Here is a 119110-nt window from a genome sequence, read left to right on the forward strand (position 1 = left end):
GAGCTCCTCTGACATTCCGCACATCCGCTGCACTGGCCGACGGTCGGGTCGAGCGCTCATCATCATCGCCATCCTGCCTGCGGACGCCGGCTCGGCTGTGTTCCCCCCTTCTCACCTTGCCGGAGGCATCCGATCCGATTGACACCGCCGTCCAAAGGCGCAGCTGCAGCGGCTCCGGCAGGGTCCATGTCGAGCGATGACGGGGATATGATCGCTGACCCGCCAAGGCTGCCACTGTGTCGTTCGATGTCGGCACCAACTTTTAAGTGCGTGATTCCACACTCCGGAAAGATAAGCTGCATCGAAAGAGGATTCAGAGGTCAGTTGATGGAACACCGAGCATCCCAGTTTGTTGGTCATAACATTCTGCTGCCGGGTTCAGTTTTTTCCATGGCTCGTGTGGTCGTGTTCATTGTCCAGGCCGTTGAGATGTGCATTTGCTCTGCGCAGCTAGTAGCGGGTGATTGCTGTCTGATCTTGCTGTTGGCCAGATGAATGATCTTTGGCTGTGTTTTTTTTGTCAACATATAATGGGAGACAGCTTTGGTCTGCAAGATTTTACCTGGCCAGGCTTCAATAATGGTTGAAGATTCCATAAAATGTTTACTAAATTATGTGAAATGTATACCTTAATGATAGCAGAAAGTCATTCATCTGCAGAGGACATAGAAAGAAATATGAAAGCTGGTAGTTTAGAAACATCTTCTTGTATCTGAACTAGCTTGTCTGGTCCAGCGTCTGAGACTGATAGCAGCACAACGTGCTGACCACAACTCTCTTATGGTGCATGTGTTGTTGCTAGGCAACGGTGGGTGTACTAGTTTGTGCGCAAATGCATAGGCAGTGGTTAGAAACAAAATCAAAATTCCATGGATGTCTCCTTATGAGTTCTGAGCATTATCTAGCTATAGCCTATATGTCAGTATGTTCATCGCCGGGATGTGAGCGTTGAGCATCTGCTTCTGCAGTGTCTTTCGATTTTTTTTTTTTTTACAAAAGCACACATTTACCCCCTTGTCGTATTTCCAATAAAATACAGCTTCCAATAAATATGAACCGTTTCTATGGAGCTACAGTATATTCAAGTATAATTGTCTTTGTATTTTAATAAGATCATTAACAAGTTGTCTGAACCATTCAAAGAAACGAGGATTAAGGCTAAGATTCCCAAACTGAATACGATAATCAGTAAAGGTGTAGCACTAAGGGCTTTGAAACACTCCACTGGGCGTAATCTTCTCCGAAATGAATGGTACATAAGACAATCCTTTGAATTTATGGCTCATCTGTAACATTGCAACTTGCAACCTGAAGGATATGATATTTCGATCAGTTTATCCAGGGATATTGTTTACATGCACTTCTGTGCTGGGATTGCTTTCAAGATATGCTTGAAGTAGTGTCTCCTACCAATCATACCCATTTGCAGGTGGCATAACACAATAACTTATAATTGATTAACCCCAAGCAAGCGCGGGCCCACTGCTCAGGCTGCCCTTAAGCTGAGGGACAAAACTACCCATACCCCCCCCCCCCCCCCCCCCCCCCGGTTCCGGCTCTGATCGCCTCCAAGCGATGGTTTCTCCCTGCCTGCTGTTCCCATTCCCATTGCCGTTCTTCATCGTTCCCAGCAAGCCAGGCCGTGGCATCCTACTCGACCAGACGCACGTCGGCTCCCGCGGTCATCTCGTGGCGGCTGACGCGTCCGCCGCGCCGTCGGGTGAGCGGCCTGCTCACCGAGGTCACGGCGCCCTCCGCATCGACGGTGCGGAGCGACGGCGCTGGAGGTAGACATTGCGGTGGCAGCTCACGGTGGTGGTGGCCACGACGGCGACGACGAGCCGCCTCGGCCCGTGCACCAGCATGGTGGATGGGGCCTGGAACGCGCACTGGCAGGTATTGAGCTCGCGTTCGGGCCCGTGGCGGCGAACATCTGGTCCCCAATCCCGGCCAGGTGGCCAGCGGCGCGTGGTGCCTGACGACCGGGGGGACGGTAGATGATTTGAAAGACCGTCCGCCCCTGGTCTCTCGTGGCCGTTAGATCGCGCGTGTACGGCCATCTGCCGCCTTTGGATTTTGGAAGATAGCGACGTCCTCCTTCCTCGCTCGACTGTTGTTCTCCTCCACGTCGCACTGAGCTCCGAGTCGGGCGTCGCCCAACGAGCCAGAGTCCCAGCAGCCAGACCGTGGCATCCGACTGGACCTGACGAATGTTGTCGACCGCGGTCTCCTTGCGGCGGCCGGCCGCGTCCGCCACGCCGCCGGGTGAGCGGCCTCCTGGCCGGCTCGCCGCAATCACGGCGCCCTCCGCCCCTCCGCATCGATAATGTGGAGTGGAGCGGCGGCGCTGGCACTTCCACTGCCACGGCAACGGTGGCCGTCCACGCGAGCCCGGCGACGAACCTCATCGACCATCATCGACGGCCGCAACGGCCTGCTGCTCTACTACGCGTCCCGGCTGGCGGCGTTCCATGTCGTCGTGAACCCGACCACACGCGGCGGCGGACCGCGCTTCCTGCGCCGCGCGCGAGGGCGGCGCTCTCGGTGCCGTTGTTCGACCCCTGCGTCTCCCAGCTCTTCAAGGTGCTCTGCTTCATGGGTTGGCTGCCGAAGAGCACCATTGCGGCTTGCGAGTCCCAAAACGCGGATGCCTCCAGCAAGGTGACCATCAGACCGCTGAAAGCACGAACACACCCAGCCGGCGGCCGCAAGCTGGATGCCGATGATTACGAGCGCGCGACCTCCGGTCTGTGCCGCAGAACTGCAGAACCACAGTGCATGAGGAGCTCGCGGTCGACACTGGTGTGGCAGCTCACGGTGGTGGTCACGACGGCGCCGACGAGCCGCGCAGGCCTGTGCACCAGCACGGTGGACGGAGACTGGAACGCACACCTGGCTTGTATTGCGCTCGCGTTCGAGGCCGTGGTGGCGAAATTCTGGTCCACGATCCCGACCAGATAGCCAGCGGCGCGTGGTGCCTGACGACCGGGGGTGGACGGCAGATGAAATACCGTCCGGGCGGACGGTATTTCAAATACCGTCCGCCCCCTGGCCTCTCGTGGCCGTTAGATCGCATCTGTACGGCCATCTACCGCCTTCGGATTTCGGAAGACAGCGACGGCCCCTTCCTCCTTCCTCGCTCGACTGCTGTTCTCCTCGACATCGCACTGAGTTCCGAGCCGCGCGTCGCCCAACGAGCCAGAGTCCCAGCAGCCAGGCCGTGGCCCGTGGCATCCGACTCGACCTGACCAAAGTCGACGACCGCGGTCTCCTCGCGGCGGCCGACCGCGTCCGCCGCGCCGCCGGGGGAGCGGCCTCCTGGCCGGCTCGCCGCGGTCACGGCGCCCTCCGCATCGACTGCCGTTCCTTCTTCCTCGCTCGACTGCCGTTCTCCAAGACGACGCGGCGAGCTGCGAGCCTCCGGTGCGTCGCGCGTCGACCAACGAGCCAGGGTCGAGTGGCCGCAGCAATTACTTCGGTGGCTGCGAGAGCTTCGTAGGCAGGTGGGGTGCTTATCCCGCCGCCGGACACGAGAGAGGTGGAACGGTGCGGTGGTGCCTTGGCCGGCGCGGTCCCAGCCGTTCTGAGAATTTGAGTTCTCCAGCGAAGGAGAGCCGAGCCTTTGACAAAGCACGACGATGAGGCTACTAGCTGGCTTCTTCCGCGACGTTGACTCGGACGCCACGACGACTGCTGTGCTGCCGCAGCTAGCCAGCGTGCGCTCGCGGCCGCACGGTGATCTTCGGAGCATCCTCCAAATGACCTACCCGTCGTGTCAATCGACCGCCATGAACCATGCGGGAGCCACAGCTGCAACACCGCGTGCTTCTGAATTCGACGGCAATGTGGAGTTTGCCTCCGGCAAGGCGAGAGCAGCAGACAACTAGTAGTCCAGGAAGGCACGAACACAGCCAGCCGGAGCCCGCAAGCTGGATGCCAATGATGCCGAGCGCGCGACCGCCTGTGCGTGCAGCAGGCAGCATGACCTCAGTCCTCAGTGCTTGAGGAGCTCGCGATCGACGTATCTGTGGTACTAGCTCACGGTCGAGGTCACGGGTCACGACGGCGCCGACGACGAGCCGCGCCGGACGGTGCAGCAGCGCGGGGAAAGGGGCCTGGAACGCGCACCTAGCATGCTATACGGGCTCACGGTTGAGACCATGGCGGCGTGGTTCGCGGCCAGCGGCGCGAGCCATCTGATCTCTTGGGAGACGGTAAAATAAAAGGTTAATTGGATTGGTACTATTACAACTTTCATAAATTGGAAATATACTACTACAATTTACTATATTGGAGATATACCACTAGGATACCTCTTTTCCCTCCTGAGGCCCACCCGCAGGGTACAGCACCTTATTTTTTTTTTCCGTATGGACGTGTATACCCTCCATCAAAATCCATCTGCTCTGTCCCGCGCGTCGCGACTCCTGCGTCGCGACGAACCCACTGCCGCCGCCCCACAGTAAATACCTGCAACACAGCGACCTCCAGTGCAGGCGCCGCCTCCAGGGAGAGCGGGCGGCGGGGCGGCCTCCAGGGGGCGGCGACGGCAAGGGGTGGCGACTCGCGCAGGGGGGCGACGGGATAGATGGATTTTGATGGAGGGGTATACACATCCATATGGGAAAAATACAATGAGTTGTACTCTACGGGTGGGCCTCAGGAGGAGAAAGAGGTATGCTAGTGGTATATCTTCAATATGGTGAATTATAATAGTATATTTCTAATTTGTGAAAATTGTAATGGTACCAATCCAATTAACCCTAAAATAAAAGAAGATACCGACCGCGACCGGACCGGGTGGACCGTGTTTGAATTACCGTCCACTCCCTGCGCCTCATGTGGCCGTTAAATCGCGCTCGGCCGCTGTTCCTGTTTCTCCTCCGATCCTCGACGCGCTGAGCGCCGATGATCCGTGCGCCGCCCAACATAGCAGAGCCCGGTCGTCGTAAGAATCTCCACCGATGGGCGATGGTTGCGGGGGACATGATCTCCTGCCAGAAAACAATCCCACATTGCGCCGCTTCCACAGTTGCCAACAGCACAGCAGGATAAAGGTGTCTAGTGAGCCATCGACAGAGTTTCCGGCCTGTGGCGATGGAGCTGGTCGCGTTCGGTGGCATCCGATCTCACTTGGACGCCCAGACGCTCCCAAAAGGACGCTGAAAAGGGGCAGAAGAACAGCAAATGCTCCACAGTCTCAGGTGCCCCGTACAAAGATCACAAGTAACATCAACGATATTTTTTCTGGAAGAGATTTGTTTTGCATTGTAGGCTGCCATGTAGGAGCAACCAGGTGAAGAATTGGACCCGGGGTGGTGCTCTCGAGTTCCAGAAAGTGTTTTTTGTCTGCTGACTTGGGTCTCTGCTTGCATTGATCATCCTGTACAGTCCCGAGGTGACCAGTGTCCCATTTTCTGCTGCAAAGGCCAAAGGGGGTAGTCCTCCGGTCTTCTGCAGTGGTGAGAACGACCGGTCTTCTGCAAAGTAGAATACGTGATGCATGCATCTTCAATCTCGATCCATGGCAGAATAATCAAGTTCTTCATCGGAGTCCATCACTTCCTTGTAGTCGTAGTATGCAGGCGCCTGCATCAAAGGTAGATACATGTCAAATTGTTGCCTAAATCTGGCCGTGTAGTAAACATGCATTGCTGATTTTGATTCACATACCTCTAGGCGCGGTTTGACAGACTCAAAGCTGCAGAACATTGGTGTGGCAAAATCTGGAGCACGGAGCACAAGATATGCTTAGGGATGCAAGTGGGTACCCATTGGTGTTTTTGGGTTTCTCATGTTAGTTCATTTTTTCTCCTAAATTAATTACGTAGCATGCCACTCTAGTTCATTTTATCAAATTTTGGGTCGACCCAATGACCCCAAAAATGTGGGACTTGCATCCCTAGATATGCTCCGAGGTTATTGTACCGTTCCTCTGAAGCCTACATTGAAATATTGACATGATGATGTTATCCAAACGGCATGCTTAGTAATGTTAAAAGAACTACGACAATAAGTGCTAACCTGAAACTGTGGATAATCAGGTGCACCGAAAACAGTAATCAACTTCCCAGAATTCACCTGATGATCAATTGTGAATCCATTATTCATTCCTGAAAGATCAATACGCTGGTCCCTTGCATCTGGTCCTTCATGGGACCTAACAATGAGCTGTAAAAAGATATACAATAAAATAAATGAGTTAAATTGAGCCTGTAACAAAATATCAATCAGTTTCCTCGGTAGGGGCTAGGAAGCTCGCTTGTATCGGTTGGCCCTGTATTTCGGTCACTAGTACAGTAGCTCTGCCATGGTAGTACTCTAGTCTAGTGATCACAGGGCATGTTTTCGTCGGTTGTCTCTTTTTGCTGTATAGTCCTATAGTGATCACTCGAGGTGTGCGTGCACCCCTAATGGCCCGCGTTGTAAAAACTCTTTGTATGTTTCATTTCTTCTTAATGCAATGATACGCAGCTCTCCTGCGTATTCTCGGGAAAAAAACATGTTGTGTGGCCGAATCCTTGTGCAAAGTCTAGTAAACCTATTAGAGCCTTTCAGCTAGGTATCAGCGAAAATCTATACAAAAGAATAGACATCCAGCCTACCTTTAACTGCAACATAATATAAAATGGCAAGAACAAACCTTGAGATTGTTTTCCAGCATAAACTTCTCAGTCATATCAGGACCCCATAATAAACCAAGACCACCCCTTGCTTCATTCTGCGAAAGACCCATCTCTACTGAAGGATCAGACCAAAGAATATCGCCAGGAATTAGATTAGAGCCTTTCCATGGAGGATCAAGCACATTCCTTCTTGCCTTTGACAGGTCTTCTAAGGATCCAAGCTTGAGGGTAGATGGGACAATGCTGGAATTAGCTGTGCATTTACGGACTCGTTTGTGCTTTTTCTGTGGCATGTTCATCATACCACGGAAGAGCCCTCCATGAGCTGTATAAACACATCCAGCTACAACTGATGCCAAAGGAAGGTCTTGGAAGCATTTCAAAACTAGCTGATAGATTTGGCTGCCATCATCTACATATTTGGTGAAAAGTTCGTTTTTGAAACCATAAACTGAAGTGCAGTACTTTGATTCATGATTGCCACGGAGGAGAAACACAGAGTTTGGTAGAAAGACCTAGTAAATTAAGATAAACACATGAGTTAAACAAAATGCAACGAATATATTATGTTTTGTCATAATATAGTAATACACAACGACGACTTTCTGAGAAATTTAACAGAAAAAACTATTACAGGTGCACCTGTCTTCAACGACATTTCCCATATGGGCGTATATATCCTTTATAACGTGACATCTACAGATGGATGCAACTAGACAGATCACAGTTTGTAAACGGCATTCTTCTGTACTAGAATTGAGAATTTGAGATAGCTGGTAACATGACTATTGGCTAAATGATTGTAAAAGAAACAGCAACAGATGATTGGACTTAGCAGTTGAGAAAACAGCACAAGAAATTGCTGATGTCACATACAATATATACAGAGTCCCTCAATGATCTTGGGTAAAACTAGCTGGGAATAACTTATATCCAATTTGCCAAGGTTGGTTTCTAGCAGGCTTAAAAGGTACTGTTTAGCAGCAATTGAAGTTCAAGCCACGCTCTCAGCAATTCCAAAGGGTCTGTGGTGTCTCACACTAGGGCATGAAAACACATCTCACTTTGGGAGAATAAAATTTGTCCAAACCAGTCACTCCAAGTGGTTCTCCTTTGCAACAAAAACCATAAGAACCCTGAATGATCTGAAAATGGCAGAATACTGGAGAAGCTCCCTTCTGCTAACACTGACATGCTGCGAACTCAGTTTTAAAAGCGTGATTGAATGGAACACAGGTGATGATCACCACATGCTCATGATTGTTAGATCCATGATCATAACAAGAAAGTTTTTCGTTGCTACAAGATGAACAGCCACATGTGTGCTGTGCAAATGCATGGTTTCAGATGAGAGATGCCCCCTCCAAATACAAAACTTCTTACTCATTGTTTTTCTAACATTGCTAAATACCATTCTTAGTTTATTTAAACGAGAAGTCTGGTTAATTTCTGGCTGCTACGAAAAAGAACTCTCCCTCCCTCTTCCTCCAACATGTTACATTCTGATCTATTGCATTGGTGGAGAAAATGTCAATCTATCTATCAGTTGCATTTTATCGTTTCAATCAAATATTTCAATCTAGTAATGGGCAAAAGGTGAGAAAAGATAGAACCTGTCATGTTAAAACGACAAAGAGCAAACAATGTAGATTAGAATCACCTTCCATGCCAGGAGGAGAAGGAAAGTTTCAAGGCCCCAGGAGCCACGGTCTACGTAGTCACCATTGAACACAAAAATGCGGCTTTCAGATGGAAATCCTGCAGCTTGGAGGAGGAGGATGGCACCATGGAGCTGACCATGGATATCACCAACAATGGTAACAGTTTGGTCAGCTCGAGGATCAACTTGAATGCAATTCGGTTCACGGTGAAGGAGGTTTGAGGCAGTGAGCACAAGCTTTTGGACAACTGAGAAGGGGAGGACATCAGGAAGTTGTTGAGGAGGGAGGTTGCGGGAGGACCAATCAAGCATGTTGGAAAAGTCAGCCACCCATTCTCGTGTTAATATGTCATCTTTGGGCCAACGGACAGGCTTGTTGGGAGAACATGCCAGAGTTGGTATAGTTTGGCAGGCCTGTTCAACCTCAGATGGAAGCAAAGTTTTATCAGCTGCTAATGACTCTGTAGCTGGTGGAGCTAGAGGACAAATTGGTCCATTCCTGGAATCATTATGACATAGTCCTGCTGGATCCAATCTACAGTTTATCTGCATAAAATCGAAAAGATGTCAGTAAGTTATGCTGGATGATGGAACATGAACAATCTATGCAAAGGGAGGGGATATATTCACCACATTAATCTCGTTCTCTGGAAAATCAAGAGTGAACTTGTTGCCTAGAAACTCGGAGCCTGAACTATTAAGCCAACCAGTTTCTTTTCGTCTTATTAAATCCATCAAGGATATCTGTGAGTTGTACAAAGCATGATACTCTTCGTCTGTGAATTGTAATGTCTGGATTCCTGAAAGAGGCTCTCTATCAGTTGCTATCGAGTCTATGTCAAAAGGCAGTCCCGCTTCCTGGAGTAAGCGGTCAAATTTGTCACCCTCCCCAAGATCAATGAAGTGGCCTCGACATGATTTCAACAGAATCTTTCCATCAGATATCATTCCTCTTATAACAAGGTTTATCCCAAGCACTGCTTCCTTGAAAGCCCTGAAACTCTGCATCCAAAGCAAGGTGTGAATAAATTACTAAGATGAAGTACTTGATAAACCTATGAACTTGCAGAACTGCACATACCTGCCGTGCCCATTTATCGCCATGCTGCACATATGTAATAGAATCGACTGGATCAGATGGCAAAGGCTGGGGTTCATCTACATGCCTCACATGATAATGCTTTCAAAAAACATTACGCTTGCCAAACTGTCCAAACCACTTCAAGTATGTTGGTCTAGTGGTAATATCATACTGCCGCACCTCATTCACCAATTGGTCTCTTGGCCTTTTCCCATGGCCTGATGTATTCCTCCCATTTCTCTGCCCAATTTGTACCTTCCGCTGATAAGCGGGTTACTCTATTATGAAGACTAAGGTGGATGTCCCAGCTAAGAGGATCTGGAGGTGGAATGTGCTGAAATAACCCAAACTGACGCATGACTCTGTCAGGATAATGCGTTTCCACTATCCAGAAGTGAATGAGTGGTATTTTCGCTGTCCAAATCTCACTATCTGTTTGCACCACAGCTGGCAAAAGAGAGATGCACCTTTCATATGGTAACCAATTCACAAATTCATCAAGTATAGCATTAAGTTCGTCTCGAGGGCTGCCCATCCCAGCATTGTGTGGACTATTGGGGAATTTAAGAGCACCTGTCCAACATCTCCCATATGGTTGACAAGACTCAAGATCTGCCAATCCCCATGATGTGAATGGATCTTTGGGTATGGGTCGACTGACATTGAGACGAGTCCATGACCACATCTGCAGTAGCATTAACGGGCAAGTGATACAGATAGTTTTGCTCTGGGCAGCAGTTGACAAAGATCGGTACAGGACAGCTAGAACTGCTGCTCCCCAATTTAACTTTGGTGGGTCATGTAAATCTCTCAGAAACTGCAGGTACATAGCTGGCACGCCGTCTCCAGTGCTGTCTGGAAAAAGCACAGATCCTAGCAAATAAAGGGTAAACGCACGTGTGTGCTGATCTATTTGGTCCTGGGTAGGGTTTTGTGGCAGCTCACTGAATTCATCTTTCAACCATCGCAAGCGAAGCCTGAATCGAGAATACTTGACAACTCTTATCCCATCTTTTCTCCGGGACTTCATTTTCCATATCTCATTTGTACAGGGTCTACCTAGATCTTCCTCAATGGCACTGCTCCAATTCTTCTCACACACACCAGTAATTGGGTGTCCTTCGATAGGTAATCCTAATAGACAGCCAACGTCTTGTAGAGTGATAGTCATCTCACCCACAGGAAGATGAAATGTTGCTGTTTCGGGTCTCCACCTCTCAACAAGTGCAGTAATAAGACCTTTGTCAATTCTTATATCTCCCAAACGAGATACATAATAAAGTTCCGATTTCTTCAGACCTGGTCCATACAAGTCATTGTATGGCATCTTGAGATGGTGAGCTATACATTTTAAACAAACCTTAGCCTGCATAATCGAACGGATAATTGTTAATTAAACTAACATCTAGGTACAAACTGATTGGAAACAACTTTCCAATAATTCTAAATATAAAGTAATATACCAATTCAAACCCTTACATTATCACAAACTTTTGACACCCGATGCTCCGTAAATGGCATCTTCAACAGGGAACTAAACGGCTGAAGATTGAGATCAGCAGCCTCCCCCACATTTGCCTCATCCAATGCATTTGTTGCTCTTGAAGAACTTGCCATCTTCAACTGTTGGTAATCACAAATAATATAATTAGAATAAAATAAGTATAAAACGGAACAAAAGGAGATCTGTAGGGAAGTTGGTTATGTAGAAACATAGCTTTCGGTATTCACTGAAAGGAATGTAACTTTTCTGTCTTTAGTTGTATTTTATGTATCATCATAAAAGTTGAAGCCCTCATTAATGCGAGCTCCTCCACATGCTAACCATGTCATTGTGATAACAGATAGATGGGATAGATTTACGGCTGAATTTTTTCCTTTTATTTACATACTAATCATGGTAGCTTCTATTCTAGTCAATGTGGGTTCTAATTTCCATCTGGAGCCTGATTTACAATATCCTATACTCTGACTCTGCATTCAAATGGGGGTAAAAATGCTTGGTGTCCAATCAGATATCCATAGAGAATACACAGTATTAGTTTACCATTTTTTAATACATATTTATAAACCAGTTGCATCTCTGGTAATTCTGAAATTACTTGAATCAGTATTGCTATGAGATCCCCTCTCTAGTACTATGAGATCCCCTCCCTAGTACTGTATGTTCCCTTGCCGGTTGCCACTCCAGTTGGTTTACTCCCAAAGACATGATTAGTACCACCAAAGCTTGAATCTATCATTCCATCCCCAACTCCTAGTCAGATTACTACCTCCCCCAGGATATGTCCAGTTCAATTAGAATCTACTCCCTCCGTCCAGAAATGAAAGACGTATTTTGTGTAACACTGAAGCATTTGAAAAGAAAGGAAGGGTGATACTTGTTAAACAAAGCTGCTTGTGGAGCCACCACGTATAGCTGTAGTTTCTGCCCCATCCAATACTTTCTCACTGGTCCTATTTGACATGGACTCTTCCAGACCAAACCCCTAGAACCAACCCACACTAAGCAAGCCAGGTCATTCTACTCTCTCCCTCTGAGCATCTCTGCACACGCCCTAGAAAATCAACGCGGATACAAGCTCATCCGCATCTAGTGCCCCTCTCAGTTTTGAACACAACCGGAACAGGGTACGCAGGCACAATCACCGCAACAATCAAGCGCATTCGTATCCAACGGCGTCATGGGCACCGGGGAGCTTTGCTCAAGCACATTGAACGAGCATCGGGAGGTAGGGGAAGGGGACAAATTGAGGAACCTCACCTAGTCCAATCGAGCAAAAAATCGTGACCAAAGCAACAGGATCCCCACGCCGAGGAGATGATCGGCGGCCGCCGGCCCGCGGCACCGTGGTTGGAGCGGGGCGGAATGTTGAGGCCCGCGGCGCTGTGGTTTGAGGGGGATGATCCCCACTGCCGAGTGAGGGTGAGAGTGAGAGTGAGGGTTTAGGGTTCCGCGGATTTTGTTCGAAATCGAAATGAAGTCCTGCGCGGTACGGGCGGCCAAAACTGAAACTGTGCGTGCAGGCGTGCACGCGGCGCACCGGTCCACCGGGCGAGAGAACGACACAACTCGAGGGCGCGCGGGTGGGTGCTCACTGCCCGTGCTCAGCCTGTTCTGTGCAGTGGTTAGGCCTTAGAAAAAAAATTATTTGTCACATCGAATTTTTAAATATTACACGAAGCATTAAATATAATTAAAAAATAATTAATTACATAATTTAACTGATTGATATGAGATGAATTTCTTAAGTCTATTTAGTCAATAATTTGCAACAAGACAGTGATGTCACACGATTTCTCAAGGGCCGTTGTCACTCTTTTTTACTCTCTTCATTTTTATTTAAATATTGTATTAGATTTATTCTAAGTTAAATTTAACTAACTTTGATCAAATCTGTATAAAATGAAGTTTGAAACAAATTTGATATTATAATTATTATTAATTATTTCTATAAATTTGATCAAAATTTGTTAAGTTTAATTTAGAATAAATCTAATACGTTATGTCAGTAAAAACAAATGAAGTAAAAAAATGGCAAAAACACTAGCCCTCGTCATGTGAGAGCATCTTCTAGAGTTTCCAATCTCACTTCATCATTTCTAATTTTTGAGAAAAAAAAACACTCTCCAATAATTTTCTAGCCTAATTTCTCATCTCTTAACAATTGGCGAATTCTCCTCTCCCGTGTGTAAAAATACGCACGCCATTCGTGCTCCCGATCGCCCCTTCCCGCATATTTTTTGTCGCCGGCTTCTTCCGTGCGCGCCTAGGTCCTGCGCTGCAGCGCCGATCTGCCGCCGCCACGGAACCTCCGCCACCACTGCGTCCCCGCCGCGCGCGTCACGCACGGCGCAGGCCCGCTGCCCATACGACCCCTCCACCACGTACTCCGCGGTGGCAGAGCCCCACGGCGTCACGTGGGCCAGCGTCTTGCTGGACCACCGGAGGCTGGCGGGGCGGCGGACGGAGAGAAGTGGCCTGCTGGCTGTGCCGTCGCCGTCGTAGATGACCCAGTGGTCTGTCAGGCTGATTGCGGTATAGGCTGTGTTTAGATTTAAAATTTCTCTCTCCAAATTTCACTATTCACCTGTCACGTCAAATCTTTTGCCTCATATATGGAGCATTAAATGTATGTAAATAAAAAAATTAATTGCATAGTTTTGATGTACACGACGAGATGAATCTTTTGAGCCTAGTTAGGTCACGATAGGACAACAATTACCACAAATAAACGAAAAATGCTACAGTGTGCTACAGTGTGATGTGATTTTTTTGCCACCATTTTGGGGGTGTTTAGTTAGTGAAAATTTTTGGATCAAATGTCACATCGATTGTTTGACCAGATGTCGAGAGGACTTTTCGGGCACTAATTAAAAAACTAATTTCAGAACTCACTTGGAAACCACGAGACGAATCTTTTGAGGCATTTGACCGCGTCATTAGCACATGTGGGTTACTGTAGCACTTATGGCTAATCATGTACTAATTAGGCTTAAAAGATTCGTCTCGTCATGAACATCCAAATTGTGTAATTTATTTTGTTATTTAATTATATTTAGTGCTTCATACGTGTGTTTAAAGAGGAGGTGAAAATTTTTGGGTGAAAAATTTTGGGAATTAAACGGCCCCTTTACGAATCTAACCGCAGCCATAGTACTCTGTATTGTTGCTGATCCACGGCAGGCAGAGGCAGAGCAACCTGCTACATGGCTGCCGATCACTGTGTGGGTGTCCTTTGGCCATCCGCGTGCCTCTTACACCGACCATGTCCTTGGCAGCAGGGACCGCGCCAAGCCATGGGCGGCGCAGGGACCGCGCCAAGCCATGGGCAGCGCCGAACATCTCTGGGCTGTTCGGCTCGCTGATTTCGACTGATTCAATAGTACTATGTGAAAAGAAATAAGTCAAAATAAATCGAAAAAAGTCAAAAAAAGAGAAGCGAACAGGGCCGAGTCCAGCGTGATGACAAGATCCATGGCAAGCGGCACACCTAGGCGTGGGTCCGCCACCAGCCGGAACACATCGTCGCCCACGACTCCCTCCGGCGCACCTCCGCCACCACCGTGTCCCCGCGCGCGTCGCGCACTGAGCAGGCACGCCGCCCGTACGACCCCTCTACTTCACGCATCGATTTCGGCTACACAGTATATCACCGGCGCAAGTGAGAGATAGAACATAGCCCTCTCGTCGTCCTCTTTCTTTTCCTCCAAATTCTAAACCCTCTCGTATCCTATATCGCCGGTAATTTAATTTGCGAGAAACTCCTGTCCCCTAGTCATGTCCGCTAGCCATGAAAGTTTCTCGTGGAATACCTCTTGGGATCATAACTTTTATTTTGAGGAGTAAAAATGGAAAACTCTTGGAGATACTCTTTTTTGTCTTCTCATATCTATTTGGAGAGTTAGCAAACATCAAATTTTAGGGAGAAAATATAAGAAACTGTTGGAGATGCTCTGAGAAGGAGATAAGGCACCCACGTTACCAAGGGGGCGGACGTTGTTTCAGATACCGTCCGGGGGGGCGGTATTTCGCCCCTTGGGTGTCTAAGCACCGTAGGATCGGTGTTTTACGGCCCGGATTAGACGCATCGCGGGAGGCGTCTTCCTCCTCGGGCGAACAGCGGCGGCGCGAGAGCCGAGCGACACATGCTTGTGTAAATTCGTCGCGCCGATCATCCTACGGCGGTGGTGCACGGAACCTCTGCGTGCGCGCCTCTGTGCCCGTAAGCTATAGCAGGAGTTTTGGCACACAGAGCTCTCGTCCATGGCGTCTCGCCTCTCGCGTACGGAGTACGGACCCTGCCAGAGCGCTCTCGCGTATATCGTGGGCGGCTGCGCCTGACGTCCCGAGCACCGGATTGCCGTAGTATATGAGTGCCGCAACACCTCGTGCGCACACATGCGGGTGGTGGTGGTGGAAGCTGCTCGGGCGGACCTTCTCGAGCCATCGACTCCGCGTGGACGGCGTGGTGCCGCGCGCCGCCGCCGTGCCTATGTTTCGCGGCGAAACCACCGGAGTTGTGGCGCTGGTGTTGCTCCACATTAGAGGCGTCCATGCGGCGGTGCCACTGGTGGCGCCCCTGCCTGCAGACGGCGTACCAATCCACGTTATGGCTGTGTTTAGATGGAGGGAAAAGGGATGTGAAAAGTCACATCGGACACTGTAGCACACTGTAACACTTTTTCGTTTGTTTGTGGTAAATATTGTCCTATCATGACCTAACTAGGCTCAAAAGATTTGTCTCGCAATGTACATCAAAACTATGCAATTAGTTTTTTATTTACCTACATTTAGTACTCCATGCATGTGTTATTTGCTATATTTAATGTTTCGATGTGATGGAAAGTTTGGATGTTGGGGGGTTTTTGTGGGATCTAAACACACCCTATATAGCTTTCGGTATTTATTGAAAGCAATATAACTTTTTTTTATCTTTAGTTGTATTTTATATATCAATCGTAATAATTAAAGCCCTCATCGATGCAAGCTCCTCCGTGTGGGTAGACATTTATATACACCTCTCAATTTGTCATCGATGCAAGCTCCTCCGTGTGGGTAGACATTTATATACACCTCTCAATTTGTCCTTTTATTTACATACTATAACCATGCATGGTTGGTTCTTTTCAATGTGGGTTCTAATTTCCATCTGGAGCCTGATCTTTCAATTGGTGTTTTATTTGTAGCGAATCAAAAAGCATATCCCCAGAAACCTCTCGGTGATCAAGATTAGCTACATGATGTTTAGAAGTCAGAACTCAGAAATTGAAATACATGGTGTTTTATAGCGATTGTATCTATGCATTGTGCACAAACTGTCACACGCACGCACGCACACCATATGGTGCAACAACACGTGCACCCGAACCGGGGAAGAGAGTTTTGGCGAGCATTGTGCGTCGGGGCTGTATGGAGGAGCTAAAATTGGCATTAAACTTTAGTACATATCAACACTCACACACGCGTTAAAATTTTTAAGTCTTGACTAAAATTTAGTTCATCCAATTAACACTCTCGTTTAAATAAACTAGTGCTAAAGTTTAGTACTTCCATCACCTATTAGCCCTTGAATCCAAACTAGATCTAAGTTAGTGTAGACCTTGGGGGCAGACAGAATAACATTTTGCGACCGTAAATAGGTCAAGGGGGACTCTTTCTATTCAATCTTCAGATTAGTGACTTCTTGCTTTCATTAAAATATATATTTCATATAGTTTAATAAACATTTTATGGCATCTTCAACCATTATTAAAGCCCTAATGTTTTTTTAAAGGAAAAGCCTTAATGTGCCTAGGTAAGATCTTCGAGACCAAAGTTGTCACTACGAGTTAAAAGAAATTGCAAATTCAATGGTTAAGGCTTTAGCGAACTGAGTGTAGCTCAGCTGATAAGGTTCCTTATGGTGGAACCAGCCCATCAGGGTTTGAGCCTTCGACTCTGCATTGATGCTCGCATTTTTCTGGATTCATTATACAATTTAACCGACGCTATTTTTCAGTTGCGGCGACCTACCGACGATAGCGAGATGCCAGTAGTGATTTCGTCAATCTCAAGGATCGCCGGCTTAGTCTCTCAAAGGTGCTCATAGGGCTAAAGGTTAAAGGTTAGTGTGCATGCATTTGTGAATGTCTACATTTGTATTGTGTTTCGCACAAAAAGAAAAATTATCAAAACTTCATATTTTGAGCAACCTGTCTCTTTGACTCTTTGTATGGAGCATGCAAGTTTCTCATGCGCCCGCCATCGGTGTGGCAATTGGATCCGGAGAGCTACTAGATATTTAGAGTATTAAACATAAATTGTTGATAAAACCAATTAAAATCCGTTCCATAACCCCTAGACTATTTTGCGAGACAAATCTAATAAACCTAATTAATCCATAATTTGCTACAACGATACTACAGTAATCATCCACTAATTATAAATTAATATATTTTTTTTATATTCGTTTTGTGAATTAGCTCAGTGGTTTTGCAATTAGCTTTGTACATAGATGTTATTAAATACTTTTAGATAGTAAGATTTTTTAAAACTATTTTTAGTCTTTTGGATCAAACCAGCCCACAAATGGCTAATATGCACCGTATTTTTGTTGCATGTAGAACATAACGCTGCAAACGGAGCAGGGCAAGGGGCTAGCGAAGAACTGAAGAAGGGTTGCGTGCTGCCCGTACTACGCCCGCATACGTGTTCGCCCTCCCTGAGTCCCTGTGAGGAGCTAGCCAGCTTGCCAGAATGCCAGGCAAGCAACCAACCTGTTCGAGGACCCAGGGCCGAGGTGGCGCGCGTCCTTTCCTTTTGCGGCAGGTGAGGCGCGCGCCGACCACGCGGGCGCTGCCGCCGCGCGCGTGTTTCCGGCGCGCTGCCCCGCTGCCGGCACACGCACAGGATCTCCTGCGCGTACAGGAGTTCGCCGGAGCATTCTGTGGCTCGAGATCACACCACACATTCCATCCAATTCATCCATTCCGTTTCAATCGAAGAGAGTCATTTTGCAGCTAAAGTCTGGGCTCTAGAATCTGAGACAGTAGATTACGAACAGTAAACGGCAGTAGCTCTACATGAACAGTCACATTCTTCTGCGAACCTCTACAACCAGACGGCAGCCCACCTACGGTGCCGTCAATTTCAGCATCGGTGAACACCCGAGCGGCCTGCGCCGCCAGTCCGAAAGTGAAAGCCCAGCAAAGGAGCTGTGAGAACCGCCTAATTTGATACTATTTTAAACGAACCGCCGGTCATTATCATCCAGATGAGAGTTAACACGTGCTTGCCGGAGAGCGTGCCACGTGTTATCCCACATCTAGAGACACGAATAACCGACACGTCATTCATCTAAAATAATATCAAATCCGGTAGTCCCGGTATGTGCTCCAACATACGCCCAGAATCAGCATATACACATACCGTACACAATTGAATACATAGCCAACAATCCACAAGGAGCAGTTATATAAAATCAGAGTTCGAAACTTAATATTACAAGTTCAATATAGGTGGGTTTCAAGCTTCACTTTACAAGCCTTGGGCTCACGCGAGTCATATTAAACAGAGATTTAGAGCTTATTGAAAATACATGCTCTCCCGAAGCTCAGCTACGATAAAACTTACTTAAGATGATGATGCCTTGCTCAAGGACATCACCACAGCAGCAACAGCCTACTCTTCCCCCGCATTAGGATCAGCGGGGTAGAAATGGCCGAACACCACTTCTGACTCACCTGCAACTAGGTTTAGAAAGCACCCTGAGTACAAAAAGGTACTCCGCAAGACTTACGCGATTAAATAAACAAGGATCATGCAAAGGCTCAAGGAGAAGCTTTAAGTTTAAGTACTTATTACATAAGCATAAGCTACCTAGACTATCACCTAGCAAACTTAATTAATCTTGCCCAACCCCCAGAATTTTAGTTGATTAAGAGAGTAACAAACTAAACAATAGATCATTAACAAGACATGAATCCAAAACCAACAATACCGAAACTCTCTAAGAGGAATTCGGCGAACCAAGAGCTTGCTCATATCCGAGAGCGCGGCAATTCGAATTGATTAAATCCTTGCAAGGGTGTACTACTTTACCCACACGACGCGAGGACCATGCGACTCACCCAACCGATCACGCCGGGCAAGGGGGTACTCACGTCAACCGTTCCCAACAAGGCTCGATCATTGAACCTCACACCTAGCTTACGAGTAGAGACTTAGTTCCACCAGGGACATCTCTAAACTTTCCTACACATAAGTCCACCTGGGGACACACTAAGCCTCTCTGCATAGCCTGTAGCCACGTAGCTAGGACTGCACATCAATGATCAAGTCAAAGAAGGTAATTGGCTCATCCGTTCCATTATATTGGATATGTGGTAGCACGGAAAGGTGCTCAAGGCCGATGGCATCCACTCGGTCCTTAATCGATCCAAGCGGACTATGCCCATGTGACTTCATTCTCTAGGCCCTACCATTCCGCTCGAACCTCGCTACTACACTCCACTTATCCCAGCTTCTCAAGTGCGATCAAGGATGGATGGTAAATGTGATACTCTAACCCAATCCTTTCTTGCAAGTTATACAAGTATTCAAAGCAAAACTAAGCATCTAGTCAAATTAAGTTAATAGCTGACTAACATGTGGCAAGGACATGGTTAAACAATTCAAGGATGGCTAATGCATCAAAGTAGGTACAAGAATGCAATACATAGATAACATATAACCCAACAGTACCCGGTGAGATAGCTAACTAAATCAGATTAAATAGGTGCAAGAAAAATGCTTAGCTGCTTGCCTGGGTTAACTTCCGGCTCGACCACGAACGGGACTCCAGGCTCCGGCTCAACGGACTCGACGGGTTCCCCGGGTTCGCTCTCCGACGGTCCGGTCACTAAAATGCATGAATGCGATGTAAGAATTAAGAAATGAACTAAACAACAAACAAAAATCATGAAATAAAATAAACATGCAGAGGACTATGCAAAGGACTCATGAAAATTGGTTTTGCAGCAAAAGCATTTTCCTATAAATAACCATAAATAGAACAATTTTCAGCTAATCAAAACAAGATAAATCAGGAAAGACATGTAAACTAAACTAAACAAATCTAAGAAAATTATCTTTGAAACTAGGCAGCAACACAAGGCTAACAAAACTGGTTTTGCCATTTTATCACATTCCTGCAAAAAGTTCCACAATAAACCATATTTTGGACAGCAAGCACGAAATCGAAATAAAACCCTAACCAACAGCAAGGAATCACATGAACAAGCTGCACCACTGAAAACTACACCTCACAAGGAGTCTAACAAAATTTGGTTTAGCATTTTTCTAGCAGTACACAAATAACCAAGCAATAAACTCACTTTTGCAAGATAAATCTATAGATAAATCTACAACAAAGTAACATGCAAAACAATATTTTTCCTAAGTAGATCTCAGCTAGAGGAATCTAACAAAACAAGTTTCACAATTTTTGGATCTATACATGATTTTCTATGGATTTTGGAAGTTTGCAGCACAAATAAACCTAAAGAAATACCCTAGCAACAATTGCTAGGTCTACCCGGGGAGAGCCACACCTGCCAGGCCAGAGGCCGACAGGCGGGTCCCACGGGCAGGCGCCCCCGGGCCAAGTCAAGGCAGCCCGGGCGGCCTTGACCCGGGGTGTGCGCGCCCACGGCGCGGCCCGCGCACGCCGGCGGACGGCGGCGTGAGGCGGCGCGAAGAGGCGGGGCCGGAGCGGACCAGGGGTGACGCGCACGGGGAAGAGAAGGAGTAGGCGAGCCTCACCGGCGGTGATGCGGGCGAGGAGCTGCGGCGGAGGGGCGGCGCGACAGACAGGGGCGGCGGCGCGGCGAAGGCGAGCGGCGGCGGCCCTGCGCAGCGAACGAGAAGGCCAGGTGAGCACCGGAATTGGAGGAGGAGGGCAAGAAGAAGCTCCCCGAGCGACGGATTGAGCCACGGCTCACCGGAGCAGAAGAATCGCGGCGGCGAGCGGCGGCGGCACGACTTGGGGGCGACGGCAATGGAGGAGAGGAAGGCTAGGGTTAGGGTTGAGGGGAACGGGGGTCGGGGCGGGGTCTTGAGGCGATGAGATGAAGGATGGTTGAGCACGGTGCACGAGGATTGCCGGCACGTGGCCCGAGGATGGCCGCCGGCGACGACGCGTGCGTCCGCGGCGCGCGGAGCAAAACAGAGAGGGAGGGAAGGTGGCTGACAGGTGGGGCCCGCGTGGGATTTTTATTTTCTTTTCTCTTTTTTTTTCCAGGGCTGTGACAATCTCCCCCCCTTAAGAAAATCTCGTCCCGAGATTTAGGTAGACGAGAGGAGAAGGATAAAACTTGGACTAGGTCGAGGCCATATTCACCTAGGCAAGATAAACATCTAAGAGATGATGCACCAGGCAGGGATGATGTGGTGTGAGACATTCCTAGGGTTTTCTTGATGGTGACTGTGTACACATATAACAGTATCTAGGAAACTGAACTTCATCAAGAAAGTGAAGGGAGGTAGGGAGAAAACTTACTCATCGGAAAAGAATTCCGGGTATTCTTGACGTAACCGATCCTCACGCTCCCAAGTTGCTTCATCTTCGGTATGATTACTCCATTGAACCTTTACAAACTTCACCATGCTACGCTTCACCTTTCTTCACGATCAAGAATAGTAATGGGATGCTCCTCGTAGGTAAGACCCGGTTGAAGATCAAGCGACTCAAGGTCGACAGCGTCAGCTGGAACACGATGGCACTGCTTCAATTGAGAGATATGAAAGACATTGTGCACTGCGGAGAGTGATTGGGGAAGTTCCAATTGATAAGCCACTGCTCCAACTTTCTTGATAATCCGAAAAGGTCCAACATAGCGTGGCGCTAACTTTCCTCTGACTTGAAAACGGCGAGTGCCCTTAAATGGAGAAACCTTAAGATAGACATAATCACCGATTTTGAGATGGAGTTCTCGGCGACGACGATCAGCATAAGTCTTCTGACGAGATTGAGCAATGCGAAGATTCTCACGAATAATCCTGACTTGATCCTCGGCATCTTTCACCAAATCTGGACCATAGAAAGGCCTTTCTCCCGATTCGGACCAGTTGATCGGAGTTCTGCACCGTCTTCCATAAAGAGCTTCAAAAGGTGACATTTTGATACTTGCTTGATAACTATTGTTATAAGAGAATTCTGCGAACGGCAAGCAAGTAACCCATTTCTTCTCATATATAAGAGCACAAGCTCGTAGCATGTCTTCTAAGATTTGATTGACTCTCTCGGCTTGACCGTCGGTTTGAGGATGATAAGCCGTACTATAGGTAAGGTCAGTTCCCATGGCTTCATGAAGACTTCTCCAAAAGTGAGCAACAAATTGAGGGCCGCGATCCGAGACAATTTTCTTAGGAACACCATGAAGACAGACAATGCGAGTGAGATACAACTCCGCATACTGCTTGGCATGATAAGTAGTCTTCACTGGAAGGAAATGAGCCGACTTTGTCAATCGATCCACAATTACCCATATAGAATCATATCCTTGAGAAGACCTAGGTAATCCAGTGATGAAATCCATTCCAATTTCTTCCCATTTCCATGATGGGATAGGTAAGGGCTGAAGAGTACCAGCTGGTTTAAGATGCTCGGCTTTAACCCTTTGGCAAACATCGCACTCAGAGACATACCGAGCAATTTCTCGCTTCATGCGAGTCCACCAAAATCTTTGCTTGAGATCTTGATACATTTTTGTACTACCTGGGTGAATGGAAAATTGAGAACTGTGGGCTTCATCAAGGATAATTCGCCTGAGCTTATGATCCTTTGGCACCACAATTCGCTTCCCAAAGAATAGAACTCCTTGACCATCCGTAGAGAAACACCGAGCTTTGCCCTCATTCATTAACTCCCGAATTCGAGCCATACCCTTATTCTTCTTTTGGAATTCCTTAATTTGATCATAAAGATCAGATCTGACTGTAAGAGTAGCAAGATAGCCTTCTTTGACTATAGAAATTCCGAGTTTCCGAAGATCATCACAAAGAGTATGCACAGGAGGAGCTATGGTCAAGCAGTTGCATTGAGCCTTTCGGCTTAGTGCATCGGCGACGACATTCGCCTTACCAGGATGATAGTGTACTTCAATGTCATAATCCTTGATTAACTCAAGCCATCGACGTTGCCTCATATTGAGATCAGATTGAGTAAAAATATACTTGAGGCTCTTATGGTCAGTATAGATGTTGCAATGATTACCAAGCAGATAATGACGCCATATTTTTAGAGCATGAACGACAGCCGCAAGCTCTAAATCATGGGTAGGATAATTTTCTTCATGTCGCTTGAGCTGACGAGAAGCATAGGCCACCACTCGGCCTTCTTGCATAAGAACACAGCCAAGACCAATGCGAGAAGCATCGCAATAGACATCAAAGCTCTTGGAAATATCTGGCTGACAAAGAACTGGAGCAGTAGTGAGACGATCCTTAAGGGTTTGAAAGGCCTCTTCACAGGCTGGGGACCACTCAAACTTGACCCCATTTTTCAATAACTCGGTCATAGGCTTCGCAATTTTAGAGAAGTTCTCTATGAACCGGCGGTAATATCCCGCAAGTCCCAGAAAACTCCGAACCTCATGGACATTCTGTGGCTGCTTCCAATCCAGAACATCTTGCACCTTACTAGGATCTACAGCAATACCATCCTTGGAGAGGACGTGACCAAGAAAAGATACTTCCTCAAGCCAAAACTCACATTTGCTGAACTTGGCATAAAGACGATGCTCCCTAAGTTTTTGAAGGACAAACTGAATGTGACGAGCATGATCTTCTTTGGTCTTGGAATAAATGAGGATATCATCAATGAAGATGATCACAAAGACATCCAGTTCCTCCATGAAGATGCTATTCATTAGATACATGAAATAAGCCGGTGCATTGGTGAGGCCGAAAGACATGACAGTGAATTCATAAAGACCATATCTAGTAGAGAAAGCTGTTTTTGGAATATCTTCAGTTCGAATCTTGATTTGATGATAACCCAACCTTAAATCAATCTTAGAGAAATACCGAGCTCCAAAGAGTTGATCAAACAAGATATCAATCCGTGGAAGAGGATATTTGTTCTTGATAGTGACTTCGTTTAACGGACGGTAATCAACACACAACCGTAAACTATCATCTTTCTTCTTCACAAAAAGAGCCGGGCATCCCCAAGGAGAGGAGCTCGGACGAACAAAACCCTTGTCCAATAAAGTCTTGAGTTGTTTCTTCAATTCTTTCAACTCATTGGGAGGCATTCGGTAAGGCTGTCTAGAGATAGGAGCAGTTCCGGGCTTGAGCTCTATGACGAACTCCACCTCACGATCAGGAGGCATACCCGGTAATTCTTCTGGAAAGACATCCGGATACTCACAAACCACGGGAATATTTTCCAACGCCGTGGCTATGGTACTCGCCAAGGCATATAAACAAGATTCCATCTTGGCAAGAGAGAGTAAAACTCTACTCCCAGAAGGGTGCAAAAGATCAATGGTACGGGGCCCACATTTGATAACTCCGTCATGCTTACTCAACCAATTCATCCCAAGAATCACATCTAACTCTAGAGTGTCTAGAATGAGAAAATTGGCTCGAAAAGTAACTCCCCCAATGAGAATTGGAACCTCACTAGCAAAGTGTCTGGCAATGATTTCCCCACCCGGTGATTCTATATGGTATGGCACTTGTAGGTTTTGCATCTCAAGCTTACTATGCAGCATAAATTTCTTGCTGATGAAAGAAAAAGTTGCTCCAGAATCAAAAAGAACCATAGCAGGGTGGGAATTGGTTAGGAGCGTACCCATGAGGACTTCAGCGTTCTCCGGAATTTCTTCAGCGGTGGTGTAGTTGAGACGGCCACGTTTAGGAGCTTGTTGTGGCTTAGCTTCTTGTCGCTGTGCTTGAGGCAGAGGAGTGTTAGGCCTGGGTGCATTGAAGGCACCACCACGCCTCGGAGAGGGGCAGTCCCTAGAGATGTGGCCTAAGCCACCACAATTGAAGCACGGACCCTTTGCGGTCACACCTGGGTTGTTCCAATAGGCACTGACCGGCCGAGGAGCTTGTCCTTGAGGAGGTTGAGGGTGACGCACAATCCACATAGGACGGGGAGGTTGCGTACCCGGTGCCCGAGGTGGAAAAGGAGAAGGCCCCAGACGTGGACGTGAGGAGCTACCGCCCGCAAAGGTAGGAGCAGGACGCTTGTTCTTTGCCTCAAGATTCTTCATCTTGTGCTCAGCTCTGATAGCGATATTCACCAAGTCATTGAAGTCCTCAAACTTGGTAGTGGAGAGCTTGTCTTGCAACGCTGCGGAGAGCCCATCATACAGGCGTTCTTGCTTCTTGGCATCGGTGGCCACTTCTTCAGGTGCATATTGGGAGAGAGTGTTGAAGGCATTGACATATGCCATCACATCACGACCTCCTTGAGTGAGATTCAGAAACTCCTTCTTCTTGATGTCCATGATACCCTTGGGAATATGGAAGGAGCGAAAAGCTGTGCGGAACTCCTCCCATGTGAAGCGGTAGTTGGCAGGGTGAGATGCCTTGAAGTTCCGCCACCAAACCCCAGGGGCATCATGCAGTTGATGAGCAGCAAATAAAACCTTCTCATATGGCTCACACTCAATAAGACCAAGCTTCTCTTCAATAACATTAAGCCAGAAATCCGCATCAAGTGGATCCTTGGAACCACGAAAGATGGGAGGATTGGTGCGGAAGAAATCCCCGAACCTGTTCACTTGAGGCTCAGCTCTTGGACCATTATTGCCGGCATTGCCCAACTGATTGACTAGGTGTGCCATGAGTTCAGTTTGTCGGGCCAGGACGTCCGCGAGGTTTGGGTGAACTGGAGGATTAGGAAGGGGATCCTCGTTGTTGCGGTGGTTATTGCCACCCGAACCACTGGCACCATCCCTTTCATTTCCTGAACGCAACACCATCCTATTAATAAACAAAACGGTTAGCGGTCAGGAATGAAAGATAGAGAATGATACTCAAAGGCAGGGTGGAAAGATAATGTGTAGATAAAAATCTAACACACGATCAACACCGGAACAACATATCTAAGAGAAAGGATAGATTTGGCCCACTAAGATTAGCAAGAACGAGTTCAACGGAATCTAGATCACGACACACTAGATTAGATAGATGCAGATTTGAAAACCAAAAGAAAGTATGCATGCATGCGAGGTATGAGTGCACATGACGTCTCCTCACATCGCGAGCACGCCTTAACGTTCTAGCACTCACTTACGACCCGAAACAACCGCATTGTCCAGCAGCGCTACAACCCTCCTACTAGCACTTAGGAGAATGGGTGATTCTAACTTTCTCAACCCCGATAAAAGGCTTAAAAGGTTTACAGCAGGTGAAAGGGTTTCCTACGCCCCCGCTACTCATTCAGACAAGAGAGGTTAAGCATATCTTAATTAAACAAGTGAAGCAATAAGGAAGAAGTAGCTCTAAGACGAAGGAAGAAGGATAGCAATCAGCCTTAAGTTCAAGTTTTTAACCAAAGTAAATCTTAGTGCAAGTGATCAAATTTTATTTGACTCTCAACCCATTAAGCCAATTTTAGGTTCACTTCATGGAAACTCAGCTCTGATACCCGTTGTGAGAACCGCCCAATTTGATACTATTTTAAACGAACCGCCGGTCATTATCATCCAGATGAGAGTTAACACGTGCTTGCCGGAGAGCGTGCCACGTGTTATCCCACATCTAGAGACACGAATAACCAACACGTCATTCATCTAAAATAATATCAAATCCGGTAGTCCCGGTATGTGCTCCAACATACGCCCAGAATCAGCATATACACATACCGTACACAATCGAATACATAGCCAACAATCCACAAGGAGCAGTTATATAAAATCAGAGTTCGAAACTTAATATTACAAGTTCAATATAGGTGGGTTTCAAGCTTCACTTTACAAGCCTTGGGCTCACGCGAGTCATATTAAACAGAGATTTAGAGCTTATTGAAAATACATGCTCTCCCGAAGCTCAGCTACGATAAAACTTACTTAAGATGATGATGCCTTGCTCAAGGACATCACCACAGCAGCAACAGCCTACTCTTCCCCCGCATTAGGATCAGCGGGGTAGAAATGGCCGAACACCACTTCTGACTCACCTGCAACTAGGTTTAGAAAGCACCCTGAGTACAAAAAGGTACTCCGCAAGACTTACGCGATTAAATAAACAAGGATCATGCAAAGGCTCAAGGAGAAGCTTTAAGTTTAAGTACTTATTACATAAGCATAAGCTACCTAGACTATCACCTAGCAAACTTAATTAATCTTGCCCAACCCCCAGAATTTTAGTTGATTAAGAGAGTAACAAACTAAACAATAGATCATTAACAAGACATGAATCCAAAACCAACAATACCGAAACTCTCTAAGAGGAATTCGGCGAACCAAGAGCTTGCTCATATCCGAGAGCGCGGCAATTCGAATTGATTAAATCCTTGCAAGGGTGTACTACTTTACCCACACGACGCGAGGACCATGCGACTCACCCAACCGATCACGCCGGGCAAGGGGGTACTCACGTCAACCGTTCCCAACAAGGCTCGATCATTGAACCTCACACCTAGCTTACGAGTAGAGACTTAGTTCCACCAGGGACATCTCTAAACTTTCCTACACATAAGTCCACCTGGGGACACACTAAGCCTCTCTGCATAGCCTGTAGCCACGTAGCTAGGACTGCACATCAATGATCAAGTCAAAGAAGGTAATTGGCTCATCCGTTCCATTATATTGGATATGTGGTAGCACGGAAAGGTGCTCAAGGCCGATGGCATCCACTCGGTCCTTAATCGATCCAAGCGGACTATGCCCATGTGACTTCATTCTCTAGGCCCTACCATTCCGCTCGAACCTCGCTACTACACTCCACTTATCCCAGCTTCTCAAGTGCGATCAAGGATGGATGGTAAATGTGATACTCTAACCCAATCCTTTCTTGCAAGTTATACAAGTATTCAAAGCAAAACTAAGCATCTAGTCAAATTAAGTTAATAGCTGACTAACATGTGGCAAGGACATGGTTAAACAATTCAAGGATGGCTAATGCATCAAAGTAGGTACAAGAATGCAATACATAGATAACATATAACCCAACAGTACCCGGTGAGATAGCTAACTAAATCAGATTAAATAGGTGCAAGAAAAATGCTTAGCTGCTTGCCTGGGTTAACTTCCGGCTCGACCACGAACGGGACTCCAGGCTCCGGCTCAACGGACTCGACGGGTTCCCCGGGTTCGCTCTCCGACGGTCCGGTCACTAAAATGCATGAATGCGATGCAAGAATTAAGAAATGAACTAAACAACAAACAAAAATCATGAAATAAAATAAACATGCAGAGGACTATGCAAAGGACTCATGAAAATTGGTTTTGCAGCAAAAGCATTTTCCTATAAATAACCATAAATAGAACAATTTTCAGCTAATCAAAACAAGATAAATCAGGAAAGACATGTAAACTAAACTAAACAAATCTAAGAAAATTATCTTTGAAACTAGGCAGCAACACAAGGCTAACAAAACTGGTTTTGCCATTTTATCACATTCCTGCAAAAAGTTCCACAATAAACCATATTTTGGACAGCAAGCACGAAATCGAAATAAAACCCTAACCAACAGCAAGGAATCACATGAACAAGCTGCACCACTGAAAACTACACCTCACAAGGAGTCTAACAAAATTTGGTTTAGCATTTTTCTAGCAGTACACAAATAACCAAGCAATAAACTCACTTTTGCAAGATAAATCTATAGATAAATCTACAACAAAGTAACATGCAAAACAATATTTTTCCTAAGTAGATCTCAGCTAGAGGAATCTAACAAAACAAGTTTCACAATTTTTGGATCTATACATGATTTTCTATGGATTTTGGAAGTTTGCAGCACAAATAAACCTAAAGAAATACCCTAGCAACAATTGCTAGGTCTACCCGGGGAGAGCCACACCTGCCAGGCCAGAGGCCGACAGGCGGGTCCCACGGGCAGGCGCCCCCGGGCCAAGTCAAGGCAGCCCGGGCGGCCTTGACCCGGGGTGTGCGCGCCCACGGAGCGGCCCGCGCACGCCGGCGGACGGCGGCGTGAGGCGGCGCGAAGAGGCGGGGCCGGAGCGGACCAGGGGCGACGCGCACGGGGAAGAGAAGGAGTAGGCGAGCCTCACCGGCGGTGATGCGGGCGAGGAGCTGCGGCGGAGGGGCGGCGCGACAGACAGGGGCGGCGGCGCGGCGAAGGCGAGCGGCGGCGGCCCTGCGCAGCGAACGAGAAGGCCGGGTGAGCACCGGAATCGGAGGAGGAGGGCAAGAAGAAGCTCCCCGAGCGACGGATTGAGCCACGGCTCACCGGAGCAGAAGAATCGCGGCGGCGAGCGGCGGCGGCACGACTTGGGGACGACGGCGATGGAGGAGAGGAAGGCTAGGGTTAGGGTTGAGGGGAACGGGGGTCGGGGCGGGGTCTTGAGGCGATGAGATGAAGGATGGTTGAGCACGGCGCACGAGGATTGCCGGCACGTGGCCCGAGGATGGCCGCCGGCGACGACGCGTGCGTCCGCGGCGCGCGGAGCAAAACAGAGAGGGAGGGAAGGTGGCTGACAGGTGGGGCCCGCGCGGGATTTTTATTTTCTTTTCTCTTTTTTTTTCCAGGGCTGTGACATTGTTGCCTTGTGAATTCAAGCGTCCAAAGGATGCCTGGACAGACATGCACATCCAACAATCTCAGATCGTTGTCACCGATCGTTCACAAGAAATCCAGGATCAGACCGGGAGCCCCCCGCGCGATTCCGCCCGCCGCAACCGGCCAAGCGGGCTCGCGACAAACTCCACCTCACGTCCTTCGCTTCTCGCTACACGCCGGCGACCTGTCCTTTCGCCCCTCCAACAGTATCTCAGACAAATTAAAGAACATTTCCTCTTTAGATTAATCCAGAAAGAACACTTCTTCGAGTGCGTGGCGTGTGAGCCTCCGGCTCATCAGCACCGCACTGACGCACAGGTAGGGTGGTAACGGGCTATTGTCCTAGTAGTCTCTTTACAGCCCAATAAAATTTTTATATTATTTAGTTCAAAATATTTATAAGATTAAGACCCCAACTTTTTAAAATCTGATTTTTAAATTTTCTAATTCAAAATCTTAGTGCCCTTACCGCACCCCTACGCACAGGCACATGGATCGTAGGCTAGGCCGCCGCTCCGATCGGGCTGCTGGTCTGGTCTGGTCTGTTGCGGCGGCCGCTCGTCATGCTGCACGCACCTGACGCCACGAGACACCGGACGCCGTCATGGCAAGGACCCGTTCGTAGCTGCGGTCACAGGCGGTTGAAAGAAAAACAGTACTAGCCTGTAGCGGCAGCCAAGTTGGCGGAAGAAAGAAGCAACCCGCGGCATTTGTGTCGTGTCCGGAAGCCGTCTGGCGCCATGCGAGCCGCCTCGATCCTCTTCCCCAGCGGCACCAGTATATGATGATGGTCGCCGCGGACTACCGCCCCGTTCCACTCCAGTCCACCACACACACGCAGCTGCAGCGCGCGCGGGCGGGCGGCAGATGGACGCCAGCACCCTCCTCCTGCCCTGCTCCGACGGCGCCGTCGCCGGCGCGGTCGACTTCCGGGGGCGCCCGGCGTCCCGGTCCGGCACCGGCCGGTGGTCCGCCGCGATGTTCGTGCTCGGTACGGTCCCCTGACTCCCCCCTCGTCGCCGGAATGCGAAACCAGACCGCTCGCGCGCGGCTGATGTCGATGCGCCGTTGACTAATCGGGAGGTGGGTGATTTTGGATGGATCGGTGAAGGGGTGGAGATAGCGGAGAGGTTCGCGTACCACGGCGTGTCGGCGAACCTGATCAGCTACCTGACGGGGCCGCTCGGGGAGTCGACGGCGGGCGCCGCGGCGGCGATCAACGCGTGGAGCGGCGTGGCGACCATGCTGCCCCTGCTGATGGCGTGCGTGGCCGACGCCTGGCTCGGGAGGTACCGCACCATCGTGCTCGCCTCCCTCCTCTTCGTCGTGGTCAGATCCGCTCTCTTTTGACGCCTCAGTCCCATTTGGTCAAAGACCGTGCGCTCACTTTTCCAAGAAGAAGTGCGCGATTCCGGAATCCTGATCCATCGTGCTCGTGGCTCTACAGAGCATGGGCATGCTGACCGTCTCCGCGCTCCCGGTGTTCAACCACGACGGCTGCAGCAGCTATCACTCCAAATCGCTCGTGTGCTCGCCGTCCCCCGTGCAGATGGCCGTCTTCTACATCTCCCTGTACCTGGTGGCGCTCGCCGAGGCCGGGCACAAGCCCTGCGCGCAGGCGTTCGGCGCCGACCAATTCGACCAGCACGACCCCAAGGAGTCCGTGTCGAGGAGCTCCTTCTTCAACTGGTGGTACTTCGGCATGTGCTCCGGCACCGCCGTCACCACCATGGTTTCCAGCTACATCCAGGACAACGTCGGCTGGGGCCTCGGCTTCGGCATCCCCTGCCTCGTCATGGTCTTCGCGCTCCTCGCCTTCCTGCTCGGGACCAGGAGCTACCGCTACTACACGTCCACCGAATCGAGCCCCTTTGCTCGCCTCGCCAGAGCGTTCGTGGCGCTCATCAGGGGAACCAAATCCAGCCAATGCGAAAGGTAATGTGCCAATTGCTGTTCTGTTTCTTGACGAATTCGGGTGTCATATATGCCGGGGGCTGGCTGAGAGTGTTCAATCTCTGGCGGCAGCAGTGTCCCGACCGACGACGCCGCGCACCGGGAAGAAGTGAAGGGCGTGCTGCGCCTGTTCCCCATCTGGGCGACGTGCATCATCTACGCCGTCATCTTCTCGCAGTCGTCGACGTTCTTCACGAAGCAGGCCGCGACGCTGGACCGCCGGATCGGGTCGACGCTCCGCGTGCCGGCGGCGGCGCTGCAGACGTTCATCAGCCTCACCATCATGGCGTTCATCCCGATCTACGACCGCGCGTTCGTGCCCGCGGCGCGGCGGTTCACGCGCCTCTCGTCCGGCATCACCATGCTGCAGCGGATCGGCACAGGGCTTGTCCTGGCCATGGTCGCCATGGTCGTGGCGGCGCTGGTGGAGATGAGGCGGCTCGGCGTGGCGAGGGACGCCGGCCTCGTGGACCAGCCCAAGGCGGCGCTGCCGATGACGCTGTGGTGGATGCTGCCACAGTACGTGTTGTTCGGGCTGTCGGACGTGTTCGCCATGATCGGGCTCCAGGAGTTCTTCTACGACCAGGTCCCCGACGCGCTGCGCAGCCTCGGGCTGGCCTTCTTCCTCAGCATCTTCGGCGTGGGCCACTTCCTGAGCAGCGTCCTCATCTCCGCCATCGACGGCGCCACCAAGAAGAGCGGCGCGAGCTGGTTCTCCAACAACCTCAACCGCGCGCACCTCGACTACTTCTACTGGCTGCTCGCCGGGCTCTGCGCCGTGGAGCTGGCTGCGTTCGTCGTCGTTTCCCGCGTATATGTGTATAAGAAGAGGGCGTCTCACGACAATGGTGCCGTCATGTAGATGCGCAGAAACATGCTTACTGCTGTGAATTGTGACATAGTAATATAGGATCGAGGCTAAAGCTGAACCGAGCTTTTGATTATGTTTGACACTTTTGATTAATCCCTGTACCGAGCTCAGCAGCTTCATTTCGTCAAAAAAAGGTTCAGCAGCTGAAGCAGACTTGTGATCAGATTCGTGGCACAGTTTTTTTTAGTACAGTACAATGTAGATGCTCACACTCACCTCTACGAATACACGTACACAAATTCTACTCCTATGAGCACCTCCAACTGGACCGGCAGATTTGTAGATTTCCGAAGTAACCATTGGCGTCTCGTTGTCGACAGAAACGTCGCTTACCACTTAACGCATAACGCCGAAAAATCCTGGAATAAATCCAGAAAAGTACGAGCACCCGTGCCAAGTCAAGGACTTGAACCCGAGTGGATACCAATTGTAAGGATCGATGGACCAAGAGGGGGGGTGAATTGGGCCTTTTTCAAATTCTAAAACAAAGTAAAGCAATCTTAACCTATGCAATGCTAGTAGGGCACCAATTCACCAACCGGATAACTAAGCTTCTAACACAAGCTAAGAGAGCTAAAATAAAGTAAAGCCTAGCAAGGTAGAGCTAAGTTATGATCTCTAAGTCAAGCACATGAGTAAATTGCATGAAAGAAAATGCTTGAATAAAAGGAATGGACAAGAGACAACCGGATTTTTTCCCGTGGTATCGATGTGTTGGCACACACCCCTAATCCACGTTGTGACACTCACAAAGAGTATTGTCACCTCCCAAGTCACCGAGACGAGGGCGCTCACTAAGAGTCTCCGTTCACCATCCCGGCGTGGTGGAGATCAAGCCACGTACAATCTTCTTCTCCGGGCTCCCACAATCCTTGGCAAGCTCTGCGAGAAACACCTCGATCACCAAGATCGCCTAGGTGATGCCAATCACCAAGAGTAACAAGCTAAGGCCTTCACTTGAGCAAGAACCGATCACCAAGAACGGATGCACACTAGCTTCTCTCTACTCAAGTCCTTAATCTTGCTTCTTGATTGATTGAATGCACAAGTATGTGAATGATGAAGCTCAATGTGGCTCTTGACTATAGTATGAGTGTATGGATGTTGCCTGGTGTCAAGAGTGGGCGAAATGACCCATTGGAGGGGTATATATAGGCAGCTCACACAAATAGAGCCGTTGGAGAAAAGCTGCCAGAAAACTGCGTAGCGCCGGTTAATCCGACGTACCCCCCATTGTCATCGTCGGTTTAACCGGTGAATGTAAACTGCCTCTTCTGAAAACTAGCCGTTACAACTGGGGCAGATTAACCGACGTAGCATCGGTTTAACCGGTGAGTGTAGTTGTCCACTGAACCACTGAAAAACCAAGTCTCTGGACAACTGCACCGACGTTAACTCAAACCTATCGTCGGTTTAACCGGTGAGTACAACTTTTAAATTCCTCTGAAAAACCATCTCACTGGTCAATTGCACCGACGTCTAGTTTCAAACATCGTCGGTTAATCCGGTGAATAGAACTTGAATTTCCCTGGAAAAACCAACTCTGGACCAATGCACCGACGTTAAATTCAAACACGTCGGTTTAACCGGTGTATTGAATTTGTCCAGACTCTGCTGACTTCGTTTAACCGACGTATAGAAAATTGAGAGCGTCGGTTAAACCGGTGCATAGACTTTTTCTGATTTTGTCTTTTCTGATTTGAGTCTTGAATGAAATCCAAATATTCTTGAGATATAGTTTGAGAACCACTTATTTGAACTTCTAGAAACCTGAGTGACCATAGTGTGCATCCATTTTCAAATGATCATGTCCATGCTCAAGTTACTTAGCCTTAACCCCTCTTAATAGTGCGATCACTACAAAACTATAAAACCTATACTAACCTAAGTGTCCTTCTCAACCTTATGACACTTAGGACTAGAAAGATCCTTAGTCTTGACATAAAATTGAGTTGAATACCGAGATCGCCTTTTTGAATAATGAAATTGAGGGGCCTCTTTTGACATATGACCAAATGAGCGATAATGATCTATTAAGCTGCACAAACTCATTAGTCACAATAATGGTTGTCATTAATCACCGAAACATACCTTGAGGGCCTAGATGCTTACAATCTCCCCCTTTTTGGTGATTGATGACAACACAAACATAAATGACGAGAGAGCGAGAAAGATAAAGCAGGATAAACACAAGCGAACTCGAAAAGAAGGACCAAAGAGCTCAGCGGCTCAAACGAAATTCATAGATATGTCTCAAAGCACGGCATACTCAAGCGACAAAAGTACATATCCATGAACTAACACCAAATGTGATACAAAGAATCAAAGTCCTGATGACTACGAGCTCTCTCTAGCTCTACCCTCCCCCTAACTCTGGTGCTCCCCCTAACACCTCTCCCCCTTTGGCATCAAAGCACCAAAAGGCGAGCTACGGGTCGTGCTGTCGTGGTACGGCGACGAAGCGGTCCGGGTCGTCGTCGTCGGACGGAGAACTCTCACCCTCGGTGACAGACGGAAGCTGCTGGTCTGGGTCTGAGCTCACTGGGGGAGTAACTATCGTGGAGGCTCTCGTGCTGGCACTGCCTGGTAGAGGATCCGTAGAAGTCGTAACCGGGTCAGCAGAAGAAGTATCAATATCTGAAGAGGTGACTGCTGAGGCTGCCGGCTGCGTCGACTGTGGAAGCAGGGACTCCTCTACTGCTCCTCCCCCTGAAGGTGCTGCCTGAAGTGAGGAAGGGAGGGCGACCGACTGAACCGCTGACGGTGAGTCCTGAAAGAGTGTGGTCGCCGGCAGTGGTGAAAAGAGCGGACGACCGGCAGACCCAAAGAGTGCTGACATCGAGAACGTGGTCTCCGGTGTCGCTGTAGTAGCTGGGGCTGCAGTAGGAGCTGGAGGAGGAGGAGCTGGTGTGACGGCAAGCTGAGGTGCTCCAACACCCTGAAGGCCTGGCTGTCCTGGCTGCTGCGGGGCGAGTCCGGTGTGAGAGTAAAGCTGTGAGATCATCCCGAACATCGCCATCATCCCCTGCTGCATCTGCTGAAACTGAGCGTCTGTCCTCTGTGAAACTCTGTCAATGAGGCCGACAAAACGCTCCTCGGTCGCAGCCCGCTCTCGGGCGGCCTCTCTCTGTATAGCAGCAATCTGGGCCTCATGGGCTCTCCTGGCCTCCTCCTGAGCAAGTCTGTCCTCCCTCTGCTGGGTCACGAGCTGCTGTAGTAGTGAAGTGAGCTCGGACGGCTGAGTCACCTGAGACTCAGAGACTGTAGCAGCTGCTGAAGTCGGAGGTGCTGGCTCTCCTGAACCTCCTGCCTCGTGATCGTGACTGGCTGGGGCAGCTGAAGGAAAGTACTCAACGTCGTCGGAGGAGTCTGACTCAAGCTCAGACCAGTGAATCTCATCATCTCCCCCGGGAAGCTGTGCCTCTGCTGCTAGGAGTGCCTCATCCTCCTCTGCCACTCGTGCCTGAACCTCCGGTGACAGTCGAGCCATCGCTGCTCTATCTGCGTGTCTGCCCCTCCTCCTGTCCTGTGGAGCTGTGGGTCGGTAGACAGGGAACCTGGGAGCCTCGTCGTGACGGTAAGGGGCACTGATGGGTGACTCTGCTGGCACTATCATAGAGCATATGTAACTGATCCAGTGCGCATAGGGAAACTGTCGCACCACACCCATCCCATCAGTGATCACATCCTCGATCTCAGCCAAAATAAAGTCAACTATATCAAATGGCTCGTGAGTGAGGATGTGTAGGAGCAAGAGCTGCTGCAAACCTGTGAACCCCTCTGGGTAGCCACTCCTCGGTAACAGAGTCCTCCGGAGTGCCATGTGAACAGCGTAAGCCTCTGGGGTCAGCAAGCTCGGCACTCTGGCGTAAGAGGCTGGGAACGGCTGGCGGAAGCACTGAGTGATCGCCTCGTGAGAAGGAGCAATCCCGCCAACCATCGCCCTGCGGGGTGGATCTGAGTCCCCGTAAACCCTCTCGTGCAGCGAGACGTCGACCAGGTCAACTCCAAGAATACCAGCAATGGTCGCCCTCGACAAACCAAAGTCCTGCCCTCCAAACATGAAGTGTACGGCTCTGCGCTCGGGGGCTATCCAAGCTGTAGCGTAGAACACTCTGACCCAGTCCTCGATATAACGGTTCTGCTCCATCTCTAGCAGTCTGGGCAGACCTCTGAAGTGAGCAAAGTGTGCTCTCACATCTGCTCCCCCTGCGGCTGTCCTCAGTGAGACCCAGTCAAGAACCCTGTGCTGAAAGATCCGGTGGCCCCTCCGCTGGAAAGTCTCGTAGAAGCTGGCCTGTAGCAAAGTCCAAAACCTCCTGTCGACTCTGCTGTCTCGGGTCACTGGGAACCAGACCTCCTCGTCAACACTCCACCTGAGCCTCTTGACCTTGGCCGCATTGGCTCGGGTCAAGTTCTGGAGCATCACACCTGGCTCCAGACGCACAACAGTGTCCATACGGAACACTGCGCGCTCGGCCTCTAGGGCCTCGGCTCTGCGAGCTGCTGCTGCTGCTGCTGCTGACCTGCGGGGCTCCTGTGGTTGGTGTCCTCCCCGAGTCCTCGGTCCAGTGCGACGCTCTGTCGCTACCGGGGAACCTCTCTCAGATGACTGCTGTGGAGAACTCTGCCCCTCTGACTGTGCTGTCTCTGAGTCAGAATATGCAGCTGTATCTGACTGATCTGACTCTGCTGCTGCTGCTGCTGCTGCTGTGGCTCTGGTGGCCCTGGCACCTCTCACTCTACCCATGCCCCTGCCTCTGCCTCTGCCTCTGCCTCTGGGGTCCTCCCTGATCTGGAACGGACGAGCACGGCCTGATGCCTGCTCCTCGGCGGCCTTGGCCACCATCTCGGCCCTCTCGGCCTCCTTTTCTGCGCGAGTCTGCTTGCGAGCGGGCTTCTCGACCACGACTTCCTTCCCCTTTCTCTTCTCGCGACCCATCTCGACTGACGGAGTGCGGAACACGAACGCGGCGCGAAAGAAGCGGCTCAGGCAAAACGTCGAGCACCTGGCGAGCACTGGGTGAAAAGGTGCTGCGGATGTGGCTGCGGCGCGGGGCTGCGGCTCTGATCACGAGGATGGCGTGGAGTACGGCGGCGCTTGGCGAGGGAGACTCGTGCGGCGGTGAGGGCGTGGTGCGGCGGCGGCGGCGGCTACGCGTGCAGGCGGCGGCGCAGAGCTGTTGCGCGGGCGGCGCAGAGGAGAAGGGCTGCTGTGCGGTGGCGAGATGTGGCGGTTGAGGCGGTGCGCAGGTGGCGGCGCAGTGGGACGGCGGCGCGTGGAGGCTTGAGTCGGGCGGCGGCGGCGTGAGGGGAACGAGTCGGGTGGCGGCGGCGTGAAGAGAGAAGAGAAACAGGGGCCGGCAGCGCGGGCAAGAGACATATATGACAGGCGGGCCCACGATTTTTCTTAACGCCGGTCGATCCGACGCCTAGGTTTTGAGCACCGGTTGATTGCGTCGGTGTAGTTCACCCGAGGCTTCTGCAGATCTGAAACTGAACGCCGGTTGAACCGATGATGTCAAGAGTGTACTCGTCGGTTGATAGATCAAAACATCGGTTGATTGCTAGGTCTGATTTGCATTTACTATCACCGGTTGATCCGATGCTCTGACTTTTGTATACGCCGGTTGAACGCCTGAAACTTGACTGAGCTGAGACAAAACTTAGTAACGCCGGTTAAACCGATGATGATGCTCCATTGAACGTCGGTTTAACCGGTGAACCCGAAAACCCTCTCTCAGCTCACTCTTCTATGCTAAGTCCAATAAACTTATAAGATTCAAATAAACTCAAGTTAATGGACTTGCATAGGCGACTTTACCCCTCAAAATAAATAGAATAGCACACTTGCTTAAATAAATTTCTTTTCAAACACAAGGAAAAGCCGCAAGAGAGACAAAGCGCCAAATAAAATGTATGAGCCATGTCATAGGAATATTGAAGATAGAAAACTTCAAACTCATCATGACATTGCTCACTAGGCAATAACGCACCTAACACTTTGCTCTTTTCACTTTTCATGAATTAAGATCTTGTATATGAAAACAAGTCTCATTTTCATCAAGTGATCTCCTTTGTGACCCTTACGCATGCAATGATAATGCAAGCTACAACCACATGCGAAAGTATAGTAAACATGAAGTGCACATCTATATGACAAGAAATGCATAACAAGAAATTAAGATCTACTTGTCAAGTTTGAACCCACGGGAAGCTTCTTCATGATGAGCCTTTCTACAAGCCTAGAGGAAAACAAGTGGACCACCACCTCTAGCTAAACCCTTGCTCATCACTATCTTACCATGGTTAGACAAGTGTCCTATATGTATGCATTTTTCTATATGACATGGCAACTTACATGACGTTTGCCGCGTCTAACACATTAAGCTCATTCCTTAGCCTAACAAAGGTACTCTCGTCCAAAGGTTTTGTGAATATATCCGCCAATTGCTCCTCGGATCTCACACCTTGAAGGGAAATGTCCCCTTTGGCTTCGTGATCACGCAAGAAGTGATGGCGAATATCAATGTGCTTTGTGCGAGAGTGTTGAACCGGATTCTTGGCAATTTTTACGGCACTTTCATTGTCACAAAGGAGTGGGATCCTATCTAGTTTCACACCAAAGTCCAAAAGGGTTTGCTTCATATATAGGATTTGGGCACAACATGCACCGGCCGCTATATATTCCGCTTCCGCGGTGGACAAAGCCACGGAATTTTGCTTCTTACTTGACCAAGAAACTAGAGAACGCCCAAGCAAGTGGCAACCCCCGGAGGTACTCTTGCGATCCACACGGCTTCCGGCAAAATCCGAATCCGAGTATCCCAAGAGATCTAAACTAGCGCCTTTGGGGTACCACAAGCCTATGCTAGGAGTGTGCTTGAGATACCGAAGGATCCTATTCACAGCCGAAAGGTGTGACTCCGTTGGGTTAGCTTGAAAGCGGGCACACAAGCACACACTAAACATTATATCGGGCCTAGATGCGGTAAGGTAAAGCAAAGACCCTATCATAGAACGATAGAGGGATTGATCAACCGGTTTACCGTCCACATCCAAGTCGAGATGCCCATTGGTTGCCATGGGTGTCTTGATTGGATTGCACTCATCCATCTTGAACTTCTTCAAGATATCTTTAGTATACTTTTCTTGATGGATGAATGTCCCTTCCTTCATTTGTTTGACTTGAAAACCAAGGAAGAAGGTCAATTCGCCAATCATGGACATCTCGAATTCCCTAGACATCATGGTAGCAAACTCATGGCTTAGTAAATCATTAGTTGAGCCAAAGATAATATCGTCAACATAAATTTGACAAATGAAAAGATCCCCGTTGACGTCTTTTGTGAACAACGTGGTGTCCACCCTCCCGATCTTGAAGCCTTGCATGATTAGGAAGTCACGAAGCCTCTCATACCAAGCCCTTGGAGCTTGTTTGAGCCCATAGAGTGCCTTGTGCAACCTATAAACATGGTTAGGATTCCTCGGATCTTCAAACCCGGGAGGTTGCTCAACATAAACAAGTTCGTTAATAACGCCATTTAAGAATGCACTTTTCACATCCATTTGATACAACTTAATGTTATGATGTGAAGAGTAAGCAAGAAGGATACGGATAGCTTCAAGTCTTGCGACCGGAGCAAAAGTTTCACCAAAATCCAAACCTTCGACTTGAGAGAACCCTTTTGCCACAAGTCTTGCTTTGTTGCGTACCACTACCCCATGTTCATCTTGCTTGTTCCGAAAGACCCACTTGGTGCCGATGATGTTCTTGTCTTTTGGAGGAGCTTCGAGGACCCAAACTTCATTGCGGGTGAAGTTGTTCAATTCTTCTTGCATGGCCATCACCCAATCCGAGTCCTCAAGCGCTTCCTCTATGCTAGTGGGTTCAATACAAGAAACAAACGAGTGATATTCGCAAAATGAAGCATGTTTAGAGCGAGTTCTTACTCCCTTTGATGGACTACCAATGATTTGACCAATTGGATGATCCTTGGAGATGCGACCATGCTTCACTAGCGGTACTTGCGTGGATGCTTGTTGGGGAGGATCATGAGTGACTTGTGCTTGTGGTGGAACACTTTGCTCTTCTTGTTCTTGAACTTGGGGTGTTGGCGTTGGCACATCTTCTTGAGGTTGTGTATCACCTTTTTCTTGATCTTCATCCACTTGGGGCGCCGTGGAGGTGCTTGGTGTAGATGAGGAAGGTCCTCCCCCTTGATCATTGTCTTCATGCACCTCTTCCGGCTTGATATCCCCAATGGACATATTCTTCAAAGCTTCGTCAATCTCCTCATCACCTACATTCTCATAGCCAACAACCTCCTCTTGGGAGCCATTAGATTCATCAAACTCCACATCACATGTTTCTTCAACTAACCCGGAGGTTTGATTGAATACTCTATATGCTTTGGAGTTTGATGCATAACCAAGAAAGAAACCTTCATCACATCTACTTTCAAACTTACCGAGCCTTTTCTTCTTATAGATGAAGCATTTGCAACCAAAGACCCGAAAGTATGATATATTTGGTTTCTTCCCGGTGATGAGCTCATATGGAGTTTTCTTGAGGAGTCGGTGAGGATATACTCGGTTGGATGCATGACACGCCGTGTTGATTGCTTCCGCCCAAAACTTCTCGGACGTGCCATAATCATCCAACATTGCTCTAGCTAGGGTGATGAGAGTCTTGTTCTTTCTTTCCACCACTCCATTTTGTTGAGGCGTGTAGGTGGCGGAAAACTCATGCTTGATGCCCTCTTCATCGCACCATTCTTCAATCTTCATGTTCTTGAACTCGGTGCCGTTGTCACTCCGGATCTTCACAATTGGGGAGTTGTACTCCCTTTGAGCTCTTCTTGCAAATGTCTTGAAGAGTTCCGGAGTTTCACCCTTATCGCCTAGAAACATAACCCAAGTGTAACGTGAAAAATCATCAACGATTACTAGGCAATAGAGGTTACCACCAATGCTCTTGTATGTAGTTGGACCAAAGAGATCCATGTGTAGTAGCTCGAGCGGCTTGGAGGTAGACAACATCGTCTTGATGGGATGATGTGTTGCAACTTGCTTCCCGGCTTGACATGCTTTACATAGCTTGTTCTTGTCAAAGGTGACGTCCTTCAAGCCGGTGATCATCCCTCTCTTGTGGGCTTTCTTGAGGTTGCTCATGCCAATATGAGCAATTCTTCTATGCCAAAGCCACCCAAGAGAAGACTTGGTGAAGAGGCATGTCATGGTACTTGTTTGCTTTGAAGAGAAATCCACCAAGTAAATGTTGCCATGTCTAAACCCCGTGAATACCAATGACTTGTCTTTTTCATGAGTTACTACAACACCATTCTTGTCAAAGGCACACGTTAGTCCAAGATCACACAATTGAGCAATTGAAATAAGATTAAAACTAAGTGCTTCTACAAACAAAACATTAGAAATAGATAAATCTTTAGAAATTGCTATTCTACCCAAACCTAAAACTTTTCCCCTTGAGTTATCACCATAGGTGACGTGTTCATGATCGCCGGGGTCTTCAAGGGAGGTGAACATGCTATCATTGCCGGTCATGTGTTGAGAGCAACCGCTATCAAGTACCCAATGTTTTCCACCGGCTTTGTAGTTCACCTACACACATGAGAATTCACTTTTGAGTTTTAGGAACCCAAACAAGCTTTGGGCCTTGCACATGTGTGACAAGAGCTTTTGGGACCCAAAGTTGCTTGGGGAGCTTTTTCTTTGACTCCTTAGTGAGTTTGCCAATGAATTTGGCATTCACCTTGCCCTTCACTTTACTCAAGAGAAAATGGTTATTTTCAAACATTGAAGAGTAATTCTTGATTAATTTAGGAAGAGGACGTGATGGTGAAGTGCACTCCCTAGTGTGGTGCCCGGTGACTTGGCAATGTTGGCAATATGATCCAACTTCCTTGATGAAGCTAATCTTGATCTCCGGAGAAGGAGTAGTAGCTATGTTTGGCTCCGGAAATGAACCAAGACCTCTCTTGCCATAGTCACGGGCATTGTTGAAGAGAATCTCCTTGTGGATGTATTCTCCTCTTGAGAGCTTCTCCACACTACTCTTGAGGCTTGCAACTTGATCCATCAATTCCTTTTCCCTAGAAGGTGCAAGCTCGGGCAAAGCATTAGTAGCATTTGCATTAATGAGTAGGTCATCACATGAAGTAGAAGCATTGACCTTCTCAATAGTTTCATGAGCAAAGTTCTCAAGACTTGGGTCAATTGCTTCATAGGCAAATTCAAGTTCTTGATACTTGTGAGCCAACTCCCTATGCTCTTGTTTAAGCTTTTTGTGGCTCTCTTCAACTTGCTTAGCAAGTACAAGTGACTCATTGTGCTTTTTGAGCAAGTCATTATACTTGCCAAGCAAATCGGAGTGGGCAAGCTCTAACTTTGCACGAGTGCTCTCAAGAATCTTGACTTTGCCCTTTTCCCTCTTGATGACGGATGTATACTCATTAATGAGGTTAGCAAACTCATTAGGGTCAAGCTCATCATCACTATCATCTTCACTCTCACATACCTTAGAGTTACCTTTGGCCATGAGGCACATTGGAGGTGGAGGTAGTGATGGTTCTTCATTTGTGAGGGCGATGGTGACTATGTCTTCTTCATCACTTGAATCTTCGCTTGATGAGACATCGGTCACCCACTCTTGTTTTTCCACCAAGAAGCTTCTCTTGGTGTGCCCTTTCTTCTTTGGGAAGAGCTTGGTCTTCTTGTCATGGCTCTTTTTCTTCCCAAGTCTCTTGTTTTTGTTCTTCCTTTCTTCTTCTTCATCATCGCTTGAATCATGGCGATGCTTGCTCTTGTGATCCTTGTTTCTTTTGTCCGGCTTGGGGCAATTTGGACGGATGTGACCTTTTTCTCCACAATTGTAGCAAATTTTGTTCTTGACATCCATTGGCCGGAACATTCCCTTCTTAGAGTCAAAGTTGAACCCTTTCTTGTTGATCTTGTCATTCAAGCGGGTAAACTTCCTCATCATAAGAGCAAGCTCTCCATCATCTTCAACATCGGATGAGCTTTCATGATGATCATCTTCTTCATTGCTTGAGCTTGAATCTTGCTTGATCATCTTGAGCTTGCGGGCTTTGTTTGCCTTGGTCTTTAGAGCAATTGATTTGCTTGAAGTTGGCTCTTCGGACATACCAAGGATACTCATCTCATGGGCGCGAATTTCGCCCACAAGTTCTCCTACTTCCATTGTGTCAAGATTCTCCTTTTGAAGCATAGCATTGATGATGTTATACTTGGGCTTCGGGAGGAGCATGAGAATCTTGCGATTGATGGAGGCACTGTCAATTTTGGATATTTCAAGTGCATTAATGTCCTTGACAATGACATTCAAGCGAGAGTACATATCATTGCAATTTTCATGAGCTAGCATTTTAAAAGAATCATACTTAGCTCTAAACAAGTGATATTTTTGTTCACGGACTTTTGTGGAGCCTTCATGAATTTCAATTAGTTCTTTCCATATATCACTTGCTAAGTCCATGCCATTAACTCTAGCAAAGACTTCCTCACTAATGGCTTCGAAAATTGCATTTCTAGCCTTAGCATTCCATTTTAATTGTTCGGTGGTGGGAGTTCCGGTGAACCCGGTCTTAGTTGCCAACCATACTTCGGGGGCAATCGCATCAAAATATGCGGCCATGCGAACTTTCCAATAGGCAAAGTTCTTGCCCTCGAAGTGAGGCGGCGAACCACCCATCTTGGCCATAGCTCTAGGCGGTGAAGCCTAATGATCCAAATGAGCAACGAGGCTCTGATACCAATTGTAAGGATCGATGGACCAAGAGGGGGGGTGAATTGGGCCTTTTTCAAATTCTAAAACAAAGTAAAGCAATCTTAACCTATGCAATGCTAGTAGGGCACCAATTCACCAACCGGATAACTAAGCTTCTAACACAAGCTAAGAGAGCTAAAACAAAGTAAAGCCTAGCAAGGTAGAGCTAAGTTATGATCTCTAAGTCAAGCACATGAGTAAATTGCATGAAAGAAAATGCTTGAATAAAAGGAATGGACAAGAGACAACCGGATTTTTTCCCGTGGTATCGATGTGTTGGCACACACCCCTAATCCACGTTGTGACACTCACAAAGATTATTGTCACCTCCCAAGTCACCGAGACGAGGGCGCTCACTAAGAGTCTCCGTTCACCATCCCGGCGTGGTGGAGATCAAGCCACGTACAATCTTCTTCTCCGGGCTCCCACAATCCTTGGCAAGCTCTGCGAGAAACACCTCGATCACCAAGATCGCCTAGGTGATGCCAATCACCAAGAGTAACAAGCTAAGGCCTTCACTTGAGCAAGAACCGATCACCAAGAACGGATGCACACTAGCTTCTCTCTACTCAAGTCCTTAATCTTGCTTCTTGATTGATTGAATGCACAAGTATGTGAATGATGAAGCTCAATGTGGCTCTTGACTATAGTATGAGTGTATGGATGTTGCCTAGTGTCAAGAGTGGGCGAAATGACCCATTGGAGGGGTATATATAGGCAGCTCACACAAATAGAGCCGTTGGAGAAAAGCTGCCAGAAAACTGCGTAGCGCCGGTTAATCCGACGTACCCCCCATTGTCATCGTCGGTTTAACCGGTGAATGTAAACTGCCTCTTCTGAAAACTAGCCGTTACAACTGGGGCAGATTAACCGACGTAGCATCGGTTTAACCGGTGAGTGTAGTTGTCCACTGAACCACTGAAAAACCAAGTCTCTGGACAACTGCACCGACGTTAACTCAAACCTATCGTCGGTTTAACCGGTGAGTACAACTTTTAAATTCCTCTGAAAAACCATCTCACTGGTCAATTGCACCGACGTCTAGTTTCAAACATCGTCGGTTAATCCGGTGAATAGAACTTGAATTTCCCTGGAAAAACCAACTCTGGACCAATGCACCGACGTTAAATTCAAACACGTCGGTTTAACCGGTGTATTGAATTTGTCCAGACTCTGCTGACTTCGTTTAACCGACGTATAGAAAATTGAGAGCGTCGGTTAAACCGGTGCATAGACTTTTTCTGATTTTGTCTTTTCTGATTTGAGTCTTGAATGAAATCCAAATATTCTTGAGATATAGTTTGAGAACCACTTATTTGAACTTCTAGAAACCTGAGTGACCATAGTGTGCATCCATTTTCAAATGATCATGTCCATGCTCAAGTTACTTAGCCTTAACCCCTCTTAATAGTGCGATCACTACAAAACTATAAAACCTATACTAACCTAAGTGTCCTTCTCAACCTTATGACACTTAGGACTAGAAAGATCCTTAGTCTTGACATAAAATTGAGTTGAATACCGAGATCGCCTTTTTGAATAATGAAATTGAGGGGCCTCTTTTGACATATGACCAAATGAGCGATAATGATCTATTAAGCTGCACAAACTCATTAGTCACAATAATGGTTGTCATTAATCACCGAAACATACCTTGAGGGCCTAGATGCTTACAAGGGTCCCTCCTCTATATAAGCCCCCCTCCATTCCCTCTTCATTTGAGCCCAAAAATTCCACCAAAAATCCAGAAAAAAAGAGAGGAACTTCCACCAAAAATCCTGAAAAAAAGAGAGGGGTGAGGAGAAGGGAAGCGGCGAAGCCCTGCCGGATTACGCACTTGTGATTTGCAGGTAATTATATTCGAATCCATTGATATTGTATAGCAATTTAATACAATTAGTGCTATAGTAGAATAATTTAAGTACAAGTTCGATGATAGAATTAATTTTTGGATAGTGAAATATAGAATTGTAAATTTATAATGACGGTACCTTATTGATATTACAGCATAAGGTAATGGCTGCCTCCAATTCTATAGGATTTTCATGGACCGAAGAAAAATCTAGTATAATACTTGATATCATGACACATCTTTTAATCAGTAAGAAGTTGGATATGTTGCCCATACTCTCACAACATCTTTTACGGCTTCAATGTTTGGATATGTTGCACCTTGCACTACCACATTCCCTCTGTACTCTCACTCCTGATTTCGTACGTCTTCTACGACATGATTGCCAAAACCAAGCTCCTTCCACTCTTTTGGCAATGAGTACTGCTCGTCATCAGATGAGCCCTCATATTCTTCCATCTCCATTGCGGCTTGGTCTTCTGCCTCCATCTCGTCCACGATGCTATGTATCCTCTCTCCCTCATCAGCAAGGCCCTGGGGTCCGATGTTTTGGTTCTCTATCTCTTCTGACTCATCTTGCTCAACATAGTTGGTCTCTCTTCGAATACTCGGAGTTGCTTGATCTGCACCATGTTGGATTACATTTTGTGTTTTCTCCCGAGTTTGAACAAGAATGGCCAGAGGCCACCCACACTCTAAAGCCGCTTGCATGTACTTCTGTCAGTCATCAGTGCTGTGTATCATCATCAATTCCCATAAATCACTTTCTACTTCTCAATTAACAAGAGAATGGACGGTCATCACATGTGTCTCCGGATCAACACGGAACCCATGCTGCAGCCACTTATATATGGAACCAAAACTCCTCTCCAGAGGTTTATCTATGGCGCTAGATGTACACTTAAAGGCAGAAAGGTCTACTCCATTTGGCTCATACAAAATATTGTTGTCACCAAAAAATACTTGAAATTGTATCTTGCTCGACATATCTGTATATCACAGAATAATTATCGAGTTATACTCTTTACTTCACTACCTTATTCAATAATCCGTAAAAACTAAGTATGGATTTCAACTACAACATTTAAGTATTCATAACTACGTGATGACACTCAAATTCTATACTGCATATGCGAAATTCTATTCTAAATCGTAATTAATTTATAAACACGTCTCTAATAGTACTGCAATTGTAATAATAAACGCGTAGTCTTAATTTCCTAAACTAATAATAAACGCGTATCCTTAAATTCCTACTTAAATTGGTTCTACTATAGCACTAATTAATTTTAATTATTCTACAATATCAATGGAAAAATACATAAGTTAAATATAATTAGCTGCAGATCACAAGTGCGTAATCCGGCAGGGCTTCGCCGCTTCCCTTGTCCTCACCCCTCCCCCCGCCGCCGAGCCCCCGCGCCGCGCTGATCGATGACCGGTTTGTAAATTTTTTTTACAAAAAAAGGCCTGTCGCCCATGGGGAGGGCACGACAGGGGCCTATTTTTGAAATTTCTTGGAACGGCCATATATTTTTGAAATTTTAATTTTTTTAAATATAAAAATGAAAAAAACGACTAGTTGCTGACGAGACCATCTATTTGATCTACGCCGAGGTTGGGCTATGGCCCAGTAAGGCGGTAACTATTCTTTGTGATGCTAAAAAAAAAAAGAAGAAGTAACATTCTTTGTATAGCTGTTTTGCAGATCGGTAACTTTTTGTCGTGCACTCGTGCCACTGCCATGGTATGAAAATGATCACTAAAGTCAGTTGATGACATGTTACGACTTGGGAGATAGGCATCATGTAAAGATCTAAAACTTCTTTTGCTTTAGAATGTCTCTTTTTTTTTGAAGAAAGTCTCTCTTTTTTTATAGGGCAGTTTGCCCTGGAATGTCAATGAGACCTAGAGCCGCGTCCCCCATAGGGGCGTTGGAAGGGCACTTCAATATGCGTAGTTGACCAGATTCCAGTGACATTGGTCGGCTCATCTTGATCTAGCCTATTGAAAATATGAAAAATACAGTTGGTTCTTTAAGGAACCTAGATTCTTCACTCCACTTCTTGCATCCAGCATCCATTCAGGATGGTTAACCCTGTCACGCCTGCCTGAAGCGAATTACAGCTAAAAAAATTCAGAAAAAAAAAGGTTCTGAATTGTTAATATTGGTCTAGTGCTAGTAGTATTTGTATATTATCTGAATGTGCACTTTGTAGACGTCATGATAAAAGCTTATCAGGCATCAGTAGGCATCGTATGAAGTTCGTTTTTTAAAATTTTCTGTTACAGTTCGCCAAAGGTTCGTATCAGATGATGCGTGTTGAATCCCAACATTTCCATCACGACCGATTCCGGGCCCTGCTTGCCAACACCTCCCATCATCCGTTGCTTTTCTCGGATATCTCCGAAGAGACATCACCCGTTGCTTTTCTCAGCAGAGTCCTCAGAAGCTACCCGTTTGGCAAATCGACGCGAGAGCCCCCTTAAATGCTAGGCACATCAAGGGGTGGTAATGGGCCATGGTCTTAGTGGCCTCTTCACAGTTTAATAAAACTTTTAAAATTTTTAGTTTAAAATTACATAAAATTAAAGCCCAGCCCTTTTAAAATCCGGCTCTTAGATTTTCTAATTTAAAATATTAAACCTTTTACCACCCCTAGGCGCATCACAGCCAGCCGTCCGTGATCGGGCGGCCTCGCTCCGGCGGCCGCAACGAAACGATCAGGGCCCGTGCCTCCCCATGCTCGCGCGGCCGCGGACACGCGCGCGGGGCTCTCCGCACGCGTGCCGTTCGCGCGCGCGGCGCCGTGGCTGCAGCGCTGCACGCGCGCGCACGGCCCTCGCGGCCGCGCCGGCACGAGCGTGCCCTGCGGACGGCGCACGCGGCAACGTTCACCCGGCGAGCCATCTCTAATTCTCTAGCTGTCGCGAGTCCGCCGCGCCTACATAAAAGCAGCCCTAAACCTGCGGCGGCAAGCATGCCGCATGCGTTTTGCGTGATCGGAGTGAGCTTCTCTCCTCCCTCGCGCTGATCCAACTGGCCATGGCGGACACCGTCGCCGGCGCCGCCGACTACCGGGGACAGCCGGCGTCCCGCGCCGCCACGGGAGGGTGGAAATCATCGGCCTTCGTCATGGGTACGTTCCCGATCTGCTCTTCTTCACGGTGCGCGCGTTGGAGACGCGTCGTCGTGACAACGGAGTTGTTTTGTTTCTGATCTTTCCTTGGATGACTGCGGCAGCGATGGAGATCGCGGAGAGGTTCGCGTACAAGGGCGTGGCCGCGAACCTGATCACGTACCTGACGGGGCCGCTGGGGCAGCCCGTGGCGCGCGCCGCCGCGTCCATCGACGCGTGGAAGGGCGTCTCCCAGATGCTGCCGCTGCCGCTCGCGTGCCTCGCCGACGCCTGGATCGGCCGGTACCGGGTTATCGTCCTCGCCTCCCTCATCTTCGTCGTGGTCAGTTCATCTCGCCCACGCCTCCTCCGACAATTCGCGCGTTCTTCTCTTACTGCGGTCTCTCTACTCGTCGCAGAGCATGGGCGCGCTGTCTGTGTCGTCGGCGTTCCCGGTCTTCCGCGGCGGCCACGTGGCCATCTTCTACGTCGCGCTGTACCTGGTGGCCCTGGGGGAAGGCGCACACAAGCCGTGCGCGCAGGCGTTCGCGGCGGATCAGTTCGACGAGAAGGACCCCAGGGAGAGCGTGGCGCGGAGCTCCTTCTTCAACTGGTGGTACTTCGGCATGTGCGCCGGCACCGCCGTCACGACCATGGTCTCCAGCTACGTGCAGGATAACGTTGGCTGGGGCCTCGGCTTCGGCATCCCCTGCATCGTCATCGCCGCCTCGCTCGCCGTGTTCCTGCTCGGGAGCAGGTCCTACCGGTACTACACCACCACCGAGGCCAGCCCCTTCTCCCGCGTCGGGAAGGCGTTCATGGCGTTGATCGAGAGCTGGACGCCAAATCGTCGCGAAAGGTATGTACAGTACTAGCACAGATTGATGATTCCTCTGTTTCCATTGAATCTTGCTGCTGTGCTGTGCATCTCTTGTGACATGACAGTTCGTGGTTTTCTGCAATAGTATCAGGAAAGGCGACGGCGACAGCGCCGCCGTCGAGGAGGTCAAGAGCGTGCTCCGGCTGCTCCCGATATGGGCGTCGTGCATAATCTACGCCATCATCTTCTCCCAGACGTCGACGTTCTTCACGAAGCAGGCCGCGACGCTGGACCGCCGGATCGGCGCGAGGTTCAAGGTGCCGCCGGCGGCGCTGCAGACATTCATCAGTGTCAGCATCGTCGTCTTCATCCCGGTGTACGACCGGCTCTTTGTGCCCCTCGCGCGGCGCTGCACGGGGAGGCCGGCGGGCATCACCATGCTGCAGAGGATCGGCGCCGGCCTGGCCCTCTCGCTCGTCGCCGTGGCCCTGTCCGCGCTCGTGGAGATGAAACGGCTCGGCGTCGCGAGGGACGCCGGCCTGGTGAACACCCCAAAGGCACATCTCCCGATGAGCCTCTGGTGGATGGTCCCGCAGTACGTCCTCATCGGCGTGGCCGACGTGTTCGCCATGATCGGGCTGCAGGAGTTCTTCTACGACCAGGTCCCCGGCGCGGCGCGCAGCCTCGGGCTGGCCCTGTTCCTGAGCATCTTCGGGGTCGGGCACCTCCTCAGCAGCCTCCTCATCTCCGTCATTGACAAGGCGACAGCGAAGAGCGGGATGACCTGGTTCTCGAACAACCTGAACCGCGCTCACCTCGACTACTTCTACTGGCTGCTCACCGGGCTCTGCGCCGTGGAGCTCGTCGCCTTTGTGTTCTTCTCGCGAGTTTATGTTTACAAGACGAAGAGTGGCAATGATGATGCCGGCGATTGCGATGGTTATTTCGTGTGACATCCGGAGTTTGAACCTATACCCTCTAGCGTGCTTGCAGTAGTTGTTTGTAAGGAGATTCAGTCAGTTCAGAAAAAGCATATGCTTCACGGGGTCACTATTGACTTCTCAGGTTTTGTTGTTGTGCAGCAGTTTTTTCAATTCTTGGAGGAACTGACGATGCTCGTTTGGGATTTGGGGGTTTTGAGCTAAGGACAAGAATAGAGCAAGGGCGTGACTACATAACATTCGAGTGAATTTTGGTTTTTGTTTCAGTCGAATTTGAGTGAGGGGAAAACCAATTTCAGCCGATTTTTTAGAACATGCAGAAGTTGCCGTCACTCACATATGTTCCGTCCCGGTCAACGGCCCCTTGTTCATGAGGTGGGCGTGATGTTGGCGAAACCAACAGGGAAGAGCGAATTGGAGAACTCTACACTGGACGAGATAATCAGTTAGGGATGCAAGTCCCATATTTTATAGGTCATTGGGTCGACTCAAAACTTAATAAAATGAACTAGAATGGCATGCTATATAATTAGTTTGAGAAAGAAAATAAACTAAAATTATAAACCAAAAAACACTAATAGGTACCCACTTACGTCCCTATAGTCAGTCCATGGGCAATGGCGTACGATTTGGGAAGCTAAGCTCCAGATCAATCGATGGTTGTTTTTCGCAGGAATAACTCCACTCCTCACCATTAGCGCCAGGCCATGCGGGAGACTCCCCGGAGATAGAAAAGACGGTAGGGTGGGCGCGTGGGGTATTCAGCGTGGACGGTAACGGAACAATAACGGACCGACCTGAACTCCAGAGCATGACAGAACAAAAACAAATGGCCCTGGAACACCTCAACAAACACAACAAACACATAAACGGCCCACGAACGCCATCGCCATCATCATCAACAGAACAAAAACCCCTAAAAAAACAAGGGTAAAGTCTAAATTACAACCTTATACTTGTCATGGTAGTCTAAATTACAACCTAAAACCACAAAACCAGGCAAAACACACCCCTGTACTCTTAAATCCGTCTAAAACACAACCTTGGGTGGTTTTGTGGCCGGTTTTCGCTGACGTGGCACTGTGGGGCCCACGCATCATCACTCACTGGTCTTGTTTGGTTGTGCTAGAAAATTAGCACGCACACTTTCTGAAAAAAGAATCTCGCATGCATGAAGCACTAAATGAAGTCTATTTGCAAAACCTTTTTTAGGGATGGGTGTAACTTTTCGCGACGAATCTAATGACGGTAATTATTCGATGATTTGCTACAGTGATGCTACAGTACCATCCTCTAATCGCGCAGTCAAAGGCCTCATTAGATTCTTCAGGGTCACTAGTGCGGGGCTTCTGGAGTTGGTTTTATAAACTGACTTTGTTTGACACCGTAATAAGCAGTCAAAATTTACTATTCATTACCGGCCATCAAAACCAAACGGGGCCACTGACTTGTGGGCCCCATAGTGCAACGTCAGCGAAAACCGGCCACAAAACCACTCAAAGGTTGTGTTTTAGACGGATTTAAGAGTACAGGGGTGTGTTTTGTCTGGTTTTGTGGTTTTAGGTTGTAATTTAGACTACCATGACAAGTATAAGGTTGTAATTTAGACTTTACCCAAAAAACAATCAACAGACCAAAAAATCGATTGATGAGCAAAATTAAAACCACTCGAGTAATAGTTAGAAATTCCTATAGAGCAGCCAGAGAAAGATACTAGTACTTCTTTTTACAAGCTGTAGTTAGACTTGTTGATGTATAAATGAATTGTCTATATTTCCCTATCATCAGAGCCGTATAGGATAAATAGGCTTTTGGTTAAGATAATCGGTATATGCAATTCAGTAGGACCATGCGTAAATTCACTTTGACCAATATTAGTTCAATACCATGTAAGTCATGTACTGCAAGCACTATAGGATTCATATTAGAAATATTTGCTAATAATTTTATTTTGTAACTATCACTAAGCAATTATCAGAAAAATCTATCCTAAATATCATTTTTTTTGCAGTCCATTGCAACATGTAAAAAAATAATTAAAAATGCTTTGAATACGGCAGATATGTGTAGGCATCGTTATTCATGCGCACTACACATCGAACTCATATGCTCAATCAATTTTTTACAACATGGTGATCGAATAAACAATCGTTGCAATTTTGTCTCTCGAAAGGAATCTCACGTTGGGAATGATCATCACGATCCCGACAGATCGGCCACGCCATAGCGCTAGGCGACATATCATTAGAAAACTACGACGCCCCTACTGGCCATTTCTCACGGGTTAGCTGACGCTGTGTGTATTATACTTATATTTTAATAAGAAATTAAGAACTAAGACCCCAGGCAACGCCCGGAGGCCCTGCTGCTCCCAGCTCAGGTGCGGAAATGCAGTCCGGCGAGCTCCTGCCCGGACCCGGGCCGTCCCTCGGCTCCAAACCCGCCGACGGCCGCGGCGGCTGGCGCGCCGCGCGCTTCTTCCTCGGTAATCCTGAAGAGATCATGGCTCGGCCTTATCATCTGGTGAGAGGCTAATTAATCATCGACCTCGGCGTCGCCGTTGCAGCGATCGGCTTCCTGGAGCGACTCGGGTTCTACGGCGTGCAGGGCAACCTGATCATGTACCTGACCGGCCCGCTTGGCATGTCCACGGCGTCCGCGGCCGCAGGCGTGAACGCGTGGGCCGGGGCCGTCCTGGTGCTGCCGCTCGCCGGCGCGCTCGCCGCGGACTCGCGGCTCGGGCGCTACCGCGCGGTCCTCGTCGCCGGCGGGCTTTATCTACTGGTTAGTATTATTCGACCCCCCTTGCAAAACTGACCATTTGATTAGCTTTCTGATACAGTGGATAGAACTTTGCTATAGATTTCTAAAAAAGAAAAGATCCTAGTCACCGGCTGCCGGCGCCCACCTTCAGCTCCTTCCTTCCTTCCTTCTGCTCTCACCCAGCCCCAAATCTAGTCGTCGAGGTCACCTGCCCGCCGCCGGTCGCCGGAGCCACCGACCGCCGGATTTGCGCCCCCTCAGCCTGGATCTGCACCTTCCCGGGCCTGTCCTCTCGACGGCGTCGGTCGCTTCAGCGCGTCGACGAGCTGGCCGCGTTCGGAGCCCAAAACCTTTGAGATCTTCTTTCGAGATATAGAGTTACGAAGAGTTATGAACTATATATCTGGTTTATTTTTCTTAAAACATTTTAAAAAATGTTTTGGAGTAAGACCATTTGTTTTATTTTGGAGCCGTTATGTACGAAAATTTGCTTCATACTTATGTTCTGAAATCAGAGTATCAGACCCTCTAAATTTGTTGAGTAAGGCCTGCCTCTACTTTTTATGAGCTAGTTTTTTAATCTGGCTTTTAATCTGATGACCCTCTTCTTTTGATCTAAAGGGTAGGACTCACTTATCAGTTGACAGAGGGCTCATTGGAGTTTCTCCAGGAATAGAGGGTGGAGAAAGAAATTTCCCCAAAATATAAGTTTTCGTAAAGGGTCTGCTGGAGTGTGGAGGAAAAGATTTTCCCAAATTTAAGATGTGGTCTTATTTAGCGTCAATATTCATTTCTTTTCTTTCGTTACCCACGAGGTTTGGTTCCAGCACGGCTAAACTTTAGCTATGTCACATCAGATGTTTGGATGCTAGTTAGTAGTATTAAATATGAACTAATGATAAAATTAAGTGCATAACCTCTAGGCTAATTCGCAAGATGAATCTATTAAATTTAATTAATCCATGATTTGATAATGTGGTGCTGCACTAAATATGTGCTAATGATAGATTAATTAGAATTAATAGATTTATTTCTCGAATTAACCCTAGGGTTATACAATTAGTTTTATAATCAACTCATATCTAGTCTTCCTAATTAACATTGAACATGGTTAAACTTTAGCCCTTATAATCCTAACATCCCAATATAGGAGACGACCTCTTGGCTGCAATCTGGCACAAATTTTCCAGTTTGTGAAACCCGTCCTGGAAACTGCCATCGGAAGCTATGTTGGATCTTTCCTGAAAAGGATGTTATATTCCTATAAATATCCCGTTGCTATCCGGCAGTTTTGCGCCCCATGTCTGACACCCGGTTGTCACACTACAACGATGTCAGAGCTTGGGCAGTCTGACGATCTCATCCATGCTGCAAGCGCCGCAACCTCACGCAGCGGGGGGCTCCCCATCTTCTACCATGCTCGCCTTCTTCTACGTCGCGCTGTACCTGCTGGCTCTGGCGCAAGCCTTCCACAGGCCGTGCGTGGAGGCCCTCGGCGCGGACCAGTTCGCTCCGGGCGACGGCGGTGACCCGGGCGCGCCCGCGTCACGAAGCTCCTACTTCAATTGGTTCCATTTCTCCCAATCGTGGGGCTACGCCATCGCGACGGCGGGGCTGAGCTACGTCGAGGACAACGTCGGCTGGACCGCCGGGTTCGGCGCCTGCTGGGCCACGATGGCGCTGTATCTCGCAGTCTTCTTGCTTGGCACGCGGGCGTATCGTGCCGAAAAACCCATCGGCGTCAGATCGTTCACTGAATCCGTGCGGTTGTGGAGAGCCAGGGTCTTCCGTCGCAGTGACGCCAAAACTGATGCCGAACGGTGAGCACCGCGTGGACGCTTGCGTTCTCTTTGCAGGAATGTGAAGGTCCCACTGTCGATCATGGAGGTTCTTGACTGTGCAGGCTTCTTCTGGCTCAAGAACATGAGGGAGGCAAAGAACTCATTGCGAAGCTGCTCCCGATTTGGCTGACGAGCTTAATCATAGCCGTCATCTTCTCGCAACTCTACACATTGTTCACCAAGCAGGGCAGCACGCTGGACAGGCGCCTCGGCGGCGCGACCTCGGGCCTCGTCGTGCCGCCCGCGGCGCTGCAGTGCCTCATGAGCGCCACCTTGGTCACCACGCTCCCGGTGTACGACCGCGTGCTGGTGCCCCTCGCCAGGCGCGTCACGGGGCACCACGCGGGCGTCACGATGCTCCAGCGCATTGGCGCGGGCATGGCCGTGTCCGGCGTCGCCATGGCCGTCGCGGCGCTGGTGGAAGGCAGGCGGCTCCGCGTGGCCAGGGACGCGGGCCTGGTGGACCGGCCAGATGTGGCGTTGCCGATGAGCCTGTGGTGGGTGGCGCCGCAGTACGTGCTGCTCGGAGTCGCGGCCGTGCTGGCCCAGATCGGGCTCGAGGAGTTCTTCTACGACCAGGTGCCCGACACGCTCCGCAGCGTCGGGCTCGCCATGTGCCTGAGCATATTCGGCGTGGGGAGCTACGCTAGCAGCATGCTCGTGTCCGCGGTCGATTGGGCGACGAGGAGCAAGGGCGAGAGCTGGTTCTCCGATAACCTGAACCGGGCGCACCTCGACTACTTCTACTGGCTCCTGGCGGGGCTCGCCGCCGTCGAGGTGGCTGCGTTCTTGCACTTTGCGAGCAGATATGTCTACAGAAACGAAGTTCAGCGATGATACTTGAAACTTCGAAAGTCGCAGTGATTTGCTCGCGGCAAAACTGTATACGAAGTGCTAAGAGAAGGAAGGTGAACAAAGTTATGATTTCTTCATGCAACAAGGTCTGCAAGTTAAGATATTAGCGTGTACCTAATTTTTACCTTCCAAATTGTAGGTTATCTTGGTAGATCTAGATATATAAATTTTGCTATGTATCTAATAAATATAGCGTATATCTAGATGTACAATAAAAACTATGTATATATAGATAAATTTACTAAAATGATATATAATAATATGAAATGGAGGGAGTAGGAATTAGAAAACGACCAACAATTGCCAGTTTCCACAAACCCACTTGAACTGTGTGGTGTGTGCAGAGGCGGAGCCAGCAAAAAATTTTAGGTGGGGCAGGGCGGCAGTGGGCCGCCGGCGGGGCGCGGCAGACGTGCACGGCAGGCGGGTTTCCGGCGGCCGGCGGGGCGCGGCAGACGGGCACGGCAGGCGGTTCCCGCGGCTAGCTGGGGCAGCTGCCCCACCGTGCGGTATGGGTGGCTCCGCCACTGGGTGTGTGGTCATTGGAAAAAAAAATTGAGTGTGCCCCGGGCGCACTGTCTATCGCGTGCGCCCCCGGCCGCAATGCGAGGCATCTTCTACACTTTCTACACTAATCACCGGTCTTTATTGAATAATAGTATATATAAACCGTCAATAGGGAGTTAGTGCCGGGATAAATAAACAAGCACGAGGTTGCGTGTCAAGTACCACGCAGCAACAGCAGCTCCAAACAATTAGCAGCAGATGCTTGACAAGGTTACTCCTAATACCAAATAACATATGACTCCGACTCACTAAACAAATAACGGACGGCGGTCAAGTAAACAATCCAGGCAGATCGAGGTCGAGCAGGCGAGCCCGCCACACCAAGACGGACGGCCCAATAATAAACATCAGCGACTTGCTTCCTCGCCATTTGGCACGAGTCAACTGAGCTCCCGGATCCAGTTTCATCAGGCAGCCGCCGACGGCATGCAAACACTCCCGGCCGAGGTTCAGCGATGGAGTCAGGCGAGCTTGTACCCCGGCCGGGGCCGTCCGTCGGCTCCAGACCCGCCGACGGCCGCGGCGGCTGGCGTGCCGCGCGCTTCCTCCTCGGTAATCTTCCGAACATCTCGCTTCAGATTGTCACGAAGCTAATCGGTTCGCCCTCACCGTCGCAGCGATCTCGTTCTTGGAGATTGTCGGGTTCTGCGGCGTGCAGAGCAACCTGATCATGTACCTGACCGGCCACCTCGGCATGGCCACGGCGGCCGCCGCCGCAAGCGCGAACGCGTGGATCGGAACTGAGATGGTGCTGCCGCTCGCCGGCGCGCTGATCGCCGACGCGGGGCTCGGTCGGTATCGGGCCGTCCTCGTCGCCGGCGTGCTCTATCTGCTGGTTAGTACTAGTAATTACTCCTGAATTGGTCCCATGTTTGACAATCCGGTTACCAAGCTGCAACCATGACAGAGCTTGGGAATGCTGACGGTCTCATCCACGCCGCGAGCCCCGGAACCTGGCGCGGCGAGCTCGCCGTCCATTGCCCAGCTCGCCTTCTTTTACGTCGCGCTCTACGTGCTGGCGGTGGCGCGAGGCTTCCACAGGCCATGCGCGGAAGCCCTCGGTGCCGACCAGTTCGCGCCGAGCGACGGCGAAGACCCCAGCTCCCGCGCGTCCCGGAGCTCCTACTTCAACTGGTTCCACTTCTCCCTCTCCTGTGGCTACAGCATCGCCACGACCGGGCTGAGCTACGTCGAGGACAACGTCAGCTGGACCGTCGGGTTCGGCGCGTGCTGGGCCATGATGGTGCTGTACCTCACCGTCTTCTTGCTCGGCGCGCCCACGTACCGAGCGGAGCGACCCGCCGGCGACGTCCGGTTCGCCGAGACCTTGCGGGCGTGGGCGGCGAGGGTGTTCCGTCGCAAGGACGCCGCTGGCACTGAACGGTGAGCACGTGGGAACGCCTGCGTTCTCTTGCCTGGATGGGGACGGAGAGGTCTCGTGGTGATGGAGGTTGTTGATCTGTGCAGGCTTCTAACAGGGGTGGAACCTGAGGACGGTAAAGGAAAAGGACTCGTCGCTAAGCTGCTGCCCATATGGGCGACGAGCCTGATCTTCACGGCCATCCTTGCTCAGGTCTCCACTCTGTTCACCAAGCAGGCCAGCACGCTGGACCGCCGCCTCGGCGTGGGCGCGGGCCTCGTCGTGCCGCCCGCGGCGCTGCAGTTCTTCTTCAGCGCCACCATGGTCACCATGCTCCCGATCTACGACCGCCTGTTCGTGCCCCTCGTTAGGCGCGTCACGGGGCACCACGCGGGCCTCACGACGCTCCGGCGCATCGGCGCCGGGATGGCCACCGCCGGCGTCGCCATGGCCGTCGCGGCGCTGGTTGAAGCCAGGCGGCTCCGCGTTGCCAGGGAGGCGGGTCTCGTGGACAAGCTGGACGCGGCGTTGCCGATGAGCCTGTGGTGGATGGTGCCGCAGTTCGCCCTGCTCGGCGTGGCGGTCGTGCTGGGGGAGATTGGACTCCAGGAGTTCTTCTACGACCAGGTGCCCGACGCTCTCCGCAGCGTCGGGCTCGCGCTGTGCATGAGCATCTTTGGCGTGGGGAACTATGTCAGCGGCGCGCTCGTGTCCGCGACCGATTGGGCGACAAGGAGCATGGGCGAGAGCTGGTTCTCCGACGACCTCAACCGGGCGCACCTTGACTACTTCTACTGGCTCCTAGCGGGGCTCGCGGCTCTAGAGGTGGTCGTGTTCTTGCATCTCGCAAACCGATACGTCTATAGGAACAAAGACGAGCTATGATTTGGTCGTGTGAAGGAAGTCAGAACTAGTAGAGGGTTAAAATCATGGGGGAATTGCTGATTTATTTCATTTTCATAGTTTGTAGCTTTACCTCTTCTTTTCATATGTGAACTCTTGTTGCGCCCATACTCTGCTCAGGGCAGTTAAAGGTGTTTTAAAAAATGCTTTCGCCCTCCATTGCCTCTACCTTTTAAATGGTTTTGCAATATATGGATCTGCATTGAAACTTAAACTGGATAAAAGTTTAAGAGGGGTTTTCGACAGTGCGTTCATAGACCTTGATAGCAAAAAATTACAAATTAATGTACATTTAATTTTGATTCAATTTTGACATCGATCTTCTAATAATTTCACACCCTATAATACATTCGCCCGCAATGACAAAGTGGACCCCAACAACAAGAGGAATTGGAAGGGGGTAATTGGAGAGGGGTTTCTCCCTTCATTTTCAAAAGCCACTGGAAAAATATTTGGATGAGAGGCTATTTGGACTGATGGAGACAATCTAAAAATATTCACATGTGTACCACACCAATATGTTTAAGGTACAAATGTATAAAAAACGTAAAGTTTGCGACTTTGCGAGTAGTTTACCATCTGTTTGACTGAGCAAGCCTGTGATCTTAGCCAAGGATGCCCGATAAAGTGATAGGAGGAAATTGTCAGGTGAGCATCGTTTCACTTTCAACTCTTTTTCTGATGGCATCAAAACATCATTTAAAACTGACCCTTGGCACGTCATTTTTTGGAATGTAGGGACGAATGATCTGCTTTTGGCTACATCACCCCCCCCCCCCCCCCCCCCCAAAAAAAACTATGTACGTTGCGCAACTTGGCTTATGTTGAACACTGTTTGGTCGATCATGAGCTGTGGTCTTTGTTGAATACTACAACCAGAGAGAGAGAGAGAAAGAGTTGCTAACTGACATGTGGGGCCAGCAACTGCCAAATATCTCTTCTGCAGTTCTGTTTTCAGTCCTGAGTCCTGTGGCTATCTTTACCATCTTCCTCCTCTCGAACATCTTCTCCAACAGAATCATCACGATGACATGCCCAACTTTTGTCTTGAGCTCCTCGAGGGATGTGATCTTCATCCACTATGGCCGTTCATGCACGAATGAGAAAATAGCAATTTATCTATCTATTATCTTAATACAATAGTGTTAAAAGAAGCCACCACGTTCGCCGAGAGGATCTAGAAATTCTCACATTAATCTAAAAAAGAGACGAATTTGCACAGTTGGATTTTATAAAGATCTAACGGTCTAGATTTATTCAAATAATCCTCCAATATATTGATTTGTTATATATATTGCAATAGTATAGAAGTACAACTCTAATAGATATATATGGAAATAGCTAATAGAATCGTGAAAGGATTAAGATTAATTGTTTTATGCTTTTAGCTAGACCTTTACATCATAGGGTCCATGAGTACGTGCTCAGCTGTTTTGTGTAAAATGAGTCTGCGCTGCTCACGTTTGAGATAATCTCCACTCTTCGCAAGAAAAAAGAGTCAACGAGCGTGAGTAGTAGGCCTAGCAAATTAAAAGAGGTCTGAACTGCTTATGACATGGGCCATCAAGCTATGGTCTCCTCACGGTTTGATGTCTCCTGCTGCCTGCCGTGCGGCTTTTTGCCGTGAAAATCTCCATCACATGCATGTGCCAATGTCCACCTTGATTTCAATGAGTGTGAGCTCAATACAATGACGATGAAATCGCTTTTGTTGGGCGGGTAAGGAGAAGATCAACCGTACATGCTGCACGATTATTTGAGTGCGAGGAGAGGGTCAATATGGCAACAAGGTCGGGAACCGATTTGTATGTGGTGAAACTCATTCGAGGAGGATCATAATTTAGGTATGGAGCGGCTCGATATTACACGGATATAATAACTATTCAAAAGGAGAAAGAAAAATCCAATCCGTGAACTAGAAAATTGATTATTAGGGTAGTCACACAGTACTTAAGACAAAGTGTGTTATCTAAACTCCTGCATATTTGTTTCCTTTGCACAGCTGTGCAACGGTGAGTGTTAAAACACAGACAATGTTGGTGTGACTATGAGCATGGAGATGAGAAAACTGTGTGCTTAGAGCAAGTATTATAACAGGTTGTAAACAAGTAGGCTGAATGCTGAGGTGGAGGAGAGAGGAGAGGAGAGAGAGAGGAAGTGGGCAGCTTGCAGCAAGCTTCGACACAAGAACCAAAAAATCTTATGAGAGAAACAAGTGAGCCATATATTAATGGTGAAAGGCTAACTACTATATGAGCGGACTAAGAGGTAGGCTAATCCTCACATCCAGCGGCCAACTAGCGGCCAACTATATTATTAACCTTGCTCTTACGATGGTGATGATGGTGCATGGGAAAGAACAGAGAAGACTGTTCTTATCTCTGGTGAAGATGCAGTTAATTAAGGAGAGATTCACGTAATTTAGAGAGGAAAGAGATTCTTGGAAACCATAGAAGGATACATCCATTAGTTTAGCCAGGTAAAAATGCTGATGTTCAATGTAGATGTGCTGGCATGCTGATTAGCCGCGCTGGTGCAAACCAAAGGGAGTCCAAAGCATACGAGTAAGGATAGACTCTACTCCCTCTGTTTCAAATTGTAAGCTATTCTAATTTTTTTGGATAGTCGAAATATTTTAAGTTTGATTTCGGATTTAAAAAATTAAGGAAAATTAAGACATGGCAAAGAGTACATGCTGAATACTATTAGTAAATAGTTTAATTCAGAATTAAAAAATAAGGAAATTAGGGCTTAATCAAAGAGTCCATGTTGAATACAATTACTAAATAGGAAAATTCTGAATTATCAAATTAAAAAATAGCATTACCACTAGATAAAAATTAATATTAGCTGAATAGCTAAATTTAAAATTAAAAGTATAAATTCTATTATATTATTAAGGGAGTATTAAAACAAACCACCACGTTCGTTGAGAGGGTCTAGAAATTCCTACGTTATTCTATGACGGTCTGACTGCCCTGGACCGGTCTGACCGATCAGACCGCGGAGCAGATCTTCCGGATGGCATAACTTTCTCATCTGGACTCCAAATTGGACGTTCTATATATGCATTTTGATCATCTCGACGAGATCTACACAATGATAAAGTCAATTTGACAAAATTGTCTTGACCGATATGACCAGTTTATATGACAGGTCTGACCGGTCCGTCCAGATTGTCCAGCAAACCTGGAATTAATCGAGAGGGTCTGAAAATTCTCATGTTAATCGAGAAGAGAGAAGCATATACACCGTTGGATTTTATGAAGATCTAATGGTCTAGGCTAACCAAAGAGTCCATGTGAAATACAACTAACCCAAAGAGTCCATATCAAATACAAATAACCCAAAGAGTGCATACGAAATGCTACTATTAAATATATATACATTCAGAAAAAAGAAAAAAACAAATAGAAATTATCACATTAATCTGCATGGTGGCGTCCACAGCAGCAAAGAAGGCAGCGGCGAGTACATATGGGAAGATGCTAGCGATTAATCGGTGGCTCGGGTCTTGGGAGATGACTCATGGAGACGGCGGAGTCATGGTGGAAAATTGGGACGTACTACAGTCGCTTCCTGGTGACCTGCAAATTTGGTCGATTCCAATGATGGCGTAGGGAGCATCAAAGAGTTGACAATCACTGCAGCAAAGAGTGGACGATGGGAAGCCATGCCTAGCATCAGTTCGGTTCAAGATGTGGGGTAGCAAGCAACAATTGTTGACAACAGAGGAAAGAGATGGCCATGTATAAGTAAGCCAGTGGCACACTAGCAAAGCAAATAAAGGAAACAGACAGAATCAAAGATTGATATGTGATATGGATTACAATGAAGGGCCAAACAAGAGACAACAACAGCAATGGCGATCAACATGACTGTGCGCAAGTATTGGATAGTAGTTATTATTAGGAAAAAGTTGAAGTTACTATCAAACACTAGGGAATCGTTTTCCACTGATTGTATCAAGAAGATGGTGTAAGTAGAACATTAATCAAATAGATGTACACTACCGACGATAAATTATGTGATTTTGGGCTCGAATTTGTCCTAGCAAGAGAGGGATTTTGAATATTCGACAAACAATGCTGATGAGCATCATATGGAGATGCCATAGCAGCATATTGATGGCAACGGCAACTTTCGGTCGTCGCGAGCTCAAAGTCATGTTTTGAATGTTACTATTGTGATGGAAATCGAATGGATTATTAGGAGTTTTATGGTTTTGACAAATGGAGTTCTATAGTATCACCACATTTGATTGTAGATCAAAGGGTATAATCAACTGTGTTTTCTTAACACGACTTTAGGGTGATATATTATCTTATTATAATGCAGAAACTGATGGGAGGATTTAGGCAAATGAACAAAACAAGGTCAATAAGAGAAGGTCTTTCTAATGAGAACATGAGGTGTTCGTGGAACTGTTATGTGGTAAGCAATCTTGCTGCACAAATGCGCAAGCCAACTTAGAAGAATACATACAGTTGAATTTTATGGGGATCTAACGGTCTATAAAACTACCATATTAATTAAAGAAAAAAGAAGAGCGCATAATTGTTTATGAAGATCTAACAGTCTATACTTATAATAGTATTAATGTGTATATCATTAGTTTTGTGTGTCCAAATTGTAAGTTTGGTATTGATTCATTGCAAGTCATATGAATCTCTCACAGTAGAATAAGGAGATGGTAAAAGTAAAATAGATTCCTATAGAAAAGAATAATTCAATTTGAGAATATCAAATAATAGTTCGGTTTGGAAATATCAAATTAGGTTTAGAGTTCTACTTATACAGTGCATGGGGCAATATATATTCCATCTGATGTTGCTATCTATCCACATATCACTTCTAGATACCTGCGCTATAGCGTGAGACACCTTACTAGTTAAGGCTTACCGTACTGTATGATTTCACTTCAACGCACACAAAAATAGGTTTTGCTTCTTGAGTTTGCATGGTCCTTTTGTGTTTTCAAGTTAAGAAGAAAATTGTTGAAATGACAATAACAGTTTTCGACCCAGGAGGCCAGGAGTAGGAAGTGCTTATGTGCTATTGTTTCAGTAATTGTTAGTCTGATTTTTTTATCTATTATCTTAATACAATAGTGTTAAAAGAAGCCACCACGTTCGCCGAGAGGACTTAAAAATTCTCACGTTAATCTAAAAAAGAGAAGAATTTGTACCGTTGGATTTTATGAAGATCTAACGGTCTAAAAAACTCAAGAATCCATATCAAATATAATTAATAAATAGCTAATATCGAAATTTAAAAATAAGAAAATTAGAACATGACCGAAGAGTCCATGCCCAATACAATTACTAAATAGTTCAATTTGGAATTAAAAATTAAGGAAATTAATAGTCGGCCAAAGAGTCCATATCAAATATAATTAATAAATAGCTAATTTCAAAATTTAAAAATAATAAAATTATAACATGACTGAAGAGTCCATGCTCAATACAATTACTAAATAGTTAAATTGGGAATTAAAACATAAGGCAATTAATAGTTGACCAAAATGTCCATATCAAATACAATACAACTAAACAAACAACTATTTAAAAAACTCAAGAGTCCATATCAAATATAATTAATAAATATCTGATTTTGGAATTTAAAAATAAGGAAATTAGAACATGGCCAAAGAGTTCATGCTAAACACGATTGCTAAATAGTTAAATTCGGAATTAAAAATTAAGGAAATTAATAGTCGGCAAAAAAGTCCATATAAAATATAATTAATAAATAGATAATTTCGAAATTTAAAAATAATAAAATTATAACATGACTGAAGAGTCCATGCTCAATACAATTACTAAATAGTTAAATTGGGAATTAAAAAATAAGGCAATTAATAGTTGACCAAAATGTCCATATCAAATACAATACAACTAAACAAATAACTGTTTAAAAAACTCAAGAGTCCATGTCAAATATAATTAATAAATAGCTGATTTTGGAATTTAAAAATAACAAAATTAGAACATGACCAAAGAGTTCATGCTAAACACGATTACTAAATAGTTCAATTCAGAATTAGAAAAATAAGGAAATTAATAGTTCACCAAAAGTCTATATGAAATACAACTAAATAAATAGAAAAAAATAAAAAATTAGTAGCTAATTTGTATAGCCAAGAAGCAAATTAGAAAGAAAAATAGCTAAATAAATACTATATTCTATGTGTTATATTAGTAAGTGGCTGTTAAAAGAAGACACCACATCCGTTGAGTGGGTCTAGATATTCTCATGCTAATCTAAAAAGAAAAGATTTACACCATTGAATTTTATGAAGATCTAACAGTCTAGACTTATTCAAAGAATCCATATCAAACACGACTAATAATACACATATAAAATTTTATCCAAATAATTCATATAAATTACGAATTATATACATATATAAGTTTAAAATTTTAAAAGTAGAAAAAAATCTATCAAATAGAAAGCTAAATTTTGAATTAAAATCGAGTTCCATGCAAGCATACAAGAGTGAGTGAAGACGTCGGACGTGGTACTTCAGATGCAGAATCAAGCCAAAACCAATCACCACCACCCATAGTTTGGTGACCACACGAGGAGGTGACAAAATATTAAGCGCGGTGGTCAACCTTGCATGCTAGCTTGCGTTGCATGAGGTCATGACATCCTTTGCTGGCCACCGAGACAAGATATATAGGGGCTAAACCTGATAGGGGAAAAAATACGGAATAAGATACGAGGAGAGGGAGCGAGATTGAGCTGGTGGAATTCAACGCATCTGAGCTGGTCATATGCGTCGGTCGATGTTCTGTGATAAATGTACTATGCTAATACCAAACTGACATGCTAGAACAAGAGATGCACATGACTGTTGTAGCATGTATGGTGCTTGATTGGTGGTGATAGCACTCACGCTCAGATATTGGTGACATGCTTTTTGTTTTGATCATCGTCAAGCTTGCAACCGCAAACTTGGATGGTTACTTGCTCGGTGGTTTGGGAAGCTAGGACATGAAATTTGACATCTCTGCGGTTGTCGTCATACTAGTAGCTTTTGGCATCTAGACATAGGAATGTCCACAAGTAGTTCAGGGATATGTTTTGTGGCCAGAGCGAGAGCAAGCAACACGAACGATTCATTTGGCATTCCGAGTATATCAAAGCAGACTTTGGAAGGTCAAAAGCAGATAGATGAATTAGGGTTGTTGGAGTGGCAAACTTTTGGTCAAAGGAGTAAGGACAAAAATAGATTTGTGATGAACTAAGTAGAAGTCCCAAATCTCATCTGACCAGAAAAAAAAGCTTTTTTGTAACTTTGATTTGTTTTCATCTCACGTTTGTGAAGATCTCACAGCAAACCCTGGTAGGTGTCTTGGTGGGTTCATACGAAGTGACAAGGCTCACATACATCCTGTCTAGACACCTAGTGGAACATCAGCGGTCAGCCGACCAGTAACAACATAAAAATAGTGTGGCTGGGCAACTGTGGTAGTTGCCACATGAAAACGGAGTTTGCGTGGATGCCATATCAATTCATGCCACCGGCCACCTAGGGAGATATATGGTGCAAAAATATGCATGAAGGCATGGCACAAGGGGCACAATTTTTGTCCTTCACGCTCCAAAAAGAAATTGCGCAATGGAGGAGAGAGAACACCCTGCTGATCATTATATATGGAGATTGTATATAGTTTTCTGTTGCGGCCATAGGGTAAATTAAAGAGGTCGTAAGTATGGGATTCGAAAGAAGCAAGACTTTAGACATGGGATGATCATTACAATGGAAGCTAACGGCTTATGGACTTTGGAATTTCGTTGGCCACGTCCATTTTTCCACAATAAGACTGTAAAAGTTCAGTTAGTAATTCAAATGGTAACCATTGTATCTTTCATTTATAAATAATTTAATTATTTTCACTAAATGTTTTGATATGCCAATCCCTCTCAGCAATAAAACATGTAATATAATAACTGTTAACTTGGCCATTCTTCTTCATAAGATCTAAGCATAATTTAACACCGCAGCTAAGACTCTTTGACTAAAATTAAAATTACAAGATGTTTCTTTGTATTCTCTTTTAGCATGAATTCATATTGCACAACACATGATGTGGTGACAAGGGAAAAAAGACCACACCTCAATCCGGACAATTTAGACAAAACAACAGTAATAAATTAACAAAACCAAACTATATAAATAATATTATTTTCTAAAAAAATAAAAAATTGAAACTAGCTGTCGTGCTATTTGCGCGGGGCACTGTGCTAGTTCAGTAGTATAGTTAGTTTGAATTGACTCGGTTCAGCAGTTGACCGAATAGCAATTGGAGAAGCCATGCAACGCCACTGGGGACATGAGCGTGCTTGTCTAACTGAAGCGTGCTGAATGATTAAATGGTATTAGCTAAAGCTTGTAAAAATGTTTAGTCTGAACATTGATGTTACCTTCAAAGTGAACATCCCTAACAGCAATGGTCCCCTGGCGGCAGGATCTGATTCTGAAGGCACATCGGTGTCGAAGTATTGCTGATGAACAGCCCGTAAAGACCCATCCCAAATATCAGCATGATTATTCCAGCAATATACATATCTGCAAAAAGATCGACCACAACTGCAAAAGTATGATGTAGTCTTTACAACCGAGTGAGAGAGACAGAGATAGAGACAGAGCGGCGCGATAAACATGTCACCGCTTGCGTGTAGAATACAACGGCACCAGCGCCAAACAATTTGCAGCAGCTGCCTACAAGGCTAGATGCTGAGGGAAAATCGCGATATTAATTATATTTTCATATGTTTGCGGAATTTTAAAAGAATACTAAATATTTTTTTGAATAATTAATACGGAAGCAAAGTCACTGAATAATTAAAGAACAAACCAACTGATGACAGATCCGATCTAGACAGATCGACCACGATGCAGCACGAGGGACACTGAAAAACACGTTAAACGCGATTCCTTCCTGTTCGGCCGGGGTGTATCAGGGGAAGACGACTCCACCTCTGGAGGCGGAGCAATGGAGTCCGGCGAGCTCCTGCGCCGACCCGGGCCGTCCGCCGGCTCCAAATCCGACGTCCGGGGCGGCTGGTGCGCGGCGTTCTACCTCGTTGGTAGGTTCGTGGATCTTGAATTGATTTACCACTGCCATGCAAAACTACCTCAATTGTGGTTGTTACTACTGCCCTGCAGTGGTCGCGTTCTTGGAGCGCCTCGGGTTCTACGGCGTGCAGGGTAACCTGATCATGTACCTGACCGGCCCGCTCGGCATGCCCACGGCGGCCGCGGCCGCCGGCGTGAACGCGTGGGCCGGCACCGTGCAGGTGCTGCCGCTTGTCGGCGCGCTCGCCGCCGACTCGCGCCTCGGGCGGTACCGCGCTGTCCTGGCCGCCGGCGTGCTCTATCTGCTGGTTTGTGCCATGCACTTCTTGGCTTATTTCGCTCACTGTTCACATTGCATCATGCTATGTACTAGTGAGAACGAATTTCGCTGTTTTTTTAAATGAATTCAATTTTGCAACGATTTTGTTTGTGTTGTGTGGAGTAGTACTAGTTCTGGTGATTGTGAACTACCAATGAATCCTCCATCTTTGTAAGCTTGTATAATTGTATTCGGCGCTTTTTGCAACGATGCCTGACACTCTGTTTCCAAACTGCAAATGACAGAGCTTGGGGATGCTGACGGCCTCCTCCGCGCTGCAAGCAGCGCAGCCTCACTCTGCGAGCTCGCCACCGTCGACTTCTCCTGCGCACCTCACCTTCATCTACGTCGCGCTCTACCTCCTGGCGCTGGCGCAGGGCTTCCACAGGCCGTGCGCGGAAGCCCTCGGCGCGGACCAGTTCGCGCTGAGCGACGGCGGCGACCCCAGCTCGCCCGCGTCGCGGAGCTCCTACTTCAACTGGTTCCACTTCTCCATCTCGTGGGGCTACGCCACGTCCACGACGGCGCTGAGCTACGTGGAGGACAACGCCGGCTGGACCGCCGGGTTCGGCGCGTGCTGGGCCGTGATGGTGCTCAGCCTAGCCGTCTTCTTGCTCGGCGCACGGACGTATCGTGCTGAGGAACCCGTCGACGGCAGCCGATTCGTCGAGACCGTGCGCGCATGGGCCGCGAGGTTCTTCCACCGCAAGGATGCCGCTGGCACCGAACGGTGAGCACGCACGAACTTCTGCGATCTCGTTTCATGTCCCAAGATCTGCGTCGCAATCCTTTTTTATTTGCGCAGACTTCTAGATCGACAACCCGAGGAGGGTGAAGGAGTCGTCTTGAAGCTGCTCCCAATATGGTTGGGTGCCATGGTCTACGCGGCCGTCACTTCGCAGGTCTACACTCTGTTCACCAAGCAGGGCAGCACGCTGGACCGGCGCCTCGGCACGGGGCTTGTCGTGCCACCCGCGGCGCTCCAGTGCCTGGTCAGCTTCACCTTCATCGCCATGCTCCCGGTGTACGATCGGGTCTTCGTGCCCCTGGCGAGGCGCGTCACCGGGCACCCCGCCGGCGTCACCACGCTCCAGCGGATAGGCGCTGGCATGGCCATGTCCTGCGCCGCCATGGCCGTCGCGGCGCTCGTCGAAGGCAGGCGGCTCCGCGTGGTCACGGCCGCGGGCCTGGTGGATAGGCCGGACGTGGCCGTGCCAATGAGCCTGTGGTGGGTGGCGCCTCAGTACGTTCTGATGGGCCTGGCGATGGCACTGGCCGACGTCGGCCTGGAGGAGTTCTTCTACGACCAGGTACCCGACGCGGTCCGCAGCATCGGCCTCGCGCTGTGCCTGAGCGCCATGGGCGCGGGGAGCTACTCCAGCGGCATGCTCGTGTCGGCGGTCGACTGGGCGACCAGGGGCAGCGGGGAGAGCTGGATCTCCGACAACCTCAACCGAGCGCACCTCGACTACTTCTACTGGCTCCTGGCAGGGCTCGCCGCTCTAGACGTCGCCGTCTTTTTGTATTTTTCAAAGCGGTTTGTGTACAGGAGCAAAGGCGAGCAGCGATGATATGCCCCCTGCGGGCAGTGCTGTTCGTCTTCGGCTTCTATCGGTAGTGATTGATATATAGTTAAATGACAGGAGCAAAGGGGAATAGGCCGTGTCCCCAATCGATTTGAAAGGTATGAGATGTAGCAATTGCTAATTCGCCGGTGATATAAAGAAAAAAAAATCAAGAAGAAGATAACAAAAGGAAAAATCATAGAAACAATGGTGAATATCCTCAAATATTACAATACCAGGCAATATAATTGATTATTATTGGTTTCACGTTATTTGGAGGCCGTTCATATGGTTTTGCATTGACACGTAACAAAAATAAAGTAGTGCATGCTGCTCACTTGAGGTGACACCGTATCCGATCGGATTAGAGCAACATGTGCCGCTTAATTAAGATCCATTAGCAGGTGTCTTATGGGTGCAATCAGTCATAAGGTACAATGCCGCTGCGGGGCTGTCTGCCTCTTCTACGTAGCGCTGATCAAACGAGATGAGCGCCGGGATCCGCAACGATGGAGGTTTTGCCACCAACGACGACGAGCTGGCTTCCCGGGTGGTGACGAGCTCCTCCATGATTCCCAGAGGGCGGGCGCCGTGCACGGCCAGCACCATCGCCTCGGCCACGATGACGACGAGAACGGTCGTGCGGATGGAAAACCTGCTGGCCATCTCTTGCGGCTCCTTCTGTTGATCCTGCTTGATCTGTTAGAGAGCTTGGCTTCCTCCTTCTATACTGTGTGTTGTGTCAGAGCTGGAGCCGTGCAGGTGATCTTTTTATATAGATGGAGGATGCCATGTGACTGCTATTAACTCAATTTCAGTAACGGTAGCGAGAGTTATGAGAGTTATGATTTCAGTAACCGTAGATGAGAGTTATAGTACGTTTTAGTGCTCTTTGAAATTAATATACCCACTAGTACGTTTTGTTTGGTAAATTTTTAAAGGAGGAATTGATGGTGGAGTTCACTTAAGTATACAAATTCATGTGAATTTATGTTCCTAGTTATGGCAGGAAATTCTTTTAATAAAACTTAATCTAAAAAACCTCAAATAATACATAAATGACATTTAGTACTCTGATAAATATTAGCTAGTAGAAGCAAATAAAATGGAATAATGCTAATCTGAAAAAATAAATAAAGGGGAAGTATCACAACGAAGTTCACATCCCAAGAAGTTCATAATCCCATTTCCCATTTGAAGATGGCAAAGTCAGCCCAAACTAAATAAGAGGCCTTTCCTTGTCTCGGCTGAAGCCCAGCCAAACCAAACTGCAAAGCCTTTGAGCTTTCAACGAGATCGGAAATCCTATTCATCCTTCACAAAAAAATACTTACACATCTTTCAATGTTTGAGATTCATGCAAGTATTTACTATCATCCGATCTAAAATCTTGTACCACACGGATAAAAGATACTCCCTCTGGACCCTTGTTTTAGGCGTATTTTCGTTTTTCATTTGGGCAACTATATAACGCTCCATCAATACTAATGCCAATGCACCCGATTAAGATGGTACTAGTAAATAACGAAGCGTCATTTGGTTGCAGGAGGGATCCACGTATCCACACGACCAATCAGGGCAAGGAATCCTCGAAACGATGCGTCGTGACCGTGCGCAGCACCCAAACACTCACAGGATCCGGTGGATAATTTATACCACAATAATAATGACTGCAGGCCGGAGAGATTGTGTGGTGGAGAAAATCAGCTAGACACCGCCACGCCCAGTATGCGTAGTTGGCTTTTTGATTTAACTTAAAATGTGTTTTTCTCCAAAATGGCAAACTCATTTAAAATCTGTTTAAATCACTGTATTCTATAAAATTAATTCAACATAATGAGATCCAATATGAATATATTTTAATTATTTTTAAAAGTTAAAATTTTGATTGAACTATTTCAACATTTTAGATATATTGTTTCAATATTTTCATACCAAATGTTGAATTAGTTTATGTGAACTGTTGAATTAGATTTTAAGAAATGTCGATCAATTATTTTAAATTATTGAACATATTTATACACCTAATAAATTAATTGAAGTGTTTGAAAGAAGAAGCATATGCAGCTATTCCCGCTGCTGCTTGCATGCTGCATTTTGTTTGATGTGCGGACCGAGTTGTGGGCTGGTTGATGGGCCACGGTTGAGTTAAAGATAAATTAGAACATTAAGCGCGTTTTGCGCGTCCTAGCATGACTACCATGAATTTTAACAATACACATGAGTTAAAGAGCATCAACTTGAAAGTTTCTTCAAAAAAATATGTAAAACATTATATCAGGTATCCCTAATATAGCGTGCTTTGCTAAGTCTATGCTTCCCTTTTCTTATTCTCAATAATCAATTTATTACAAATATTTTAAATAGCATCTGGTAAAAACTTTGACAGAGTTATATATGATGATGAATAAAGCTCAAAAGATCAGATATTAATTCTATAAAATAAAGTTGCATGTTCCCAATTAACATCTACACTATATTAGTGATTAGTGATAAGAATGTAACAATCTTGTTCTTTTCTATTTATTTTCTTCTTCTTTTTTTATCTATCTTGCTCTTTTCTTCTCTTTCCTATTTCTTTTCTTCTATTTCTATTTCCCTTCTTTTTCCGAATCCTTTGTATCTATTTATTTATCTATTCTCTCTCTTTCTTTTTTTCCTCATTATAAATCTCATGTACATAATTTTTGTTTGAGTATATAATTTATCATTCTTATAATTTTTATCAACCATGTTTGTTTCTTTTATAAGATATTAGTAGATCTGTACTTACTTACCTTTTATTATGATCTAAAAAACATTTTATTATATTATCAAACTATTTGATCACAATTAAGAGTGAGCCATGCTTAATTTATATTAATTTATTTGTGTTGTGGACTCATAAGTCCAGTGTGAAATAATTTATTTTCTTTTATGAGCTAAGTTGTTCATCATGTGTATGTATATTTATAAAAATATATTTTTTTAATGTAGATGTATTTGTTCTTCACACAAAGTCCGTGATGTTTAATATTTTGTTCGTAGTATATTATTATCTGTTCGATATGTTTAATTTTTTCTGTAAAAAATATTTATTCCCAATAGTAGAAATTAATTATTTAGTGTAAAAATTGTTTTTTAAATGTCGTGCAAACATAGGTAACTGGGATCTTATTATAAGAAAGACAATGGTGCAATCTAAATTTAATTTAGAAGCTTGATTTACTATTTATATTTTTTTAATTTTGAATTTGCATGTATGTGGGTCATGCCAGCTAAAACTATCATCTCGCGGTACGAGTGGAAACAGTTATGCAGTTGGACTGATGACGGCCCATCGTAGCATGGAAACAGTTCCACAGTTGGGCAGATGATTGCCCATTTAATATGTCCTCCAGGTAATGATAGGTGAAAATATCATCTGAAGTGATATATAACCACACCCTGAGCCTCATTTGTTGCTTTTTCCCATCGCTGCAGGTGGGGTAGTCACAGTTTTGGACCCATCAATCTATGTGGGTGGAAGTTGGGCATACGACACAGATGAATGCTATCGTATTTTTTTCCTCCATGTCCGTGGTCGTGTGCCAAGCTGAACCGTTCCATGCTGACTGCGATGTCAGAGTGATCGTGTGGTCCATCCTCCCGTGTCTAGCACGTCATGGTCCTGATGCACGGAGTATCAAAATTTGCCTAGGCTTCCACCTAGGGGCATCTACTCATAGCACATGCGACTACCGTCATACCATCGCACAAGTCTGTCAGAGTTAAAAATGTTGTAGAGATGCAAATTGTTCCAGAACCAAATAATGTTCCAAAACAAGATAAAAATATCCCCAGAATAGAAAATGTTCCAGAACAAATAAAAATGTTTTAGAAAAATATTACCTAAATATAATTAAGTGTGGTCTAGTTTTGAAGATCTTGTGGTAAGAAATCCAATGGTGCAGTTGAAATTCAATTTGGATAATCGATTTGTAAAGTAGAGCATTTTTCAATTTGGAATGTATGAAAATTAAGATATATGAGCACCACTATCCTTTCTCTCCCGTGGCCTGCTGCGCAGCACCACAGTCACGAGCTCACATTGATGACGTGGCACGACGGGGAGAGCGCCGCACAGCCGTGAAACCCGGAGAAGGCCGGAGGGGGCACCGGTGTTTAAGAAAACCGATGGGAGAATGGGACTATCGGAGGGGACTCAGATTGGGTGACATAGGGTTGGCACGTCACAATGTGACATAGCCTGTATCTCAGCCCTCCAAAACTAATCCAAAGGACTACCTTTGTTGGGCCCACACGCCGGCAAACATTCCCATCAGCTTGTAACAGACGGGAAACGGAGCCGTCTGCGCTCGCGTCGCCGCCCCAATCCAGCGCTCGCGTTGCCCGCGTCCGGCCGCCACCTGGACGCAGCCGCGAGCCAGCTGGGAGGCCGTCGGGATGCCGCCGCGAGTGGGGTGGCCGCCGGGACGCGCCTTGGTGAGCACCATGGCCGTCTGGGTGAGCACGTCCTTGTGCTCGTGCACCGCCGTGAGGCGGAGGTGCGGCGGGCCCTCGGGACGCGCGGCCAGAAGGTGGAGGGGCTCGAGCCACTGGGTGGCGTCGGCGCCGCCAAGGCCGACGACGTGCACGATCTTCTCCGACTCCATAGCCTACAGGATGGACTAGTTGGCGGCGGCGGCGGCTGCGAGGCGGAGGAACAGGCAGAGGTCGAGGAAGTGGCAGCGCGCGGCGGTGAGCTCGGCTGCGGTGGGCGCGGTGCCGGGCAGGAGCAGCGCCCGGCAGAGGCCCGGCCACGCCCGGAGCGCGCGGCGCGACAGGGCCTCCGCGAAGGCGGCCACGACGCGTTGCCTGGTGTCGCCGTCGGGGCGGCGAGCGAGGCGATGTGCTCGAGCGCGGCGTTGGCGGCGTCGAGGCGGGCGGAGGCCGCGGCAGCGCAGTTGAGGAGGAGGAGAAGGCCGCGCTCGTCGGAGCGGAGCTCCCGCAGAAGACAGGGTGGCGGCGGGGTGGAGCGACATGTTGGAGAAGATGTGGAGCGAGGAGGATGTGACGAACAGGGGCACAGGGCTTCGTCCTGGACCATGAGCCTTGCCAGCTTATTCGGCCGCCCGGCCGTCGTCCCCGACCGGCAACTTCTATGAAGGAGTGCAAGCAGAAGCAGGCACCAGCACCAGCGTGGAGGAAGGGTGCCTCGTCGCCGTCGCCGCTGCGGTCGCCGCGTGGCGTCCTCCCCGCGAAGCAGCCAGCTTGCCGGCCGGCACGAGCAACCGGCAGCGCCCCTTCCGCGGCGGGCGGCGGCAGGGCCTCCCACGGCACGCCCCTCCTCGCGGTGCGGCCGGCCGGCGCGAGCAACCGGCGGAGTCCCTTCCACGCCAGCGGCCCTGTCTACCGGCGGCCAGGCGCGGAGGCAGCCTCTCGCGGCAGGCCCGGGCCGTCCCGGCGACCTCCCAGCTGGCTCGCGGCTGCGTCCCGCCGGCGGCCCGACGCGGGCACCGCGAGCGCGCGGGATTGGGGGCGGCGACGCGAGCGCAGACGGCTCCGTCTCCCTTCTGTTAGCGCTGATGGAGAATATTTGCCTGCGCGTGGGCCCAACGAAGGGAGTCCCTTGGATTCGTTTTAGAGGGTTGAGATGCAGGCTATGTTACATTGTGACATGCCAACCCTATCTCCCCCAATCTGAGTGCATCGGAGGACAGGAGCCACCGGCGACGACTGGCGAGAGACCACTCATCATGGACGCCGCGGTGGAGGCCCTTCTGCCGCAGCCGGCGGCTGCCCTGGACCACCTTGCCCGGCCGGCCTCCCACCTCACCACCGGCCGGTGGCCCGCCGCCTTCTTCATCATCGGTACCCAGCAAGTGAACAGGCCCGTCGTCGCCGTCTCTCTTTCCCCTATCTAACCTGCGTGCCGTCGTCGGTGCCGCAGGGGTGGAGATCTCGGAGCGGTTCGCGTTCTCCGGCATCTCGGGGAACCTGATCACCTACCTCACCGGCCCGCTCGGGCAGTCCACGGCGTCGGCCGCCGCGGCCATCAACGCCTGGAGCGGCGCCGCGCTCATGCTGCCGCTGCTCGGCGCCACCGTCGCCGACTCATGGCTCGGCCGGTACCGCGCTATCATCAGCGCCTCCCTCGTCTACATTCTGGTATGCATTTCTCTGTATTCTCAAGTCTTTGATTCCCTGCTAGCACCAGCATTTACCCTGGGTTCAAGTGTTCAACTGCTACAGGGAACAAGCTGCAGGCAACTTCCTCATAGCTACAGTAGGCACTACGCTTTAGGCAGCCGTAATCCATGTGCCTGCTGGAATTTGTTTCTGAATTTATAAATGCTTCTTAATGGGATAAGAACAATAATTCTAAAAATGGAATAAGAACAATGACTCAAAATGGGATAAGAACGATGATTCTAAAAATGGGATAAGAACAATGATACTATAAATGGAATAAGAGCAGTCTGTTAAACTTTTGCTATGAATTGCTCCTCTGGAGCTAAACCTTTGGATACTCGATGGAGTTTATGGAGTTCCATAACTCCATTGATCTTGTCAGTTCATTTTTTTTTTCCGACAAACTATCTTGTCAGTTTATTGACGACTTGCTCCATGTACGCTTTGGATGGCATGTAACAGATAAGAGAATTCTGTCCAACTGCCTGACTCTTGAATGGACAGTTAATATTAAACTTCGCTGGATGAAATTTCCCCGGAGCCAAATGATTGGGATTAAATTACTAAACTTTCTGCTATTTTGAATAATCAGATTTGTAAAACATTACCATAGAGGCATACACAATTGTTTGATTTGTTTAATTGGTGCTTGATGTAGTATTCAAAGAGCCTGGGAGAAATTACCAATCGACATGCTGCACATCACTTGTACTGAAATAAAAAGACATTCAGTTTGCTGGATTATATGCAACTTTTGCTGAATTGTATTGACCATTCAGGGACTGGGGATGCTCACCCTATCATCATTTTTTGTGCCACAACAACCGTCAGAATTTGAAGACAATGTGGATTCTTCAGTATCCTGGATGGGTATTCATTTAGCTTTCTTCTATGTGTCACTTTACGTGGTGGCTTGTGCTCAAGGTGGCCACAAACCATGTGTCCAAGCATTTGGGGCTGACCAATTTGATGAGAATGATCCTGAAGAATGTGCCTCAAGGAGCTCCTTCTTCAATTGGTGGTACTTTGGGACTTATGGATCCAATATTGCCACACTTTCAATCTTGAATTACATTCAAGATAACATAAGCTGGCAGTTTGGGTTCGGAATCCCATGCATTGCCATGGCTGTTTCTCTTACAATTTTCTGGCTTGGTACAAAGAAGTATCGCTTCTATCCTCCAACGAATAGCAGAGGGCTATTTGGATATATTGGTAAATCACTTCTTGCATGGATCCGATGCTGGTGTGCATCATGGTCTCCAAAGTAAGCCTGTTTTCGAACTGTTTGTGAGCTCTTTCTCTCCAAATTATGGCCTTAATTTTTTCCCTTCGGGGCATGCAGATCATCTGCTGATTCTCACTGTGCAACAACATCATCATCCAAGGGAGACAAGTACAAAGCAGAAACCAGTTTTTTTTCTGACAATGCTGTGGCAGTGCTTAGATTGCTCCCAGTAGGGGCAACCTGCCTGATCTATGCAGTTGTCTTTGCCCAATGGATGACACTCTTCACTAAGCAAGCAAGTACACTAGATAGGTGGATAGGTACCATACAGGTACCAGCTGCTACCCTTCAAAGCTTTATCAGTGTGTCAATCATCGTCTTTGTTCCTATATATGACCGCATCCTCATTCCGCTAGCTAAGAAATACTCGAATAACACTTGTGGTATCACGACATTGCAACGAATAGGAATTGGGTTGGTTATTTCTGTGATCCTGATGATTGTTGCAGCTCTTGTGGAGATGAGAAGGCTCCGGATAGCAAGAGACTATGGCCTAGTGGACAAACCTGAGGCCACAATCCCTATGAGCGTCTGGTGGGTTGTCCCTCAATTCATTCTGTCTGGCTTAGCAGACGTGTTCACAATGGTGGGCTTGCAAGAATTCTTCTATGATCAAGTACCAGATGGTTTGCGCAGTTTGGGCCTTGCTTTATACCTGAGCATATTTGGAATTGGGAGCTTCATCAGTAGCTTTCTTGTGTACGCAATCGACAAGATGACCAGTAGGGAAGGAGACGGTTGGTTCTCTAACAATCTAAACCGAGGGCATCTTGACTACTTCTATTGGCTTTTGGCTGTGCTCGATGTTTTTGGGTTGGCTGCGTACCTGTACTTTTCACGAGTGTATGCCCATAAGAAAAAGGAGCTGGGGCTTTAGTACAGTGATTGTCTACAAATACCCATTTGGAATAAAATATGCCTGAGCAACGCTTGTGGATGCATCTCGGTCGTCATGGCAGGTTTCTGTGGAAGTTCTTCAAAGGCGCAGGCTGGAAGATGGTTTGCAACTTATCATTGGTGAATACAGATGTCGTACAGTGTCAACAATACAAATGTTTTACAGTGCTATCGGCATAGATGTTGTACAACTTACTCTTTTCCCTGTGCAATCTCTGTTTTGAGCTGAATTCGGTATGCTCAAGCAGTGAAGCTACATGATGCAATGACTGGTTGCGAAATGCCAGCTTTCTCCGAACTTGTGCAAAAATCTTGAAAGCTATAGAATGATCTTGGAATTGCTATGCGCAAACTTTTCAATGCCACGGAACCAGATGGCCAAGCGGGAAATTCTTCCTGCTGTCAGTTTGCTCTGTTGAGATTAATTATGTTCAGTAGTTCATTCATTTTGCTTGATGAAGACGAACACCCGGAACACATGTTCGTGATCAACTTCCTTACCTAGAAAGATTCTTCTGTTGCGCTCATCTCAGAGTCCACGCACTGTACGTGAGCAGCGATGCAATCAACCTTTGTGGTCGCTTTTTTTTTGAGGGGTAGCGAACTTCATTAAGATGCTAAAGCGCAAACGCCCATAGGCAGAGTTACAAGCCACACATGGCGGCCAGGGGAATCATAAATGGCACTCTTTGCCAGGTTATGCGCTTCGGTATTGGATTATCTTCGCTCGTGGACGAACTCAATCTTCAGAAAATCTTCCACTCTCGCCTTGATTTCCTGGGTGATATGGCTATAGGTGCCCATTCCTCCAGTCTAAATGCTCCTAACTGCATTAAGGCAGTCACTCGCCACTCTAGCCTGCTGGATTAGGAGATCATTTGCCAGAGCAAGACCCTCCCTCCAGGCCAAAACCTCCAATATTTCTGGATCAGACATGCCAGCAAAAACCAAGGTTGATGCTCCCAAATAACAGCCATAATTATCCCTGGCTACAGCAGCCACTGCAACCAACTTTGAGTTTTTTGACAAGGCTGCATCCACATTGATCTTGGCGAAACCCGGCGGTGAGAAGATTCACCTAGGGTGGTGGTCACGAACACACTATGCTGCCCGCTGCTTCGGCTTCGTCAGGTTGATATCGCTAATAAAGCGTTCCACAAAATTGTGTGTAGATAAAGGACTCTGAAAAATGCCCTCGTGAATTGCCTTTCTTCTTGCATACCAGATTGCCCACATGTTGTCACACGGACAAGATCCTCTTGGGGCAGCGACGAGAAGGTTTGTGCAAGCCATGCTCTAGCATCCTGCTCCTGCAAACACCCTATGAACTCTGTGATGTCTTCTTTCTCCAACGCCCAAACACATTTTGCTAAATTACATTCCAGCAAAGAGTGTCTCCATGAATCCTCCATACCACAGATATCACATGAACTGCTCGCTGCTATTTTCCTATGATGTAGGACATCACCAAAAGGAATCGACTGCCGAGCCAATCGCCACAAGAACATTTTGATCTTGGAAGGTACTTGAACCTGCCATAGAGAAGTCCATTCTTTTTCTTCCGATTTGAAGTCTGACTTCCCCGGTCGACCATCTCGCCATGCTGCAGTTCTCTCTCTGTTACTCACCAACATGTGGTAGGCCGATCTCACTGAAAACACACCCTTCTTCTCATAATGCCAGGCCCAAAAATCATCTTGGCGTCTAGTACTGAGTAGAATGCCGCTAATTGCCTCGACATCCATTGGATTGAAAAATTCCTCCAACTTTTGCTGATCCCAGCACGTTGCTGTCTGGTTGATGAGCTCACAGACCAGGCTCGGCGGGTTAGGTTTGGAGCTTGCCATAGGACGAAGGAGACCATCTCTAGGCAACCAGTTCATGTTCCATATTTCTGTCGAATCACCTGTTTCGATTTGCCGTATAATGCCCTCTGCCGCTTCTTGGCACAGGTTCCCACCATCGTTGCGGCCCACGACCCACCAATCTTGGATTGACAGCCTAGCCCATTTGGATCCGATAGGGCGGGCCTAGGGTTGCCGGTTGCGGATATCTTGCTCTCCTCTGTAATTAGTTTTGTAAACTGTCTTTATTTAATATTAGTAGAGATGCACGTGCCACAGACACATGTTTAAATAATAATTAATAATTATATAATTATATAAATTTAAAAATAATATGGGATTCAAAATTGATATAGCAAAGCAAAGTCAGATTACATCGAACCGTTGCTAAAACAATTAAATTTTGCTAAAACAACTAAATTATTTTTTATTAAAAACTTAGCAATCCACTCCATTCTAAATCTAATCTAATCCAGATTCTCGTATGCTTTGATAAATCTGTCATTTCAAGATATCTTCTCCTAGGATACTCAAATAAATAGTAACTCTAACCAATCATATTATGCAAAAGAGCCTAACATGTTCATCATGATAAATCTAAATAACATATAGATTCACGCTTTTTATAATAGTCATAGTTTTCCGGTTTCAAAGATAAGAAGACAAGCAGGAATACATGGGCTCCGCTCAACCATAGCAGTCGTCTTAATCTATTGGAATCTCCTACCCTATAAATAAGATATTGTACACATCACACATACCTAAAAATTCCACAAAACATATACATTTAAGATCAATTTTACTGGTATTCCACAAAATAGAGAAATTTAAGATAATTCTTGCATATGTTGAATTTTGAACAGAACTGAATCTGACTCTTCCAAGTTCAAATGCTTTTATATTTTGCAAAGGCTTTGATCAAGTCAATTACTAAAGTTGCAGTTGTTGTATACAGCAGATGTAGATCAGTAGTTGCTCGTCCAAATCGATGGCAAGGTACAGCTCCTCGTTGTCCCTGAAAGTCAGCAAGCACCACAACCTAAATGCCATTAGAACTCAACAGCAGAGCAGTCACATAACACACACGACCTCGCTAGCCATGAGCGATCGGACACAAAAAAAAATAACCTGCAGGGTTTGCAATAGCAGGGTTTGCAATAGGATTCCCTACTTATAAGCCTGTTTACGTGCATGTAGCATTTTTCTTATTTTGATTAAATGAGACATATGTATTGCTCCATACCATCCATCCCTCCGAAACAGCAACATTGAAAACTAATGCCACAAATATGACTGTTGCCTCCGGTCATATGGACGAGTGTCTCACCTAACACAATTTATTTACGAACAAAAAAAATGCATATAGATTTATTCTAATATATACTATCTTTTGACCAAAAACACGCAGAGTCAATTTTCAAGCATATATATTTTCCAAGTGCTCAATAGAAATCAAGAATATGTTTGCTCCACAAAAAGAATAAGAATATTATTTCATAAAAATCGTAGTTTTTCAAGTAGCACCAGGACTACAACTATCAGGAGAGAACAGACGAATCACGATCGTCGGAGGCTGGGCGGCGGTCGCACCAGAGCTGATGACGAGCGAAAATTTTGTCACCCTTAACCCTTTTTTAGTAGTATATAAGAGAAGAAATATGTAATTAATTTAGAATACCAGCAGAGAACAAGCATACCAAAGCTTGTGTAGATATATCCGCACATTCAACATGGTGATAAGTGTCCATTCTACAAAACATTACAGTGATTATCCTAAATAAATGATCGATGGTGTTGGCAAAAACGCAAGCACGCGGTATGCAGTGGTCAGTGAATGCTTCATTGGCGTTGGAGGCGAACGTCAGTACGCAAGCACCTGATTTATTGGCATATTGGAAGAAACATCCAGCAATCATGTTCACCCAAATCAACACAACGAGTGCTGAGGAGAATGATTAATGAACTCACCTAAGGCCATGGTCGCTTGCATCTCATGCCAAGCAGCACCGGGGAGGACGACGTGTGGGCCTGTGGGGGCGAGATCATCTATATGTGGATGATGCGGAGGCACACGGCTTCTGTTATGCAATCCCTCCTTCACGAGGGCAGGGGATGCTGCAGCAGCCGATGCAGCAAATCCAGAGGGGGGGGGGGGGGGGGGGTGGTTCGTACCGCAGGGAGGCTTAGCGGAGCCCGGCCGATTCAGCAGGACGACGAGCACAGGTGTGCGACGGCCGGGTGCGAGAGTGATGGAGGGAGCAGGCGCCGATGAAGGGAGCGATGCAGCCAAAGTCAGACGCCATCGCAGCAATGACGGTGCGTGCAGGCAACGCGATCGCAGGCGACTTCGTGCGTGAGGCGAAACCTAATCCGAGACGACACCGAGGGCTTGCAGTGGGGCGACGCCGAGGGCTGTCAGGGTGAAGCCTGATTTGTCGCGCCGATTGATCGTGCGGCTGGGTGATTAAATCGAACGGCCTAAATCCTGACTTGCCGGACGATGGTGTGGGAGGGGACGTATGACGGGGGGCAGGCGACGTACGAAGGGGAGGGGATGCGAAGGAAAAAAAAGTGACACTTAGCCTCTTTTTAGTACTAGTAAAAGTTTTTTTTTTTTTGAAGTCAAAGTAGTCGTAGAAGTAGAAGGGCGACGAAGGAGGATGTGTCGAACTGCCGATCGCTAGGTGGAGTAGATGGCAAGGAAAGGTTGTGGGCGCAGGGAAAGAATACGAGTATGATTTGGAAAGTAACCTGCGCACGTTAATCAACATACAAAAGGAAAAATAATCACATGACAATAAGTCTTACTAAAAATAATAGTTGCATAGTATATAAGCAATACTAGCATAGATTAGATGTCCGTGTGTTGCTACGGGAATCCGCTCCAACACTCATGATCTGATTGCTCCTAATCCATATGTTTCATGGTGCTATATTATTTTTGAAAGCTATACTTGTGCAATACGATATTTGAAATAATATGTACATTGCATAGTCAATTTTCATTCTTTTTCTTTTTTTACTTTTTCTACCTTTTCTCTCTCTTTTTTTCTCTTTCTTTTTTCTTTTCCCTTTTTCCTCGCGGCGCGGAGCTGCTTGCTCCCCTCGGCCTCCTCTGCTTCTGCTCCCCCTGGTCGTGGCCTCGTGGCGGCCGGTCCTGGCGGCAGCGCACGGAGGCGCTGGGCGTCGCTGCGGCCAGGCCGCGGAGGCGTCGAGCCAGCGGACGCACGGCGGCCGGGCGTGCTGTACCCTCCTCTCCTCCGGGGGCGGGCGGGTGTCCCAGCGGCGGCTTCAGCAGGCGGCTCCCCTCCTCCTCCCTCCTCCCATGCTGGCGGGACCATGACGCGTGTGGATCCATGGCATGGCGAGCGAAGCTGCGGAGCCGCCCTCCCTCCTTCGATTCGCTGCGGGGCTTGCCTCGTCGCTGCCTCTCTCTGCGGCCCCGGCGGCAGCGTGCCCCTGCTCCGGCCGCGCCCCTCCTCCGGCGCTGCCCCCCGAGCTCGGTGTGTGGCCCCGTGAGTGGGCCGGCGGCGCTCGTAGCCGAGAGGAGGCGAGGCGGAGGCGCGGAGGAGGAGAAGGCGCGGCGGAGGCGCACGAGGAGGCGCGGAGGAGGCGGAGGTCAGGCTGGTGAGCTTCGGGCTTTGGCGGCGGCCGGATCCGGCGCGATGTGGGGGCAGACAGCGGTGAGAGGGGCCGGAGGGCCAACGGTGGCCGAATCCAGCGCCGGGTAGGATGAGTCGGAGGCGACATTTGGACCCACATGTCAATCACCGACGACGGATCGAAAGTCAAAGTACCGCAGAAACGGTCCGCTCTTTATAAGTAGGTATAAATATAGATATAGATATAGATAGATAAAAAATAAAAATAAAAATAAAAATTAATGCATATTTGGATTATCGACTATCATTGCTTAAAATAATCTGCTTGTCTGTCATTGCTTAAAATAGTCTTCTTATCGCTGTAGATAATTCGTGCCGATCTCTCTATTTCTTATTGGCCTCTCCGCTCTATTCATTTGTCAATAGCCGATCCGACTTCTCACTCTTCTCCGTACACCTGGTGTATAATTCCATGTTGCTCTCACCCCTTTCATTCTGGGGTGACCGAGGGATCATACCATTTGAGCTTTTTTTTCATGCTTTTCCCAGTGGCATGGAGAAAGCAGTAATCAATATGACTTCCCTAATTCTTACTTCTGTCTGATCTTTAGGCATTTTGGGCACTGCTTCTTTGATTACAGCAACAATAACGTCACCAATATGAGCATATCAGTGATTACCAGCTCCTGCTTACTTATAGAGCCAGACTGCTGTGCTTTAACACACGACATCCCAGTTAGGGGGGGGGGGGGGGGGAATGGTCAAAAGAAACTCGTTCCATTGAAGATCTTTTACAAAGCACTTTAAAAAATGTGCATGATTTGTGCAATGCAAGTCAACTTAAAAAGAGCTCTTCTTTTCAAACAAAAAAAAACACTTCTCTCTCGAAAACAAACCACTTGCTTGGGCGGGCATCACTTTGCCTCTTTAACCATTGATCAGATCGATACCAACATTCAAGAGCGGATAAGGCTAAAAAGAGAAAAAGCAGGGCTTAGGGGGAGGAATCCATTTATTATTTATTTATTAGCCTTAGCCTAGGCCCAACTATGTACCGACGGTAAGATCTTCAATAATGAACTCAATTGGCGCAACTCTTGCAAAAACCCGGATTTGAGTAGTAAGCGGCATCCCCTCTGCAATCAGCAAAATCAGTTTTCGTAGTGATGAAAGAAATTTCCCTCGATCATGTGTTCTCGGCCCTGTGACTGGTAAGTCAGTTCAGGCAAGAGATGATGGCGGGTCGATCACGATTTAGTCTTATTCCCGTCTAAGCAGAAGGATGAGAGGGATTGAGAATTCAAGCAAAGGGTTTTAACCAGTTCCCCTCCGGTGCTTCGTACCCGCTCCATTTTGCAAAAGTCAGCCCAATAAATATCTATCATGATTTGTGCAATTCAGCCTCAACGTCCATAGAATAAAAGTGAAATAAAAAGCGTCCGCGGAGCGCCTCAGTGGAGCAATGTTTCCTCAATGAAATCCAATTTGTGCTTGAGGTAGGGATGAGTGCTTCGTTTCTCTTTATGTGCTCTTTCTTTTGTCGGTAGCCAGCGAGACAAGGGCGCTGCCGCTCCCAACGGCTGGAGGCTTGGGGTGGGCTGCCGCTGCTCCCAATTGGTTGGTAGCGGCGGGCGCATGCAGTCCGCCTGGGGTGGCGCAGCGCCGCGGCCCAGAATCTGGATAAGGCAAGGCAAGGCACGCTCCCAATGGCGCTCTCTCTCGCTCTTTGAAAACTCTTGCCTGAACTGACACTAAAGAGTATGTTCAGGTCCACATGTCAATGATATAAAACGGACCAAAAGTTAATATACCGCAGAAACGGTCTGCTCTTTATAAATAGGTAAAGATAAAAATAAAGATGTGGGTGTAAGAGGTGGATAGATAAATGACTGGTGTTAAAAGAATTAGGATTTTGGTGAAAATATTTTTTTATCAGTTTTGTGGGTCTACATCCTCTTTCATCAAACCTTTGGTCTGACAAATAAGGTTTTCGTGAGAGGTAAAGTGAGCTAAATCTTAGTAAGAATTCTTTCAACTTTTTAAAGATAATAATATATATAATAAACCAGGTACTCAACCGACCACCAGTCCGCCCCACGCGCGTGCGCCAGCATCTCATCCGGTTTTGCGCTGGTGCACCCGGTTTTTTTTTACCCACCCGCGCTGCCCTGCCTCCTCACAGTCGACATATTGTCTTTTTTTTTTCATGGAAAGCCTGCCACGCCCAGATGCATTTCTTTCCGAGACATGTGGTGGTGGTTGATTGTAACTTTTGTCGGGAGATGCACTTCATCAATTCAATCTTGATACGTTCATCAAATGCATGGGAGAATGCATAAACTTTTCCTTCACTTCGTACACCAAATATTTCGTGGACGACTATAAATGTCTCTCGTTCCAACAAACAATTCATTTCAAACTCTTAATATAGATTGAACAAAGTATACAAGAGACAATTTATATATATATTGAATCTAGAATCTACTCGGTGATTGATCGATATACAAGTGAACGAAAGAAAACATGTATACGCCGGCCTTCACGTACACATCAGGCATGAACCCACGATTTCTTTAATACATCATCACGCCATAAAAAGAGTTATGAATGGTCATTTTCTATCATACTATGAAGAATGACATATAGGGCGTATTTGTATTTATATGAGAATCCCAAATGCATAGTTGGCTAGAGGAACCAAATGAGTGTATAGCTAATAAAGCTTGGTCTGCCTCGGACAGCAAGTCTTTTGATTAGCTACTAATTTGTAATTACGGGTCCTGGATACGTACAAGAGGAGCGCCCATGGAGGTCACCACCCAAGAATTGATGAGAGATACATTTTGGTTGCCCAATTTACTAATCACTCAACATCAATGATAGGAAATTAGAATACAAAACATTGGAACCTGTTATGCCTCTTCCATGGAGGAGGCCAGCTTGTTCGAGCCTTGGCGTTGTGCTCCCTTCAGGCATGATGGGTTACGCCTCGTGTCAGCAAAGTGCGTCATTGCCAGCAAGTAGCGCTCCTTGTTCTTGTCAAGGGAACCACGAGGTCACAAAGACTGCAATCCTTGGATTGATAGGCATCATACACCAACCTCTGACCCCAAAACATACTGCAGACTGAAATTGAATATGGAAGAATCAGATGTGTGAATTAATCAAATAGGGAACATGGAAAAAGATCCTTCAACTACAATTCAACAATCTACGGCCAAGAATGCTCTACTACCTGCATAAATCATTGGTGCTGATACAGGAAATCAATAGAAGACATATGGGAGAAGAATAGAGGACACCTTAAACCGGGGAATCAGAGCTCATCGTTCTGAAGATATCCACAGGCGAGGGGAGAGATAGGATGCAGTCACCACTTGAACCTGAAAGTTAAATGCAATTGCGGACCCTGTGTGGTTATTGTACTAGCATCTCACCAAGGAGCTGCTGGGGCAAGTCAAGAGCCGTGACCACGTGGGCAAACTCGGAGACGCTGCTGCAAGTGTGCAAGTTGATGCAATTTGGGTAAGCACTTCTTCCTTGAATTCTTGTACGGTTACCATCACGTCTTTATCAGTTTTGTGAAGGGATCGAGATCAAATCCAATGACCACATAGTCGATTGAAGGTGTGCAGCGGCAAAGGCAAAAGTCAATAGTTCATAACTTATAATTGCTAACTTCTCAGTATATTGCAAGTTGATAAAAACTTTCACAGAATTTTAGATGCATGTACCTAGCATTGGAGAAGATCGTTAAGGAAAGATATCACCAAAACCTGCAAGTTGATAAAAAAAATGCTTGATTCATCGAGCCAAGGGAGTAACAATTTTTTCACGATGCTGAAACGCACAATACTTAAGCAGAAATTTACCAATTGAAGCAAAAGGTCCAAAGTCCTGCGGATCTAGAGATACCTCCACAACATCCACTGCTAGAAAGCCAATGCAGGCATACAGGAAGGCTACTGAGTTGTACATCGAGCATTGGAGCTGCACCCATCAGGCGAAACTGAGAACGTTAATCAATTCATCATTTTATCCACCAAATCATTTATAATAAAAGTCCATATTGATGTATCAAAATTTAGCAGTAGCTGCAGCAGAAATCTAACTCAGTCAAGGACGCATGGCACCTAGCGAAGGGGAGCAATTGGATACCTGTGTTTTATCTGATCCACATAGGCTGCAGTTTTCTCTTTTTCTTTTTGCTTTTTTTTTTGCTAGAGTTCAACCAAAGGCTTCACGCAGTCCAATTCTTAATTTTGGTAGCCGGACGGAAATGCCATTGCCTGAAACTCAAATACAAAGATTAGTCTCCTAAACAAAAAGAGGAAATCATATCCATCAACACTAAAGTTCCGATCTGCATGCACGCAGATGAGAAAATGAGAATTGTTATTATTAATCAATTGGCGAGATCAAATTAAAGAAGGTGGGAAAAATTCCTCCCTGTACCTGGAATTCCTACTGTGCATGCTGCTAAGGCTGCTGGCGCTATCATTGATCGCAGGGGAGAATCGGGGGTGGGGAAGTGTGCGTTGGCGTCGTGTCCGTGACTCCGGGTCCTTGTTTTGGCTGCTGCATCATCACGCAAGTGGGAACTCGATGCATGCAGATTAGTTTGCCGCATCCGCTCGCGGGCTCGATCGCAGACGACTGGAATGACAGATCCACACATCAACGAGGAAGCTCCTACAGAGCATAAGGCAAGCTGATGGATTAGTTCCGCGCATTAGGTACATTGGGTCGGAGGATTCTGGCCGGCTGTCAATGGCAACGGCGCCGGCGGCTACTGACCTCGGGGCGACGGTGACTGGAGCAGGAGAGAGGGGACGCACCAGAGAGGGGCCGCGGCGGGAGCAGACGCTGCAGCTCGCCGGGCGGCACGGACGCCAGGGAATCGCGCGGCCGGCGACGCAGGGCACAGGGATTGGCGGCGGCGCTCCGCATCTGCGAGCTGGGGAAGGGGGTGGGGGGAAAACCGCTCGGACGTGGGGTAGAGAAAACTGGGCGCGGGGAGGAGAACTCGGGCTGGGCAAAATAAACTGTGAACCGAGGACCGAACCGAAGCTACCGAGAACCGGAACCGAAGGAATCTGAACCGAAGAAGTTCGGTTCCTGTTCGGTTCCATGATCAGAGGAACCAAAGTTTCTTGGTATTTTCGGTTCTTGGGCTCGGTTCCCCGAAGAACCGAAATTTGGCCCACTTAGGCAGTTAGGCCCAATATGTCACCGGCCCAACAAGAAACCCTAGGTTTAACCCTCAGCCGGCCAGCACAACCCAATCCCCCCGCACCCCCAACCCCCATCCCGATTCCACCACCCAACGCTCCAGCCGTGCCGCCCCCAACCTCAGCTCTCATCCCTACCCCCGGCGAGCGCGCGCCACCCTTGGCCCCCACTTCCGGCCCGCATCCGCCGCCCTCAGCCCCGCCCCCGGCGAGCCCCCGTCCCCGGCGAGCGGCCGGCCGCCCGTCGCCCTCTGGGAGAGCCTGCCGCCCTCGGCCCCCTCCCCCGTCGAGCGCCCGCCGCCCCGGCCAGAGGCCCAGAGGCCGCTATCGTCGGCACCGCCAACGCCCGACGCTCGCGACCACCGACTTCCACCAGCGCGCGGCGCTGCGCCGCCACCTGCATCAGCCCAGCCTCAGGCTCGCGGCGCTCCGGCCGCCCTGCCCAGTGCCCCGGCCAGCTCCTGTTGTCCGGCGTGCTCCTGCTTCCTAGGAAAGTTCGGTTCTTTGGGCTGGAACCGAGAACCGAAACCGAACTAACCGAAACTGAATTGGCTCGGTTCCTGCCTTTGAAAAGAACCGATCGGTTCCTATTTTACAGGAACCGAACTTGCAAGGAAACCGAGGAACCGAACCGATCGGTTCGGTCCCTCCCGAATGCCCAGCCCTAAGGAGAACGGCGCGAGGGGTCGGGTCGGGTCTGTGTCGAGCGCGGGGTGGGCTCGGGTACTGAATATACCCAGAAACCATATAGTAATATCATAATATATATATATATATATTCTCTATTTAGCACACAGGATGCTGAATAAATTATTTAACACACTGCACACTGATCATTCCTCTATCCAAATCGAAACCGAAAAACTTTAAACCGAAACCGGAAAATTCTTCTTTAAACCGGAAAACATCCTCTATCCAAATCAAAACCGAAAAACTTTAATTTGAAACCAGAAAATTCTTCTTTAAACCGAAAAATGATCCAAACCAACTAGCATCCATCTTGCAATCGGAAATTTAGAAGGTTCAAACCGGAAAATGGAAATGATCATTTTTCTCATACACCATGGGTCCCAACTCCCAACTGAGCCCACGATCATTTCCTCATTTCCTCTCCCACACCAGAAACTACTCTAGATCCGGATAAGCAGGCCGTGGCGGCGAGGCGATTCGTCGTGATCTCATCCTTCATCATGCTGCGCTCCTGCTCCTCTCCGCCATCCATCGCTGCTTGGGGCTGCGGCCTCCATCCCCATGCAGCGCCTGCTTCGAATCTGACATGGTGAAGCAGTCGCCCGTGCAGGCACCTTGACGGGGGAGCCGATACCGCCATCTGCTGTTCGAGGCTGCCTCCAAACACCTGCACCCAGGGGCGTGGAGCAGCAGCCTACCGGCGCCCGGCGGTCAAGTACCAGATGTCGTGGGCTCCGCCCTCCAGGTGAGCCGTACGATAGGTATATATTGTGGTGATGTGTAAAATTTAAGATTTAATTAGTATCCGTGGCTAGCAATTCTGGTGCTTGGGGCGACAGCAGCACGACGGATGTGCTTATGGCGGCGGCTGCCGCCGGCAGGATTCATTTTCGGCAACTCAAATCTGGTCAGTTATCTGTAACTCTATAAAAAAACGCTGCCGAAGGGGTGAACGGACCCCCACCGTTTTTTATCAAGAGGAAGATCTGTAACTCTATGAACCAAAAATAAGATGCATAATCAAATTTATGCTGATAGGACCACGTTTTACCATAGTATAGTTGATTGATCTACAGTTCTGTATTTTTGGATACTAATTTTACTTCGTTTGAACCTGCTAGTGATTGGTTCTTTTTTGTGTTAAATTCACCGTATTTACTGATCTGATTTTATCTTGTTGTTCAGAGTTTTTGTGCTTAATCGAGCAATCAGATGATACTATCGTTTAAGGTGGAGAAATAAGTCTATGTGGCTCTCTTCAATTAATGTTCCTCTGGCGTGTGGTTATTGTTTCTTTTGACTGAAATACAATTCCATGCCATCAGTTTGGATCAGTTCGCATAGCCTGCTTATTATAAAAATGTGAGCTTCAAGAAGGAATAATGTGATTGGACTGCGCTTGCAGATTTTGCAGTGAATCTGATAGTATTAGGTAAATAAAAGATTCATCTGCAGTAATTTGCATATTTCTGAATTTAAGATTCGTCATTGTCTCTGTAGCTGCGTGATGGTGGGTACATTCCACCGCAATGATCTTAAACCTGCAGTGACACGGCTAGCAGTAAATTCATGTCCTTTATTCACATTTATGCAAGTTAATTATACTATTAACTTACTGTTGTTTTTTAGTGTGAATCTTGAAAATTTGGATTGAAAAAACAAGTGGCGGTTATCTTTGCAAATATGTACACTGAATTACTGCAAAAACTAGTGATATGTATGTATAAAATCAATCCCTTTGATAGTTTCAAGTACGAGTGCTAAAATTTATGCGTTCTTGTAGGTACAAGCATCACCAAAAGGTGCTTCTGCCAGCATTGGTCACTGCAGCTGCTGCTGCGCTCTGGTGTTCTAGGTCTCCCTGCCCCTGCGCAAATGTGAAACTGTTGATGTGGAACCTCAGAAAACCATATATGGCCTGTGTTTAGTTCTAAAATTTCTCTCTCCAAATTTCACTATTCACCTATCACATCAAATCTTTTGACTAATGTATGGAGCATTAAATGTAAGTAAATAAAAAAATAATTGCATAGTTTTGATGTACACGACGAGACGAATCTTTTAAGCCTAGTTAGGTCATGATAGGATAACAATTACCACAAACAAACGAAAAATGTTACAGTGTCCGATGTGACCTTTTTTACCACCATTTTACGGATCTAAACACAGCCATAGAAGAGGAAGAATGCCAAGGTCGAACTTTGATTCTTTGGACTAGTACATCCTTGTGAATAGCTTCATCACACGTGATTTTGTACCAATGAAATTTATCATTTTATTAGTTACGAATACAATTATTGTGCCCGCGTAATCAAAAGAGAACTATTATTTTTCATCTGGAACCGGAACGAATGAGCTTGGCGGCCAATAATAAATTATTTCACGGTCATAAATGTGTTTTTTTTTGTTTCCGCGACAACACGCTGACAACCACCTACCAAAATATAATATTTTCTGGTCACGAGAGGTGAGCATCAAGTGTTTCCTGCCACGTGATTTCCGGTCACAGGCCAAAAGGATTACGAGTTTCCGGTGACGGGAAAAGTCCATACGAATTTTCTAGTTGGGTTCGTGCACACAGAGTACCTTTTTCCGGTTGCGGGAATCCAGCCAGTACCTTTTTCCGGTTTCAGTCTCTGTTGGTGCAGGCGTCGGACGGGGCTAGCTGCTAGCGCGTTAAATACTAATTCAACGCGCTGGGTGTTAAATAGCGCACCCTTATATAATAAATAATAATAAATAAATAATAGATAGTAATTAGTAGTCACAATATTGATTTTCTAGAATTCTAGAAAATCAAACGGGTCCATTGCATGATAAAAAGAGATGAGGACTGCGGTGTCCATGTAGACAGTGAGTAAGCAAGTACGGGATCAGAGGACTCGTATGTGTTGCTGAGCGAGTAGCGAGGATGTGCGGAAGGTAGGAGCAGTAAAGTGGGAGCGCTGTCCAATCGACCGCGAGAAGCCGTCCTAGCACGCCCGGACTATACATCGTGCGTGCTACAAAACCACGATCTATCGCCTGAAGAATACACGGTCCAAGCCACTTAGCCCAATAAATATTTGACAGCCTGCATTGATTTGTCACATATAGTAGGTCTATGCAATGCTGCATGATTTCCTGACTTTCTAGGCCCCTAGGTGCTATATATCATAACACTTGGAACACAAATCTAGTTGCACATGACCCCAAACAAAACTATTTGAGCAGACACATGCATGCATAGACATAAAAAGCAACAAGACCTTTCTTTTTTTTCTTTGTATTTTTCTTTTGTATCGGTTCACTTCGTATGCACTTTTTACCATATTCTGGTTGATATTTTTTATTTCATTTTTATGTTGTTTATTTCACCATTATTTTTTTCTTTTTTCTATGGACTAAGCATACGAATGCTATACATATAGTAATACTTAATATTTCTTTTGCTATATTTTCTTATGGTTTGCAGCTTTATTTTTTGTTTCATTCTTTATTTCTTACTTTTTCTAATTTTTATTTAATTAATATTTCTTACCTTTTATTTAGTTTTCTTTGACTGAGTCCGTTGATAGACTTCTTTCTCCTTCCCTTTTCTCTTCTTTTAGCCCTCCTAAATTTCTTTTTATTTTCATTTTGTATTCTTATTTTTCCTTTTCATGACCATGTCGACATTTTTAATTTTAACTCAACTTTTTTTTTCTTATTTGGAATATATTTCTTTTATATTATTTGATTTTATTTGTCGGTGGGTGAATATGTTTTGTTCACCTTATAGAATAATTATACATCTTGGTTCTTGGGTTACACTTGGTCCGTTTGAGCCTGAATCATTGCTCTGATAATTTCTGTGATTTTATGTCGGACCATGGGCATACCGACGGGCACCATGTCATCTGCCATGTTTGCCATGGCTTTTCTCTACCGCTTGCTTCTCTCTACAGAGCTTGGCTTCTCTCTACCGCTTGGCTTCTCTCTACCGAGCGGGGGCGGGGTGTGATTTAAAACTTTTTCTCCTTAGGTGTATGCTCTATGTGATTGTACCATGGTAAAAAAGAGCCGATTTTCCATATTGACTCGGCCAAATTATTTGTTCCTGCTGTAGACTAAATTGTTCCGTGAAGTTAATCCATTTGTTCGTGATATTCATTTTTTATTATCTATCATATACAATCAAATGTTCGCGATCTATAATATTTTGTTCATTGCACACTATAATTTGTTCATTATGTTTCAATTTTTGTTCATAGAAGATAATTATTTGTTTGTGTTCTTAAAATATTTGTTCACAGGATCTGAAATTAATTATTTAGTATTAAAAATTAATTTTAGAAAATATTATACAAACATACTCAAGTGTGGTTTTGTTTTGAAGATCTTATAAAAAAAATAATGGTACAATCCAAATTTAATTTGGATGTTCGATTTGATAGTTAAATTTTTTTAGTTTCAAATTTACATTGATGTAGAAGTTGTCTTCTATTTAACATCAATTAAACAATAAATGGGGCGGCCCAAACTAATATCAAACATTAAATTACGGTAGGATCCCATATATTTCAGGTGACGGTTCGCGAAACCATCACTCGAAGCGATGGATAATCACGCCCGTCCTAGCGGCTGTGTATGATCGTGGGCCTCATGCCTTTGCACCTAAGCGGCCCCATCTAGTCTAGAACTCGAACTAAACGTGTGTTCCCTCCTCCGCTGGGCCAAGTCGACCTGAAAACCCATCAAAAAAAAGTCGACCTGAAAAGAGAAGAGCTGAAGCCCAAACATGGTGAATGAGTTCGGGCAGACCTGGCCTCGGAATCCACAGAAATACTTCCCTGATGGAAAACTGATCGAGGTAAGGGAAAAACCAGGGATTTCTTACTCCTGGCGCAGCATTGTGCATGGTGTGCAAGCTCTCAAGGAGGGGTTAATCTGGAGAGTTGGGGATGGAACACAGATTGATATATGGTCTGGTCCTTGGATACCAGATGGTCTCACTAGAAGACCGATTACTCCACGTGGCCAAACACTCCTGCACCGGGTCTCTGAACTAATTGACCCAGAGAGTGGTGATTGGGATCGGCAGTTAATTAAGTCGATTTTCTAGGAGGAGGATGTGATTCGCATCTTGTGTATCCCAGTTAAGCAAGATATGGAGGATTTGCTAGCCTGGCATTATGACAAGAAGGGGATATTTTCAGTGAAATCAGCCTATCATGTGTTGGATGATGGCAGGACACGAGATAGATGTCGCCAGTGTGGGGAAGGCAGTGGAAGCACTACATCGCCAAAGGCACCTGAGTTTAGTTGGAAAAGAATATGGCAGCTAAGATGTCCACCAAAAATTCGTCACTTTTTATGGAGATTTACCCACAACAGTTTGCCGTTGAGAATGAACATTGCTAGAAGAGGGATGGAAATTGACACTAGATGCCCTGTCTGTTGGAGGTTGGATGAGGATGGTGGCCATTGTTTTCTACGCTGCAAATATGTCAAGGAGTGCTGGAGAGCAATGAACTTGGAAGGAATCAGGATCAGGCTGAGCACTTTGTCGGGTGCAGAACATGTCTCAGATTGCATCCTGTCTCTAAAAGAGGAAGAGAAGATGACAACGATTGGCCTGCTCTGGTCATGGTGGAATTCTCGGAACAAAACTAATGCTGGAGAGCAGAGAAGATCCACTGATGAGGTGACTTTTAGTGCACGTATGGCTATGATATCCACTGCAAATGTCAAGGGACCTAGGCCAGTATCTAGGGGCCGAGCTTGCAGTTGGGATGCACCACCAGAAGGTATTTGGAAAATAAACATAGATGGTGGCTTTTGTGAGGAAAACAAAAGGGGTGCCTGGGGCTTTGTGGTGCGGGACTCTGAAGGAAAGGCGGCTATGGCAGGTGTTGGATGTATGGAAGTTGTTGCAGATGCACTATGTGCTGAAGCACATGCATGCGTCGAAGCTCTGAAAGCGGTTGCTGAAGTGGGAATGCAGAGCATTTTGTTGGAGACAGACTCGTAATTATTGGTGAAAGCTCCGAAGTCGAAGGAGCATGATCAAGCACTCGGTGGAGTACTCTTCGGAGAGGCAAAGTTTCTTATTGCAACCTTGTTTAATTCAGTTAGTGTAAAATTCGCCACTCGTTCTTGTAACTATGCTACTCATGAGCTAGCTAAGCTTGGTCGTTATCGGGACCCGGAACATCCATCTGTTTGGATGGATCCCCTCCCTGACTTTGTAAACTTGGCTTTGGCTTGCGATCTGGCTGAGCCTGGGGTTAATATATAAAGCAGCGAGTTGCATGATAAAAAAAAACAGATCTAGAAGAGCATCGAGAGAGAGGTAGGTTGGGCTCGCGGGCGATGAGCAAGTTGGAAGAGGTTGGGGCTCGATCGCGGGCTACGGCGGACGGTGACATCGAATTCAGGAGGAGATCGCCGCGGTTGATGAAGATGAAGGAAGCCAGCGCGTCGTTGGAGGATCAGATCCTCAAACTGAAGAAGGAGCGGAAGGCTCTCATGGATCGCCGGGAGAAGAGATGGGATCGACAGAATGGCGAGATTGCGGCGCGGGCTCTGAAGCTTGGCATTAAGGTGGATGTCCCTGGAAAGAATTGCAAGGTGGCGGAGGACCTCCAGCCGGCAGGCGCCGCAGAGGTTGGCCAGCCGGCAGGCGCCAGAAAGAAGAGGAAGAAGGTGGTCAAGATGATTGTGCCGCAGGCGCTCGTCGAATACATGATACTGAATCCCCACAATCCCCTCGCTGGCTTCCGTGAAGAAAGGTTGGGCAAAAGTCCTGAGTGGTTCCGCGATTTTTATGACGAACAGAAGGCTCTGGCTGACAAAATGAGGGAGTACCAGCAGATCCTCATCAAGCAGTACCGTACCAAGGGCTATGCGGAGGACTATACAGAGGTCGAGGTCACCGACGATGAGGACGGCACCGAGGTCACCGGCGTGGAGGACTGCACCAAGGTCACCAGCGTGGAGGACTGCACCGACGACAAGGACATCTAGATCAGGATTCAGGAAGCAAAGCGGTTATGCAAGTAATCTGTGTGTTTGCAAGATCCACCTACCCAAGCCTAAGTTGAGTACTATCCGTGTGTAGTCACAAGTGTGCTTATTACTGCAGTGTAATAATCATCTTGGTGTTACCATATCGTACCAATGATTCTCATGTTATTTATCGTCCTGATGGTATTATCACAATTGTCATTCCCTTTTATTTATTGTCCTTGCTACTGGAGATTCTCATGTTATCAATTAAACCAGCTAGTTTGATGGTTGTGGTTTATGCTAGTGAATCACCAGATTGGAATTGTTGCTGATTGTAACAGCACCAGTCTTGTAGAGATTCCTGATCTTATAGACACCTAACCCAAATGAGTACTTTTTGCCATGAGCTGTTCTGTTTATGTAGGTTCGGTTCCTTACTGCTGCAACTGTAATATATTGGAATCTCCCAGTTCAGTTCGTGCTACTTGATTTGGCCCTTAACATGCAAGCAACAGACAGGTGTGAGTTATCCATTATTTCATCACCAAGGAAAACATTTTTAGTGTTCTTTTATTAATTTCTTTGAGTATACTATATGGATTGATCTACCACCAAATGAATTTGGATGTCGTAGTGAACAAACTGAAATTTAATTGTCTTACTCTTGTCTAACTGACAGTCAGGATGTATGTTTGATATGATTCAATTACTGCATATTTGTGTATTCGTTAATCGTTACAGTTTATTACGTATTGTACAAGGTCATCATCTCGCAAGCTACCATTGCGCCATTGCTTTCTGCTGTCACTGTGTTTTAGGAACTGCTGTGAGGCGGATCTGTTGATGCACTTTACGCAGTTGAACAAAGATGTGGAACTGATGAAATGAGGTCCTTATCAGTAAGCCCGTTTGCAAACGTTAGATGCTTTCAGAACAAAGACATGAGTTCAGAATACCCCCTTTGTTCTGCTCTTTGGTGTCTGACGAATTTAGCATCGCCAGATTCATCTGTTTAGTCACACAAAAGCGAAAATGTAGGTGGTAACAAATGCAAGACAGCTAACTTATTCTAAAAGGAAAAGATGAATGAAGTTTTACCCTAAAAGGAAAAGATGAATGAAGTTTTACCTCACCGCCTCAAGCAAGAAGCATAAAGTGATTTGATGCAGTATTTGCAAGGTGGTGTTGCGAGGCCAAGCTAATTGAACATACCTGCTAGATAGATCTTTTTCTATATGCTGATTTTGTCATTTCTGTCATCAGTAGAAGTCTTGAGTGGCTGTTAGATTTTTCACATTTTAAAGGAACTTCTATTACTTGAGTGAAATGCTATCATCAATGTCTCCTCAAGGATTTTGTTCACTAAAATAAAATCATATTTATATGTGGTACAGCCAATGAGTTCGATGTGCTCTCTTCAGACACATCTTACTGTCAAGAGATGCATATATTTTAGCTCAGGGCCTTTTGCTTTTAAGTTTCATGTGGATAATAAAATGTTAATGTACTTGGATGAGCTGGCTGTGGTAATTCTTGTGCAGAATGAAATTGAAAATGCCATTGATGAGGCGAATGAACAGATAGGATATGAGGCAGATTGGATGCACATGCGACGCTGGTTGGTGCCTCTGCTGATTTTGATGTGCTACTGTTTCTGCTAACCCCATTCATACTTGGTTAAATTGGGTCATATGTGTTGCAGGTGTTTGGGTTGATATACAGTTTTGGATCGTTTGTTAATGTATGCTTCCTATCGAAATTTTTTACTATTAATCTATTGTTAAATGATTTGTTGTTGTAGTTTACAACCATTTGTTATAATTAGTAGAGTGCATAAATTGTATTTAATTTTCTAGTGTGTGAGGTATACTTTTTAGGCTGCTTATCATACTTTCTATGATCACTGGGGATGAGTGAGCCCAATGTTGCATTACTTGACTTTTCGGATATTCCCTTTGCTTGTAAATATTCAATTTCATCAGTCCTACCTTTCCATATTTTGTTGAAACAAGAAGTAGTTGGAGCCATGTGAAGACACTCTTTGCATGCAGGCATTATAAACTTTAGTCGCACTTCATTGAAAATTACATTCTAACTATACAGAATTATCTATACCATTATGCAATTGTGTAATCTTTAGAAATCGTATTTTGTATCCTTATTATTCTGGCTTTCTCGGTTTCATTTCTCCATGTTGTATTGTCAACGCTTTTTATGTTGTGTTTATTTGTGGTTGAGCATGCTGCTCACTCTTAGGGAGAGAATGTGTGTATGGACTAATGTGTACTAGCATTTTCTGGCTTTTAAGGTGCTATTAAGGCTCTGCACATGAACCTAGCAGCTAGAGACTTACTCCAGTAAAGTTTATTTCTAAAACTTCAGAGATTTGCTCCTTATCAATCAGTTGATATTTTATTTATCTTTCCAATCGTCGTCCATAAGGGCCTGATTGGTTGGCTGCATGCAGCTCAACCAGGCCCGTGGGATGCAGGCTCCATGTGTTTGGTTTCTTGGTCCACCTACTCGGTCAGTCTGCGCACATGCAAGATCCTCCAGGCGAGGCTCCAGAGATACGGAGAGAATCGGCCGTTTCCCGCAACCGAATAGCATATGAACTGGGACTGTACATATGCGTACGTGAACCAATCAGAGAAGTATAATAATAGGCTGTAAGAAAACTAAATGCTGAGGTGGAAGAAAGAAGAGGAGAGAGAGGTGGGTTGCAAGCTTGCAGCCAGCTTGGTCACAAGAACTAAGAAACTTTATAAGAGAGACATGTGAGTCTTATATTAATGATGAAAAACTAAACTATTATACTAGTTGGCTAAGAAGTAGACTATAAGAATTCTTACAACCTGGCTGTATTACTAACCAACCTTGCTCTCAAGCAGCTCTAGCACCCGGCGAGCCTGGCCACAGCGGGGCCTGTACGCGGCATGCAAGCCAGGCTGTTGCCATCCGCAAACCAATCGCGCCCTAAGTGTCGAATCCGTGCTGGACGGATGAGATTGTGATGCGTAAACTACGCAACGGGTCTGCTTCTGTGTGACCATATGTGCCCGTTTAGGCTAGTCTCAGTGGGAATTTCATGGACACAATTATCTAGATTGAGAATTAAGTAATTGTGCCAGATAAGTTTTATGGTGATAAACTCTTTTCATATCTCATGAAACTCTAGTTTTTTCTCTACTTGCCATGTTAGCAAAAGTGATGATATGCGGTATGAGGTCCGCTGCGTGCCCGCATGCCGTTGTATGTTATCGGGGGCAGTGTTTGGTCCATTTCGACCGGCGGCCGGCAGAGATAGAGAACACCGCGGATGCTCCCACGGTGCAGCGGCAACGGCCGCGATATATAGCGGCAGCGTGTCTCCCTCCCTGTCTTCTCTCTTGGCCCTTGACGACACCTGCTCGTGCCGCACTAGTTGTAAAACTAATTGCTCGCTGTTGTTTTTGTGATTGTAGTAGTAGAGTTCGGTGCAGACTCCTTGTTCTGCTGGTAGTGCACCGTACTGATTGTCCTCCTCCATCTATCTATTTCAAGCAACCATTAAGCAGCCTATCCTTAAAAAAAACAGTGAACCAGCCTATTGTAGGCAAGATTGAGTTAGTTATTACCATTTCGCGTGAGCAATTTAACATTTCCAGATTCAACCTCCGTGGCCCTGTCAGACGTGTTGCAGAATGTTTCGTTTTAAGTATTCAGATTATAATATGCTGTCTAAAATCCTCTCTCCAAGGCTGCAGGGTCGCGCAATGGAGCTACGACCTGTCTAAAATCATCTCCCCCCCGAGACGTAGCAGGAGACTACGGCCTACTAGATAAGTGTTGTGAATGAATTTAATGGTGATCAACATTAATAACTGCCGGTGGCGATTGTTTATCAAAGGGCATCACATCCATTCACCATGCCCTTTCATCATGTATATATATGTACAAAGAGATCAATGAAGAAGAAAAGGATTCATTCCTCTCCCATTTTTGTGTGTCTCATTTACATTCAAATACTCTTACTCTAAACACGTTATCAGCACTTTTGCTCTAGAGAATTCGAGCGACAAGAATCAAGAAGAACAAAGGTGGCAAGCAAGAGCAGTTTTTGTTCTTCGACTTTACCAACGGCACTTGTTCTTTCCGATTAAGAAGAATCAGTGACAAGAACCGGCGACTTCTTCCCGGCATCGAGTCTCCGGTGGCAAAAATGAGACAAATCTTCTGCATCGGTGCAGAAGCTCTCGTTGCTGAATATATTAGAAGATTTAGAGATACAAAGAACCGATGTTATAGCTTGATTATTTTTAAAAAAGATCTTGCCGAATTAGCTCTTAATGGTTTGAGATCTCATATTAAAAAAAATTTAGAAGGCGTATATGCTATTCTTCTCTCGTCCCGACAATGTGTGAAGACGTTCTAGGTGGCCTGGCCACCATAGAACTGTTTGCGCTTGCCTTGACGGGGTTCCTCCTGGGTGAGCGTTCATCGGATCTTCACCGGCCGACCGGTTTGACCGGCCTCTCTAACTGGTCTGACCGGATCAGAGTAGTAGCGCTGTAATGCGCGCCTCTGATCGCTACACGTGCTAGTGCTCTCGTGTTGGCCCAAAATTTGCACCAACAGTGCATAAGAAAAAGGGTACAGTTTTCATACAATGATTACGCGTGAGATGAGCTCATGAGCACATGACAGTCAAGCGCATAAACTAGCTATTGGTTTTTTTGGTATAGATTTTTATTCCAAAGTCGGTTGTAGATGCTTTCTTATGTTCTTGTACATTGCCTTTGAGGATGGAGGATGGTCAAATCTGCTTGCACCTTGCAGTACTCTTCTGAAAAAAAAAGAGATCTATTTTACTTGTATTCTTAATCCTGTTTAGACAGCTTATCCTAGATCATGTCGCCAAGCGACTAAAATACCCCCACTAGCACCAACCCAAATCAGAGCCAGCATTCCTAACTGTCTATTGCAGAGTTGTGCCACAGATGGGTCAGATCATTGCCCCCTCCTGCTAGGTTTGAATGATGTACAACCGGCTAAGGCCAGATTTCATTTTGAGGCCTTTTGGCCCAGCCTAGATGGTTTTCAAGAGGTAGTCGCAGCAGCTTGGGCATCTGAGGCAGTTTCTCATTGTCCATTTGACACCCTGGCAAGAAAATTCAGAACACTTGTTAGAAAACTTCAAAGCTGGAGCCAAAAGAAAGTGGGCCATGTCAATTCACAACTAGCACTAGCCAGGGAAGTGCTCCATCAGTTAGAAATAGCACAAGATTCTAGGGAATTATCTAGGCTCGAATTATGGCTCAAGAACAAATTGAAGCCGCATTCCTTGGCTCTTTCCTCTCTGCAGCGTACCATCGCAAGAAGTAGATCCCGCATTGGTTGGCTTAAGAAAGGTGATGCCAATACATCTCTGTTTCATGCATACGCCCGACACCGCAAGAGGAAAATTTTCACTGCTAAGATCACCACGGTCGAGGGGACAATCCTCACCAAACATGAGGAAAAGGAGCAACATATCTTTGATTTCTATAACAGCTTGCTGGGCAGCAGTATTGACAGAGAGATGACAGTTAATCTAGCAGAATTAGACATGCCAAATATTCCTCTACATGACCTAGAAGTTCCTTTTTCAGAAGAGGAAGTTTGGAAAACAGTAAAAGAATTACCTCCCGATAAAGCTCCTGGCCCCGATGGATTTACAGGCAGATTCTATAAAGTGTGTTGGCAGATTATCAAAGTGGACATAATGGCTGCGATATCAGCTGTATGGAGCCGAAAATTCACCAACTTTGAGCTCCTGAATTCAGCTTTTGTCACTCTCCTACCAAAGAGAGAGGATGCATCCAGTATAAAGGATTACAGGCCCATCAGTTTAGTGCATTCATTCGCCAAGATGGTAACAAAAATCCTCGCCAACAGACTTGCCGGGTATTTGAATCAGCTGGTTTCCCCCAACCAAAGCGCTTTCATTAAAGGTCGCTTCATTTTGGACAACTTCATGCTGGTCCAACATACTACAAAGTTCCTGCACCAACAGAAACAGGCCCGCATTCTTCTCAAACTGGATATCACTAAGTCCTTTGACTCGGTTTCTTGGCCTTTCCTCCTGGAAGTGTTGAATCAGTTGGGTTTTGGGCAAATTTGGTGTGATATCATAAGTGGGCTGCTAGGCACATCTTCCACTCAGGTACTCCTTAATGGCTCTCCAGGAGAAAAAATTTATCATCAGCGAGGCCTTAGACAGGGAGACCCACTGTCCCCCATGCTCTTCATACTAGTCATGGATGTGCTGTGTCATATAATAAATAAAGCTGCAGAACAGAATATGCTACAACCATTGGCGAGAAGAGCATTACGCCATAGGATCTCCTTGTATGCTGATGATGTGGTGCTTTTCTTGAGACCCTCGGCTAGTGATATTGAGATCACTTTGGATATATTGCAGCTATTTGGAACAGCTTCTGGGCTCACAACAAACCTCCAAAAAAGCAGTGTCCTTCCCCTCCAGTGCAGTGAAGATGACAAAGTATTCTTGCAGGAATCCTTGCCATGCCAAATCTCTGAGTTTCCATGTAAATACCTGGGGGTTCCTCTCTCCCCTCACAAACTCACCAAAGCTCAAGCAATGTCCATTGTGGAAAGAGTAGCAGACAGACTCCCAAGTTGGAAGGCTGACTTGCTCACCAAAGCTGGTAGGGTAATATTGGTCCAGTATGTGCTCACCTCAATGCTCATCTACATTTTGTTAGCACTTGAGCTACCACCCAGTGTCTTGAAGGCAATAGACAAGATCAGAAGAGCTTTCTTATGGAAGGGCAGGAAGGATGTTAAAGGAGGGCATTGTCTGCTTGCATGGCCAAAAGTCACAAGACCAGTTTTTTTAGGAGGACTTGGCATCTCTGACCTCCAAAAACTGGGGTGGGCACTAAAACTTAGGTGGCTATGGCTGCAGAAAACTGAACCTGAAAAGGCATGGTCTTTTTTCCCAATTCAGGCCCAACACCAGGTCCAGTCCTTTTTTGCAATGGCTGTCAAAATAGTAATTGGAAATGGAAAAAACACTAGTTTTTGGACAGATGGCTGGTTGCTTGACCAAAGCCTAAAACAAACCCTGCCACATCTATACAGTGCAGTAGCAGTAAGAGCAAGGAAAAGAACAGTGTTCGATGCTATAACTGATGGAATGTGGATTTCAGATATTAGAGGAGCATTGAGTGTGCAAGTTCTGATTGAATACATTCATCTTTGGGAGCTTCTTTCAGATGTTGAGCTACAGCCAGAGGTGGAAGATTTACATATTTGGAAGTTCACAGCCTCTGGTCTTTATTCCACCAAATCAGCATATGATGCTCTTTTCATTGGTGCCACCCAATTCGACCCTTGGGAGAGAATTTGGAAAAGCTGGGCTCCGGGGAAATGCAAGTTCTTTTTGTGGACTGATGCCCATAATCGATGTTGGACAGCAGACAGACTTGCTAAAAGAGGCCTTAACCATCCACCAAAATGTCCACTTTGTGATCAAATTGAAGAAACAATAGACCACCTGCTGGTTTCTTGTGTCTTCACCCGGCAATTCTGGTTCATCATCTTGCAGCAATTTGGGTTACAAGCTGCAGCGTCACAGCTAGCTGATATCTGCTTTGTGGATTGGTGGGGAGGAGTTAGCAACATCCTTTCTGGTCAGGGGTAAAAAAGGAGTTAACTCTATCATTATCTTAGGGGCCTAGTTAATTTGGAAGCATCGCAACCATTGTGTGTTTGATGGTGAGACCCCCAATGTTTCCCGGGTTGTGGAAGCCTTTAGAGAGGAGGTCCAGTTGTGGCCTGTAGCAGGGGCTAGAGGAGTTTCATATCTCCTCGCCTTAGCTCTCTCTTAGCTGAAGAGGGTGTGTGTTCGTGTGGTTTGGTCCCTGTTAGTGTCCAGGTTTTAAGAGGGAGAAAGTACTAGTTTTTTAGGGCGTGTTACAGACTCTTTATCCCTGTAACATTTTTTTGGGGCGCTTTACCCCCACAATCTCTTCTTAATATATTGATGCGCAGTTCTCCTGCGCGTTCGAGAAAAAAAATCCTGTTTAGACAGCTAGCCAGCTAGGGGTTGTGAATTGTGATATTTGTTCTGTTCAACAAACATTGCTGTCGGCTCTGTGCTAGACTAGACGGTCGGTTGCAAATAATTGCATGAGCATCTATTTACGCTGCGGATTTGCACTAGACCCTGATTGTTCTGTCGGCGAAAGAGTATTCTGATTCACGGGACTGCGACTTGCTGAACAATGTTGGTGCGGATTCTTCTGTGTATTTGTAATTGTAAGCGAAGTGCAGTGCTACGGGATTCAGATACAAAAACAGCACACTAGTTTTTCAAAAAAAAAAGAGAAAGAAATGTAAACAAATTTTTATTCTCTTCTTAATACAATGATATGCAGCTTTCCTACGTATTCGAGAAAAATAAAGAAAACAAAAGCACACGCCGACTCCATACCAATGTTTAAAATAGCGGGCTAAAGTAAAGAAAGAAAACAACAACACACGCTGACTCCGACTTTTAGCGGTCAGTTTTCCGAAGGTAAGAGAAGGCTATAGCGGGATATAGCTCCCACTAACCTCATTTAGCGATTTTACAAATTGAGTAATTAAGTTCACAATTTATATGTTCAAAACATTAAATCAAACAGATATAGGTTACAAAGTTCATTACATCCATGCATTGAAGTACGCTCGCCTAGAGCTTCATTCCCTCATTGCATCATTGATGAAATACTAAATTTTATAAATGATGGAGTTCAAAATGTTGAAAATAGCAATGCATACTTATGAGAAGCTTCTAAAAGGTTAGAGAGTATGCATGAACCATGGTTGTCATGTTTCATGATAAAATATGAAATACTCTATAAACTAATATTTGTATGGTTAGATAAGCATGAGAAAAATTCTAGGGTTAGATATTTTGTAAAAAGTGTGTAGAAAATGGACACATGACAAAATTATATGAGCTATGAAGTCCAATAAATAGGGGTGCTTTTATCTTCTTTTGGCATACTATGGCATAAGAGCTCTTAAGTAGAAGATGACAAGATTGTTAGATAAGTAATAATATTATGATAGGGTGGCATATAAAAGTGTAAGAGTCTTATATTGTATTATGTTATGGTGAATAAAGATTTGAGTTCCCAACTAGAGTTGGTTTCTCGAAAGTCGATGTTAAGTTAGAGGAATCGATTTCTCAATCAATATTAAAATAACAATAAATAAAGACCAATTATATGGTTTAACTGGATAAATAATAACTCTTAATTAAGCAGTTATAGCAGGATATAGCGGACTATATGGGGTTGGCGATCTCGATCATCACGACGGTTGTTGTTGCGCTCGTGGAAATGAGGCGGCTCAAGATATATAGGTGAACCTGAAGCTATTAGTCCCTTGAGCGTCTTGTGGATGACCCCTCAGTATATTCAGGTTTCAGGTTGGGTTGTCTGATTCGTTTGTACTTGTTGGCTTGTCTTACGCAGCATGGGTCTAGCTTGGATACAGAAGAAATTGGACATCGCTTGACATCCGATGACTTCAAACACTAGTTTACCTCAATCATCAAAATCTTTGCTATATAACAATGATGGTAAAGATGGATGCCTGCTTCATGTTGTGAACGGGCATTAACTTATTGGCTAAATTGTCATATCATGCCAATGGGCTCTGATGGGTACAATTATCCCATAGTAATTCAGATCTCAATCAATGTATTGTTTATGTAAAAATATATGGAAAACGTAGCAGCCTACGATACCTTATATGATTACCTTATGTGATTCCATTATGTAGATAAAATAAGCGATGCGACAATTATCACTCAGTAACTTGCAAAATCAAATAATGACTTCATAAATAGGTTAATTGGATCTACGTCATTATAATTTACTGTTTTTTGAAGCGCACCATTACTATTCGCAAAACTATACTACTGCCATTGTAATTCTTGCCTAAGCTGAAATATGTCATTATATACGCCTCCAACGTCTTTAGGCCCATGTGCAGGTATGGGCAACATTTTATTTTCGTGTGGACCTAGAAGTCCCTTCCACTCTCTCACTTACAGGTGGACCCAATGTGTCATCACCTTCCTCTGTCCTCTCCCATTCCCTGTTCCTAGTGAACACAACACGCGCACCTTCGTCGATTCAGCCGGTGTAGGCCTCGCCGGCGACGAGCAGCTAGCCTGTAGCAGATCCGCCCAAATTAAACCGGCTTAAGTGCGTTAACTATCATCTTAATAAATAATCAAGTTATCTCGCACTTAAAACGGTGTAATCCGGCAGTCCGTCGGGTAATTCCCGATTAAACTACTGTACTCCAGGATCACAATTGCACTAGGAGACTTGCACGAAGACGAGCACAGGTGATACAAGCATACAGAGGTTCTCAAATTAATTTAAAACACGGTTTTACATAAAAGGTTTGAATACAAACGACCGAGTTCAAATACACAGCGGAAGTTTAAAACCGAGTTCGAATAGAATAAAGTACTACGAACGACGATAAAAGTGGGCCTCACATCTTGCCCACGATGTGCTGCCAACTGGCCCGAACTTCACGGAGAAGACGGGATCCACTCGACGGTCCAATCCGGAGGAAGCGGTTGTCCAACCCAGGACGCACAGACCTCCTCGAAGTCAGCGGGAACACAACCTGCTCAAAAGGGTTACAACAACAACCCTGAGTATACTAATACTCAGCAAGGCTTACCCGACTATGGTATATACTTAGCCGACTCCTAGACATGCAGGCTTTTGGCTCTGGGTTTGTTTTGCTGAAAAGCTACTAATACTGGATCCTTACTTTCAATATTTTAGATCTATTTAGTTTAATAAGCAACGACTAGATTAGCATGAACATCTATAGCACATCTGGTTGATCACATTAAACCTCTAGTAACCCAATTCAAATGTCTTCATTCCATTCTCATTCCCTCCTTTACTACGATGTGACAAAGTAACCAAGGTTCTCTTAACCGAGAGAGACGACGAATCGATCTGATTTAACCTTGCAAGGTGGACCTAACTCACACGACACATGAAAACCCCGTCGGGCCACACACGTCAACTGTTCCCATCCTCGCCCCGACGTCTGAATCACGCCTGCCAAAACCCAGGTGAAGGGCCCCTCACGGCGAACTCCCGGAGAACCCGGAGGCGACATACTCTCCAACACCCGCCATCATTCCACTCCCAGAGTAGCAGGTCGTGATTCAAAGTATCGTTGTAATTCAGGTCATTAGCTTACCGGTTTCGACTACCTCCTACTCCCGGTATGTGGTTAGTACTGTTCAAACTTGATCAATACTGCCAACAACGGTACGGTCCTCAATCGACACAGGCGGAGATTTCTTTTCATCCATTCCATTCATAACCAGGACCAACTCATCTCCGCCTGGTCTCTATTTCTCTTTACTCATCAACTCATTTCCAAGCTATTGCTAAGGAATCAAGATCCTAAAACTCGCGAGTGACAGTAATCACTCGACTTTTACTGAGATCCTACTTAGCAAAGCATTGCTAACGATACCTGTACAATAGTATAGACTCGCAGGTACCTAGGAAAAACATGCATACTAGGGTTTCATACAACTCCTAGAACGTAAATGCACAAATACATAGATAAACATGAAATACTAAAAGTAAAGGTTATGCTCCGGGGCTTGCCTTGCAAGTCAACGGGGTTAGGGACTTCTTCGGGAGCGTGCTCAACTGCGTCCTCCTGCTGTTCTCCTGCTTGCGGCTCCTGGACCGGCTCAGCAACCAGCTCGTAGACTGTTTCGTTCGTGGCGTCTACACATATGAAAAAGAATGCCATGCACTAAATAAAACGATGCGTAGTAACCAGGATGCAATGCAACGCGGTTAAAAGATGACATGACTGGCAATCCTTTAACGAATAACAAGGAAAACAAGCGATAAAGGAAATGGCTTGGCGCTGCTAGGTAAGTTTAGTTTCCAACCTAGTTTAGCCTGAAGTGTTTCCTTTCAACCAAAGCTATTAAACTTACTTAGGACGACTAATCGCACATCTAGAGCACAAGGAAAACATAAACTACGGACTTAAAATTAACTAACCACAAGAATAAAGGATAAATAATGAAGCTAGGAACTAATTAAAGATAAAAACTTAACATGCAGCAAGGATATGATAGCACAACTTTTCTATCATGAAAAACTACTGATAAGGAGTGCAGAAACAATTTACCAACATTTAATGATGGCCGAAAACATTTACCTTAGCCCTAGAATGGAAATCAAGCAATATTAGATCCACAAACATGCACATAGGCTATGCACCTGAAAATTTTTCAGTGGACTACACATACAAAGAGTAATCTACTGAATAAATTTCATAGTTTTTAGAGCAACATAACAACCGGTATTAAATAAACTAGCTTAAACTCAACCAAAAATTTTAGCAGGGGCAAAACTGACATTTAGCATGCAAGAGTATTTTTCCTATGAAGATCTTGATCTAAGCAACCCAACCAAATTTAGTTTGTATTTTTCACATTTTTCTATATTTTCTACACATTTTCAAAGTTTTCAGCCGAAATAAATAAATGAAAACTGGAAAACAAAACTTAAAAGAGGGGACCGACGACAGGGCCCCACACGTCAGTGGGAGCCCAGCCCCCAGCGCCCTCCCCTGCCCCGCACGCACGCCATGGCCGTGGCCATGGCCACGGGCGCACGACGGCGGCCCAGGCCGACGGAGGGGCGGGGCGGCCCCGTGGCCAGGATGGCCGGGCGGTGGCGGGGCGCTCGACAGCGGCGCGGGGCCCCGCGCAGGGGCAGCTCGCGGCGGCGCGCGCGGTGGCACAGGGCACCCACGACGGCGCGGCGGCGGCGCGGGATTTGAGCGGGGAAGAGGACTGGGAGCACGAGAGCGGCATGGGGATGCTCACTGAGGGCTTGGTTTGCGCGAAGGAGGGCCGGAAGTGGTTCGTCGACGGGAGGGCGGAGCTTCGGTGAAGAACGTCAATGGCGTCCGGCGGTCGCGGGCTCAATTCGGCCGGGGAAACGGCTCAATCAAGCTCGTGGATGGGTGGAGGAGGTGCGGGGCGAGGCTAGGGAGGTTGGGGCGCGAAGGGTCGAGGTGGGGTGGCGAGGGGTGACCGGCGCGGCGAGCGACGGCGGCTCTGCTCGGCTTGGCTCGTCTCGAGCTCGAGCAGGAAGAAGAAGGGGAGGGGGAACGAAGTTGAACGCCGGGAGGGGATAAGCACGAGCCCACGCCGAGTTCGGGGCGCGATCGCCGATGCGTGGAGGAAGCTCGCCGACGACGACAGTCGCCGGTATGGGCGTCGCGGCGACACAGTGAAGAGCAGTGCAGCACAGTGATCCATTTGACCAAATTTTGGCTCGCGTTTGACCGATTGAAACTCAAAAATTCATATGGCAACTTGAAATTTGGCCAAAATAGGAGTTGTAGAGGAAGAAATGATCTACAACTTTTGTTTTGGGCGAAAGTTGATTTGAGGCTCGGCTCATGGAGAAAAACGCGGACGAACACGGCTAAAATGATGTTTACTATACGACTTGATTAGCGCTAACGATGAACTTAAGTACATGATTAGTGGGTTAAGCACATGGTTAGCATCGCGATTAACAATGGGGTGTTACATAGCCCATGTGTGTGTGCTGGCGTAGGCGCGGAAGCCCGCGCGTTCGGCCGACAGCGGCGCAACGGGCTCAACGTGAACGCTGGCCCGTGCGCTCGGCCGGCGGTAGCGGGGCTCGCTCGACGCGGCCGCCCACCCGCGCGCTCGACCGGCGGTGGGGCTCGCTCGATGCGGCCCGCCAGCCCGCGTGTTCGACCGGCGGCGGGGCTTGCTCGACGCGGTTGCCCGCCCATGCGCTCGGGTGGGGTGGCAGCGGGGCTTGCTCAACACAGTTGCCCGCCCAAGCGCTCGGCAGGCGGCGGCGCGGCTCGTCGACGCGTACGCCCGCCCACACGCTCGGCTTGCGGCGGTGCAGCTCGCTCAACGCCATTGCCTGCCAGCGTGCTCCGGCGGCGGTGGCAACAACAGCACGATCCGTTCACCTCAACTCGCTTAGGCTGGAGATGGAGAAGACAGAGGTGAGGAAGAGATGTTGTGGGGAAGAAGGCTGAGGACTAGGCCCGAGTGAGAGAGGAGGAAGGGATAATTTTGTCCATACGAGATATACCGTACACGTCATACATCTGACACAGGGCCCAAATCGTCTCCAGGCATATGCAATGGCGTATCTCAAACATGTGCAGATTTATAATGGCAGTGACATAGTTTTTTGAATAGTAATAGTGTGTTTCAAAAATAGAAAAATTATAATGGCACATATCTAATTAACTCTTCATAAATTTGTAGATGCACAGTTATAGATGCACTAGAACAGAAGACAATTGACAATGAACCATGGGAAGCACTGTTGAAGCCATTTCGATGAAATTGTTTCCTGTGTTAATATTTCTGGAGCGCAACCGTTTGAAGCTATCCACGGCGACAGACACAAAAACAACAAACAAAATTGTGCCCTATATGTAAGTGTCAATAGAATGGAAAATTCATAGGGTCATCGTCAACATGCCAATTAGCGAGTAACAACTTCCTTGCAACCAGGCACATGAGCAGGACAGCAGGAAAACAAGCCCCTTCATGTTCCTCTAAGAGAAAAGGATGTTGTACTGTATTAACATTGCCTAATTTGAGGTTTCAGGAACCTGGTTTGAATTGAAAATCAATACTTCTGGCAGCGTTGGAGGTCTTCAATTGCCTTTTTCCACTGCCAGGCACGCTGTTTTGAGTCCTCAAATGTTGAAATTTTCTTTGGCTGCGGGAGAAGTCAATTAAGTGTGACAAATATGCAAGTTCCAGTATATACTAAAGAAACAGCGAAATTTAGATGAATACCGTGCATATTCTAAAATGTGATGAATTTGTTACTTGAACACTAAGTTCACTTGGGTCATCAGACCAAATAATGTTCCCCTTGGCCACCATTTTTGACGGGTCAACACAGATCAATTGAGGTTTATCAGTGAGGATCAGCTGGACCTTCTTGTTTGCTAGCTTATTAATCTTCTTCAGCTTTGATATCAAGACTACAGACTCACCAGGGTCCAGGAATTCTTGCCTGTCACATTGTTTAAGGAAAATAGTCAACGTGAATTGCTTACTTGTGAAATAAAAAAAAATGTGAGCATGACGTCCACCATATCCACTTTATATTTTACGTTTATTTCTCTTTACTGACTCTTGTAAGGTATAATCAATTTCATGATAAGCGAAGTTTACCATTTTGAGTCGAAGGAGTCGATGGATGCTAATTTAGATATATGGGAGCGTACTTCAGATGACGACGCGGCACTGTTAATACTAACAGTGTTTGACTGTTGGTTAACTGTGGTACTTCCCATGTGTGATAGCCAATTTGAATCCTGGCTGTCCTCATCTTCATTTGCCTGAATTGGATATTGTCAGGAAGAGGAAGGCCAGAATATATTAACTGTTTTATTTGACATATGTAACAAAAATACATTTGGGTCAACCGCGAGCTTTGGTGGTCGTGTCTTCCTCAGGTCCTTCCAGTCAATGCCTCTGAAGAAAGGGTGCTTCTTCAAGGAAGAATAACCATCGGGCCCCGCACCTGGCCTTTTGCTTGGATCAACATCCTGCATAATATAATAAGATAGATATAGGAATAGGATAAGTCAAGCCTATATGTTTGGAACTTCAAATTGTTTTTTTAGGGAAACTGTGCAAATTTATTATGCAAAATCATCATGTTTGCATTTGGACAGTAAGTAATATAACTACGAAACCAATGGATTTTTCCAGAATATGATTGACTGGCATATTCTAGTGGTCTCCAACACCACAGAACTATTCCCCACTAAGCTTGGCTAGGCTACTTTATTATTTCTTAAAGTCAGGGTTATTTTTTTAAACTAATCCTTTTTTACAAGATCTCGGGTACAGTCCACAGGGAAAAGAATCCCTACTTTGACCCAAAGCAGGTAGCTGGTGGAGGTTTGGACACATTTCATGGGAATCATGGACCTGCTATTTCCACCGGAACTGGAAACATGTCCAGACTTTTTGTTTGCAGTATTATGAAATTGCACTGTATTTACATGAAGACTAAAGGAGGAGCTTGTGCACAAAGTCTTTCATACCAGCAATTTGTCAATAAGATCTCTTGCTTCATCTGAAAAATACTCAGGGAATTTGATGTCCCTTGCAATGATTCTCTGGAAAATCAACCACTCAGTGGCATCTTTAAATGGTGAAGAGCCAGAAAGCATTTGGTACAGTGTGCACCCCAATGCCCACAAGTCATTTCTGTCAAGAAGTTAATAACAAAAATATGTATGAGGCTATGACCAAATCACCACAAAGTGCAGTTTCAAGTATGCATCATTTTCTTTCACGATGAACTTATCTAGCAATGTGAGAGCTCAGACCTTCAGTTTTTAGCATTTTATGCACAAAGCTCATTTAATTTCCTACTGCCAGTGAGGATAATGCAGTGTGAATATTTTATGTATCTAATATAGTCAACAGCATGAAACACTGATCCTGGATAATGCATTAAATAACTCACAGAATACAAACAACATTGCATGCGTGAAACTATGAAGAATTTAAGTGTAGTGAAGGAAAACAAGTATTCCAACAGTAATTGGTTGCTGCATGTTCACTCACCCAAAGGTTGCTGGGGCAGAGTTCAGGACCTCAGGTGGCACATATGCAGCTGTTCCAACAAATGTGCAGGCCCTTTCATCTGTACATAAATGCACAAGAATTAAAAAATGGAGCATTTACGAATTCTATGACAATTCAACACAGCTTTATGTTTTCTCTTACCAGTCGAATTTGGAAGGACTTTGATTGGAGTATCCCTCGTAGGCTTGACACTACCAAAGTCAGCTATCTTGATGTGCCCATCAGAAGTAAGCAGTAAATTTTCTGGCTGAAAGAATAATAGTCCTTGTCAAATGCAAATTAAAATAAGTCCCATGGGAAAACTCCATCATGATTTTCATACCTTGACATCCCGATGAATTAGGCCGACGCTGTGCAAATACTCCAATATATCAACAATTTCAGCAGCATAAAACCGTGCCTCGTCCTCAGACAGACGACCTTTCTGCAAACCAACGTGGCATGTAAGAAGCAATGACAGAACACGGATGAACCACATTATGAGCAGTGGACACTAACCCGAACAATCTGATCGAACAACTCCCCTCCTTCGCACGACTCGAGCGCCATGTCTACAAGCCAAAAGAGACACAGCATTACTGAATCAGCAGCTCCTTGCAATGCCAACTGCTACTATTTAGACCAGTAAGGCACTAACAGAGGGAGTATGAGTCCTGGAAGGTGAAGAAGAGCCTGATGACGCCCGGGTGATCCAGCTGGTCGAGCACGATGCGCTCCATCTTGACGTAGGAGATTTTGTTCTCCTTGGTGATGAACTTTTTGTCCATGACCTTGAGCGCGTAGACGTTGCCCGTGTCCTTCTTCTTGGCCCGCACCACCTGCCCATTTGGCATCTCACCCCGATAAGTAACCGCACGCAATTCCGACGATCCACGACACATGATGCAAGCAGTTAGTGGGTGGCCGCATAGAACCAACCTTGGAGTAGGAGCCGACGCCGTAGATCTTGCCGAGCTCGAAGTCGCCGGCGGTGAACTGCTCCTGCGGCGCGCGGAAGGCGATCCCCCCTGCGGCGGTGGGGGAGGAGAAAGCGGCCGCGGCAGGCGGGGCCGGGGAGGGCGAGTGCGCGAGGCGCAGCCTGGCGGCGAAGTCCCGCTCCATGGTGTCGTCGTCGTCGCCGGCGACCGCCATCGCGGAGTGGGCGGCGGGTGTCTATCTATAGGGCGGGGGCGCGCGGGCCGAGGAGGCGGCGCGGCCTCCGATGGCGGAGGCGGTCAACGGGTGGAACCATCGGATTCGGCTTCGAGGGGTGGGAAAGCGGGCGGGCGGGCGGAATCGATGGGACTGCGACGGCCGCAGCCTTTGGTGGCGTCGCTGGGGTCCGGGGCGCAGCCGCAGCGGCGACGAACGGAACGGATCGAATCGCGCGACGCGACGCGAGGGGAACGGAGGGGAGGTGGTGATCCTTCCTCAGAAATGGATGGGGGCGGCCGGCCGGGGCGTGGCGGGGAGCTTTGCTTTCCTCGCCGTCTCGTCCCCCTACGGCCGTTGGGAAGGAATTGGTTGCGCTTGTCTCGTGTGCTTTTCTGGTGGCGGTGGGGTTGTGATCAAAATGATGGAAGGAAGATGGGAGGAGGAATGGGGGGGTCCTTTGGGTCCTTTGCGTCTTTTTCGTCATCCTATATCTTTTCATGAAACTGGCTCCATTCCTGTGATTTTGAGCCACGGAAATTGCCAAACCCCACATTTTGTGCGAACAACAGCATAGGATTCATGCGAATTGGAACCAAAATTCTGCGTGGATGTGGAGCGCAGAGTAACTTCCGTCGCAAAAACAAAAAACTGACTGGCTGTACATACATACACATACCAGGTCACCCCTCTTGTCGCGGCGTACAAATATCCTCTCGGTTCATGGATCCTACTTCTGTGCTACCTACCACCATCAGCGAAAAGCAGGAAATCATATGGTCCGGGTCAGCACGGCAGCATCAGTGCATCACCACTCCACTCTTGTGGCTGGTGGTAGGGCCGCCGGCACGAAAGAAAGCAAGGCATGATACCGCGCCGGCACAGGACGAGAAGGCCACGGCGGCACAGCATCATTCTCTCTTGCGGTGTCGGCCTCCTTGGCCCGCGCGCCATTGCGGAAAGCGGTGAAAGCATCGGGTGCTCTAACATGAGGCGGAGGAAGTAAATTAGACCCTATTAAAATTTTAACATATAACTTCAATTAGTTTGCACAAAACTTAAACTAGATCAATCTATCTAGATGTGCAACTACGGTTCACCTTAGTGTGAAACTCTCATCCCAAAAGAGTTTTGCAACCTATAGCCAATCCTAATAAGATACTACACTAAGAAAGTAAAGACACACAAATTGCAATATGAAATGCGGAAGCTTAAAGGGAGGGATGAGAGGAAGCGAACTCTCGACACGAGGATTTATCCCGTGGTTCGGATTGCCACAAAGACGCCTCTACGTCCACGTTGTTGAAGCACTCACGAAGAGTATCGCTTTTCGGCATTCAAATCTCTTCCATGAACACAATCACGATCACCTTGATCCCGATCTTCACTAAGTGAGATTGCCCACGAAGGAGGGGTTTCCGTCCCCCAAACAATGTCGTCGACGCCGCTCCACACCAAGCCGGAGGGTCGTTGACTTGCCGGCGAGCCACCAAAGCTCCAAGGATGGGCGGCGCACCAAGATACAAGGATCGTTCACTCTAGAACACTAGCACAAGGATCTAAACCTTGCTTGATCACTCACTCAAGAGCTAACCTTACACTAACACTCACAAATCTTGTGCTAAGGACTAAGAATTTGATCTTTATGTTTTTGGATGGATTGGAGATGTTCTTGGGTGTGTGTGGGATGTTCAGCAACTCCAGCAAACTCAAAATGGCCGGGGTGAGGCGTATATATAGGCCACCAAGTCTTGTAGACATTGCTTCAACGGTCAGCAGAAATCAGCATACCATCGGATGAACCGATGCCTCTGCATGGGGTGGTGTCGGTTCATCCGGTCACTCTCAGACCTGAAGTAGCCATTGAGCTTCTGACGCACTGTCTGCAGAACCACTGGTTTAACCGATGACTAGGTGTCAGTTAAACCGGTCACTCACAGCACTCAACTAGTCGTTGGACCTCTTTCTCTCCTGCTAACGTCATTACACCGGTGCTATGCTCCGATGGACCACCGGTTCAACTGGTGCTGAAGGTTTGGCTCCTGCGTACTTGACATCGTCTCTGAAATATAGTACATCCAATGCACCGATGCCTAGTTTGACGCCGTCGGTTCAACCGGTGATCTGACTATCTTGACTTGGTCTTCACTTGATCTCTATTTGGTGCTATGGGCATCGGATCTTCCGACAACCATCGGATGCACCGATGCCTAGCATCGGTTCTTCCGGTGCTACTGATTTCAGTAGAACTCGTCTAATTCAGCGTTTCTTTGAGTTCTTTCTTCGTGTTTAGCTTTGTATGGCATTTTTACTTCATCCCTGGGATCTAGAAATGTTCACTTAACAAGACCATTAGTCCCATTGATTGTGTTGTCATTCGATCACCAAAATCACTCGAAATGGCATAAATGGTGACATGTTCGTTACAATCTTCCCCATTTTGGTGATTGATGACAACACAATCAAAGCAAGCATAAAATTTGCAAGAATTGACAAATTTAACCACTTACACTCGCTTGGATGTTTACCACCATCCAATTATGGCTTGGCCTCCCCCTAAAACCATGATTTCCCTCTTTGTTCCTCCCCCTATTTGCTACTCCTCTCTCATATATTGACTTGATCCACTCGGCATGTCTCCCACTTTGGAATATTTTTTCTTCTTGGGAACATCTCTCCCTCTTTGTTGGAAACATGCCTTGTTTTGATCCATATTTCTCCCCCTTTGTAATCAAATCACCTAAAAGGTCTTGTACCTAAAAGGTCTTGCAAAACAATATAGCTCAAAAGAAAATTAGTAGCCTAGAGAGTTAGTTCCATGACTTATGATCTAAATGTATGATATCAATGAAGATATCAATTGAAAATTTATTAAGTTGGATCACAAAATCACGATAGTAGCATGACATGAACTAAGCTTTCCATAAATATGTGCACAAAATAATAATGTGAAAATCAAATGCACAACTAGATGTTATAACTAGAAAGTTTAGATCATATCATGCACGAAGGTAGCTCTAAAATAATAAAGGTTTGACCATGATATCAATTGAATGAGTTTAGAACCTTGCATACCTCCGGGGGATACTTTGTTTACCTTGCATGTACCAATTGAAAGTGACTTGCAACCAATTGGAAGTCTTTAAACAAAGAGCACTTGGTACACCAAGATTAAGCAAATGTATGAACACATAGCTTTTGAACTTAGATATGAGCATTTAAGTTCAATAGAGCATGACTCAATATGCATGAAAACACAATTTACCTAATCACTCTTATATAATTGTTTGTTCACATTAATCGTGAATAACATTTTCTTAGAGTGTTAACTCCATCGTGAGACTACAAAAGATAAACTTGGAAACATGTTAGTCTCAAAATCACAAACCATAGGATGAACTCCCTCTAAATGTGTGTATTTAGTATTTGAATCACCAAGTAAATGTATACACATAGTTTTTGACAACAATGGTAAGTTTACCCTATAGCTTATGCTTATGGTACACATATGAAATACATACCTCATGAAGTCCATGTACTATGAAGGATAATTCTGTGTAACTTTCTACACACTTATCAAACCATGTAGGTTACTCATGGGTTAGAGTCATGACACAAGCAACCTACCATATATAACACTAGGAGATGCAAAATTTGTAATCATCTTAGCAAAAGCAATGGAGCTACATGATGCTTGAATTGAAATCTAGCTACCATTACCTTATGGGGGACTTGGGCAACAAATGTCCAATTATTGATCTTAGCTTGTTTTGGCTTGAACCTTCACTTCAACTTGTAGGCTAAGCCTCAAAAACCCCCGAAGCCATTCTTGGACTTCAAATCTCCTTTGGAACCCACACCATTTGAGGCCCCTTCATATTGGTGATGATGTTCTTGGGCACCCAAATGGAGTGGTCCCAACTCCTTTCCTTCTTCCCAACCTTGTGAGCAACCACCTTGCCATTTGTATTCATTTTTATTACATAGGAGGTGCTATTGCTTTTATTTCTTCGGTTGAGCTTGGTGTAGATGAGAGAACTCTTGATTGTGAGTTTCTTCTTGTTCTTCTCATCCGGAAGCTTCTTCCTTATTTGAGGACACTTATTGGACTTGTGGCATTCTTTGTGGAACTTTGAGCAAGTCACGGTGGACCCCTTCTCAAGCTTCTTCACCATGTCTTCACGGTTATCTTGAGAAGGTTGGACATTGCTCTCTATGCTTTTGACCTTCAATCTGTACAAGTCCTTCATGAGCATTTCCACTTCTTGCTTGAGCTCATCATTTTCCTTAGCAATGAGATCATCACATGATTCTACAACAACATTCTCATTACATTTCTCATTGCAAGA

At 46.8% G+C, this 119110-nt stretch overlaps 6 protein-coding genes and 2 long non-coding RNA genes across 14 annotated transcripts; 5 read left to right on the top strand and 3 right to left on the bottom strand.

The window, feature by feature from the left end:
- Positions 1-4689: 4689 nt before the first annotated feature.
- Positions 4690-12342, bottom strand: LOC120708813 (serine/threonine-protein phosphatase 7-like). Of its 3 annotated transcripts, XR_005689484.1 has the most exons (9): positions 12132-12342; positions 10847-10990; positions 9368-10733; positions 8917-9288; positions 8287-8832; positions 6644-7141; positions 6025-6171; positions 5674-5942; positions 4690-5589 (listed from the first exon to the last, which is right to left on the bottom strand). XR_005689484.1 is itself a non-coding variant. In XM_039994232.1 (8 exons), the coding sequence occupies exons 2-8, from the start codon at positions 9232-9234 to the stop codon at positions 5512-5514; spliced, it is 1695 nt and encodes a 564-aa protein (XP_039850166.1). In that variant the 5' UTR covers positions 9235-9288; positions 9368-9541; the 3' UTR covers positions 4690-5511. The 3 variants fall into 3 exon arrangements, 2 of the variants coding, with proteins under 2 accessions (XP_039850166.1, XP_039850165.1); XM_039994232.1 differs by lacking the exons at positions 10847-10990; positions 12132-12342 and having other exon boundaries at positions 5674-5752; positions 5914-5942; positions 9368-9541; XM_039994231.1 differs by lacking the exons at positions 10847-10990; positions 12132-12342 and having other exon boundaries at positions 5674-5726; positions 9368-9541.
- Positions 12343-30232: 17890 nt separating this feature from the next.
- On the top strand, positions 30233-32579 carry LOC120708814 (protein NRT1/ PTR FAMILY 5.10-like). Of its 2 annotated transcripts, none has more exons than XM_039994234.1 (4): positions 30233-30583; positions 30704-30921; positions 31040-31527; positions 31621-32579. In XM_039994234.1, exons 1-4 carry the CDS (start codon positions 30460-30462, stop codon positions 32405-32407), a joined length of 1617 nt encoding a protein of 538 aa, XP_039850168.1. In that variant the 5' UTR covers positions 30233-30459; the 3' UTR covers positions 32408-32579. The 2 variants fall into 2 exon arrangements, with proteins under 2 accessions (XP_039850168.1, XP_039850167.1); XM_039994233.1 differs by having other exon boundaries at positions 30270-30583; positions 31618-32579.
- A 16468-nt stretch (positions 32580-49047) lies between these two features.
- LOC120708815 (protein NRT1/ PTR FAMILY 5.10-like) lies at positions 49048-51085 on the top strand. The gene is made up of 4 exons (XM_039994235.1): positions 49048-49217; positions 49322-49539; positions 49616-50055; positions 50162-51085. The coding sequence occupies exons 1-4, from the start codon at positions 49124-49126 to the stop codon at positions 50967-50969; spliced, it is 1560 nt and encodes a 519-aa protein (XP_039850169.1). The 5' UTR covers positions 49048-49123; the 3' UTR covers positions 50970-51085.
- A 2205-nt stretch (positions 51086-53290) lies between these two features.
- LOC120710278 lies at positions 53291-59414 on the top strand. Its single transcript, XM_039995916.1, has 9 exons — positions 53291-53442; positions 53524-53741; positions 55059-55540; positions 55624-56391; positions 56786-56925; positions 57335-57535; positions 57601-57818; positions 57891-58366; positions 58451-59414. Exons 1-9 carry the CDS (start codon positions 53346-53348, stop codon positions 59226-59228), a joined length of 3378 nt encoding a protein of 1125 aa, XP_039851850.1. The 5' UTR covers positions 53291-53345; the 3' UTR covers positions 59229-59414.
- Positions 59415-68126: 8712 nt separating this feature from the next.
- Positions 68127-78908, top strand: LOC120710279. Its single transcript, XM_039995918.1, has 9 exons — positions 68127-68345; positions 68425-68642; positions 68899-69383; positions 69459-70221; positions 74523-75088; positions 75347-76050; positions 76130-76347; positions 77151-77638; positions 77717-78908. Exons 1-9 carry the CDS (start codon positions 68252-68254, stop codon positions 78534-78536), a joined length of 4356 nt encoding a protein of 1451 aa, XP_039851852.1. The 5' UTR covers positions 68127-68251; the 3' UTR covers positions 78537-78908.
- Positions 78909-86397: 7489 nt separating this feature from the next.
- Positions 86398-89022, bottom strand: LOC120708817. 3 transcript variants are annotated; one of them, XR_005689486.1, is made up of 7 exons: positions 88841-89022; positions 88458-88694; positions 88161-88291; positions 87875-87992; positions 87737-87778; positions 87305-87570; positions 86398-87128 (listed from the first exon to the last, which is right to left on the bottom strand). It is a non-coding gene; the product is annotated as an uncharacterized LOC120708817 (long non-coding RNA). The 3 variants fall into 3 exon arrangements; XR_005689485.1 differs by having other exon boundaries at positions 88800-89022; XR_005689487.1 differs by having other exon boundaries at positions 87875-88011; positions 88800-89022.
- Positions 89023-90865: 1843 nt separating this feature from the next.
- Positions 90866-91933, top strand: LOC120708818. The gene is made up of 3 exons (XR_005689488.1): positions 90866-91355; positions 91424-91484; positions 91707-91933. It is a non-coding gene; the product is annotated as an uncharacterized LOC120708818 (long non-coding RNA).
- Positions 91934-111307: 19374 nt separating this feature from the next.
- LOC120708819 (3-phosphoinositide-dependent protein kinase 2-like) lies at positions 111308-115182 on the bottom strand. Of its 2 annotated transcripts, none has more exons than XM_039994236.1 (11): positions 114549-115182; positions 114268-114448; positions 114129-114181; positions 113953-114054; positions 113772-113877; positions 113610-113688; positions 113081-113246; positions 112442-112576; positions 112200-112366; positions 111816-112038; positions 111308-111735 (listed from the first exon to the last, which is right to left on the bottom strand). In XM_039994236.1, exons 1-11 carry the CDS (start codon positions 114759-114761, stop codon positions 111643-111645), a joined length of 1518 nt encoding a protein of 505 aa, XP_039850170.1. In that variant the 5' UTR covers positions 114762-115182; the 3' UTR covers positions 111308-111642. The 2 variants fall into 2 exon arrangements, with proteins under 2 accessions (XP_039850170.1, XP_039850172.1); XM_039994238.1 differs by having other exon boundaries at positions 112454-112576; positions 114549-115168.
- Between the last annotated feature and the right edge of the window lie 3928 nt (positions 115183-119110).

Source organism: Panicum virgatum, chromosome 5K (genome assembly GCF_016808335.1).
Source record: "Panicum virgatum strain AP13 chromosome 5K, P.virgatum_v5, whole genome shotgun sequence".
Taxonomy (NCBI): domain Eukaryota; kingdom Viridiplantae; phylum Streptophyta; class Magnoliopsida; order Poales; family Poaceae; genus Panicum; species Panicum virgatum.

Bases quoted from the DNA above. Each gene is read 5' to 3' on its own strand.
- LOC120710278 (XM_039995916.1), top strand. From the start codon at position 53,346: ATGCAGTCCGGCGAGCTCCTGCCCGGACCCGGGCCGTCCCTCGGCTCC. The intron at 56,926-57,334 runs GTATGGGTGGCT...AATAAACATCAG, and splicing joins GGCAGCTGCCCCACCGTGCG to CGACTTGCTTCCTCGCCATT. The intron at 57,819-57,890 runs GTTAGTACTAGT...CAACCATGACAG, and splicing joins CCGGCGTGCTCTATCTGCTG to AGCTTGGGAATGCTGACGGT.
- LOC120708819 (XM_039994236.1), bottom strand. From the start codon at position 114,761: ATGGCGGTCGCCGGCGACGACGACGACACCATGGAGCGGGACTTCGCC. The intron at 114,055-114,128 runs GTTAGTGTCCAC...GTTGGTTTGCAG, and splicing joins TGTTCGATCAGATTGTTCGG to AAAGGTCGTCTGTCTGAGGA. The intron at 112,367-112,441 runs GTATTTTTGTTA...TATCCAATTCAG, and splicing joins AGCTCGCGGTTGACCCAAAT to GCAAATGAAGATGAGGACAG.
- LOC120708814 (XM_039994233.1), top strand. From the start codon at position 30,460: ATGGACGCCAGCACCCTCCTCCTGCCCTGCTCCGACGGCGCCGTCGCC. The intron at 30,584-30,703 runs GTACGGTCCCCT...GGATCGGTGAAG, and splicing joins CGCCGCGATGTTCGTGCTCG to GGGTGGAGATAGCGGAGAGG. The intron at 31,528-31,617 runs GTAATGTGCCAA...CTCTGGCGGCAG, and splicing joins AAATCCAGCCAATGCGAAAG to CAGTGTCCCGACCGACGACG.
- LOC120708813 (XM_039994232.1), bottom strand. From the start codon at position 9,234: ATGATATCTGATGGAAAGATTCTGTTGAAATCATGTCGAGGCCACTTC. The intron at 8,833-8,916 runs GTGAATATATCC...GATTTTATGCAG, and splicing joins CAGAGAACGAGATTAATGTG to ATAAACTGTAGATTGGATCC. The intron at 6,172-6,643 runs GTTTGTTCTTGC...ATCTTTTTACAG, and splicing joins TGCTGGAAAACAATCTCAAG to CTCATTGTTAGGTCCCATGA.
- LOC120708815 (XM_039994235.1), top strand. From the start codon at position 49,124: ATGGCGGACACCGTCGCCGGCGCCGCCGACTACCGGGGACAGCCGGCG. The intron at 49,540-49,615 runs GTCAGTTCATCT...TACTCGTCGCAG, and splicing joins CCTCCCTCATCTTCGTCGTG to AGCATGGGCGCGCTGTCTGT. The intron at 50,056-50,161 runs GTATGTACAGTA...TTTCTGCAATAG, and splicing joins ACGCCAAATCGTCGCGAAAG to TATCAGGAAAGGCGACGGCG.
- LOC120710279 (XM_039995918.1), top strand. From the start codon at position 68,252: ATGGAGTCCGGCGAGCTCCTGCGCCGACCCGGGCCGTCCGCCGGCTCC. The intron at 75,089-75,346 runs GTGCTCGAGCGC...ACTTCTATGAAG, and splicing joins GGGGCGGCGAGCGAGGCGAT to GAGTGCAAGCAGAAGCAGGC. The intron at 77,639-77,716 runs GTAAGCCTGTTT...CGGGGCATGCAG, and splicing joins TGTGCATCATGGTCTCCAAA to ATCATCTGCTGATTCTCACT.